At 36.0% G+C, this 144,179-nt stretch overlaps 4 protein-coding genes and 1 long non-coding RNA gene across 10 annotated transcripts in view; 3 read left to right on the forward strand and 2 right to left on the reverse strand.

The window, feature by feature from the left end:
- Window positions 1-22,988, forward strand: part of LOC111045427 (nuclear cap-binding protein subunit 3) — a 33,934-nt gene extending 10,946 nt beyond the window's left edge. Inside the window, exons 7-12 of the mRNA XM_039436971.1 lie at window positions 2,628-2,810; window positions 10,328-10,547; window positions 12,262-12,469; window positions 16,068-16,161; window positions 18,731-18,831; window positions 20,520-22,988. Coding sequence (XP_039292905.1) covers window positions 2,628-2,810; window positions 10,328-10,547; window positions 12,262-12,469; window positions 16,068-16,161; window positions 18,731-18,831; window positions 20,520-20,840 — 1,127 coding nt within the window. The 3' untranslated portion in view covers window positions 20,841-22,988. The remainder of the gene's footprint in view (window positions 1-2,627; window positions 2,811-10,327; window positions 10,548-12,261; window positions 12,470-16,067; window positions 16,162-18,730; window positions 18,832-20,519) is intronic.
- A 5,084-nt stretch (window positions 22,989-28,072) lies between these two features.
- Window positions 28,073-41,186, forward strand: LOC111045431 (glyoxalase domain-containing protein 4). Of its 2 annotated transcripts, none has more exons than XM_022330842.2 (6): window positions 28,073-28,708; window positions 29,828-29,877; window positions 30,872-31,140; window positions 32,923-33,078; window positions 37,535-37,710; window positions 39,858-41,186. In XM_022330842.2, exons 1-6 carry the CDS (start codon window positions 28,613-28,615, stop codon window positions 39,981-39,983), a joined length of 873 nt encoding a protein of 290 aa, XP_022186534.2. In that variant the 5' UTR covers window positions 28,073-28,612; the 3' UTR covers window positions 39,984-41,186. The 2 variants fall into 2 exon arrangements, with proteins under 2 accessions (XP_022186534.2, XP_039292908.1); XM_039436974.1 differs by lacking the exon at window positions 28,073-28,708 and adding an exon at window positions 29,695-29,745.
- A 5,036-nt stretch (window positions 41,187-46,222) lies between these two features.
- LOC111045432 (sphingomyelin phosphodiesterase 4) lies at window positions 46,223-94,934 on the reverse strand. 4 transcript variants are annotated; one of them, XM_022330843.2, is made up of 14 exons: window positions 94,704-94,930; window positions 92,890-93,187; window positions 90,143-90,245; window positions 87,947-88,175; window positions 81,830-82,001; window positions 78,292-78,375; window positions 75,306-75,439; window positions 67,868-68,011; window positions 64,041-64,212; window positions 61,009-61,185; window positions 56,676-56,879; window positions 52,852-52,926; window positions 50,572-50,712; window positions 46,224-48,617 (listed from the first exon to the last, which is right to left on the reverse strand). In XM_022330843.2, the coding sequence occupies exons 2-14, from the start codon at window positions 93,184-93,186 to the stop codon at window positions 48,258-48,260; spliced, it is 2,292 nt and encodes a 763-aa protein (XP_022186535.2). In that variant the 5' UTR covers window position 93,187; window positions 94,704-94,930; the 3' UTR covers window positions 46,224-48,257. The 4 variants fall into 4 exon arrangements, with proteins under 4 accessions (XP_022186537.2, XP_022186535.2, XP_039292906.1 ...); XM_039436972.1 differs by lacking the exon at window positions 94,704-94,930 and adding an exon at window positions 94,456-94,472 and having other exon boundaries at window positions 46,227-48,617; XM_022330845.2 differs by lacking the exon at window positions 78,292-78,375 and having other exon boundaries at window positions 46,223-48,617; window positions 94,704-94,934.
- A 217-nt stretch (window positions 94,935-95,151) lies between these two features.
- On the forward strand, window positions 95,152-99,646 carry LOC120353394. Of its 2 annotated transcripts, XR_005572347.1 has the most exons (5): window positions 95,152-95,335; window positions 97,087-97,183; window positions 98,152-98,279; window positions 98,660-98,760; window positions 99,430-99,646. It is a non-coding gene; the product is annotated as an uncharacterized LOC120353394 (long non-coding RNA). The 2 variants fall into 2 exon arrangements; XR_005572346.1 differs by lacking the exon at window positions 95,152-95,335 and having other exon boundaries at window positions 96,683-97,183.
- Window positions 99,647-113,687: 14,041 nt separating this feature from the next.
- On the reverse strand, window positions 113,688-114,545 carry LOC120353208 (craniofacial development protein 2-like). Its single transcript, XM_039436038.1, has one exon. It carries the CDS (start codon window positions 114,543-114,545, stop codon window positions 113,688-113,690), a length of 858 nt encoding a protein of 285 aa, XP_039291972.1.
- Window positions 114,546-144,179: the final 29,634 nt, after the last annotated feature.

A 144,179-nucleotide genomic window follows, 5' to 3' on the forward strand; every position in this document is an offset into this window, starting at 1 on the left:
TATGAAATTATTGAAAAATATTATTTCTTGCTTGATAAAATATAATTGATTATTTTAAACTAGAATGAGCAGTTAATGTTACATCAAAAAACCTGTATCAGCTACGAGCAAACACGTCCTCCATTCTCAAATAAGAAGAGTCTATCATGTAAAAACAAAAGTGCATAAATTGGCTGAGGAAAGGAGACTCAATTTAGACTATCAGCATCTCCTATGATTATAGTGAGGTCCACGTTATAATGGCAGTGTTTGATTAGCAATGGTATTGCTATCCTTGTCTATCATTCAACACAGTGGATAGCGCTATCTCTTTCTCTCTGCTCTGTTGCCAGATCGCTTTTTAACAATGTAGAAATATAATTAATTAACAAAATATTTTATCTTGATCATGAAAATTCATTATCATTTGATTAAAAATATAATTTATTGCTTGATAAAATGAAATTAATTTTTTTTAAACGAGAATGAACAGTAAATTTTACATCAATAAAGTACTCAATCAATCAATCAAAAGAATGGATCGGGCTATTAATAAGGAATTGTTACGTATTTGACAGTGCATCTCAGTTGTAATGATAATGTTGTAATGATGATTGTTGAAGGATTCGGATGGCGGAGTTTCGATAAGCGAGGTGGTGGTGGGCACCGAAATACCGCCGGGTCTGTGGCGAAAAGGTGCCTCTCATCCGTTGGCGGTGGTGGGCACCGAAATACCGCCGGGTCTGTGGCGAAAAGGTGCCTCTCATCCGTTGGCTGAATGCATTCTGCTGAGATTCGCCACCAGGCAAGACAGACGAGTCAACAACGCCTCCCGGTTCAACAGTCACGAGTTTGCTGGTAATTCAACACTAGTGAGGTCCACGTTATAATGGCGGCAGCTGATTAACATTGGTGTTGCTATCCGTGTCTATCATTCGACAAAGCGTATAGCTGTATCCCTTTCTTGCTTTGCTCTGTTGTCAGCTTGTCTTTCAACAGTGAAGAATTAATAATTAACAAAATATTTCGTGTTAATTATGAAATTATTGAAAAATATTATTTCTTGCTTGATAAAATATAATTGATTATTTTAAACTAGAATGAGCAGTTAATGTTACATCAAAAAAAGCTGTATCAGCTACGAGTAAACACGTCCTCTATTCTCAAATAAGAAGAGTCGTCTATCATGTAAAAACAAAAGTGCATAAATTGGCTGAGGAAAGGAGACTCAATTTAGACTATCAGCATCTCCTATGATTATAGTGAGGTCCACGTTATAATGGCAGTGTTTGATTAGCAATGGTATTGCTATCCTTGTCTATCATTCAACACAGTGGATAGCGCTATCTCTTTCTCTCTGCTCTGTTGCCAGATCGCTTTTTAACAATGTAGAAATATAATTAATTAACAAAATATTTTATCTTGATTATGAAAATTCATTATCATTTCATTAAAAAATATAATTTATTGCTTGATAAAATGAAACTAATTTTTTTAAACGAGAATGAACAGTAAATTTTACATCAATAAACCTGTATCAGCTACCGTCTATAGAAGGCATTGACTAGACAGAGGATCGGCAACGTTGTTTTGCTATCTTTCTCCACTGCCATTATAACGTGGACCTCACAATAGACATGAGTTGGAACACTAGCGCTTTCCATGGAGAAGATGTGATCTTTAGCAGGAGAACGTTTGCCACTAGGCGCCTATTGCCCCTTGTTAAAATACAAACTAATTACATTAGTACTATAGTCAGATGGTTATTAGAATAGGAAATCACTATAGTTATTTGTGCAACTAGTGCGCAAAGTGTCAGTTTGCTGCACCGAAAGAAACGTTTACGTCCGAGCCGTAGGCGAGGGCGGAATGGTTTCTTGAGTGCAGCAGAGGAACTTTGCGCACGTATTTCACATTAAGTTTTTCCTACAGTTACCATTGAATATGAAAAGTGGGTAATTATGGGTAAAATTGCCTGAAATGCATCAAATGTTTTTCTGTGTAATTTTATTATTGATAAAAACCTTAATCCTAAAATCATAAAGTCCTCGTTGTCCTTGGTTATAATATATAATGTAATAATAGCGCGTTGTGCTTGGTTGCACCTCTGCTCACTATAGCAGCCACAGCAGTCACTGTTACCAACTTCATTTTGATTTTGCTGCACTGTTGCTCCATATAACCTACTAAGTATTTTGCGTTGCCATGTTGCAAATCTGGAGTGCAGAAAAATTTTTCCCGCACTAGAGCGGAAAAGTGATTCTTTGCGTTCTGTAATCAGTGCAGCAATGGCCACTTTTCAACGTAACTGTAGGAAAAAATATTTGCTTGTATTTTCTCAGGCATTCAGATCGCGCTAGTTGATTCTCCAGTCAATTCCACATCCCCTATAGTCTAATGGCCCGATTGCACAAAAGCCTAAATTTTAATCATTATTAAATTCCACGAGACCCAATCAGAGTAGGTTCTTCGAGAAGAAGGCTTCTCTGATTTGTTCTCGCAGCATTTAATGGGGATTAAATTTAACAGACTTTTGTGCAACTGGGTGAGTGCTTTGTTTTGTAGATTGGGGACTTTAAAGAATGTGAAAACCTTTAAATTCTGTTTTGAAAATTCGAAATCTAATAGAAGTTGTTTTGATTTTGCAGGTTATGTGGGTCTGATAAGTGAATCGAGGAAACGAAAACTGCAGGAGTCGATTGGAGGAGGCGTGGTGTTTTATGATACGGGTGACGAGGTGTACCAAAAACAGGCGTCCGGCGATCCATCCAATCCGTGGGCTTCCATCGCATACAGCTGGGGTGCTTTCGACCGAAACAAAAACAAAAGGCGTGAGTTTTCTAGGCGCTGTTGAAATTGAGTATGCTAAGTTTATGCACCTCTCAATAACTATCATACATCACTTAAGACAGTGTAACAAACAGTTACATTAGTACCGCTAAACTGTAAGTAATTCACATTGTGAAAAACTCGGATTATAAAAAAATCTTATTGACCGAGCGAAGTGAAGTCTAAGATTCAAGTCGACGATTTTGCATTTCTCTTTATGTTTAAATGTTTATATGTTGCGCATTTACGGTGAAACGCGGTAATAGATTTTCATGAAATTTGACAGGTAAGTTCCTTTTTAAATTGCGCGTCGACGTATATACAAGGTTTTTGGAAATTTCGCATTTCAAGGATAATATAAAAGGAAAAGGAGCCCCCTTCATACGCCAATATTAGAGTAAAAATCAGACTATAGAATTATTCATCATAAATCAGCTGTCGAGTGGATTATAAATTGCAATTCAATATCTCAATGTAACTTGGTGAAAAATGAGATGCTGTGTGGACTATTAATTGCATGCCTCATTGAATGCAATTTTTATACACTATTAAATGAGCTATTGATAACATAGTATTGTCTCTCGACCTTTCTCTGCTTTGAACTTGGGCTGTCCTGTGGCCAGTATGTCTTGAAGGAGATTAGCTTTTGATGTTAGCATTCTTGATACACCAACCCCAACAGCCATTAGCCGTTTTCACACCGATATCTCGCCGACACGACATACAGACAGGATTTATTCTGATGGACAGTATAAGAGGAGGCTGTGGCTTATAACTGCGCGAGGTCTACTGTTCACAGAACTACTAGTATAACGTCAAGAAAATTATGCCGAGAAGGAGTGAGAGGGGTATATATCGTTTAGCCCAGGTTTTTTTTTTTTTTTTTTTTTTTGTTATTTCTATTAAAACTAGTCACTAGGACTAACCATTAATTTTGTTCTGTTATTTCTTATCCTAAATTAATTTTTATTGCTAAAGTCTTCCAGTGAAGCCTACAGTTCCAATCTATAATTTCACTACTTTAAATTATTTCACTACACTTTTATTCAATATACTTTAATCACTCCACTAGCACTACACCAACTCGAAGGGCTTTGTTCTCTTCAACCTCCTGTGAGTTCAGTGTTGTCTAGTAGTTGGATGACTTCGGTGTTGTCGTGTTGATGAAGACGTGACTCATGATGGGCTGCCAATCGTCTTATCTCACAGGTCACATAGGGGATGTGCAGATCTCGGTGCAAATCGCTGTTCCTTATGTACCAGGGCGCATTCACCATGTTCCGCAGTACTTTGTTTTGGAATGTTTGAATCTGACTGATGTTAGATGTTCTAGAGCAGCCCCAAAGCTGAATTCCATACGTCCAGACAGGTTTTAGAATTTGTTTGTAAATCAATAACTTGTTGTCCAATGAGAGTTGTGATTGACGGCCCAACAGCCAATAGATTTTACTGTATTTGAGTCCTAGCTCACTGCTTTTCATCTTGATATGCTCTTTCCATTTCAACTTGGCGTCAAGAGTCATTCCAAGGTATTTTGCTGTGTTGCTGTGTGGTACTACATTCCCATTCACATTTATTCGAATCGGGTCATTGATAATTTTGTTTGTGAAGTTGATATGAATAGACTTCATCTCATTTAATCGAATTCTCCATTTTTTGTCCAGTCACTGAATCTGTTGCTAGCATTCTGTAGTTTTGTGGCTGCTTCTTGTACTGTTTCCCCTTCTGCCAGTATTGCAGTATCATCAGCAAAAGTAGCTATTGTCACTGCATCCAATTCAGGAAGATCGCTTGTGTACAGCACATAAAGAACTGGTCCAAGAACACTACCCTGTGGAACTCCAGCCCTTATTTCCTTCAATTCGGAGACGTCGTCACCTTGTTTTACTCTGAATAATCTGTTGTTGATGTATGATTTTAAAAGTTTTACAAGTTGAGTGGGGAGAATTTTATGAAGTTTAATGATCAGTCCTTCATGCCACACTTTGTCAAATGCCTGTGCCACATCAAGGAAGATTGCTGAACATATCGATTTTTTCTCTAATGACTTCTCTATTACATTGGTGATTCTATGTACTTGGTCCAGGATTGAGTGCTTCTGCCTGAAACCAATTGATAAGCTGGTATCAGATTCCTGCTACTTATGATGGGAGTCAATCTCTTCATTAGCAATTTCTCAAAAAGCTTTGAAATTACAGGTAGAAGAGATATTGGGCGGTATGATTTTGCTTCTTGAGGACATTTCCCAGGCTTTTGCAACATAATGACTTCTGCCACCTTCCAAATTGTAGGAAAATGCTGTAATCGGAGTGATGCATTGAATAAGTATGTTAGCATGACAATACCTTTCCTTGGAAGTTTCTTCAAGATTTCACCTGTAATCAGATCAAACCCAGGTGCTTTTTTGGTATTCATATTATATTTTATTTCTTCTTGAACCTCATTTATAGAAACTGGATCAATCTCTGTATCTAAATCATCCATTATATCTTCTTCAGGATCAATTTCAGATTGAATGTTGTTTGGCTGGAAGATTTCTTCTAGATGATAAGCAAATAAATCTGCCTTTTCTCTGTTATTTCTTGCCCAAGTACCATCTGGTTTTCTAATTGGAGGGGATTGTAATATTGGCCGCTTATTCTTTTTGTTGCTTTCCATAATGAATAATCTGTACTGGCATCTGCTGTCAAATTTTGAAGGTAGTTATTAATGGATTCCTCAGTTAGTTTCCTTATCTCTCTTCTCAATTGTTGTGTTTTGTTATTCAAGATATTTTTGTCAGCAGGATCACGAGTTTGTTGCCATCTTCTTCTTGCCCTTCGTTTTTCTAAAACAAGTTGTCGAATCTCCAGAGGGTAATTGCATCCTTTTGTTTTCCTGGTATATTGTCTGGTGTTTTTCCAGGCTGATTTCTGGATTTGCCACATGAAATTTTCTGCGGCTTCATCTAGCTGCTCAGTTGTTCTAAGTGGAATATTCAAGTTGATTTCATTCTCCAAATCCACTTTAAAAGCTTCCCAGTCTGTTGTTCTGTTGACTAACATTGGTCTGTCTTCTTTCTTTATTATTCGTTCACTAAGTGTGAGAATTACAGCTGAATGATCAGAATCCAGGTCAAAGCTCTCTTCAATGTCGATGAAATTACTGGATATTCTCTTTGTTATGAAGAAATCTAGAAGATCTGGAGTTTTATTCAAATCTGTTGGCCAATACGTAGGTGTCCCTGTTGAATGGAATTCGCAGCCCAGCTCCTGGATAGCCTCTCTGAGTTCTTTTCCTTTGGTAGTCGTGAGTCTTGAACCCCAATCCTTATGCTTGGCATTAAAATCTCCACCCACTATGAATCTATCTCCAAGCTGATGAAGAATATTTGTGTAATCATTTTTCTTTAAATTGTAACGTGGTGGAAAATATGCAGCTCCAACAAGTATTTTCTGGTTGATGGACTCTATTCCAACTACAGTTAGCTGTATTTCATTACTTTGAATACTGAAGTCTTCATAGTGTTTAATACTCTCCTTCACTATTACAGCACTTCCACCTCTTGCTTGATTTTGAGGATGAATAGTTTCGTAAACATTATATCCATTGATTTTGAAGTGAGTCTGCTCAGTTGAATGGGTTTCAGAGATGAGGCAAACATCTATATTTCGTGTCTTTAGAAATATTTCTATTTCTTGTTTTCTATTATTATTGATATTATTTATTCCATTGGCATTCCAGGTAGCAATCCTTATATCTTGTTGGCTCGCAATATTCATTTTCTAGTTTTCTTCTCGATACTCTTACTCTTCCCTTCCAAGCTGTCAAGTCGTCCAGAAAGAATATTTAAACTGTTCAAAATTTCCTGCAAAACCTTATTGACTTCAACTGGTTGTTGTTGTTGTTGCTTTGGTTGGCTCTCCTGTTGTAGGCTTGGAGTGGGTTTCGTTACTTGGGAATAGGATATTTCTCCAGTGTACTTTTTTGAAGTGAAGTTTCTCTGTTTAGTTGTATGTGGTACTTCGCTACTTCTTTTAACTAGGTTTTCTTTTTCAGTTCTTCTTCTCTGAAGTTCTTTAGCGATGAGACAGCCTCTGTAGTTAGCTGGTGAGCCTCAGCACAATTGAAACATTTGGCTGGGGTTTCTTTAGCCTTAGTACACGAAATAGTCCAGTGTTTTCCAGCACACTTCACACACACAGGTTCATGTTGACAGTATGTCTGTGTATGACCAAACCGTTGACAACGTTTACACTGTGGAATCATTTTATTACTTCTAATTGATTCAATTTTCACTTTCATGTAGCAAATATGTTTAATTTCAAATATTCTTTTTGTATCTTCTGTATTCTTGAATGTTAACATGAACATTGGAAGTCTGATAATGTGTTCTTTTCCATCTTTCTTCACTTTTTTTATTTTGTTGACAGCACTGATTATTTGAAAGCCTCTGCTTAGAAGATCGTTCTTTATATCCTCTGGATCGCATGATGGATGAAGCTCTTTAGCCATGACACGAATTGGACGAGTTTGTTTATTTTCGTACGTGTGCCATTCATATTTAGCTTCATTCAACATCTTAGTTAAATCTCTGTATTCATGTTCAGTTTCAACATTCAATTTTAGCTGGTTGTTGTTCATCATGTTGGCACTGAATTGAGATTTTTCGATTTCAATGCCTCTTTAATTTTCGAATACTCTTGTATATTGCTTAATATGACTGGCGGTGGCTTGTTTCTCTTTTCTGTAGGTTTCATACTTGTAGAATCAGTTGCAGGCCTTATTTTTTCTGGTGAGTCACGGATTTTTCTCTTCTTTTGTTTAGGGAGAATCCATGCAGTCTCTGATGCTACCATTTTCTCTTCTTCCTCCCATTCGGTGGTGAATAACTTTTATTGCTACTTCTAGAAGATGCTGGTTGCATTGTATGTGAAGCTGAAGATTGAAGATTCTGTGTGGTTGTAGATGCTGATGAAAATATCTCTTTCAGCTGATTAATCTCCAACCGTGCTCTCTCCAACTCCTTTTCCAGTTTATGCATTCTTTCTCTCTCTTCACTCTGTTGGAAAGTGACTTCTTTCCATGCATTGTACAAAAACTGCTCCGTTGCAGTTTTCAGTTGGTTCGTTTTTAGAAACGATTCTGGGAAGTGTTGACGTTTCCAGTCATTGACGCTGGTTCAACGCTCCTAGCCGGTGTTAGTTGACTCATAGTTGCGTCGTCCTCTGTTTCCTCCTCCTCTTCGAACTCTGGCAGTAGGAAGGTTGGCAATCTTTTGGGAGTCGACATTCCTCACATTCTTTACATTCCTTAGCCGGACTAAATGATAATTCAGCACTGAACTGATTTTTCGGCGCAGGGCACTGAACTCGCGCACAACAATTAAAACACTAAACTCAGCACTTTAACTATTGCATACACTATTTCAACTACTCTAACTAAAAAAAAAAAAAACTACGTCTGCTCGCTACGACTGCTCGATCGATACTGAGAAGCCCAGGTGCTCGATTAGTCTAGGTGTTCGATTACCCCAGGTCGGACCAGGACCAGGTCTAAACGAACAGATGAGACTCAGTTATACATAATACCGGTTTTTCTAAAATATTGACCCAATTTTAAACAGTTATATTTATTTTTTTAAATTGTGCTCACAAACCAATTTTACATCAAATTACTCACAGAAGAATCAAGTTGATGATGATGTATTATAAGTGTTCTATGTGCCATCCTTTTGAGGCTCGGATGACATCTAGACGGTAGCCAAATTCATCCCAGACTGTTCGCAAGATGTCTTCTCGGACTGTAGCTACTGCATCGTTTATTCTGGATCTTAGCTCCTCAATATCAAGTGCTAAGGGATGAACATAAACACGATCTTTAACGTATCCCACAGGACAAAATCATACGTTGTTATGTCAGGGGACCATGGAGGCCAAGAATGCATAGCCTAGCTGTTTTGTGGTCCTGTGCGCCTTATGCAACATTGAGGCAGGCTGGTGTTGAGGAAAAGGCGTACATCCTTGTGTCATCAAAAGGAGGGCACATAGAACACTCATAATACATCATCATAAACTTGATACTTCTGTGAGTAATTTGATGTAAAATTGGTTTGTGTGCACCATTTAAAAAATAAATATAACTTTTGAAATTAGGTCATTCTTTTTGAAACACTCAGTATATACTGTATGTATCTTAAAGTATGTATTTCCTAAATTACCTTTATTAAATATGTGTTTTCCATATAGAAACTAGTTTTTTTTTCAATTTTTCCTCGGTTTAAACTTAAGATTTAGAAACCTCTTTTATAGTGTTACTCTGTGAGTCATTAAATATGTAGTCCCTTAAATGACGTTATAACCAAGTACCATTAAAAACTGAATGAAAAAGAATGAGAAATTGTCAAAGAACCACTGATTTATTGATAATTAGAAGACCGGTTTCGGTTATAAACTCAGAGTTTATCAGAGATTGACAATGGTGTAATAACCGAAACCGGTCTTTCTAATTATCAATAAATCAGTGGTTTTTTGACAATTTCTCAGTCTTTTTCATTCAATATGAATAATTACCACAATATCAACTTCTCAACTACACAAAAAGGGAAAAACCATTAAAAACACTTCATTCACAGGGGCTACTTTTTAACAAATTAATAGAAAAATCTTGTATATAGTACCCTTTATTTTTTTAAAGTTTTTTAAAAATAAAGGGTGCTACAAGATTTTTATATTGTTTTTACCAAGTATCATTGTATTTATGGCTTAAGGTGCGTACAGATTTACGCGCCGCAAACATGAGCAATTCACTTTTAATCAGCTGATGCCAAGCTTTTTATATCTGTATCCTACAGTTTCTGTGAAAATACAGATATAGTCAGCTGATTAAAAGTGAATTGCTCATGTTTGCGGCGCGTAAATCTGTACGCACCTTTATATTGGAGACAGTACTTACATTAGTTGCATTATAGTGAGAATCACGCTGAAAAGTAATTTTAAATTATAAGACTACTAAGTCTTATTTCTTAAGTTTAAATAAATATAAATAAAAGTACCATTTTAAATTGTATTGTTGCATGTTTCAATTCATGAGAGCCACATTCAAATGAAAGACATAAGAGCTGTTTATTTAATCATTCAGAATTACACAACTTACAGAAAAGTATACGACAGGTTCACGCCCAAAACGGTTCCAATTCTAATTCATACAACAGTCCAAATGTATCAAATCAAATCGTTTATTGCACAAAAATATATACAGAATACAACTGAAAGGAAATTGACAACTTTGTGCTACACGTCGGCAAAAGAAAACTTGTACGCCGACGTGGAGTCTTAATATAACTTATTCACTTATACATTAATATTAATATATAAAATGATCCTACAATATTATAATATAGGCTAACAGTAATTAACATTCAACCAACTAAATATAGCTATAGGTTATTTGTCACTTCAATTACACGCTCAATTTACAATTCAAAACACACAAAAATCATTTTTAGCCATGTCATTTGACAATTTGTTTGTGTTGCCAGTAGGCCAAGACAGTCCGCCGAAACGACCAACACCCCCTCCATCGCCTGTGCTGATGACGTCACGGCATCCGATGAGGAGGAGGGGTGCGGGGGACGACTCGGGGGGTGGCTCGGATGAGGACACAAGAGGAGGAGGGAGGGGCGGCAAGATGCCGCGCATGAGGATGCACGCCGACGACCTGGAGGAGAGGCTCAAGGCTAGGAGTCTGGAGAAGAGACGGTCAGTTATTTCAACATTTACTCATTCTTCTCTCAACTGTCTGGTAGCCTACCGTTTATCATAGACAAAAAATAGTACAGAGTGCGGCATCATACTATTTCTTTTTACTTTCCTTGTCCTATTACCATAGGTAAGGAAAGTATTGCTTTCCCAAAAAACGTTAAGGTACCCAAATTTATAAATTGGTTTTTGGGTATTGGTCTGTGTGTGTGTGTGTGTGTGGTGTGTGTGTGTGTGTGTGTGTGTGTGTGTGTGTGTGTGTGTATGAGTGTATGTGCGTCTGTGTACACGATATATCATCTCCCAATTAACGAAATGACTTGACATTTGGAACTTAAGGTCCTTACACTATAAGGATCCGACACGAACAATTTCAATCAAATGCAATTCAAGATGGCGGCTAAAATGGCGAATATGTTGTCAAAAACAGGGTTTTTCGCGATTTTCTCGAAAATGGCTCCAACGATTTTGATCAAATTTATACCTAAAATAGTCATTGATAAGCTATATCAACTGCCACAAGTACCATATCTGTAAAAATTTCAGGAGCTCCGCTCCATCTATGCAAAGTTTGAGTTTAGATTTCCAATTATCAGTTCTCAGATATAATTTAAACGGCAATTTTTGAGTGGAAAAGATTGAGCATGAAAATCTCTACAATTAGTGTCCAGTAACATTTTCACCTAAAATTGAAAATAAGCTTGAAATTTGAGAAAATGTAAGTATTCAACTGCAAACTGTTGGCAACTGTTGATTCTATTAAATTATTCACTATGAAGAGATAGCAGATCTCGTGTGTCTCCAGCGTTATTGTCCTGTCACCAGCTGGCTCAGATCTTGAATAGTAGACTTGAGATGCGCGTGAACACTAGCGTCAGGTGATCAATTTTCATAACGGCAAGGAAAGTTATGTGAGTGCGCCACACCAGATTTTTTTGAAATGCTTACTATTCAGTTAGTTGATGACATAGCGGAGTGCTAGTGGTCACATTCGAGAAGCGTGATTTTAAAGTTTTGCTCTGGCACAGTTCAGTCGCCATTATGCATTGGAACAGCGTGTAGCTTGTGCTCGCCGTTGAGGCCTACTGTTCAGTTGTTGCCGGAATCGGTTTAATTTAGCCCCATTGGTCCGTGCTCCAGACCGGCAATCAATTGTTTTGTGGATTACTATATTTGAAAAAACAGTCCAACAAAACGAAGATCTAAAGTTCCACGGCCCATTAGTTCACGTGAAAACATTGAGACAGTGAGAGCTTCTATTTTGTAATCTCAAAGGCGATCAGCACGCCTGCCCTAATGCGTCTGCCCTTGGACTTTCCGATCGTTCTGTTAGGAGAATTCTTCACCAAGACCTTCATTTTAATTTATACGGAATGGATAAAATATATGAAATGGCTGATTTGAAGTAAAACTTCCCAGAATGCCCTGAAAAGCAACCCACGCCGTGGGATGTTTTGTAAACCATTGCTAGGCTTTTCTAGACATCTGTGTAATACATGCAATGAATAATCCACTTGCCAGCTGATTGATTATGAATAATTCTAAAGCAATGGTTTACAAAACATCTCACGGCGTGGGTTGCTTTTCGTGGATTAACGTGGGTCTACTTTGCGGCGGGCCTTATACCATGGTATATCGTCTTGTGCTATCTTTTCTCTAGGGCATAAGCAAGGTAATGGAAGTTGTTAATGGTAGATTTCTTGATTATTCGCAGACACAAATTGGAGCGACACGGATCATTATCGGACCTAAGAAAAAGACTGAGGAAAGAAGCAAGTATGCTGATAGTGAAACGTGAGTGCAGTGAGAGTCCCGAGGATGAGGAGGAAGAGGAGGAAGAAGAGGAACTACCTGATCTGAGGGTAGCGGTGGCAGCGTCCCCGCCGCGGAGCCGTAGCGCCTCGCCTGAGGACCGCAAAGAGGTGAATTTTATGCAGGTTTAAATCAATTAAATCTATATCTATATAAATAAAAATCGAGCCTCAAATTTTGACATTCAATAACTTTTTCATGTGTGCACCGAATTTGATGATTTTTTAGTTGTATTTGTTATGTTCAGGAGCAGGTTTATGGCCTATCAAATTTATGATCCGACTTCAGGATTCTCTTCTACGGTCCTTCAAAGTTTTACATGTAATCCTTATGGGAGAAGATTTGTGAGCTGGCCTCACACAGAAATAAAAATCAGCTGTTATAATCATTGCGTCATCCAACAGCCGTCGGTAGATCTGTTTTTCTATTTTCTTTTCACTGATACACAACATTTTAATTATAATAATAAAGCCGCGGTACGAACGACCTCCAAACTTGGGTCGTAGAACACGAAATGCTGTAAATTTAGAATATGCACTGTAAATTTAGAATATGCACTGGAAAATCAGCAGCAAGGAAATATACCATTCAATTTCCAAGCAAGCTGCATTCAACTATATCTAAAAATACAAACTGCTGCACAACTAACTAAGCACATAGGAAGTCCATATTGATAAATATATAAGGAGATATACCATTCAATTTCCAAGCAAGCTGCATTCAACTATATCTAAAAATACAAACTGCTGCACAACTAACTAAGCACATAGGAAGTCCATATTGATAAATATAAATACTGATTGTTGTATAATTTTCATAAAAATATAGTGCATCAGATTAAGCTAAGACTAAGCACACCTTAGGAAGCGCGGCTTGGTGATGCAAAGTGTTGATCTTATGGAGATTGCCTTATCACACCGTTCCACGCCATGCCCGATTCAGTGTGTATGAGTCCTTCCATTCAAACCAATAAGCAAGAAGCACCTGGATGCAAAATGCAGCAAAACGCCTCAGGTGTGCATCCAGCTAAAGTTTGTCATGAGATGCATTAACTATTTGGCAGTACAAAGTTCGCCGGGCCAGCTAGTTTAAAAATAATAATGGCATATTCTTCAATGTTTAATCTCCCCAGGTCATGGCTTTTTGAATAGAGTTGTGGAGAAGCACTGTGAATTTGCCCTTTCTTGAAATATTCAGGTTAAAAACATTTCATTTTATTCAGTAATACATGTCATAGGCTATTCAGAATAGCATTGACAATATTGGCATAATTATAATCATAGAATAAAATAATATCGAGTTACCTGGCTGGCTCAGGTCTGGTGTCAGAGTTTTAAGGTCGCAACTGATCAATTTCAGGGCCTCTGACATGACTTAACGACTGCTTTTTAAGCAGCTGGGACCGACGGCTTAACGTGTTCATCCGAAACACTGGAGTGGCCCGAGATAAATATTTCATAATCATAGAGAAAAGATAGCATAAGAAGATATAGTATAGGTCGTAATTATAGTATAGACATCGTATAGGTCGATGTTTCAAATTTTTAAGCCGATTATTGTCGAGTACTGTATAAATCATTCTAATGTATGGATCATTCATTCCAACAGCCAAAGCCTTAAATATTAAATTGTCTTATATATTGAAACACATTTCTCAATATTATCTCTTGTTCGACGTTTTTCAAAATCAAAATCAATTTATTGCCATTCTTTTTTTTACAAACAAGTGAAACAAAAACATTCTTATAATGTTATAACTAATTATAATCTAAACTAATTTAAAAACATATTCAATGAATGTTTTCTTTTATTTTAATATTGAAACAATGGGCTCTCCCAGAAAAGCTAATGCTTGAGCTCTGGAAGAGTTCAAAAATGTTAAAGGTAATTAGGATAGATGTCTAAGACAATTTAATTAGTACCAGAAGAAACAATATGCAATATAAACACTAGAATATAAATGTATGTACAATATAACAATGTAAGCACTAGAACAAAAAGTCAATTAATCTTCTGAAATCTCAAGTCCGAAGTAAACTTTCCTACATACCCACTCTCTTATTTCATAAATTAAACACTTAGTAATTGTATTTAGAATGAATTTTTCAGGTAGACAATTTTTTATTTTATGGCAATAGAAGGGCAATTGGTGTTTGCAAGATGTAAGTCTAGTGAATAGGTTATTGTAGGTATTGAAAGCATTTGGACGTATTAGATATGGTGTATTACGAGTAGTGAATTTGTCTTTGTTTTTATTAATGTACAGAATTGCGTAATTATGTTTGTCTCAATGTTGGTAAATCAATTTCTTTAAATAGTAGTCTACTAGGGTACATTCTCGGTCTTCCCAGAGCTGCTCTGATAATATGTTTCTGTAGAACAAAAAGTTTATTGAAGTGAGGATCCTGAGCTGCCCCCCATGCCTCAATGCTATATTGAAATAAAGAGTGTGCATAAGCAAAATAAATGTTTTTAATAATACTTGGATGTTTAATTTTATTGATTTTGTAGAAAATATAAGTCAGATATTTTAATTTTGAGCAAAGGTGAAGTATATGTGCATTCCATTTCAAGTTTTGATCTATAATTATACCTAAGTATTTAATTTTTTCAACTTTTTCTATAACTTTGCAAGAGCAGTCCACAGAAACCTCATTATGGTATGCATTTTTAGCTGTAATCTATTGGCAGGTTGTCCACTATTATTTGGTGAGAATGCAATAAATTTTGTTTTGTCTACATTCAAAGTGAGAATGTGAGTTTGTAACCAGTAGTTCGTGATTGACAGCCCTCTATTTGCATCTTATTATCATAAGCTTCGTTCCATGATTCTCCTGTGAAAATTAATGCTGTATCATCTGCAAATGATACTATATTGTAATTTGGTATATTTAGCTTATATAAATCATTAACATAAATCAAGAATAATAGAGGTGAAAGTACAGTTCCTTGTGGAAGTCCAAATTCTGAGGTGTGTCTACTGTCAGTTTTTTTGTTAAGGGTGAGGATCTGCTTCCTGTTTGCGAGGTATGAAGCAAAAAGGTTTTTTGCTGCACCTCTAACACCACAATTTTCTAATTTATTTAAAAATATTTATTCAATATTATGTGTGGTATGGTATCGAATGCTTTTGCAAGATCCAAAAACACTGATATTGTTTTTTATTATCATTGAAATTACTGCTTATAATTCCGGTTAAGTGAAGAATTGCATTTTTTTTTTATTTTCCCGCCTGGAATCCATACTGAAAGTTTTCTATAAAATTATTTTTATTTAGAAAGTTTAAAAGCCTCATTTTTAGTATTTTTCAATTATTTTTGAAATATTAGGAAGAAGACTAATAGGTCGGTAGTTCTCAGGTTTTGACAGATCACCAGATTTGGGAATTGGTTTAATCACAGCAATTTTGAAAATTTCGGGGAATACACCATTGAAATTTTTCATTTTTATTTAGAAAGTTTAAAAGCCTCATTTTTAGTATTTTTCAATTATTTTTGAAATATTAGGAAGAAGACTAATAGGTCGGTAGTTCTCAGATTTTGACAGATCACCAGATTTGGGAATTGGTTTAATCACAGCAATTTTGAAAATTTCGGGGAATACACCATTAATAAAGCATTTGTTAAATATGAATTCTAGAGGATGTACAATGAAGACGTTTTTGAACTGTATATTGTGCTGAATGAAATATTATGTATTGTTATGTAGGACATTGTGCTGAAGCCAGTGAAGTCAGTGCTAAGGGGTGCTCGCGGCCACGTCAGTGACGAAGAGGAATCGCCTCGTGGTGACAGGAAACGAGGTATTTATCAAACTATCACTCAATAATATTAAATTAACATTAACTTGAATCTACAAGGGTCATTGTTTTCAACAAAAAGTCAAAGCGTGTGTATAACTTCAATGAGTGGACATTTTCAGCATATTCTTTAATATTTTCAGCATATTCCAAGGACCGGTTTCCGAGCTCGGGATTTAGCTAAGTTCTAGACTTTGAACAGCTGGAGTCAGAAAATTGGCTTTCCGAAACGGGGCGTAGTCGCAGTTTTTATGACAATCTTTATTTTGTCATTTCTATAATTGGAAACGTTTTTCCTTGACAAAATTTAACATTCTTAAATAATTCAAAATAGCTGATACTTTACACTATTTTCTCTTTATTTTATTTTGAGTTCAATTTTCTAGTTTTTCGAAATTGAATTTAAACGTGGACTGCGACTACGCCACGTTTCGAAAAGCCAATTTTCTGACTCCAGCTGTATAAGTGTAGAACTTAGCTGAATCCCGAGCTCGGAAAACGGCCTTAGTTTCAACTTTCAACACTACGAGTCTACAATGACGATTTGCAGACTATATTAATAATTGTGAAAATTATGGAATATTCATTCTATTATTTAAATAAATAAGAATATTTCTTTTGTATTATAACAATAATACATTTTTATCACAATTGAATTTGCGTTTTATAAATTACTCTAGTGACTGGGTAACAGGACTGAGAAATAACCCTATAGAAATCATGTACAACCCTACGATTTAGTTTTGAGTAAGGTTGGCTATTTATTTATGTAACAAATGACATTGATGTGGAAACATTGCTATAGTGAGGTCCACGTTATAATGGCAGTGGAGAAAGATAGGAGAACAACGTTGCCGATCTTCGGTCTTGTCAATGCCTTCTATAAATGGTAGCTGATACACGTTTATTAATGTAATATTAAATGTTTATTCCCGTTTAAAATAATTATATTTTTCAATAATTTCATAATGAAGTTTCATAATTACGATGAAATATTTTGTTAATTGTTAATTCTACATTGTTAAAAGACGATCTGGCAACAGAGCAAAGCGAGAAAGAGATAGCGGTATCCACTTTGTTGAATGATAGACAAGGATAGCAATACCATTGCTTATCAAATACTGCCATTATAACGTGGACCTCACTATGGATAAAATACTAAGGCAATCCTTGTGTTATTTTTTTTAATTAAGGTGACAGTTCAGAAAGTAGGAGAAGCTTTCTTCTCTTATCCAATTTACGGTGTAAACATATTGTAAACATTTATTGAATTTATGTAGATTAAAAGCCAAATGATGTAACGAAATCGCACTCATTAAGTGTTAAAATACTGTAAAATATTGCTGCAACTTTGCCAAAACTGAATCCTGCTTCTTCATTTACATTTTATTATAAATCTACTTTGTGAAAATAAGTAAGAACTGAAAAGTTTGTGAAGTGAACAACTACAAGACTTGACCTATGTCTAACCATACCATATGAAACGTTTCTTAGCAGCTAACCCTTTAAACAAGATTTTTATACATTAGCTAGCAATATTGGGTTATAAGTTGAAAATCAGGTGACATATTATTATCATAGGGTACTGATAGTGTAACTTACTGATGTAATTTATTATTTGTATTTTGTATCATGTATTACTTTGTATACAGGGTCTGTGTAATAAGTAACCGGACTGACCTCAGGACATTTTTTATTTGCAAAATATGTACAATTTTCCTTTAGGTATCTTCAAAGTAGTCGATAACACGCTGATACCGGATTTTCCAATCCCTGAACGCTCCCTGGAAGTCGGCAACCTCTATGCTGTCTAGAGCCCTCGTCGTAGCACGTTGAACGTTTTCCAGAGTCCTGAACCGCGTCCCCTTAAGTTGTCTCTTGATCTTGGGGAACAAAAAGAAGTCCGGTGGTGCCATATCCGGGCTGTAAGGAGGATTTGGCAACGTTACCCTCGAATGTTTGGCCAACTGTTCGGTGACGAGCAGGCAGGTGTGCGACGGAGCATTGTCGTGATAGAGGATCCACGAATCGGCATTCCCCGGACGGACTTGATGAACCCGGACGGTTAGTCGACGGAGCCGTTCACAAAGAGTTTGTGCCACCCGGCCAAACTGTAAACGGCCACCACCGGACATCTTTTTGTTCCCCAAGATCAAGAGACAACTTAAGGGGACGCGGTTCAGGACTCTGGAAAACGTTCAACGTGCTACGACGAGGGCTCTAGACAGCATAGAGGTTGCCGACTTCCAGGGAGCGTTCAGGGATTGGAAAATCCGGTATCTGCGTGTTATCGACTACTTTGAAGATTCCTAAAGAAAAATTGTACATATTTTGTCAATAAAAAATGTCCTGAGGTCTTTCCGATTACTTATTATACAGACCCTGTATATTTGACTCTTGTATTGTATCTGAAGACCTGAGATATGGCTGCAATAAAGATTCTATTCTATTCCAACCTTATCTAAATTTGGGAGAGGAATAGCACAAGGTTACCTTATTTTTTCTCTCCCTATCATTTTTGATGATGTACTTATTGTATGAATCAATAAAGAATAATTAAATGTTATTGTAGGAGGGCGTGGCCAGGTGAGTGACGAAGAGGAGACGCGAGGCGACAGAAAGCATCGCAGTCGCTCGAAAGAGAGACACCATCGGCGACATCGTAAGCATAAGGTCAGTAGTCCATGATGTCCACGTTATAATGACAGTCTTTGATTAACATTGGTGTTGCTATCCTTGTCTATCTGCAGACAAAGCAGACATCGCTATAGTGAGGTCCACGTTATAATGACAGTCTTTGATTAACAGTGGTGTTGCTATCCTTGTCTATCTACCTTGTTGCTCTAAAATTGCCGGGTTTTTTGGAGTAAATGATTTTATTTTTGGTCAAGTTCCAAAATGTTGCTTTGAAATCTACTCTGATTCATCATTCGACATAGCAAATAGTGATATTCTTTTCTACCTCTGCAACGTTGCTAGATAGTTCTTTGACAATGTACAAAGACTAACATTTATAATATAATTTATAAAGAATAACATTTCATTTCAATTATAGAAATTGATTATTGAATCATTGAAAAATATGACTTATCGTTTTAAGCAATAATGAACAGTTAATATTACATCAGATATACCGGTATCAGCTATCCGCTATAGGAGGCAGTGGCAAGGCAGAGAATCGTCAACGCTGTTCTATCTTTCTTCACTGCCATTATAACGTGGACCTCACTATAAATAACATGATTTACTCGATCATCATGGCAACTACATATTTTTATAAATAAAAATAGAAATCTAAGTACCCTTTATAAAATATAAGGGTAATATAATTATATCTAAATACCCTTGACATATTTTATATTTTGTAAGATTTAGAGTGGATTTTGCCAGGAACTAAACGTAGCGTAAACGTCAGTTAATAACTAGTAACTGACAAAATCGGATTCCACCACACGCCGTTACAGCTACGTTTTACTAACGTGTCCTTAAATAATTAATCAACAAAAAGCAAAATTGAAAGCAACTAAATTCTCATATTGTTATTTTAAGGAATTGAACAATGAAGTGGCTGATAGGTGTTTTTATGATATGAATCACTTTTTGTTGCGATTTTTTGTTTTTATAATATGACGACTGCCATACAATTTTATTGTTGTACATCCAATGAGTCAAATAAATTCAAATTCAAGTTAATAAAGTAATTTTTGACCGAGCGCAGTGAGGTCTATGTTTTAACTCTGATTTTCTTTCGTCTGTCTGTATGTAACGCATTTACGGCCAGACGCGTTGATAGAATTCTATGAGATTTGGCAGGAATATTCCTTTTTTAACTGCGCATCTATGACGTATAACAAGGTTTTTTTGAAATTTTGCATTTTAATGATAATATGAAAGGAAAAGAATTTCTTCCATATTCCGATATCACCATATTATATCATCTACTCTGAAGATAGGATTAATCAGACTATAGAATTATTCATAATCAATCAGCTGACCAGTGGATTACACAGATGTCTGGAGAAGCCGGTGAACAGGTGACACCAGATACTTGTGGATGAGAAAACTGCGTGAGGTCTACTGTTCACAGAACTACTATAGTTCTGTATGTGTAACCAATCGATATTCAATGATGCTTGTTTTGGCATAAAGCTGTAAGCCTCCATATTTTAAGCCAGTAGTTCTTCACCTCCAGCCGTATTTTACAGATAGTTGATATAGATATCTAGAATAATAATTATTGTTTTTTTTATTGTCACATCTTTGTACTGTTTTCTGTGTTTTGGTGAAATAAAATTGAATTGAATTTTGTAATTTCTGCTATTGATGTGATAAATAATAATTTGACTTTATCTGACAAGCAGGAGACGACGCAGAGACGCGGCGACCGATCCAAAGAGCGTACCAGTCGGACGTCGCCTGATTACGACAGCGATGAGGTTTGCGCGCAACCTAACGCAAAAGACCTGCGCGCCAAGATTAAGAAGCGATCGTCGCACGACAGAGAGCGACAGTCGCGCGACAAAGAGCGACACTCGCGCGACATAGATCACAAACGCGGCGACAGAGAGTCGCGCGACAGAAATCATCGGTCGCGCGACAGACGGAGTCCTTTCCGGCCCAAATCGCCGCTCCGTATAGAAATCGACAACGATGAATACTATAGACTGATTGAAAGCGATTAGATTTTTCTACTCAGGTTTCTAGCGTGGACTTAAGGATCCCCATAGTGTCAGTCAGTGGAAGCATAGAGAAGGCATAGATGGCACAAGAAGATATCTCATGGTATAGGGTGTTTATGCTCCAATTTTCAATGTTAACTCAAGCCTACTCAGTCCTAGTAGTGAAGCTATGTGACGCTGCTAGTCTCTCATAAAATAGAATATAGTGTGGTCCACGTTATAATGGCAGTGAATAAAGATAGAAGAATAGCGATGCCGATTCTCTGCATTAACTATTTATATTTCTACACTGTCATTTCTTTGTACACGGACAGTATTCTTTTAGCAAAAATCGGCTTGAAATTTGGAATAAAAACGACCTATACAATGGAATATCTTTTTATAGTATATTTTCCCCATTATATTAAATGCGTTTAACCATAGAGAAATTATAGCGCAAGAAAATATCCCATGGTATAGGGTGTTTATGTTATTATTATCTTAATGGATATTGTATCACTGTACCTATCAATGTTGATTATGATTGTGACGAAGCCTATTGCAATTTGATTGTTTAATGGCAAATAAATTAGTCTTATTCTTATTCTATGTTAACTCAAGCCGATCGTCCTAGAAATGAAGCTATGTGACGCTGGTAGTCTCTCATACTGTAGCTACCTTTCTCATACTCTCACCCCAACAAAACAGTTATAATAGACTGTAATGGACAGTATTCTGTTAACAAGAATCAGCTTCAAATTTGGAACAAAAACGACCTATACAATGCGATATCTTCTTATGCTATATTTTCTCTTTATTGAAAGTAAACCGCTCAGAGAGAATATAAATTCCATGTGTTCCGATTCCTTAATATTTAACAAGTAAGATATGTCCTACCGTTTATTATTATCATTATTCAGTTATCAATGTTAATATGATGATAATTTGACATCTTGTGAGACCGGACTCCTAATACGAAATTTTCGTATCTGTTAAGTGTAATACTCGACTTGAACGTAATTACTTGCACAAGTATAAACGTATCTGTTAAGTGTAATACTCGACTTGAACGTAATTACTTGCACAAGTATAAACGTATCTTGAAGTGTAATACTCGACTTGAACGTAATTACTTGCACAAGTATAAACGTATCTGTTAAGTGTAATACTCGACTTGAACGTAATTACTTGCACAAGTATAAACGTATCTTGAAGTGTAATACTCGACTTGAACGTAACTACTTGCACAGGTATTAACGTATCTTAAAGTTGAAAAGAGTCCATCAATGAAAGAAGTTGAAAAGTTTCAAGTCTATGAATGCGGTCAGTCTTGGGAATCCATGTTTATTCAATTATTTGAACCAAATTGAAACGCTAAATTAACCCAGTTTACATGTCCCACTTTCGTTTATTTAATAGTTTGAGGTCCAGTTGCACAAAAGCCGGTTAGATTTTAACCGTGATTAATTTCACGAGAACCAATCAGAGAAGGCCTTTTTGATAAGACGGCTTCTCTGATTGGTTCTCGTGGAATTAATCACGGTTAAAATTTAACCGACTGTTGTGCAACCAGGATAGATTGAACTGATCCAGGAATGTTCATTGTTGGCATTTTTATGTGGAATGAATTTAGAAAATATCAAGTATATTTTTTCTAAATTATTATGAAGCATTATTATGAAGTCAACATTTTTGGATTACCATCACGAAGATGAATGTGTCTTTTAAGTTAAAGATTTATGCCCGGTCGCACAAAAGCCTGTTAAATTTTAACCATGATTAAGTGTCACGAGGACCAATCAGAGAAATCTTTTTTGAAAAGAAGGCTTCTATAATGAATTATTGGTTCTGGTGGCATCTAATCACGGTTAAAATTTAACGGGCTTTTGTGCACCCGGCTGAAATCTTTTACTACTTAAAAGACACACACATTTACGACGAGGCCTTCATGTTGTAAATCATCCTCGAGATGGATCCAAAATATTTATTTATTTTACATTTAACAATACACACATAAAATACATGATTGGAAAAGGATCAACAGGAATAAAAGGATATTGGCGAATTCATAATAATAATTTTAAAATTACGCTTTTAATCGATGATTGAATGTATTTCAAATGAATATTATTGATATTATTATATGTGACAAGAGTAAAAATCTAAATATTATTTTTACATATTTTGTATGTAGATTGTATACAAATCATTGTAGAAGTATTATCTCGAAAGCATTATACGCTATCTGATTACCTGTTGTTTCAAAAAGAATGACCCAATTTTAAACGGTAATATTATATTTATTTTTTTAAATGGTTCACACAACCCAATTTTACATCAAATTACTCACAGAAGTATCAAGTTTATGATGATTAAGTGTTCTATGTGCCCTCCTTTTGAGGCTCGGACGACATCTAGACGGTAGCCAAATTCATCCCAGACTGTTCGCAAAATGTCTGTCTTCTCGGACTGTAGCTACTGCATCAGTTATCCTGGTTTTTAGCTCATCAATGTCAAGTGCTAAGGGAGGAACAACCTTAAAGATCGTTTTTATGTTCCTCCCTCAGCACTTGATATTGAGGAGCTAAAACCCAGGATAACTGATGCAGTAGCTACAGTCCCAGAAAACATCTTGCGAACAGTCTGGGATGATTTTGACATCTAGATGTCGTCAGAGCCTCAAAATGAGGGCACATAGAACACTTATAATACATCATCATAAACTTGATACTTCTGTGAGTAATTTTATGTAAAATTGGGTTGTGTGAACCATTTAAAAATAAATATAACTGTTTAAAATTGGGTCATTCTTTTTGAAACACCTGGTATTCTACTACAAATCAAATCTCGAAGCATTAAACAATCTGTGTCTGATTCAAAGTAGAAAAGATTGCTCAGTTTTCAATGAGCCACCATAAATGAATCCTCCACTTTGTGGTATGTGATGTAAGCTACTGAATTCATCTCTTCAGTTTTTCAAAAAGTGTACAGTATTCAATTTGGTTCAGACTAGGTCTAGACTAATTTAGTGATCTAAATAGTTTAATTTTTGTGTCCGTTTTGTCTCAGTGAAAGAGGAAAATTGACCTTACAGTTGTGTTGTGATGGTTTTCATCAATGAGGAGAATTTAGATTACGAATGCGTGTGAAATTAGTGGATATGTGTAGTTGTGATTTTAAATCAGGGAAAACTTAAATATCGTGGACCTTATTGTAAATTAGTAGTAAGTAATTAATGACTAAATTGTTCATTCTTTGTAATTAAAATCATGGGATGTAAGAGAATGATTATTCAATTGCTTTTCCAAATGAAATTAATTATTTTCGTGTTTCTCTAGAACTTCCACTTTCAGTACTTAGGTTTTACATGCACCATTCGGTTTAAACGGAGATAGATCAGATGTTGGTTGAGATAAGTTACATTAAATGTGATCATTCCTATATTATGTAACTAGCCGTCAGGCTCGCTTCGCTCGCCATATCCGTCTAGCCAGGGGGCGCCCCCTGGACCCCCGACTGGATCGTCCGAGAATGAGATCAGCAGGCTCGCTTCGCTCGCCTGCATTTTCCATTTGTAGGACGATCATATGTTAGGACGATCCAGTCGGGGGTCCAGACTAAACGTCTGGCTAAACGGATATGGCGAGCGAAGCGAGCCTGACGGCTAGTAATATAATATTCCCAGGAATAGCTCTGATTGAAGTAGCAGTGCCCAATCAATTTTTCCGCGATAAATGCATTTCAATCTTCAACTTGGTGCCAACCTGACAAAATTATTAATTTAGTTACCAGTTAACAACTGTTTCGAAGAGGTACTCTCTCTAGATTATAGTTCTATATTAACATATGGTATGGACATTTTTCAATTATAATTAAGAGAATAAGAAGAATATACATGCTAAAAGACGAACTTTAAACCCTTAAAAACCACCCTTAGAGTTAAAATATTGCCAAAAGATTTCTTAGTGCGCCTCTAAAGGGCCAACTGAACATACCTACCAAATTCGAACGTTTTTGGTCCGGTAGATTTTTAGTTCTGCGAGTGAGTGAGTGAGTCAGTCAGTCAGTGAGTGAGTGCCATTTCGCTTTTATATAATTATATAGAATATAGATTGTAGATTAGCGTTAAACCAGATGGTGTATAAGGCCGTTAGACATTATGTGATAGGTATGATATATCTTCAGTATCTTTGATTTGTGCTGTGTGGCATGAGTTTTGAGTATGGTCTTAGCTACAGTTTCTATATTACTATTTTTATCTATAAACTGTTGTCACAGTTTGGACTGTTGTCTGAAACTAACCAACTTAGACGTTTGAAGCCATTAATCTCCAGGAAGCATCTGGTGGAGGTGTATTTCGCTATGTTTCATAGCTTTATCAACTATGGACTTCAGTTGTGGGGACTGAAAAGATGGAAAACTTAAATCTCGTTTTCTCCAGGATGTAAAGATGTTCTGTTCCAGCAGAAGAAAGCTCTAAGGATCCTGGATTCGGCGGGCTACTTGGACCACTGTCGATCCATCTTCATCAAGCTGAGAATACTCACGGTATATAATCAATATATCTTGCTCTCCCTGTTTCACGCAAGAGATAATTCCCACTTGCTCTCAAGAAGAGAAGACAGACATTCCTACAACACCAGAGGAAAAGCGACAATAGACATCCCTTTCTGCAGACTGAGTTAGAAGAAGGGTTGTTTTCCAATACTAGCCCTGAGGGCTGAGGATTTACTGCGGCCGCTCGCATTCCCACCAACGCTGCTATTATTTGCTGTCTCAGGCTCAGCGCCTAGTCCGATTCAGCCAAGCAACCAGCCTGCACTGCGGAGCTAGGTTGAGGGCTGAGGATTTACAACGCCTTGCCTGACAGTGTGAAGAACTTGGACGACACGAGCTTCAGAACAAAAATCAAGAACTGGTTAATAGAGTCTCCATTCTATTCAGTGGAGGAATACTTTGAGAGAAACATCATCTGAACGTCGAATGATAAATGTCCCAGTGGGCTTCACTTTAGTGATCCCTTTTATAAACTAAATTTTATTCCTAATTACTAAATACTAAATTTGATAGAGTTGAAAGATTACTATTTTAAAATGTTTTATATGTTTGACTAAGTTTACAAACGTAAATAAGTGCACATTATCATCGAGAAACAATAGCATAAGTAGATATCCCAAGGTATAGGGCGTTTATGTCGCAACTTTTACTGTTATCTCAAGCCGATAGTCCACGTAGTTCTTTCCCGTGAAGCTTTATGATACTGGTAGTCTCTCATATTGTGCCGTTCATACACTCTTACCCGCTCAAACCAGTAAAAATCGACAGTGATCGGCTTGAGATAACAGTAAAAGTTGCGACATAAACGCCCTATACCATGGGATATCTACTTACGCTATTGTTCATCTATGATATTATTGACATAGTTTATATTTAAACCCTTCGACAAGGACCAAGTCAGGTCCACTTTCTGACACAGTCAATCCTGATATCTGGCCATGACTATAAGAAGTACAAGTACTATGAGAAGTATGAAGTACAGTTTATGTCATTTCCAACGATTTGACAACACTGAAAACGTGGGTATATAATCAGCTTAGTCTTGCATTGCATGATGCTTCAACTTTTAACTGGAGCTGACAAATTGAATGAACCTAGTTGGCAAAATTGCCATTCTCTCTAGGGTACAACATTGTATTATGGTGCTTCGATAACATTGGAGTTTGTCCAAGTTATTGTGGTACTTGAAACGAACACACACAGACACGAAAGAAGAATCAAACGTCTGCTTGCAGACATACGGCGTCTGTGTATTAAGTGTATAAGTGTGTGCGTTGCAACATTCTATAACCTGGAGAGCGACTTTTTTCATCAGTCTTTCTGCATACGTTACAGTGTGTGTTTGCCTTTACACTGAAAGACGATTGCGTTGCTTGAAATATCTTCTTATAAGAATAGAATGACTTCTTTATTTGTTGACGGAGAAGTTTGGACAGTAATGTCTACTTAACCACGTCGTTAGCAGAATATACAGAGGTTATAGAGAAATCTAAACAAAGAATGACAATAAATTAATACATATGAGTTTTCAATATCTGAAAATAAGAGCATCAAGGTAGTAAAGTATAAACTTTATCTGCTATTCTATTATTTATTCTATACTACGGTAGTAATTTTACACAAGCTTCATTGATGAAAAATACAGTACATGAGATAATCTGGTTGGATCTAGTCCAGGCAAGGAATGCTCGAAATGAGTTTTTGCATATATCTCAACTATGGGACTTACGGTGACTATTCTATACAAAAATAAAGCTTTTAAAATTTCCTACAATATTTATTGAATACAATTTTATCATATAGGTAGGTATTTTATATTTTCTCCTAAAGGTGTGACATTTTTTGAAAAATCACTTTTGTTCCGGGTTTTTTGGCCTTATAACTTTCTGAAGATTATTGGAGTAAATGTGTGTAATTATAAGCTTATAGAGAATTGGATTCTCTTTAATTATTTATAATTTTACTTTTTAATGCATTCTTCTATGGTTGTTGCAGCAGCTATTAGTGATATTTAATATAGTACACATTTTCAAAAACTGCCGCCATTAAAAAATGGAATCTAGGCTATGCCTTTATTATCTATTCAAAGTATTTTTATTCTCATTTTTTAAGATAATTACATAAAACAACAAAATAATATATTCAAAATACATACAAAATTTCAATTTTTGTTTAAAATTCATTTTTGCATGAAACTTTCGATCAGGACCACTCAATTGTTAAAATATAGCAAATTACTGGTATTGCTCCGGTTTATTCATGAAACATAATTATTTCATCATTAAAAATTCAAATTCATTGGAGAATAATATATTTTTTTCAATAAACTATTCCAAAACTGATGGTTAGTGTTGTTTGAACTTATCAGGGGTGTTTGTATTAATCCCATCGTTCCAATACAAATTGTATGTTTTCTACTTTTCCGTCGAGTAGGTTACTCGATACTCAAAAATAATTATTACCTCCTACTCGTTTCTGCGAGCCTGGTACTTGATTTTCATTTCAACATTTCCGCGGTTGTCGTTTTTGTGCCTCAAATATATAGAACATACGGATTTACACATACGTTATACCTATAGCTCAAGGCTATACAATACAGATATATATCGACTTTAAAGTTCAATAGTATATAATTATTACTTGTATGTGTGTGAGAGAGAAAGAATGAGAAAAATGGAGATCAACGACCAATAATGAATAGTAATGAACATTCTCAGTAGACGTTTTTGTTGGAGTTAAAAGTTTTCTGTGTTTCACAAAACTATTAATGAATTTGGAATAATACCAGCATAATTTTACCCTTCTACCTTTGTAACATCTTCAAGCATTTTATTTTAGGTTATGTTGTGTTTTGATCCTCTTTTACGAGAGACCGCTACATAACCTCTTTTTTGGCTTTGGGGATTGTCTTGTCTTATAATAATTTTTAATGTAATTTTGAAAAAACATAGAACTTGTTAAATTTGTTAACTATTTAATTACTGTGTTATAGTTTAGTCACGTATCTGCCTTTATGAGACTGGTTGAATAGTTACGTAATTTTAAGTGGTGGGAGTGGAATTAGTGATTGTTTGTTGACGTTTACTGACAAGGAAATTTACTGGAACCAATTATTAGCAAGTAAAGTAACAGTGATTCATTTACCAGCAAGGCAAGCTCTTTATCTTTCCTGTATACTAAAAAAATAGCATAAGCTTACTTCCATTCCATTAGACGTTTTACAAAATCATTTTGACAAGATGGTTATTAAAAATGCAAGGGCTCTGCACTTTGTTTTCAAAATTGGAGACAGAACTTTGTCGGCAAAATTTTACCGTGAGATTCTTGGAATGAAGGTAGGTAATCTAGAGAAGCAACATTTTTACTAGCTTAGGATGAAAATTGTAGGCTAAGTTGGCTATTTTTTATAATTAGGAGGTTAGAACTTAGTTTTAAATAGACTAAATAATTTTTTGAATTCTATTGACTCGTAAGTTAAATTTATTCTATTGAATTTGAATAAATAACACATCGCTTTTCATAAAAATTGTAATCACGAAATTAGTCACCTAAAATTGAAGTTTAATATAGTTATTCTCCTGTTCATCAACTCATCTGTTAGGCTCTTCTAAAAGCCTACCGTATATTCTTTTTAAAGTTATAAACACTTTATAAAGTTATTGATATCATCATGCACTGTAAAGTGTCAATGACAAACTTATCATGCAGCTTTTCGACTCACGTTCGATTTTTCTGTGGGGTGTGATAGGTACAACAGGGTAGGTAAGGTTTGCCGCATTCAAGTGTGTTTATTTCGTATCATACAGTCGTCCGCCTGTATGATCGGAGTGGGATCGGAACGCTGTATGACAGGTGTCCCCCCAGCTTTAACAGTTAGTCTCCTGTTAATTTTTCTTTTCGTATAGTTTTAATTCAAGAATTTTAACTCAACTGTTTGGCGTAAAGACATAAGTCGCTTGAAAAGTCTGGTTCAAAAAATATTTCAAGAGCTGAGTGTCTATATCTAGAGTGTTTTATGATTGTGAGAGTCAATGTATTGGGACTATCAAGTACATATTTTTATTATCCTGTAATAAGGCACTCATATAAATCATAAAGAAAGAGATTTGAAAAATATCAAAGTGATGAAATACCTTAATAGAATCTCATTAAAGTGAAATATCACTATAAATTTGGTAGATATTAAGCTATAGTTAGTTTACACCGTATCATAAATATTTTTATTGTGATGACACTTTATTTGTTTTGAGCCAATAAACCCCAGCCTTTCCAAAACTATCCTTTGTGATGACGGTACTCATCTTTCAGAATCGTCTATTGATAATTTGGAATTACTACTTGAATCTTAGACATTACCTTCACCGCCACTAGGGTAATTAATATATTATCTCATAAGAAAATAGTACTTTTATCAACAATATTTTTCAATAAAATGTTTTTATTTGTTTTTCTAGACGTTGCGTCATGAAGAATTTAAAGAAGGTTGCGCAGCTGCTTGCAATGGGTATGTATTGTCAATATTTATGTTTTATAGTAGCCTAATTTATTTGATAATCTAGAAAAATATTATTAGTTTATTCACTGGAATTCCCTCTTGAATGTCCAAAAACACAGTCTCCAACACTTCAATCTAACTTGGCTTCAACTAACTATGGCCCGGTTGCACAAAAGCCGGTTAAATTTTAACCGTGATTAATTTCACGTGAACCAATCACGATTAAAATATATCCGGCATTTGTGCAACCGGAACTAGAATTTACAAATGTTTATGTGTAAAAGTACAGTATATACATTGTACCTCACTTCGCAAACCAAACGTGATTAGTCACGTTAACATTCCGGCAGTCGCGCTGTTGTAAAAAGTACAACAGTGTCATTTTTTTGCTGCACAAAACTATTGAATGGGGTAGTGTCAGTGAATGAGTCACCTATGCATTCCAAAACTTTCTCCCCATCACTCCACTGAGTTGCAGTATCAACCGAGCAATGGTTCAGTCTCTAGGTGCAATTTAGTCGCGACAGTGCATAAGTCGCACTCTACATAAGATAGGGAAAGACTGTATATGGGGACTGTAAACGAACCAATAACACAGAATTGATGGCTTTGCTTGATGTACCTTACTGGGCTATGAAATGGTAATCATCCAAATGTTCATAGGCGTAAAATAATACAAGAAGATGGAGAAAGTAATTATACAATAATTTAAAAATATTAATTAATATGTTTTGACAGTAAACAGAGTACATAACACTTGGAAAATTGGATGTTGTACGAAATACAACACGCGACTTCTCGTGTGATTGAGAAGGGCGCGACTACCGGAAGGTTAAATAAAAAGACTAAGAAATTGTCAAAAACCATAGCTTTTATTGATAGTTAGAAATACCGGTTTCGGTTGTTACACCATTGTCAATCTCTGTTTTATTCAACATGAATAATTACCACAATCTCAACTACACAAAAAGTAATAAGTGATACTATTTTTTTTTTATTTCAGACCATACGACAATAGATGGAGTAAAACAATGATTGGCTACGGTCCGGAAGACAGTCACTTTGTGCTAGAACTCACCTACAACTATAATGTCAACTCTTACGTTCTGGGCAACGATTTTCAAGGCATCACAATCAGATCGAAAGAGGCTTTGCAGAGAGCCAAGGCTACCGATTGGAAAGTTGAAAGCGGCAACAATGGCGTTAATGTTTTGGTAGCGCCCGGCGGCTACAAATTCTTTGTGGTTGATGAATCTCAGCCCAGTGATACTGGTAAGTTATCTAAATATCTGTAATTACTTCTTTAATTCATTTTATTCTTTATTGATTCATACAATAAGTACATCATCAAAATGATAGGGAGAGGAAAAATAAGGTAACCTTGTGCTATTCCTCTCCAAAATTTAGATAACACATAGTCCGAAATAGGTCAAGTCCTCTAGTTGTTCACTTCACAAAATTTTCAGTCCTCAAGTATTTTCAAAAAGTAGATTTTCAAATTTAGATGCTTTAATGTGTGAATATTTCCTATTTTAGTGATAATAATGTGAAATATTTATTCTATGTTTGGTTTTGAAGCATCTAAATTTAAAAATCTACTTTGTGAAAATAATTAAGGACTGGAAATTTTGTGAAGTGAACACAAGACTTAACCTATATCGGACTATATGTAATCTTATCTGAATTTGGGAGAGGACTAGCACAAGCTTACCTTATTTTTTCTCTTCCAATCATTTTGATGATGTACTTATTGAATGTAATGTAGGTCATTAAAGGAAAGAATCAACTTATAAATGTAGGGGATAGGAAATTCATCACGTCTGAACTACTGTACTGATTAACTTGAAGTTTTGCTTATAGATTCTTATTTACCGAGGATGGTTATGTAGGCCTATTTTAAATTCTTGAAGATTTCAGTACGTCAAGTTTTGTTTTCAGTTTGTCAAGTTTTGTTTTCAGTTTGTCAAGTTTTATTTTCAGTTTGTCAGGTTTTGTTTTCAGTTTGTCAAGTTTTGTTTTCAGTTTGTCAAGTTTTGTTTTCAGTTTGTCAAGTTTTGTTTTCAGTTTGTCAAGTTTTGTTTTCAGTTTGTCAAGTTTTTAATTAGAACCTTACGGAGCACAGGTTACCTGTATTTCAAAATATAGATGCCTAGCATAATATAATAAACAACATTTCTAATCTATCTTCTCTTTATTGATTGATTGATACAATAAGTACATCATCAAAATGATAGGGAGAGAAAAAATAAGGTAACCTCATGCTATTTTAGTATTAGTACGTAATATTAGTATACATACATACATACATACATACATATCCGGGTCCCGTTCCAGCTAGTGCCGGGTCTGGGTGTTTACAATGCCTCTCCATCTTTTTCGGTCCTCCCACCATCGCTCGTCCTCCACCTGCCGCCATCGGTGTCCTCTCTTCTCCACTTCGTTGGCCATTGAGTCTGTCCATCGTCGTCGCGGTCGTCCTCTTGGTCTCCTCCCTTCAATCCTCATCTCCTCCATTCTCCTTGGCAGCCGATCCTCTCTCATTCTCTTCAAGTGCCCAAACCAGCGTAGTCTCATACTTTCCCTTATACTCCCCATGTTCAATTCTCTTCTTATATCCTCATTTCTAACTCTGTCTCTTCGTGTCTTCCCCTTTATTGCCCTGAGGAACCTCATTTCTCCTGCCTGTATTCGACTCCACTCTCTTTCCGTCATCGTCCATGTCTCGGATTCGTATGATGGGTACGTAATACATCTTGTACATCATGTCTCGCTCAATCCCAAAACTGAAAGTCCTCTCTCTTTCATCATGTCCGTTAGCTCCTTCAGTTTACCTGCCAATGTTAGAATATTCAGTGTACCTATTCTCAAGTCGTTCAAAGTATTCCGTAATCCATTCTTTTGTTTGGCGTTTCCAATATTTTTATCCGTTAATCCAGTCCGGTTCCGAGGCTTGTTATTTATTCTGAAAGCGATTTGTATCTTCACTACCGACTTGCTAGGCCTAATATTATAAACAACTAAAATATTAGTATAATTGTGTTATAATTTTTACAGATCCAGTGGAAAAAGTGACTCTAGCCAGTTCGAATCTGAGCAATACGATCAAATACTGGAACGGCATACTGGGAATGAAAATTCTGTCGCAACAAGACAAATCTGTCCTACTCAGTTTTGGAGACAATCAAGCCAAACTTGAGTTCAAAGACATTGGTAAGCACATTTCAGCTGTCCAATTTAATATTTATATGATTTTGATTTATTTGTTACCTCCTGTGAAAGGGATAACCTCGATATTATAGTACACCACGTTAGTTTGACAATATTTGATTAACATTGGTTAATTCGACAAAGCTGATTGCGCTATCCTTGTCTATCAATCGGCAAAGCAGATAACGCTATCATTTTCGAAGAAGACATCCGGCAACGCTGATCTTCTATCTTTCTCCACTATCATTGTAACGTGGACCTCACTAAAGCGATAGAATAAGACCAACGCAACGTTCCGAAGCTAGAAAAGGATAGCGCTATCTGCTTTGTCGAATGATAGACAAGGATAGCAACATCGATTTTAATCAAATACTGTCATTATAATGTGGAACTTACCATAGTTATATTCAGTAATGTACAGCACACTGGAAAATAACTTGGAAGTGCGAAAAATGTTGTGTCAAAATAAAATAGTTATTTGTGCAACTAGTGCGCAAAGTGACAGTTTGGTTTCTGGGAGGGCGGAATGGTTTCTTGAGTGCAGCAGAGGAACTTTGCGCACGTATTTCACATTAAGTTTTTCCTACAGTTACCATTGAATATGAAAAGTGGGTAATTATGGGTAAAATTGCCTGAAATGCATCAAATGTTTTTCTGTGAAATTTTATTATTGATAAAAACCTTAATTTATTGTCAAATTGAATACAAATGTTGTCCTTGGTTATAATATATACTTAATAATTTGCTCGTTGTGCTTGGTTGCACCTCTGCTCACTATAGCAGCCACAGCAGCCACTGTTACCAACTTCATTTTGATTTTGCTGCACTGCTGCTCCATATAACCTACTAAGTATTTTGCGTTGCCATGTTGCAAATCTGGAGTGCAGAAAAATTTTTCCCGCACTAGAGCGGAAAAGTGATTCTAGCCAGTTCGAATCTGAGCAATACGATCAAATACTGGAACGGCATACTGGGAATGAAAATTCTGTCGCAACAAGACAAATCTGTCCTACTCAGTTTTGGAGACAATCAAGCCAAACTTGAGTTCAAAGACATTGGTAAGCACATTTCAGCTGTCCAATTTAATATTTATATGATTTTGATTTATTTGTTACCTCCTGTGAAAGGGATAACCTCGATATTATAGTACACCACGTTAGTTTGACAATATTTGATTAACATTGGTTAATTCGACAAAGCTGATTGCGCTATCCTTGTCTATCAATCGGCAAAGCAGATAACGCTATCATTTTCGAAGAAGACATCCGGCAACGCTGATCTTCTATCTTTCTCCACTATCATTGTAACGTGGACCTCACTAAAGCGATAGAATAAGACCAACGCAACGTTCCGAAGTTAGAAAAGGATATCGCTATCTGCTTTGTCGAATGATAGACAAGGATAGCAACATCGATTTTAATCAAATACTGTCATTATAATGTGGACCTCACCATAGTTATACCATAGAGAAACAATAGCGTAAGTAGATATCCCATGGTATAGGGAATTTATGTCGCAACTTTTACTGTTATCTCAAGCCAATTACTGTCGATTATTGTCAATTTTTACTGTTTTGTTGGGATGAGAGTGTAGGAACGGCACAATTTGAGAGACTACCAGCGTCACACAGCTGCATGGGAAAGAACTACGTGAACTATCGGCTTGGGATAACAGTAAAAGTTGCGACATAAACGCCCTATACCATGGGATATCTACTTACGCTATCGTTTCTCTATGGTTATACTCAGTAATGTACAGCACACTGGAGAATAACTTGGAAGTGCGAAAAATGTTGTGTGAAAATAAAAAAATATTAGAAGGTAGTCTTTTTCCGTTAGGGCTGGCTACTCTTAACATGTAGCCGAAACATGCTTTGAGTAAATAATTTTAAAAAGGTTTCTTAGATTTATATTTTTATTTATATAAGAAGGTACTTTGTATTTTTCCCCAATTTCTATGTACAATTATATTCTAATACAATTATTAAACTTGAAATGAAAGACTTTGATGTGCTTTTCAGTTGAAATCATTTAAAATTAATCTGTGAATAAGGCTTGAAAACAACGGGAAGTCTATTATCTCAAAAATTGGGTCAATTAGTCTATACTGAGGTTTACTTTAAACTGTTATAATTGTTCGTTCTTCATAACATTCAATCGATTCCGACAGTCTACAGTGAATATTTATTGAGGAACAAAATTTTTTCAAGTAAATTTTCCAAGTTGTAGTTTAGTTCAGAAAATTACATGTTGAATATTCATATAGTGTCTGTTTAGGTTGTTAGGTAAAGAAAAACGTATGACAAATACAATAATTAACAGAATTCAATCCCAATTATGAAAACTTATCATATAACAATTGAAAGATATACTTTCTCTACACATAAAATGTTATTGATAATTTAAAACAAAACAGGCAGTCTTTGATTAGCAATGGTATTGCTATCCTTGTCTATCATTCAACAAAGCGGATAGTGCTATCTCTTTCTCGCTTTCTTCTGTTGCCAGATCGTCTTTTAACAATGTAGAATTAATAATGAATTTACAAAATATTTTATCTTGATTATGAAATCATTAAGAAATATAATTTCTTGCTTGAAAAAATATAATTGATTATTTTAAACGAGATTGAACATTTAATATCACATCAGATATAGGCCTACCAGTATCAGTTATCCTCTATAAAAGGCAGTGGCAAGTGAGTTAATCGACAACGCTGCTTTCCTTTCTTTCTCCACTGCCATTATAATGTGGACCTCTCTATAACTACTACTAATACTATAGTAAGGTCCACGTTATAATGGCAGTGGAGAAAGATAGGAGACAAACGTTGCTGATCCTCAGCCTTGTCAATGCCTTCTATAGACGGTGGCTGATACAGGTTTATTGATGTTAAGACTGTTAATTCTAGTTTAAAATAATCAATTACATTTTATTAAGCAAGAAATTATATTCTAATAATAAATTTTCATAATTAAGATGGTATATTTTGTTAATTATTAATTCTACATTGTTAAAAGACGATCTTGCAACAGAACAAAGCGAGAAAGAGATGGCACTATCCGCTTTGTTGAATGATAGACAAGGATAGCAAAACCATTGCTAATCAAACACTGCCATTATAACGTGGACCTCACTGTAATGCATTGATATCAGAAATTTGGCAACTCTGTCGTAAGTCTTGCTTCAATCACAGCCAACCAACTCTCTATAGAAGTCTACAGATGCATTTTTCATCTAGCTGTTTACTCTGTTGTCAATATTTGCAGTAGCAGGAAGCTTCGGGGTGATTTACAGCATTTAATTGAGATTTTCGTTTAATAATAATTACTATAGAAGTCTTGAAACACAGCTATCTTCAAGAAGGCAGTGGATATTGAGTTACAACAACAATATTAGCTTTTTATATTTATCTTATACTAGCTGGCCCGACAAACTTCGTACCGCCAAATAGTTAATGCATCTCATGACAAACTTTAGCTGGATGCACACCTGAGGAGGCGCGATGCGGCATTTTGCATCCAGGTTCTTCTTGCAATTGGATTTGAATAGCAGATCCTATTATTCTTATTATTCCAATTATTATCAATGTTAATGGATTTTATTCATGTAGACAATTTCTCAACTGCAAAATAAATCATTTACTAAAAATCAATTAATTCTAAACACCTCACAAAGACATCACAATTATTCGAAAAAAAGCAATGTGTTTAGCGCATGTAAGTCTTTAACCTGAGGCCGCTCTGCTGGATGGTTACACACAGAACAGTCATTTTGTTTTTAATCGGGGCGTTTGGAATAAAATACATGGGCGGTTATAGAGTAACACACACTCTTGTCTACTATCTACCGACGGCTGTTGGATGACGCAATGATTATAACAGCTGATTTTTAGTTCTGTGTGTGGCCAGCTCACAAATCTTCTCCCTTAAGGATTACATGTAAACTTTGAAGGATCGTAGGAAAGAGTCCTGAAGTCGGATTATAAATTTGATAGGCCATAAGCCTGGTCCTGAACATAACGAACACAACTAAAAAAATCATCAAATTCGGTGCACACATAAAAAAGTTATTGAATGTCAAAATTTGAGGCTTGATTTTTATTTATATAGATTACATTGATTGATTTTTTATTGATTCATACAATAAGTACATCATAAAGATGATAGGGAGAGAAAAAATAAGGTAACCTTGTGCTATTCCTCTCCAAAATTTAGATAGGGTTACACATAGTCCAAAATAGGTTAAGTCTTGTAGTTGTTTATTTATTTTATTCACAATCACAAATCATAATTAAAATATGATTGGGAGAAGAAATCAGACTTGTTTACTTCACAAAATTTTCAGTCCTTAATTATTTTGAACAATGCGTTCATATCAATTGCACTGACTAAATAACGTGGATCTGAGTGAAAAAATTGGAAAAATTCGTGAGAAAAAATTGTTAATTTTTGTTGCAGGTGGCCCGGTTGAGAGGGAAACATCTTACGGCAGAATCGCTTTCTCTGTCCCAGAAGAAGAATTGAAGGCAATCGATGAAGCAATCAAGAAGGCTGACCAGAAAATACTGACTCCTCTTATCACTCTTGATACACCTGGAAAGGCTTCTGTAACTGTCATAATACTTGCTGATCCTGTAAGTAGCAATAAACCCTTATTAATAATACTCACTCGAAGGATACTTTTAAAGAAATCCTGTGGATTCCTTGTGAATCCAGCCTTATCAGCTGTTAGTCTTATAAAGTTTATTTATTTATCATTTACAATTTACTGCTAGGTCCATATTATTACAGCCAGGTCCACGTTATAATGGCAGTGTTAAATTAGCAATGGTATTGCTATCCTTGTCTATCATTCAACAAAGTGGATAGCGCTATCTCTAGCTTTCCTCTATTGCCAGATCGTCTTTCTAACAATGTAGAATTAATAATTAACAAAATATTTCATCTTAATTATGAAAATTCATTATGAAAAGGTTTTTAAATTAATTTATTATTTGTCAGCTGTTCTTAGTGGGAATGTGTGTGTATTTTTGGCTTCAAAATTCATAAAATAACTTAATTAATACAATGTGCAGTGATAATTAAGTGTAATATTTAACTATAGTTTGGTGTTTTAAAAATTTGCATCTCATATTTATTTTTGGACGAAAGTTGAGCTTGAACTTCTTACAGAAGAAACATAACCTATTTTTTGGACATGTAATCAAAATTTGGGAATGGAATAGTTTTGGGCCAAGCCTGCTGTTCCTTCCCAATCATATTTATATGATTTGTTATTGTATCCTTATATAAATAAATAAATAAATTATTGAAAAATATAATTGATTATTTTAAACGAGAATGAAGAGTTAATATTACATCAATAAACCTGTATCAGCTACCGTCTACAGAAGGCATTGACAAGACGGAGGATCGGCAACGTTGTTTTCCTATCTTTCTCCACTGCCATTAAAACGTGGATCTTACTATAGAATTCAACCAGAATTTATAGTCTGAGCAAACCTTAGTTTGCAGCATTGCTCTTATGGAGTACAGTGATGCAACATTTCACGGAATCCAGACAGTCTGTGAACCAATTGTGTGAGAGAAATAGCGCAAAAGAGAGCGTAGGTCATTCAGATAGAATGAGCATGGCAACAGTGTGCTCCAATTCTCGTAAGAAATAATATTGGCCTTGAAACTCGTAGCTGTTAACTGAGGTTTGCACGGACTATTGAATCAATATTTGGTGACCGTATCTCTCAGTGCAATAAGAACTAATGATTCGCCACAGGCTTGGACTCTTGGTGTCTCTCTGGTGGCCCAAGTAGGAACAATAATTTTTTACCTTATTTACTAGATATTGACTTGGAACAATTCAATTGTAATCATGCATTACAAATAAATTCCCTTGACACCGTCTGATGTTTTGGGATGGGATATGCCCATTCTTTTTACATACAAGATGAGGTTTATTACCTTTTGTTTCAACTCAGTTCAACTAAACTTTTAGATTATTCATTAATAATTGATTACCAATTAATTGGCCGTAGCGAAGCTGAGGTCTTACTTCCGACTTAACCGGATTTGTCTGTTTGTACCGCAGTTACTGTCCGATTTGAATAAAATTTGGTATACAAGTACTTTGAAATAAGGCGCGTCGACGTATATTTAAGGTTTTTTGAAATGTTGTATTATAAGGATAATACAAAAGGAAAAGGAGTCTCCTCAAACTCCAATATTACCGTGAAAGTCAGACTATAGAATTATTCATCATCAGCTGTCGAGTGGATTATTAATTGCATGCGCCATTGCATGCAATTAATATCTCAATGTAACTTGGTAAAAAATCAGATTTTGTGTGGACTATTAGTTGCAAGCAATGATGGATGCAATTAATAACTGAAAGTAACATAGTATTTTCTCTTGACCTTTCTCTGCTTTCAACTCGGGCTGACCTGTTGCCAGTATGTCTTGAAGGAGATTAGCTTTTGATGTTAGCATTTTTGATACACCAACCCCAACAGCCATTAGTCGTTTTCACACCGATATCTCGCCGACATGACAGGACAGGACAGAATTTACTATGATGGATAGTATGGATAGAGGAGGCTGTGGTTTATAACTGTGCGAGGTTTAATGCTCACAGAACGACTAGTAATATTGATTTCATTGTGAGTATTGGTATAAGAATATTAACGAACCGTCTGTTTTTCCCCTTACAGTATCATTTTAATGATAAGTGATGTTGTACAAATGGATAATTAAATAAATACTAATTTACTTGATGATTATTTTGCAGGATGGCCATGAAATTTGTTTTGTTGGAGACGAACAGTTCCGAAAGCTTTCCGAAGTGGACCCGGAAGGTGACAAAATGCTGAATAGGTATATTGAGAAAGACGAGAAGCGTAAAACTGAGGCATAATAATTGATGTGAAGTAAGACTTAGTTCCATAAAGACACTTATTTTAGATTTTAAAATCTCGTATGTTATCCAGTATTAGAGTTCTATTTATTTACGGTAGTTTATAGTTTGCGGTTGGAAACATAGTGGAACAGCGAAGGTGCTTCAAGATTGAGTGCCGGTTGCACAAAAGCCGGTTAATTTTTAACCGTGATTAATTCCACGAGAACCAATCAGAGAACCCGTCTTTTTAAAAACGCCTTCTCTGATTGGTTCTCGTGGAATTAATCATGGTTAAAATTCAACCGGCTTTTGTGCAACCGGGCCTGAGAGTTTTGAATGTGATGCATGTATTTAAATAGTGGCTTACATATTTCTCCACCATTAAATGTGTAAATGTTAAACATTTACACCACCCGGTTGCCCAAAAGTCTGTTAAATTTTGATCCCGATTAAATGCCACAAGAGCTATTTCGAGAAGCCTTCTCAGAAAAACCATCTCTGATTCGCTCTCGTGAAATTTAATCATGATTAAAATTTGACAGGCTTTTGTGCAGCTGGGCCTCAATCTCAGAAAAACCATCTTAGATTCGTTTTCGTGGAATTTAATTATGATTAGAATTTGACAGGCTTTTTGCTTCAATCTTGAAGCTCCAACATGTTTCCACCCTGAGGGTGTGTGCTTACAGAGGGTGGTCTGGCGTTCCGAGTTCTAGCGGTCCAAGAGACCGCGGTCATATGTTGAGATATATGGATTAACATCCTCCTAAGACCGCTCTGACCGCTGACCTCTTAAGAGGATACCGATATATCATAAATGGATATTTAGGGATATATCCTACCAAGACCGCTCTGACCGCTGACCTCTTAAGAGGATACCGATATATCATAAATGGATATTTAGGGATATATCCTCCTAAGGTCGCTCTGACCACCCTAAGTGTATACAAACCTTAAACGTTTCAACATGCAATATAACTATTTATTGTGATATGAGCAATTTGGTGGGGGAATGACTCGAATATGTATACAGCTCAATAGTATTGAGGTATATTCTCAATATTATTACTGGTTTTATTAAAATTATATTATAAAAAATAAATGAATATACATATTGTGATGACATGATATTTTAGTCATTAAATAATGTGCTTAAAGCTCTCATCTATACTGTTTGTATTGACTTAATTTTATTGTTGTTGTAATAAAGCTAATTTTAGAGGACATTTTTCAAAATTTATTTCTCAAGGTAGGCGCACACAGATCGTCATCGGACGGACGGCACGCATCGGACGATCAGATTTGATGCATTGTTTTCAATTGGAGTGCACATACCTATACGATGCGGATAGATATGCGCACTCCAATTGAAAACAATGCATCAAATCTAATCGTCCGATGACGATCTCTGTGCGCCTACCTTTATCTTCCAACATTATTTACGGTATCCATTGGAGAGAAGTGGAAGAAATTTATTCGAGTAGAGATTGAGAAAACTACTTGATAACGTAAAGCTATAGAGAAAAGATAGCATAATGATATTCCATATAGCCCAAATATATCAACCAAATCTGAGATTGGAGGTAAGATTTTATGTTTCATTGAATAACTCACCCTGTATTGTAGCTAACGTCTCATATTAAAGCACGACACTTGTTAGGTCAACAACAACCAAATCTGGGAATTAACATTTTTCATGAAATCTATGAATAATCCATATCTCTTGAACGGTAACGAATTTTTCAAATCCGATTGCAGATCCGTGTTCCTCGCATCAAGGAGCATAAGTATGCAAAGAGCGATTTTTATTTTTCACGAAAAAAAATTATAAAAACTATGGAATAACCATCGTGAAACACACTAAAACAAAAAGTATCTCAGATTTGGCTGAAATTTGCACCATAGATAGAGCTTGACCTGAGAAATGTCAAAGCCAAATTTGGCACTCCCAGCTTCTATACAGGTTTAGTTATGAAGCTGCAAACATAAAATTTTCTAATGGTGATATCTCCTGAACGGTAAGGAATTTTGCAAATCTGATTCTACATCCGTGTTTCTCGCATCAAAGACCATAAGATCATGAAGTTTGAGCGATTTTAATTCTTCACAAAAAATTGATAATAAGCATGGACTAACCATCGTGAAACACACTGAAACAAAAAGGTTGTTTCAGATTTGGCTGAAATTTGCATCATAGACAGAGGTTGACTTCAGAAATGTCGGAGCCAAATTTGGCACTCCCAGCTACTATACAGGGTGAGTTATGATGCTGCAAACATAGAATTTTCAAATGGTAATATCTCCTGAACGGTAAGGAATTTTGCAAATCTGATTCCAGATTCGTGTTTCTCGCATCAAAGGCCATACGATCACGAAGTTTGAGCGATTTTCATTTTCCACAATAAATTGATGAAAACCATTGGACTAGGCCTAACCATCGTGAAACACACTGAATCAAAAAGTATCTCAGATTTGGCTAAAATGTGCACCATAGATGAAGCTTGACCTGAGAAATGTAGGAGCCAAATTTGGCCCTCCCAGAATTTTTTTTTTTCAAGTCAAATCAAGTTTATTCATCCATCTGATACAAATTTACATAACATACGGTAAATTGTAATCACTTATAAATACATTTCATCATAATCAATGTGAATCAAAAACTACAGATTTTTCACAAAAATAATTTGCTAATTTCTACAGAATTCAATTACACTAATTAATTTACTACAAACTTTATTAATAATAATTATTACACATATATATATTTCCCTGTAGCCTACAGATGGATGTAAGAGCTTACATAGGCAACATAGGCCTGTGCGTAAGCTCGGGTAATTAGTACAAAAATATTATAATATATGGTTAGTCCATGCTTATTATCAATTTTTTGTGAAGAATTAAAATCGCTCAAACTTTGTGATCTTATGGTCTTTGATGCGAGAAACACGAATCTGGAATCCGATTTGCAAATTCCTTACCGTTCAGGAGATATAACCATTTGAAAATGTTATGTTTGCAGCTTCATAACTAACTGTATAATTGTTATCTCCTGAACGGTAAGGAATTTTGCAAATCTGATTCCAGATCCGTGTTTCTCGCATCAAAGACCATAGATAAGATCACAAAGTTTGAGCGATTTTAATTCTTCACAAAAAATTGATAATAAGCATGGACTAACCATCGTGAAACACACTAAAACAAAAAGTATCTCAGATTTGGCTGAAATTTGCATCATAGACAGAGGTTGACTTCAGAAATGTCGGAGCCAAATTTGGCACTCCCAGCTTCTATACAGGTTTAGTTATGAAGCTGCAAACATAAAATTTTCAAATGGTGATATCTCCTGAACGGTAAGGAATTTTGCAAATCTGATTCCAGATCCGTGTTTCTCGCATCAAAGACCATAGATAAGATCACAAAGTTTGAGCGATTTTAATTCTTCACAAAAATTGATAATAAGCATGGACTAACCATCGTGAAACACACTGAAACAAAAAGGTGCCTCAGATTTGGCTGAAATTTGCATCATAGACAGAGGTTGACTTCAGAAATGTCGGAGCCAAATTTGGCACTCCCAGCTACTATACAGGGTGAGTTATGAAGCTGCAAACATAGAATTTTCAAATGGTGATATCTCCTGAACGGTAAGGAATTTTGCAAATCTGATTCCAGATTCGTGTTTCTCGCATCAAAGACCATAAGATCACGAAGTTTGAGCGATTTTCATTTTCCACAATAAATTGATAAAAACCATGGGACTAGGCCTAACCATCGTGAAACACACTGAATCAAAAAGTATCTCAGATTTGGCTGAAATGTGCACCATAGATAAAGCTTGACTTGAGAAATGTAGGAGCCAAATTTGGCCCTCCCAGAATTTTTTTTTTTCAAGTCAAATCAAGTTTATTCATCCATCTGATACAAATTTACATAACATACGGTAAATTGTAATCACTTATAAATACATTTCATCATAATCAATGTGAATCAAAAACTACAGATTTTTCACAAAAATAATTTGCTAATTTCTACAGAATTCAATTACACTAATTAATTTACTACAAACTTTATTAATAATAATTATTACACATATATATATTTCCCTGTAGCCTACAGATGGATGTAAGAGTTTACATAGGCAACATAGGCCTGTGCGTAAGCTCGGGTAATTAGTACAAAAAATATTATAATATATGGTTAGTCCATGCTTATTATCAATTTTTGTGAAGAATTAAAATCGCTCAAACTTTGTGATCTTATGGTCTTTGATGCGAGAAACACGAATCTGGAATCCGATTTGCAAATTCCTTACCGTTCAGGAGATATAACCATTTGAAAATGTTATGTTTGCAGCTTCATAACTAACTGTATAATTGTTATCTCCTGAACGGTAAGGAATTTTGCAAATCGGATTCCAGATCCGTGTTTCTCGCATCTAAGACCATAGATAAGATCACAAAGTTTGAGCGATTTTAATTCTTCACAAAAAATTGATAATAAGCATGGACTAACCATCGTGAAACACACTAAAACAAAAAGTATCTCAGATTTGGCTGAAATTTGCATCATAGACAGAGGTTGACTTCAGAAATGTCGGAGCCAAATTTGGCACTCCCAGCTACTATACAGGGTGAGTTATGATGCTGCAAACATAGAATTTTCAAATGGTGATATCTCCTAAACGGTAAGGAATTTTGCAAATCTGATTCCAGATTCGTGTTTCTCGCATCAAAGACCATAAGATCACGAAGTTTGAGCGATTTTCATTTTCCACAATAAATTGATAAAAACCATGGGACTAGGCCTAACCATCGTGAAACACACTGAATCAAAAAGTATCTCAGATTTGGCTGAAATGTGCACCATAGATAAAGCTTGACTTGAGAAATGTAGGAGCCAAATTTGGCACCCCCAGCTACTAAACAGGATTAGTTATGAAGCTGCAAACATGAAATTGCATTTGCATTTTTAATGGAATCTATGAATAAAACATAATGGATTTCTGCAAAAATGTTCAAAAATTAAAATCGCTCAAACTCTCAGGAATGATAGTACTTGATTGATTGAGTACTTTATTTATGTAGATTACAATATATACTGGCTTATACACTTATATACAATAGCTTACAATACAGCAACATTATAGATGAATTTGCATAATATAGACTAAGAAAATGATTATTGAACTGTATATGATATGAAAAAGCAATTTGTAATATAATAACTATAGATAATAATCATATTGTTATGCATCTACATAAATTGGCGGAGCTTTGGACATATCAATGTCCATTCTTCGGAAAAAATATTAAAAATATCCTCCCCACTAACTCTCTACCAAAAAAGTACTTGAAGAGCAAGATATGACAATGATATGTCATCACATTGGCCAAATTCACTCCTATTCTTGATTTTTCTGATCTGAGAGTGGAGGTAGTAGTTTATGTTTCAGTGAATAACTCAACCTGTTTTGGGGTTAACACTTGTTAGGTCAACCTCTATCCATAGCCCGAATATCAACCAAATCTGGGAGATTTGCATTTCAAGGGTTTGGCCCTTAGTCTATGACTAGCCGTCAGGCTCGCTTCGCTCGCCATATCCGTCTAGCCAGGGGGCTCCGCCCCCTGGACCCCCGACTGGATCGTCCGAGAATGAGATCAGCAGGCTCGCCTCCATTTTTCATTTGAGCATTTTTATCATATGTTAGGACAATCCAGTCGGGGGTCCAGACTAAACGGATATGGCGAGCGAAGCGAGCCTGACGGCTAGTAATATAATATTCCCAGGATTGAAGTAGCAGTGCCCAGTCAATTTTTCCGCGATAAATGCATTTAAATCTTCAACTTGGTGCAAACCTAACAAAGTCAACTCAACTTAATGCCAACCTGACAAAATTATTAATTTAGTTGCCAGTTAACAACTGTTTCGAAGAGGTACTCTATCTAGATTATAGTTCTATAGTAACATATGATATGGAAATTTCAATTATAATTAAGAGATTGGGAGAAGAAACATGATAAAAGACAAACTTTAAACCCTTAAAAACAACCCTTAGAGTTAAAATATTGCCAAAAGATTTCTTAGTGCGCCTCTAAAGGGCCAACTGAATATACCTACCAAATTTGAACGTTTTTGGCCCGGTAGATTTTTAGTTCTGCGAGTGAGTGAGTGAGTCAGTCAGTGAGTGAGTGCCATTTCGCTTTTATATATATATATGATAGCATTATCTTATGAATAGAGGGGGAAATTGAAACATTTGAAGGCGAACAAAACTTGTTTATTGGATGTGAAAAATTATTACAAAGCCTAAAGTAATGACTGTTGTATACTAGATATGAGAGGACCAGTTAACTTGGAAAATAAATGACTGATAGAAAACAGATGAATGACTATTGTAGACTAAATAATGGCGGATAAACTGATAACTAACTTAGAAATTAGATAATTAATACAGATAATTGGTAAATCAAAATTTACGTGTACAGTATTTCTCCAAAAATCTTCTATCAGCCTTGATAGGGTTCTAAATAATGCTATAGTCACATAAACTGCTTTTCCACAAATAAACATGAGGTGATTATTTATTTAGTATATCTATCTGTAGGATTCCAATAAAAAAATATCTAGTTTGTCAAAAAGCCCTATGCTTACATAACTAGGAAGCTATTCCAAATCAGAATTGATTAAAAATATTGAACACCTTTTCACATATATACAAAAATCAGTCTCTCTTCAGTCAAATTACACAATATTCATATCTCCCATCAATATTGATGTTCTATTAAATCAATGTTCACTGGAAAACAGTTTGTAAAAAAATAAGTCTAATTGATTTGCATTGAGAATCAAGTGGGATCTAAACACATTGCCAAACATTTGTAAGAGAGTTGGGTTCCTGGTTTTTGTAACCAGTTCAAGAAGTTTGTCAGAAATATTGTCGATATGAAGAGTACATAATATAAGTCAATTTCACGTTGAGAGGTTACATAAATAATAAGAACTATAGTGAGATACATGTTATGAAGTTGGCACTTGATTAACATTGATTGGTATCCTTGTCTGTCATTAGACGAAGCAGATTAGCACCAACCTCTGCACTGTTTCCGAATCTTTTGTTCGCTATGAAGAAATATAATCAACTAACAAAATATTCTATCTCAATTATAAAAATGTACTATAGAATCATGAAAAAATCACTTTTTTACTAAAAAAATAGATTTGAGATAGAATTAATGATTATTTACAAGAATAAACAGCTAATATAACATCAGATGTACCGAGATACAGCTACCTACAATAGACTGCGCTGGAAATGAAGAATTGGCAACTCTATAGTCCTATCATTTCAACTAGCTTTATTTATTTATTTGATAAAGAAACATAATTATCATATTTATAACGAGAATCTCACTTATATAGAATCTCACTTGTTTGAATTAGTTCACAAGTTTACTAAACAAATTTAGTAGCTGAAACTTGTTTGAATTAGGGTATGATCACATTGGATGCGTGTATGTGCAAGTGCACGTCACAACCGAAAAACAAAATCTGGAAGGAGCCATTTAAATACATTGTGACTTGCATGTAGCTGTTCACACTGAACGCAACCAGAAAGTGCACGCGTTCAGTGAGAGTGTTCCTATTGCTCTTTGCAGATTTTGTTTGTTATCTGTTGCTTGGTCATGCATGACCACGCGTGCACTTGCACATATACACATCACACCCTAAGGGCCGGTTTCCGAGCTCGGCATTTAGCTAAGTTCTAGACTTTAAACAGCTGGAGTCAGAAAATTGTCTTTCCGAAACGGGGCGTAGTAGCACTACCTCCGTAAACAAAGCCATAGAGCATTCGTGTGACATCAACACAGGTAGGGCTCCTACACCAATATAAACACTAGCTGAAATCAACGAATTTTTATTGGTGTAGGAGCCCTACCTGTGCTGACGTCACACGAATGCACTACGGCTTTGTTTACGTATATAGTGGGCGTAGTCGTAGTGATAGTCATAGTCACTTGTAAATGTAATTTCGAAAAAAACTAGAAAATTGATCATAAAATAAAGAGAGAAGAGTGAAAAGTTTCAGCTATTTTAAATTATTTAGTAATGTTTAATTTCGTCAAGGAAAAACGTTTCCAATTATTATAGAAATGAGAAAATAAAGATTCTCATAAAAACTGCGACTACGCCCCGTTTTGGAAAGCCAATTTTCTGACTGCAGCTGTTTAAAGTCTAGAACTTGGCTAAATGCCGAGCTCGGAAACCGGGCCTTAGTCACAGGTTTACTGAAGCAGTTTAGTAGCTATCATTGAAGGACACGTCCAGCTCTCCAGCACACGGAGGCGAATAACCGACAAAGTGTCTGCAGAGCAGCACTGCCAGCCAGGCGAAAAGTAAGACGAGAAAAACCAGGGTGGCCGGGTAGCTGCACAGTCTGGCAACACTGTAGACGAGGACAAGCACGAGCAGAGTGCGGTGGTGAGCGAGCAGCCTGAGCGAGAGCCGAGGCGGAAGCGAGTAGCTGATTCGAGGCGAGTACCCCAAAGGGCCACTCTTGTCGTAGGTGCGGATCACACGAGGTCCCTCCAGCATCTGCCTCGCCACGCCTCCCAGGCAGTCTTGTCTGTAGTAAAGACGACCTATCTCGCCGCGGTACTGCAACCATCCAACATCCATTCATTAATACATACCAATGGAACTTGCAATTTATTCAAATGCTAATAAATGAATAAAGATATTAAACTAAAATCCAAATAAAATGCTGTAAATCACCCTGAAGACTTCTGCTACTGCAAATATTGACAACAGGGTTAACAGCTATAGTGAGGTCCACGTTATAATGGCAGTGTTTGATTAGCAATGGTATTGCTATCCTTGTCTATCATTCAACAAAGCGGATAGCGCTATCTCTTTCTCGCTTTGCTCTGTTGCCAGATCGTCTTTTAAGAATGTAGGATGATTAATTAATTGATAAATATTTCATCTTTATTATGTAAATTGATTATGAAATGATTGAAAAATATAATTTCTTGCTTAATAAAATATAATTGATTATTTTAAACGAGAATGAACAATTATTAATATTACATCAATAAACCTGCATCAGCTACCGTCTATAGAAGGCATTGACAAGACAGAGGTTCGGCAAAGTTCTTCTATCTTCCTCCACTTCCATTACAACGCGGACCTCATTATAGATGGAAATTCGATGACAGCTACTATCCAAAAATTATTTGCCAGCCCCGGAATCGAACCCGGTACCTTCGAACTGCCAATGCTTCCCCTTACACCAAACTGGCAATTTCTGGATAGCAGTGCTCATTTTATACGAAGCCATAGCGGCCAGCCAGTCGACAGATTGAAATTAATGAGAAATTGCATTTATTCAAATGCTAATTAAATGAATAATTATTATTTAACGAAAATCCAAATTAAACGCTTTAAATAACCCCGAAGACTTCTGCTACTGCAAATATTGACAACAGGGTAAACAGCTAGAGGGAAATTCGATGAGAGCTGCTATCCAAACATTATTTGCCAGCCCCGGAATCGAACCCGGTGCCTCCTAATTGCCAGTCAGGTATGCTTACCTGGTAATTTGTCAAGTTTTTAAATAGACCATTGCGGAGCACGGGTTACCTGCTATTTTATACTATAATAGAGGAAAGAACTAGCTTATACACTTACGGGACACGAAATTCACGAATGACGCATCATCACGTGTCAACTACTCAACTGTTCAACTTGAAATTTTGCAATTTAAATTCTTTATTTACCGAGGATGGTTATAGGCCTATTCTTCAATATTTCAGTAGGTCAAGTTTTCAGTTTGTCAAGTTTTTGATTAGACCCTTGCGAGAGCATGGGGTCCACGTTATAATGGCAGTGTTTGATTAGCAATGGTATTGCTATCCTTGTCTATCATTCTTCTCTTTCTCGCTTTGCTCTGTTGTCAGATTGTCTTTTAACAATGTAGAATTGATAATTAATTAACAAAATAATAGTTCATCTTTATTATGAAATTATTGAAAAATATAATTTCTTGCTTAATAAAATATAATTTATTATCATAAACCAATCAATCATCTTTATTCAAATATACATAAAAATGTACAAGAATGCGTCAATTAAATAAAAAATATTTTCTTGAAGATATAGCATGTCAGTCATAACAAATACATAAAAATTTACAATACTTATCTAATAGTCTTCAAGGATGGTTTTCCAGAAACTCATCCACCGAGTAATAGGCTTTTTCTATTAAGAATTTATGAAGGTTAGCTTTGAATTTTCTCAATCCACAGTTAGTTGATAATAGTTTCAAAAAGCTTGGAAGTCTATTATAAAATTTGCACCCTGCATAGCTAGGCTTCCTCTCAAATAATTTCCTCCTATGAGGCTGAGTTACAAAGTTTTCTCTCCCTCTAGTGTTATATGAATGTGTATCGGCTCTAATTCGGAAATTCGTTCAACGAAAACGAGAATGAACAGTTAATATTACATCGGCTATGGTTCGGCAACGTTGTTCTTCTATCTTTCTCCACTGCCATTATAACGTGGACCTCACTATAGAGCAATCAATAACTTGTGATTAGAATATTGGACTTACAGTCAGATTGATCCATAATGCTATTTGGTACAGGAGCCGAACCAAAATGGCGTTTTCAAAACTTCTGATAGGCTGTAGATCAGGATCTCCTTCATACTTTATTTCCTTCTGCTTCTTCTTCCAGTACAGCACTGATTGATCCTGAAAAAAAAGAAACTAATTTATCACATATGACTAAGAGAGGGAACAACGAAATTAAACTGAATTCCCAGCTTAATCAATAAAAGCTTATAAAGTAATCAGTAAACGTGACTGACACAGTGAAAATACAGAGTGAGCATAAGTTATTGACACAATTTCATAGGTGAATAAAAAAGGCTCAAATCACACTCACGCGACTCAAGACGAGGAGAGACTGCGACTCTAGTCTCTTCTCGACGCAGGATGTATTTTCAAATGGTGACACTCAGACCAGTCGATTCTAGTCTCCGCGACTAATCGAGACTGAGTCGAGCTTCGACTCGACATGTTGGTCGAGCCTCGACTTGAGTTGCGTAGTAAAGTGCATTTTTAATTAAAGTGAAGTTACGTCGTTTTATGAATGTGATGTTTAATCATTTTAGATAAGACAATAATAAGAATTGGATGAGATAATATATTTATAATAATTATTATAAAATTTGTCACATGCTAAGTAGTGACGAATTAGATCTTATATTTTCCTACAGTTACGTTGAAAAGTGGCCATTGCTGCACTGATTACAGAACGCAAAGAATCACTTTTCCGCTCTAGTGCGGGAAAAATTTTTCTGCACTCCAGATTTGCAACATGGCAACGCAAAATACTTAGTAGGTTATATGGAGCAACAGTGCAGCAAAATCAAAATGAAGTTGGTAACAGTGACTGCTGTGGCTGCTATAGTGAGCAGAGGTGCAACGAAGCACAACGCGCTAATTATTATTCATTATATATTATAACCAAGGACAACGAGGACTTTAGGATTTTAGGATTAAGGTTTTTATCAATAATAAAATTACACAGAAAAACATTTGATGGATTTCAGGCAATTTTACCCATAATTACCCACTTTTCATATTCAATGGTAACTGTAGGAAAAACTTAATGTGAAATACGTGCGCAAAGTTCCTCTGCTGCACTCAAGAAACCATTCCGCCCTCGCCTACGGCTCGGGCGTAAACGTTTCTTTCGGTGCAGCAAACTGACACTTTGCGCACTAGTTGCACAAATAACTATTTTAATAAAGTAAGGTTAGAAAATGTGAAAAGAGAATGTTGAAAAGAAATGCTGAAGGACGACGACCGAGAGGAAGACCACGACGTGAATGGTGGAGTCAAGTGAAGGCCGATATGGAGAGAATTGGAGCAACCGAGGAGGACTCGGAGAATCGAGAGAGGTGGAGGGGCTTTGTTGGTGCGGCTAAATGTCTACTTAGATATGTATGGCCATGGCAGTAAGTAAGTAAGCAAGGTTAGAAAATGGAGTAGCATGGAACCGAAGTAGTGACAATGAGCGAAAAAGTCGTAAAGTCGAGAGACTGGAGTATCCTCGACTGGAGTCGTACGATTCGAGTCGAAGTAGTGTGAGTTGAGCCTAATAGTACTTAAATGGATATTGATACCCAATTTCAAAAAGTTTTAACTATAACAAATGACAAGTTCGACAAATTTCTACGTGAACACTTTTTGTTGTACATAAAATATCTAGACGATATTCAATTTCACGCCATACATTGTCTATCTAAAGTGATGTCCTGAATTACGGCTTCAATTTTTCGTTTCAGTTCATCAATATTGCATAACTTCCTTACTTACAACTTACTTATATTTTTTTGCCGCCTGATGGACGAGGTTGATAGAACATTTTATGGTAGCAATTTTAAGGGCCGGTTTCCGGGACTACGCCCCGTTTCGGAAAGCTAATTTTCTGACTCCAACTGTTTAAAGTATAGAACTTAGCTAAATCCTGAGCTCGGAAACCGGCCTTAATTCTAAAAATGTTATATCATGCATTAAATGGTCACCTCACAAATCAAATAGAAAATCTCGTTATCAGCATATTTTATCGAAGAATGGGTAATATTCAGCCTTATAATCTTCTCGGTAAAAAATGTGCATTAGTAATGAAATCAGTGCGTTTTTACCGATGAGATGATCAAACGTCCTTGCCTAGCGGCGGGATTCGAACCCACGACCAGACATTGCTAGCAGACAAAAGGGTGCAACGCCTTAGTCCAATCATCCAACCTGGACAAGTTCATACTTGATCAATAGTCGACTTGAAAATAACAAATGATTCCTCGAATAGTAATGACTACTTACCGAACAGTTATTTGTTGGAGTAGTGTCAAAAAATGAATCGTTCACACAGCTAGTTGGTGCCTCACTAGCTTCTAGCTGAAATTAACAAAACAAACTGTTGAAAATACAAAAATACGACTATTTCAATTATAGTAAATATTTGAAAGTTTATGGATAAGTGCACATTCAGATGTATTATGTTCGTAGATTGAGCAAATATGATAGTACTGTAGAATATAATCGTTGAGAAAAGGTAGCATAATTATTCTATAATCACCTGTAAAAATATATAGCTGTCTTTTCTCTATGATATAATGGAATCGGTCAAGATTTGAACATGGTTAAGCCGGTTAAAAGTGTGCACACTGGGTAACTATCACAATAGAAATCAAATTCTTTATTGATTGATACAATAAGTACATCATCATAAATGATAGGGAGAGAAAAATCAGGTAGCCTTGTGCTATATATATATATGAATATGCATTCAAAGTTAGAAAAAACATAATTTTACACTTAATATGTTAAATACTAATGGAATCTAGTAAGTTGTGGAGCCACTGACTCTGACATGCCTCTTCTCCAGCATCATGAACTTGTGTCAGCCCTCCATGATAGGAGTGTTGTGGACACTCAGATATCAGGTGATTCATTCATTGAATTTGTCCACATTGGCACAGAGGATCAAGGTGTGTAACCTTGTGCTATTCCTCTCCCACATTAAGATAAGGTTATACATAGTCCGAAAAAATCACACAAAGTAACCCTCTCATCCGCGTATACAATACTCCACCCATTAAAAGCTTTTCAACTCCTTTCCAAAAACATCGAGATCTTCACAATTTTTCAAATGAGTAGGAAGTTTTATAATAAATTTAAAGCCCATATTTATGTAGTTCCGATTGTTGCAGCAATGAAAATTTCACCCCCTACATTGAAGCTTCTGTAATAATGAAAGGAAAACTTGGAATAGTGAAATAATACATCATTTCAAAGAGAATTCGATGATCTACATACCTACGATAAGCATCAGTTTTTATGATGCATTGTTGAAGAGTTATAAGCCCCTAAAGAGCAAAACATTGGATGAAAACCTGTTATTTTAACAATTACACATCTTCAAGACCGAATAGTTCGTGAACTGTTGGGAATATCACAAAACTCCACTGAACAAAAAGTGTAGAGAATTTATCAAGCTTCATTTCTGAATAGTTAGTTATGTCTGTTGAAAGCATTGTTTTCAAGATATGAGCATGGAAGCAAAACGCTGAAAAATGCAACTTTTAAACCATCCTCATCCCCTTAGCTCATGAGTTAGGAATGGGGACTTTTGATATGTTCTTCTCCTCACTAGTCTCAACAAAGCTGCAAGGTAAAAAAAATTGTTTAAAACGTTCCCTCCAAATTCCTTTGTAAAATGTTCCAAATTGTTGCAAAAATGGAGATTTCACACTCAACACTAAATCTGCTGCCAAAGGAGTAGGGAAATTCGTGTGCAATTATACATCAAATTGAAGAAAATTTAATGCTCTATAAGCTCATAATCAGAATGGATTTTTCCCGTCGATTTTTAAAAAGTTATAATAGCAAAAATAGAAAACAATATTGGTGGCAAACGTGTTTTTTAAAAAATGTCACACCTTCAAGAGCGGATATCTCGAAAACTAGAGTAGTTACAAAAAAAGTTGTGGAATGAATATTGTAGGAAATAATGTAAGCTTTAATTTGTTATATAACAGTCGAGTCCTTAAGATACATAGTTTTTGAGTTTTATGCTAGAAACCAAAAAATTGTAACTTTAAACCACCCCCACCACCTTAGCACAGTGGGTAGGGTTGCGGACTTTTAATATGCTTACGTCCTTACAACCCTCAACAGAGCTGTGGGGTCAAAAATCGTCTTCCCAACTTTTCCCTCTATTACCTTTCTATTACCTTTACTTGACTGGACTATGAACATAACCTAGTTTACAAATTTCGAATCAGGAATTTTGCGAAAGTTGACAAAACTTCCACCTGGAGCGCTGAAGGTGGTTTTTTTTGTAGCAGTTTTGCTGTTCCTATTTCGAAACTAGGAAACATACTCGACTGTAAGGAAAGCATATGGTTTCATTACTGTCGAGTATGCTGTAATGAGAATCATATGTTTATTTGTTCTGCAAACAGCTGTTTACCGGCTTGATTTCATGCACGGAAAACAGCTGAGATTGAATGACTATGACAATAAAATCTGGTGTGGTACCACAGAATAGATACAGAATGGAAACTTGTAATCAAACGCCTATCTAAACAATGCTTTTTACATGACGCCAATACTAAACACGTCACGTGACCTTGGGAAGTTCCAATCCTGGTCTTCTGATTGGCTCGTGGCAGTGAACGAGATCAATTGATCCGGATCATTAAAGTGATCCGAACCTACCATCAATACTATTACAATGCGGCGCTTCCTAACAAGATGGCGGATTTTGGCGTCAGGGTATAGCCAAGTTTCCGTACTGTATGTATACTGTGGTGGTACACTCACACAACTTTCCTTGCTCATTGATCTATAAGCCTCATTAACGAGGATAATTTAGGGGAATAACAATATGCCGATTGGCGGCTAAACAATTAAAACTACGATTATACTATTGCTATTGTGTTCAGAGTACATTTTCCTTTGTTTGAATTATGACATTTGAGGATTTTTTAAAAGTTGTCAAAACAGCTGTTCTACAAATAAAATATCGACATGAGTTCTTTTGAATAAACTGCTCTACTTACCTACCTCATGCACGAGAAGGAGGTTACAAAGTAAATTTCTCAAGGATGGGGTGGACCCCCTGTTAATTTCTCAGGGAGGAGACTCATGCCAGTTAATAGAGCTGATATATGACTATACAGGGTATGAATTTGAAAAAAATCGGTCGTCTTTTTTGAGAAAATCGTGATAGAAATTTAACAAAATTCATTCTTCTCAGGAATATTACGAAGCTCCTGCAATTTTCCCAGAAATGAGACTCATGTCAGTTGATAGGGCTTATAAATAGCTATCTAGGGTATAAATTTGAAGAAAATCGTTAGAGCCGTTTTCGAGAAAACCGTGAAAAACATGGTTTTTTAGCCATTATCCGCCATTTTGAATTGAATTTTATTGAATTTCTTATTGTCGGATCCTCATGGTTACCTTACCTTACCGCACGAGAAGGAGGTTACAAAGTAAATTTCTCAAGGATGGGGTGGACCCCCTGTTAATTTCTCAAGGAGGAGAATCATGCCAGTTAATAGAGCTGATATATGACTATACAGGGTATGAATTTGAAAAAAATCGGTCATTTTTGAGAAAATCGTGATAGAAATTTAACAAAATTCATTCTTCTCAGGAATATTACGGAGCTCCTGCAATTTTCCCAGAAATGAGACTCATGTCAGTTGATAGGGCTTATGAATAGCTATCTAGGGTATAAATTTGAAGAAAATCGTTAGAGCCGTTTTCGAGAAAACCGTGAAAAACATGGTTTTTTAGCCATTATCCGCCATTTTGAATTGAATTTTATTGAATTTCTTATTGTCGGATCCTCATGGTATAAGGACCTTGAGTTTAAAATTTCAAGTCAATTGGTTACTTAGGAATGGAGTTATCGTGTTCACAGACACACACACACACACACACAGACCAACACCCAAAAATCATGTTTTTGGACTCAGGGGACTTTGAAACGTATAGAAAACATGAAATTATGGTTCCTTAAATTTTTTGGAAAGCAATACTTTCCTTACCTATGGTAATAGGGCAATGAAAGTAAAAATAATAGGACTTGGATTCTTTAATTCTCAATAAATGATTATAATAGAATACTTTACCCTGAATATGGAAGTGATGCTGTTGAGAGCGGCCTGAAGATGAAAGTTGACTTTTCTCCTCTCGTCGATGGAGTACTCAAAGTCAGAAGTGGCCATTGTGAACCAGGACAGAAAGCCTCCCTTCTGATGATTCTCAGTCTCAGCTGCCAGTCTCCTCCGCGCTGTGATCATCGCAGTCTGGATTTGGCCTTGGAACTTCACAAGCTACAAACCAACAACATAATAAAAGGACTTTACAACTTTGAAAGCACATAAATATTTATTGAAATTACGTACAGAACTGAGAAAGGTGTCATTTTGTTGCAAAACACTTCAAGTTCAAGGTGTGGGTGTTATTTTGATTCGATGTGACAGCCGTTGGTAATGCGATATACCACGGTATATAGAAGAAGACGGTAGGTGTCACGCGCATGTTTGTGCTAAATTTCTGGTGTAGCTGACGTCATTTTATATCCAATCATCTGTTTTTTAACAAATAAGTTTCATAAATTGCCAATAGCTGTTGAAAACCTCGATTGGTGGCGATAACGCAATCTAGCTGGCTGGCCACTGCACACACATTTCATGACCCCTACCGTTTTCATCTAAATACCGTGCGACATACATCCCACACTCGTACCAGCTTATCAGGCGTAACTTGTGCGATCCGATTTCGGAGATCATTAAGATTGTCTGGTAGAGGTTATCACGTACACCCTGAGTACCATCAGAGGTTGCTCCTGGACGACTTAGCTCCTCCTTAGAAACAAACATAGCCAATGAAACTGGAATTATAAAAGGAGGCAAAGAAGCTGCAGATTTACTAAATAATTATTTTATAAATACTCCTCTGAAAATACAACAATCTATCTGTAAATAGAAGCATATGAATTTTTAAAGTTCTTTAGCAGTGTTCATCGACAGTCGCGCACTTTCCACTTGAAAGAATTTGATCCAATAAGTAGAACAGAACTCAGAAAGATAATTAAATCATTAAAAAATAAAAAATCCTAAGATCACTACAATATTTCAAACTTTCTAGTAAAGCAAACAGCCGAACATATAATTGAACCTCTGACTTATATCTTTAATGAATCAATGAAAGCCGGTTGTGTACCGTTAAAGTTGAAATATTCTAAGGTAGTCCCCATTTATAAGAAAGGTAACCACAAGCTTCCTGAAAATCACAGACCGATTGCCAATCCACCTGTATTTCTAAAGATATTCGAATACGTAGTGCTCCACAGATTAAGAAATTACTTGAACAAGTTAAAACTGCTGTCCCCTAAACAGTTTGGATTCAGGCCCGGCACTTCTACAGGTGATGCGCTTTTTTCTTTTATAAATAAAGTGCTGAATTCTGTGGATGGAGGATCCAGGGTATGTGGCCTGATTGCCGATCTTTCCAAAGCTTTCGATCTAGTAAACATTGAAATTTTATTGAAAAAGATGAAATTATATGGTTTTGAAGACAAGGTTTTCAAGTGGTTCGTATCATACTTTGATGAGAGACATCAGCGGGTGGAAATACAGTCTCACTCTTTTGTGTATCAGTCGGAGTGGTTACGGGCGAGGAGTGGGGTCCCTCAGGGATCAGTCCTTGGTCCGTTGCTTTTCCTTCTATATATTAACGACTTGCCACCACACCTTGAGCCAGCACACTGTGTTTTATACGCTGATGATGTTAGTATTTTATTGAAAAGTAACAGTCAACATGATATGGAATCTGAAAGTAGAAGAGCTCTTCAGAAGCTAGAAGAATGGCTGGCCTCAAATATGTTGGTACTAAATTACAATAAGACTATGCAGATTCCATTCAGGACGGCTCGGGAAGCAGTATTGGATACGAGAGATGGAAACATAGGTTCAGCAAACGAGGCAAAGGTACTTGGAGTAGTGCTGGACTCTGAACTCTCCTGGCGACCTCATTTAGACCAGCTAAAAAGCAAACTAAACTCAGCAGTATTTGTTCTTAGAACCGTGAAGAAATTGCTGGATGCAGGAACGCTTAGAAGTGTTTATTTTGCTGTGTTCCATTCTCATACGGTGTTATATTTTGGGGCAATTCAACTCATGCAATGCATATATTTAGGATTCAAAAGTGGGCAGTTAGAGTGATAGTGGGTGAATCTATTAGAGCAAGTTGTAGAGATTATTTCAAAGAGTTAAAGATTCTCCCACTACCAGGTGTATATATTTTAGAGGCTCTTTGTTTTATTGATAGGAATAAAGATAGGTTCAATACAGGAGAGTTGTTCCACTCATACAATACCAGATATAGACAAAACCTCAGAGACGACATTCATCGAACTGGTATGTATGAGAGGGGGGTAAAGAGTGCAGGAATTCGGCTTTATAATTCATTGCCAACACGCATAAAAGCTCTTACAGGTGAAAAGTTCAGAGTTAAGGTGAGGGAGGAGTTGTTGCAGGTTTGTCCTTATTCCAGTGAGGAATTCTTTTTGCATTATAGAATGCAAAGATTAACGACTTAGATTATAATTGACAAATCCTTATACCCCTTTCACAGGTGGTCAGTGGGATGAAAAAAATGAAATGAAATGAAACGTAATGTGGGCGGGGAAAGGAGGCAAGTCGAAGTTCTTCTTCTTTCTTCTCTGAACCTTAGCTGGCGTGGACTGCACCTCCTGCTGCTTCTGACGGCGTGAAGGTCGCTCTCTACTCTGATGACACCACTTCGAGGAAATTTTGTATTGGCCTTACGGCCTCAGTTCCGCTCCAGTATAGTAGGGAGAGGAAGGATGGACGGCAGCCAACGGGCTGCTGTACCGGGAGAGGATGGAAGGGAGGGATGGCAGCCAACGGGCCGCTGTGCCCCGGAGTGGATGGACGGAAGGGACGGCAGCCAACGGGCCGCTGTGCCCGTAGAGGATGGACGGAAGGGACGGCAGCCAACGGGCCGCTGTGCCCGGAGAGGATGGACGGAAGGGACGGCAGCCAACGGGCCGCTGTGCCCGGAGAGGATGGACGGAAGGGACGGCAGCCAACGGGCCGCTGTACCCGGAGAGGATGGAAGGAAGGGACGGCAGCCAACGGGCCGCTGTGCCCGGAGAGGATGGACGGAAGGGACGGCAGCCAACGGGCCGCTGTGCCCGGAGAGGATGGACGGAAGGGACGGCAGCCAACGGGCCGCTGTACAGGAGGGACGGACGGCAGCCGACGGGCCGCTGTACCAGGAGTGGAGGACAGGGACGTACGGCAGCCAACGGGCCGCTGTACAAGGAGGAGGAAGGTTGTGAGCGGAATGCTATGATCTGGAGCTCGTCCGGCGTTTAAATACTCTCCCAAAGTAGAGGGGATGGAGATCAGCCGCCACTAGAGGCAGTAAGAAGCCTCTCGATGCGCGGAAGATGGTGCGCCATTGGTACCCTCCTTATCTCCGCGGTCGGCTAGCTTGCTGATAGCCGAGCGTCTTTTAATAATATTAGTAATTATTTTCTCGTCACAATTTTACTTTGTGACAAGGTGGAACATAAACCTTATCCTTAATGAAACCCCACAGGAAGAAATGCATCGGTGTTAAATCCGGTGAGCGAGGTGGACGGCCAATCCAGCCAAGTTGAAAGGGAATGTCTATAGAAAATCCCAAACTTCTCGGTGGAAATGAGCTGGTGCACCGTCTTGCTGAACAAGATGAACAAGTGCCCTTTTACTTTCATTTCAACGGAGAAGTTCAAGATTATCTAGACAATTGCTTTCAATTTCGCTGGATTTACAATGCAGAGCCAATTTTGCATGGCCACCTCGCTTACCGAATTTTACACCGATGGATTTCTTCCTGTGGGGTTTCATTGATGATAAGATTCATGTTCCGCCTCTACCAGACAATTTTGATGACCTCCGAAATCAGATCGCTGTGGTTGCACAAGTTACGCCTGATATGCTGGTACGAGTGTGGCAACAAATCGATTATCGATGGGATGTATGTTGAATTACCAACGGCTGTCACATCCAACCAAAATAACATCCACACCATAAACTTGAAGTGTTTTGTAACAAAATGACACCTTTCTCAATTCTGTAAGTAATTTGAATAAATATTTATGTGCTTTCAAAGTTGTAAAATCCTTTTATAATCACTCTTCATAATTCAGAACACTCAACTTGAAATTTATTTATTTTCTTCTTCTTTTACAAAATACAATATTAACTGTGAAGAAGGCTCCTCATATGGGCAAGTGCCAGTGTGTGAGGAGCGAGTTCCAAATACAATTGAATAAGTCTAATAAAAATTAAGACAAATCATGAAAAAGTGAAGATTTCCGCTTACAATTTTGATAAAGAACAAGCGACACAATCATTTTTAAATACCTATACAGAATGACAAATTTACCTCAGCCCGAGTTTCGGCAGAAAAAAGCGACTGATACTGGAATCCGGGTCCTTCCAAGTCGAGAATGTGCTGCCTCACAACTGCCGACCATTTGCTGCTGCTTCTCAGCTGGCCGCCCTCCTCCAGTGACCCCTCGGCTTCGCGCAACAAATCAATCACATTTATCTGCGCAAACACCTGTGTGCCAACACAAAACATTTCAACAAATCCATCACACTTCAACAAATTCATCAAATATAGTGAGGTGCACCTACACGTTATTATAGCAGTGTTTGCTTAGCTATGCTATTATTTATTGATTAATACAATAAGTAGGCCTCAGTTCAGTTCAGTTCAGTTTCAGTTCTTCGCCACAGTCAATTGACCGGGGAATTGTCAAGTTTTATTATTAATCTCAATATCAAAATTTGATATAAATAAAAAAAAAAATAATATTTATTTATTTTTAATATAAATAATCTTATTGTCAAATCTTAATAGTTTATTTTCGCAAGTGCTGGAAAGTATGTTTCTCTGTATATTCAGAAACTGCATCATATGGCCTTACAATCAAGTATTTTTTTAATTCTGAGAGAAACAATTTTTTGCTCTCAATAGTTTTGAGATGTAGCGGGAGAAGGTTGAAGAGTCGTGATCCTGTGCAAATTGGAGATCTTCGAAATTTATCTAGTCGGTGCCGAGTGATATTCATTCATATTGGTCTTATTTCTTGTGTTGCAGCTATGTTGATTGCCTCTTAAAGGTGGATTTGAGTTTTTTGCTAGTATTATAGTTTCCAAGATGTATATAGATATTACTGTAAAAATTTTGTTTTCCAGAAACAGAGGCCTGCAGTGCTCAATTACATTCGTTTGAAAAATTGTTCTTATTGCCTTTTTTTGTATTCTAAGTATTTGGTCAAGACAGTTTTGGGGTGCAGCTCCCCAGGCAACATCATAAAAATTATAGGGAGAGAAAAAATAAGGTAACCTTGTGCTATAGAATAGAATAGAAATAGTCTTTATTCATCAGATGTAAGAAATACATTGGAACAGTGTCAATAAATTAAATATATATAGATATAAAATAACTAGGCTAGCCTAGTATAGCCAAAACGTTTCGTCAAAAATCAATGTTAAACTCTTGAAACGAATACAGCGACAATTTGACCAGATATTCCCTTAGATACTTTGCAAACATTCTTGGATCTTCTAATATTTGGAGACTGCTTGGTAACTTTACAAAACACTTCTTACCTCTGTATATGGTTTTTTGCTATTCCTTTCCCAAATTTAGATGAGGTTACACACAGTCCGAAACAGGTTAGGTCTGGTGTCCTAGTGTAATAGGGAATTAATTTCATGTAATTTTCATAATTAAGATGAAATATTTTGTTAATAGATTATTAATTCTACATTGTTAAAAGACGATCTGGCAACAGAGCAACACGGGAAAGAGATAGTGCTATCAGCTTTTTCGAATGATAGACAAGGATAGCAACACCAATTTTAATCAAATACTCTCATTATACAATAAGTACATCATCAAAATGATAGGGAGAGAAAAAATAAGGTAACCTTGTGCTATTCCTCTCCCACATTTAGATAAGGTTGCACATAGTCCAAAATAGGTTGTCTTCTAATTGTTCACTTGACGGAATTTTCAGTATCTACTTAATTATTTTTACAAAGTAGATTTTGAAATTTAGATGCTTCAAAACCAAACATGGAAGAAATATTTCACATTATTATCACTAAAATAGGAAATTGCTATCCTTGTCTATCATTCAACAAAGCGGATAGCGCTATCTCATTCTCGCTTTTCTCTTTTGCCATATCGTCTCCTAACAATGTAGAATTAATAATTAACAAAATATTTCATCGTGATTATGAATAATATAATTTCTTGCTTAATAAAATATAATTGATTATTTTAAACGAGAATGAACCGTTGATATTACATCAATAAACCTGTATCAGCTACCGTCTATAGAAGGCATTGACAAGGCAGAGGATCGGCAACGTTGTTCTCCTATCTTTCTTCACTGCCATTATAACGTGAACCTCACCATAGTTGTACACTATAGGGTACTTTATTTATTAAATTGTGGCAAGAGAAAAACACATCGACAGTGAGGTCCACGTTATAATGGCAGTTGAGAAAGAAATGAGAACAGCGTTGCCGATTCTCTGCCTTGTCACTGCCTTCTATAGAGGATAGCTGATACTGGTACAATATTAACTGTTCATTCTCGTTTAAAATAATCAATTATATTTCATTCGTTAAGAAAAACTATTTTCTAATGATTGAATAATACATTTTCCTACAGTTACGTTGAAAAGTGGCCATTGCTGCACTGATTACAGAACGCAAAGAATCACTTTTCCGCTCTAGTGCGGGAAAAATTTTTCTGCACCCCAGATTTGCAACATGGCAACGCAAAATACTTAGTAGGTTATATGGAGCAACAGTGCAGCAAAATCAAAATGAAGTTGGTAACAGTGACTGCTGTGGCTGCTATAGTGAGCAGAGGTGCAACGAAGCACAACGCGCTAATTATTAAGTATATATTATAACCAACGACAACATTTTTATTCAATTTGACAATAAATTAAGGTTTTTATCAATAATAAAATTACACAGAAAAACATTCGATGCATTTCAGGCAATTTTACCCATAATTACCCACTTTTCATATTCAATGGTAACTGTAGGAAAAACTTAATGTGAAATACATGCGCAAAGTTCCTCTGCTGCACTCAAGAAACCATTCCGCCCTCGCCTACGGCTCGGGCGTAAACGTTTCTTTCGGTGCAGCAAACTGTCACTTTGCGCACTAGTTGCACAAATAACTATTCCATAATAGAGATTAATTATATAGGTCTATCTACATTGTTGAAAAACGATGTGGGAACGTTATGGAGGTGGAAAGGGATAGCGCTATCTGCTTTGTTGAATGATAGACAAGGATAGCAACACCAATGTCAATCAAATACTGCCATTATAACGTGGACCTCACTATAGGAATTGAACGTTAATGTTGATTGACTTACCTTGGTGACTCGGAAAAGCATGAATGCATTCTTGGGTGTAGCGAGGTCGACTCGCGAGAACCTCGTTAGAAGCAATTGGAATATCAACGAGTAAGCGAGTAAATTCTCAGCAATGAATGGAAACCAGCGAGGTTCCACAACCATGGGGCTATCATCGCTCGTTATCGGCTTTCTGCAAACATATTATAGCCCTAAAAATATACTCATAAACTAACTACTTTTCAAACAGACAAGTTTTCGAATATTGAGTCAATTTGTATATTATATCTCCACTCTCTCCAATGGCGATACAGCCCAAATCGGGCTTAAACTTTGCCTCCAGCCATCTCTATCCATTGCTGCACCTTTCCATCTCCTCACACGTAGCATTTCCCTATAGTGAGGTCCACATTATAATGGCAGTGGATGAAGATAGAAGAATAGCGATGCCGATTCTCTGCATTAATTAATTATATTTCTACACTGTCAAAAACATAATTGGCATCGTTGTGGACCTAGAAAAGGATAGTACCACCGACTTTGTCGAACGAATGATAGACAAGGATAGCAAAACCAAAGTTCATCAAATACTGTCATTATAACGTGGACCTCACCTTAGCCACTCTATCCTCCCATCGCTGTCCCATGAATACCTTCCTTGACACACGTATATCTGGCATCCGTTGCAAATGTCCTGCCCATCGGAGCCGCATCAATCTTATGTGGACCCATAGTGGGGATTCTCTATAGTGTTTTCTGAACAACTGAGTTTTTACGGGGCTGGGGGGTTAGCCCATCGCCCAACCCCCAACCTGGAGGACCAGGTAGTTTTTTCGGGTTTCCTTCCCTAGCCTTTGGTAAACCAATACCAAACTACAAGGCAGCAGCATAAGGAAAAAATGAAATGAAAAAGAAGAATTTTCCCAAGGTGGGGAGGACAGGATAGGGAAAGAGAGCCGTGCGCGACCGACAGGATGACAGATTGACACCTTACCGAAGCAAGGTGCCCCCATCATCCCTGTAGCCGCACACTGCAAAAGAATGGCACAAAGCTAAGTCAATGGAAAGGTGCCATTTTAAAAATAAAAGATCCAAGCATACAGAAGGAGAAGAAGGGCTTGGAAAGGGGAGTTCCCTTTTAGTCGCCTCTTACCAACAAGCAGGGATTACTGTGTTGATTTACCCCTACCACTCTGGGGGGATACTTACCATACTATATTATATAATATGTTAAAATACTATGTCATGTGTTAGAATATAAGTATTTATATACTTGGCGGAGTGATCCGTGGTCTAGTGGATAGAGTGCTTGCATAGAGATCCCGGGTTCAAACCCTCTCAATACCAAACGTTTTTTAACCAGATCACTCCCGTGTTATCGGATGGGCTGAGCACGTTAAACTGTCGGTCCCGGCTGAAGTATGATAGTCGTAAGGTCCATTGACGGCTTAAATTATATAATCAGGCGGTGGGACCTTCCCGCAAGGGACTCCCCACCAACAAAAGCCATACGAATTTACTCTTTTTATATACTTGTCATTCGCATTCACAGTCTAATTCGAGCGTTCCAAGAGTGAACATCGCAAGCGGTCAACAGTAGTATATAGTGAGGTCCACGTTATAATGGCAGTGTGTGATTAGCAATGACATTGCTATCCTTGTCTATCATTCAACAAACTGGATAGCACTAACTCTTTCTCGCTTTGCTCTCTTGCCAAATCGTCTTTTAACAATGTAGAATTAATAATTAATTGACAAAATATTTCATCTTAATAATTATGAAAATTTATTATAAAATTATTGACAAATATAATTTCTTGCTTAATAAAATATAATTGATAATTTTTAACAAGAATGAACAGTTAATATAACATCGATAAACCTATATCAGCTACCGTCTATAGAAGGCATTAACAAGACAGAGGCAACGGCAACGATGATCTCCTATCTTTCTCCACTGCCATTATAACGTGGACCTCACTATAACGCAGCTGCGAAGCCAACATGCTCAAACTGCAACAAGCTCTCTGAACCAAACGAGGAGTGATCCGGCCTGCCCAGTGCCCATGTCACATGAAACTTGTTCGGCAAATCATTGAACGAACCAATTATGGAGTGGCTTCATACACCATCATAACACCACAAGTAGAAACAATATAGCTTTAAGACAGCATAGGTTGAAACTGTATGAGAAAGTACCTTCTTATATTGGTTCTTAATTATACAACAAATTGCCTGCAGAGCTGAAATCCAAGTCAATAAGCATCTTCAAAAGTAGTTTATACAGCTTTCTTGCTGAGAAGGCCTACTACAGAGTTATAGATTTCTGTGATAGCTAGTAGATATTAGCTTACAAGTTGTATATTAGCATTTACAAATTATTGTATAGATACAAGAGTATAAGCGCATTGTATTGATTGTATCGGTGTAGTTTTATCCAATTTTCATATTTCATTGGTGTATGATTTTTTTCTGTACTTATTTCAAATTAATCTCTATGACGATGTTCAACTGTTAATTGTATTACATATGATTAACTGTGTTGAATAAATTTATATCTTATCTTTTCATAATATTAAACGGAAATCGAGTAGTAGTGCAACAATAACCGATGAAAAATCAAACTGGAACAATTATTAATAGCATTCCAAACTTAAATTAGTGAGAGGAACATCAGATTATCAATCATACACAATTTCGGTGAACACACAGACATTAATATCTCATTTGCATACAGAGCACACAATAGAGTGGTGTCAATTTTTTTGTATTGAATCAATTCAAAAAGCTTCCTGCTGGAACCAAGAATGTGTTTGATAAAACTTTAAAAAGGAAATTATTTAGTTGAAAGGCTCTATAGAAGAATTTTTGAACACCAACTGTGATATTACATTCTAGTTTATAGTGCCTGCATAAATGGATTGTAATTGATGTATTTTTTTATACGAGGGCTATTCAGAAAGTAGATTACGTTTTTATATGTAGCGGCGGTGGGTGGGGCGAGCGCGGTCATTTTGGTGTCTGGGCGTTCCACAGGTCAGTCGGCATCCAGCCGTGCTAGAGAGAGGTCGGCTGCGCTGCTTGTTTCGTCACAATAACCTTTTGAAATGTGTGCTGCAATCGAAAATCCCGCCAGTTGTGAGGTGCGATCAGTTATAAGGTTTTTGTTAGCAAAAAAAAACATAAACCGATTGAAATTTATAGGCAAGTTTGTGAAGTTTACGGCAACAACATAATCAGTGAAAGTGGAGTTCGCCAATGGTGCATTGGATTTAAAAATGGACGAAGTAATGTTAATGACGAAGAGAAGAGTGGCAGACCGAGCATTGTGAGTGATGAGCTGGTTGCAAATGTCAATGAAAAAACTGGGAGATTTTCCCTCATCCACCCTACAGTCCGGACCTGGCACCTAGTGATTTCCAATTATTCCCGAAAATGAAGACTTGGCTTGCAGCACAGCGCTTCGATGACGACGCAGATCTCCGCGCGGGCGTGACTGACTGGCTGGCGTCACAGGCGGCCGAATTCTACGACACGGGAATTTCAAAGCTAGTTCACCGACATGACGAATGTCTAAATTTGTTTGGCGATTATGTCGAAAAATAGTATTTTACTTCCTCTTTCAAATGTATATAATACAAAAAATTTTCTGTACTTAGTTTTTTTATCCAAAAACGTAATCTACTTTCTGAATAGCCCTCGTATTTATTAAATTTTTACTCTGTACTTGGCAACTTCTGTGTAAATTTATATTTGACAAGATCTTATATGAATCTATGGATCAAATCAATGAATTATTTATTTATTTACCATGGTATATCTTCTTGTGCTATGCTTTTAATACTAACCTGAGTGGATCGATGTATCTCCATGGCTGAATGTAGCTGAGCCACGTCTCCAATATCAATCGGAACGAGGTGTCCAGAGGCCAATGCTGCATTGTATGCTTCAAGAATTCGTACAGCTTTCCTTGACTGGACGGAATTATCACCCTGTCACAAAAAATAATCACTATTAGAGCCCTATCAGTGCAACTGGTAGAGTGGACATTACTGTACAAACTTCGCCACCTCTTCATTACATTCACCTTAGGTCCGGTTGCACAAAAGTCTGTTAAATTTCATTCACGATTAAATGTTACGAGAACCAATCTTTTTCGAAAAGAAGGCTTCTCTGATTGGTTTCCGTGGCATTTAAATCAAATCATTTATTGTCACACAACATTAAAATGTTACAACAACGTCATCAATAACACAGAAAAAATCAGTTTAAAAATCTATTACAAAGAAATCTTCAAGTTTATATAAACATTCATTGACTAGTACTTTTTTAAATATATCCAGTAACTTTTGAAGCTCATTCTTTTGACATTTTCAGGCTAAGCGTTATGAAGTTTTATTGAAATGTATTGCCAGTTTTTTTGAGAACTTGTAAATTGACAATACTTGACTCTTATACTACTCCTATTTCTAGTGGTATGTTTATGTATACTAGAGTTAACAACATATTCAAGATTCAAGGTTCGTTTTATTAACCATCAGGCTACAATTATAGCATTAGGCAAATCATAATAATAATTATATACATTTTAAAAGTAGGCTACACACAATTGAACAGAAAATCATACCTGATAAAGCATATGTACATTACATTCAATTCAGGTATTCCTCAAGTGAGTAAAAGGCATTATTTTTCAGATAACTGTATACAATTTTCTTAAATTTGTTTGGAGGCAGATTCCTGGTTGTTTGAGGCAGTTTATTATACAATATACACTGTTGGAAAGTATGGCTTCTCATAGTTTTAGTGAGTCTTATTTGTGGTGCTACAATGTTCCTACTGTTCCTGGTATTATATGCATGGTAATCTTCATGAACGGAAAATTTTTCTGAGTTTTCCTTGACGTGAATTAAATTGGAATAAATGAGGAGAGATGGAAGGGTTAGTATACCCAAATTAGGCAGTATTCATTTTCAGTTTTCTTTGCTCAAGTCAAGCATGACAATACATACAAAGATGCAATTGTTCTCACTGCTTTCTTTTGACATTTAAACAAGATGTCAGTAGTTGAGCCATGATGAAGTTCAAGTTTAACCATAATTAAGATTCAACAGGCTTTTGTGCAACCGGGCCTTGGAGTTTCCAAGCCTGCTTGCTTCCTCTTAAACAGAAATAGACCAGCTGTTAGTTTTAACTAGAAATGAAACGCGTTATAATAAACGCGAACATATCTTCATGAAATCGTAGATAAGCGATGAACGTAAATGGTGCATGTGGATCTAAATGATTTGGTGTTGAAAGTAATATGGACATAGCCTACATAATTATTATTAAACGAAAATCCAAATTGAATGCTGTAAACCACACCGAAGACTTCTGCTACTGCAAATATTGACTACAAGGTAAACAACTAGATGGAAATTCATGAGCGCTACTATATACAAACATTATTTGTCAGCCCGGGAATCGAACCCGGTACATCCTAATTGCCGGTCAGGAATGCTTAACCTTACACCAAACTGACAACCTCTGGATAGCAGCGCTCATTTTATACGAAACCATAGCGGCCACTGTGGTCATTCCTGACCGGCAATTGTGAGGTACTGGGTTCGATTCCCGGGCTGACAAATAATTTTTGTATAACAGCCCTCATCGGATTTCCATCTAGCTGTTTACCCTGTTGTTAATATTTGTAGTAGCAGACGTCTTCCGGGTGATTTACAGCATTTAATTGGGATTTTCGTTTATAATAATAATTATTATTATTATTCATTAATTAGCATTTGAACAAATGCAATTTCCAATTTATTTCCATCAGTAGGATAACCTACATGATATTTGGACGACTTCAGACAAAATTGAGAGATATAAGTAGTTTTGGGCGTATGGAGAGAAGGGAGGTCGATTATGTGGGAAAGAAGATCGATCGACCACTTAAGGTGCGTACAGATTTACGCGCCGCGAACATGAGCAATTCACTTTTAATCAGCTGATGCCAAGCTTTTCATATCCGTATCTTACAATTTCTGTAAAAATACAGATATAGTCAGCTGATTAAAAGTGAATTGCTCATGTTCGCGGCGCGTATATCTGTATGTACCTTTAGATGTCGAAGGCACTAGGAAGTGGGGAAGATCTAGGAAGAAATGGGAGAATTGTATCGCTCAAGATCTATAGTGATGTCCACGTTATAATGGCAGTGGATAATAAAGATAGGATGACAGCGTTGCCGTTTGTCTGCCTTGATTAATTATATTTCTACACTGATTTGGCAACGTTGCGGAGCTAGAAGAGGATAGTGCTATGTGTTTTGTCGAATGATAGACAAGGATAGCAACCTGAATGGTAATCAAATACTGCCATTATAACGTGGACCTCACTATAGAAGAGAAGGGACTAATGAACCAAACGAAGCCCACGACCGCGACTGAAGCCGAAGATTCAACAAGATTTAGATTTGAAGCCGAAGTAAACAACAAGAAGAAGGGATCAATTGTAGCAAAAATTCAGCAGACCAACGAAAAAAGGAAAGAACTGTGGAAAATCATAAATGAAGAAAGATGTAAAAAATACTCAAATACTAAGGACAATCTGCATCTCAAGCACAATGGTCGCACTATCATAAACCCGTACCATGTTTGTAACATCCTGAATTCTGCATTTATTCAGCCGCCGATAGAATAAGTGGGGGGACAAATGATGACTGTTTGGGGGAAGAAAATACAACAGTAGTACTCAGCGAATTTCGAGCCATCACAAGTGATGAACTGAGCAGAATAATTAAGAAGCTAAAGGCCAATAACTCTTCAGGACATGATGGAATCACTGGAAAAATTATAAAATATTGCGAGGAAGAACTAAAACAGCCACTTATAGACATAATCAACACATCTTTTGAACAGGCAGCATCTCCAAAAAGCCTAAAGATATCTAGAATCTTTCCCAAGTTTAAAAAAGGTGACAAGACTGACCCTAAAAATTATAGACCTATTGCTAACATCCCAAAAAAATCAAAAATTATAGAACGGGCAGTCTACGATCAGGTTGATTGAATACCTTGAAACTAACAATTTGATATCGGTACAACAGCATGGCTTTAGAAGAGGGCGTAGCACATCAACGGCTATTGCAGAGTTGTGCAATAGTATGAATAGAAGAAAAACAAGCAGTGTCCGGCCTATTTATTGACTTACAAAAAGCATTTGACACACTGAGCTGGGAGACTCTAAAACTAAAATTGAAAAAACTCAAAATAAAGGGAAAGGCGCTACAGTGGCTGGAGGACTATCTGTCTGACCGGAAGCAATATGTTGAAATTGAACACCACAAACAAACAAACAAACTACAATACAAATCCTCTCTCCGGACCGTAAAGAGAGGCGTGCCGCAAGGATCAATACTGGGACCACTGCTTTTTCTAGTGTATGTTAACGATCTACCCAGTGAAATTAAAAGGGGGACGAGCTGCATATTATTCGCAGATGACACTACAATATTAGTACCACACAAAAATCAGGATCCAAATCACAGTCTAATAGATGCACATCTTGAAGAAGCAACACATATCTGCAATAAACTGAACCTAACAATAAACACACAAAAGACTACATGTAAAATTCAAACCAACCACCGATACCCCAGCAGATCCTACAAACAATCAAATCACCATAGCCACTCATACACAATTTCTGGGCTTCATTGTTGATAGCAAACTTTCCTGGCAATCTCACATCGAAAAACTTTGCAAAAAACTGTCATCTGTGGTATATGTAGTTCGAAGACTGCGGAGCATACTGGGGGGAAAAGCAGCATTCATGGCTTACCATGCATTATTTGTCTCCCATTTGAGATATGGCATAGTAGCATGGGGTTCAGCACCACAAGTACACCTTGCAAAAGTCCTCGTCATTCAAAAAAGAGCGCTGAGAACAATACTAAAAGTGAGCACACTGGAACACTGCAAGCCGCTGTTCAAGAAACACAATTTACTCACAGTGACTTCCATATATATCCTGGAGACTATTGTCTTAGCAAAGAAGACGAAACCCGCACTAAGAGGTGACAGACATGGTCTACATACTAGGAACACCAAGGACATAGACCTTCCAATGCACCGTCTCGCTAAATTCAAGGACTCTCCAGCTTACGCAGGAGCCTTCTTCTTCAATAAACTGTCCGTCATGCTGAAGAACATTGAGGATGACACTCACTTTGCCAGGGCACTCAAGCGCTACCTGATAGAGAGACCGTACTACACCACAACGGAGTATGTGCAGGAGCATACATACAGTCACTACACGGGACGAATGGGGGACCTACAAGATTAACGCGAAAACCCCATCGAAGGGAAGATATCTGACGATTCCCCTGTCACCAGACTGTGGAGAAGACTGGACAAGTAACAAAGAAGTAAGTAACTGGCCTGAAACGCCTCAGAGGGAAAAAGCTGAGAAGAAGAAGAAGAAGAAGAAGAAGAAGAAGAAGAGAAGAAGAAGAAGTTTTGGGCAATAGCCTGGTTTTTTATTTTCTGACTATTGTATTGTTTCTCTATCCAATAAATAAATAGATGAATGCCATTTCACACCGCCGTAGCGTAGCTTGAAAGACGTAGCCAACAAATCTACTAATGTTAAAGTATCATAACCTAGCTAACTTTGGACTTTATTCTTTATTGATTCATACAATCAGCACATGATAGGGAGAGAAAAAATAAGGCAACCTTGTGCTATTCCTCTCCCAAATTTAGATAAGGTTACACATATTCCGAAATAGATTAAGTCTACTAGTTGTTCACTTCACAAAATTTTGAGTTTTTAATTATTTTTTGGGCCTTCGTGTGAATTAGAATTGGAACCATTTTGGGTACAGCGATTTTGGTACAGCCGGTAGTAATTTTCTGGAAGTTGTCTTTTGTTGAATTATTAAATAAATAAATGCCAATCAATCTACCGGCGTGGCATAGCCGGTTTGAAATGGACAGATTGATTAGCATTAGGAAATACATCGGCTATAGTGAGGTTCACGTTATAATGGCTGTGTTCAATTAGCAATGGTATTTCTATCCTTGTCTACCGTTCAACAAAGCGGATAGAACTATCTCTTTCTCGCATTGCTCTGTTGCCAGATCGTCTTTTAACAATGTAGGTAGAATTAATAACGTAATTAACAAAATATTTTATCGTAATTATGAAAATTCATTATTAAATTTTTGAAAAATATCATATCTTGCTTAAAAAAATATAATTGATTATTTTAAACGAGAATGAACCGTTAATATTACATCAATAAACCTGTATCAGCTACCGTCTATAGAAGGCATTGACCAGACAGAGGTTCGGCAACGTTTTTCTCCCATCTTTCTCCACTGCCATTATAACGTGGACCTCACTATAGAAAGATTCCCACATAGGGAAAATATGAATAACCCAAGTTCTAACTAAACTATTCCCACTCAGCCCGGCCGAGTATCAATAATTAAATGACCATTAAAACTAATGGCAATTATATTTTCACTGCTACGTGCGAATCCAGCTTAAAACAACTTGATCTACCAATGTTATAAGACATATTTCAAGCTATGCTACGACGGTGTGAAACAGCCTTTAGACATGAAGATATGGTCACGTTACATTAATATACACATAGCCCTTTTCTCACAGTTAACACAGGATTACCACAGGGCTCAGTGCTCTCAGCCTTACTATTTATTATCTTTGTGAATGATCTGTGTGATGCTAAATCGAATGGGAAAATTTTTTGCTATGCAGATGATACAGTACTAGTTAGTTCAGGCAATTCATGGGAGGATTTGTTCAGCAAAATAAATGAGGATTGTATCAAAGGCAGAATAAAGTTCATTTTCATTTCATTCATTCATTTTCATTTCATATAATGTGCTAAATATCGGGTTTAAACCAACAGCTTATCCATCTCCGTTTAAACCGAGATGGTGCGTTCAAGAGTAACTGTAGTTTAAACTTGAACCATAGAGTATGGATACAGGCATAAGCTCCCTCTATGATTTAAACAGAGATCTCACTTTTGGATACAAATATAGACCAATAATAACATTATTAAAAATCTACGTTGTGAAAATAATTGAGGACTGAAAATTTTGTGATTTTATGGTGAATGACTATGTTTTTGAAAAAGTAGACGAGTTCGTTTATCTAGGCTCCCTGATTTCCTCCAGTAATGACACCAATATAGGAGTTAAGAGAAGGATCTTCCTGGGGAATAGAGCATTTTTTGGAGTCTCCAGGGTCCTACGATCAAGGCTACCAATCCAGGAAGGCAAAACTCCAAATATATAAGACAACAATTCGACCTGTATTGACGTATGGTAGCGAAACCTGGACGCTCACTAGAGAGGATTGCAGAGTTTTAGCCACATTTGAGAGAAAAATTCTACGTAGGATACTGGGACCGGTTAGAGAAGAAGATGGTTATAGAAGAAGATACAATCAGGAACTCTATACCATTTTCAGGGAACCTGACGTTATTGGTGTAATTAAAGGAAATAGAATAAGATGGGTAGGACATGTCCAGAGAATGGATCCGGCAAGGTCACCAAAGAATGTACTGTACTGCACAGTACAAGGAAAAAAACTCAGATGGCTGGATGAACTGGAGAAGGACTTGAGAGAGCTGGGAATACGACGATGGAAGACGACTGCACTGGATAGAGAGAGGTGGAGACTGATTGTAGAGCAGGCCAAAACTCGACTATCGGGTTGTAGTGCCACATAATGATGATGATGAAAATTTTGTGAAGTGAACAACTACAATACTTGCACTATTTCGCACTATGTGTAACCTTCTTTAAATTTGGGAGAGGAATAGCACAAGGTTACCTTATTTTTTCTCTCCCTACCATTTTGATGATGTACTTATTGTATCAATTTTTTTTTTGTGTAGTTGAGAAGTTGATATTGTGGTAATTATTCATATTGAATGAAAAAGACTAAGAAATTGTCAAAAAACCACTGATTTATTGATAAATAGAAAGACCGGTTTCGGTTATTACACCATTGTCAATCTCTGATAAACTATCAGAGTTTATCAGAGATTGACAATGGTGTAATAACCGGTGTAATAAATGGTGAAAGACCGGTTTCGGTTATTACACCATTGTCAATCTCTGATAAACTATCAGAGTTTATCAGAGATTGACAATGGTGTAATAACCGAAACCGGTCTTTCTATTTATCAATAAATCAGTGGTTTTTTGACAATTTCTTAGTCTTTTTCATTCAATATTGTATCAATCAATCAATTAAAACTCACCTCTTCAGCTCATCCATAGCACTTGAATCCTCGATTAAACTATTTGAGAAATAGTGGAGGTGCTTAACCATGAATCTCACGACCCACAAATGTTCTCCAGTGGGTAAGCTTTGTTGTGAAAACATAGAATTCGTCTGCAATCAATAAATTTCCCAAATTAGCATGATTGACAACTAAAATGAGGTCAATTCATAAGGATTTTGACACTATTGAGAATGACATAAATGTCCAAAACTATAGTGAGGTCCACGTTATAATGGCAGTGTTTGATTAGCAATGGTATTGCTATCCTTGTCTATCACTCAACAAAACGGATAGCGCTATCTCTTTCTCGCTTTGCTCTGTTGCCAGATCAGCATTTAACAGTGTAGAATTAATAATTAATTAACAAAATATTTACTTGCAGTATAATTCCTTGCTTAATAAAATATAATTGATTATTTTAAACGAGAATGAACAATTAATATTACATTATTGAACCTGTATCAGCTACCGTCAAGAAGGCATTGACAAGACAGTGAGGATCGGCAACGTTGTTCTCCTATCTTTCTCCACTGCCATTATAACGTGGGCCTCACTATAGTTGTGTTTTCTATGAAAATATAACAAGGGTACAAGTAATTTTCCAATAATTCATTGGAGAATTTACATAAATGTAACGTTTGTTATGACTTCATTTGTTTCATTTGGTCAGCAGATTATTTCATTATGGCAACAATGCTTCTCCATAATCTCCACTGATAATCTTACTAAATGTGGATTTAAATTTTAGAACCAAAAAATAACACATAAGAAAAAAAAGGAAAAATAAATAAATAAGTAACGGTGTAAATATATCAATAATTATTTCATTTAAAAGTGTGAAACCCCCTCATAATTCTTCCTCATTTTAGTTGGGAGCTATTTTATTAAGAATTCATCTGTTTAATAGGACTTAATCAATTCAATATTATTGAATTTCTACGGAGTAGATAATGGTTTGATTCTAGATTAGCAGGTAAGCCATAAGAGTCTAATTGAAAACTTGATCCACTGAATTCTTGAAGAATCTAAAATAGGCCTATAACCATCCTCCGTAGATTAGCAATCAATATCACCAGCGTTGCCGATTCTCTGATATGCCGAAATCAGCTATCCTCTATAAAAGGCGCAGAATCGGCAAAGCTGTTCTCCCATCTTTCTCCACTGCCATTATAACGTGGATCTCACTATAGAAGCTAGTTGAAAGAGAGAGAGAGAGAGTGAGGAGTTAGATAAACATAACCTATTTTTGGACATTTTCTATCCAAATTTGGGAAAGGAATAGTTTTGGGATTTATTAAACCTGTTGTTCCTTTCTCAATCATTCTCAACTATGAATGATATTGTATCTTTAAAAGTATAAATAAATATTTTCATTTCTTATAGATAAATGATTCAAAGATAATCATAAAACACAAATCTAGTAATAAATGATATTATTGTAGCATGGTAATTGAATTATATGCAGGTTTTAGAAGCAACATGGTAATAATCAAGGAACTACAATATTTGAAGCACTTTAAGGGAACACACAAGAAAAACTTATTTCAATGTTAAATTCACAGTCAGAAGCACAGAAAAGTGTAATTACTAAAGTAAGGTCCACGTTATAATGGCAGTGGAGAAAGATAGCAGAACAACGTTGCCGATCCTCTGTCTTGTCAATGCCTTCTATAGACGGTAGCTGATACACGTTTATTGATGTAATATTAAATGTTCATTTTCGTTTTAAATAATCAATTATATTTTATTAAACAAGAAATTATATTTATCAATTATTTCATGATTAAGATGAATATTTTTTTTATTAGTTATTATATACACATTGTTAAAAGACGATCTGGCAACAGACCAAAGCGAGAAAGAGATAGCGCTATCCGCTTTTTCGAATAACAGAAAAGGATAGCAATACCATTGCTAATTAAACACTGTCATTATAACGTGGACCTCACTATAGTTGAATTAAACTGGATTGCCACATATCAGTGTCAAGGTATGTACGTGTCCGGTACAGTGAAAATATTATTTCCATGCGTTCTAATGGGACTATTTCCACTCAGCCCGGCCGAGCGAGTATGAACAGTCCCATTAGAATGCATGGCAATGAAATTCTCAGCCCGGCCGAGCGAGTATGAACAGTCCCATTAGAATGCATGGTAATGAAATTCTCAGCCCGGCCGAGCGAGTATGAACAGTCCCATTAGAATGCATGGTAATGAAATTCTCAGTCCGGCCGAGCGAGTATGAACAGTTCCATTAGAATGCATGGTAATGAAATTCTCACCTTACCGGACACTATCTTCAAAGGTGATCTATTATTAGCATAGAGAAAAGATAAGAAGATGTGCCATGGAATAGGGCGTTTATGTTCCAAATTTCACTGTCAACTCAAGCCGATAGTCCTAGTAGTATCTGACGCTGGTGTCGTATCAATGACTGTGCCGTTCTTACACTCTCACCCCAACAAAACAGTGATAATAGACAGTTATCGGCTTGAGTTGACACAGAAAATCGGCTAGAAATTTGGAACGTAAACGACTTATATCATATGATATCTTAGTGTGCTAGCTTTTCTCCACGTTATTAACTATACAAAGTAGAGTTTTATAAGCTCAAAAAACAGTATCAATCAACAGTCAGTGAATAAAAGATTATATATTGTTCAATTCAACAAAAGCTGGAGATGTTGTTAGTTATACAAACTGGCAAAAGCATTGGTTACAACAAACACTTGTTAAGAAAGAATGAGTGGGAACATTTATGACAACATAATCTCAAGTTGAAATAACTCATAAATAAAGCAACAGTATCTACAACCATAGAGAAAATATAGAATAATATAATGAGATATTTTCTTATGCTATATTTTCTCAATGCTGTTAGGGAAAACTATTCATTGTTAACGAGGCTCAAGTTATAAGCTTGCATAAGAAGTGCAGCAAATAAAAATACTCAAATAACTTACAAAGGCTTGGTAGTTGACATAGTTCATTTGAGGATACATTGACCAATAACTATAGTTGTTGTAATCACCTCTGACCAAGTAGGACTGCAAACATTAATAATTATACAAACAGATTACATTTTTGCTGACGATTGGATTTGAATTTTGTAAATTATAATAAATTATACATAACTGATTACATAACTTTTAGTTTTCAACTGAAGTTTTTATAGCATACTCCACGCAACTGATACAAGAAACACTAGATCAACTCAGTTTATTCTTCATTTGTCAAAATAAAAAAGTAAATTCGTATGGCTTTTGTTGGTGGAGGGAAGGTCCCTTGCGGGAAGGTTCCTCCTCGCCTGAATACCGTACATCATTTAAGCCGTCAATGGGCTTTACGACTGTCTTACTTCAGCCGGAACCGACAGTTTAACGTGCCGATCCGATAACACGGGAGTTGTCGGATAAATAATTGAATAAATAAATATTGAGGAATGTTATGCTCTATTGGAGAATCTTTCAGACACTGCTATTGGCTATTGGAGATTCACGTTCTAAAGTAAGCGTATGATCAACATTAGTTAATTCGACTAGCCTTGTCTGTTACTAGACAAAGCAGATAGTTCTATCCTTCTCCGTTGCCAAATTGCTAGCAATGTTCGAAGGCTATGTAGAAATACAGAGTGACGCAGAATAACGGGAACTTTTAAAAACGCCATACAACATTAGTGGAAGGGCAAAATTGATTTTATTCAAACTAATGTAAAGTTCAAGACTTGCCATTTGAGAATTATCAATAACATCTATCACTTTTTGACAATTACTTCTTTAAGATGGATTCCTCCTGAAAGAATACACTCTTGAAATCTGTGTTGAGATTCCTGAACGATTGCTGCAACATTTCAGCTGGGTTATTCTGTTTTAATTTTCAATTAATTCAAAATTATTGATGAAATTGTGAGCGAAATCCACTCTGCACGGCATTCAATGGCAAGTGTGCGAGTGAGTATTGTTTAGTAACCGTGAAATCTCACGATTAGGTTACGTTTCCTGGTCCCATGATCTGTCCACCTGCGATTTTCTGTTTGTGTAGCTATCTCAAATCAAACGTTTTCACAACTTGACCAATAACTATGGTTGAATCATAACAGACAATTCAAAATGAAATTAACAATAACCCAGCTGAAATGTTGCAGCAATCGTTCAGGAATCTCAACACAGATTCAAGAGCGTATTCGTGCAGGAGGAAGCCATCTTGAAGAAGTAATTGTCAAAAAGTGATAGATGTTATTAATAATTCTCAAATGGCAAGTCTTGAACTTTACATTAGTTTGAATAAAATCATTTTTTCCCTTCCCACTAATGTTGTATGGCATTTTAGAAGTTCCCGTTATTCTGTGTCACTCTGTATAATTAACTACCAGAATTTTTCAAGTCTCAACAAAGAAAATGTATCATTAAGTGATGAAAATATATTTTGTTGATGGATAAAATGATAGAATTTATCATTATTAACAAGAATGATTGATATTATATCAGTTATAATGGAATGACTTGAATCACAGCGCACTATAGAAGGCGGTGGAAAAGGAAACTTGTGACAAGTACGCACTCCTGATATCTACTGACCTTAAACGGTGAGTATCACACTAAATGACAACGAATAAGGAGTAAATAAGTATCAAATTTGATTTTTTAAAAATATTATTATTGATTGTTTCAGACTAGAGCTCCCATACGGCTAGGCGCACACCAGTTAGTCAAGACAAGACAAGCCATGATCAGACACGTTTAGTCACAACACTTCACATAGCTGCTTGTGACGCAACTCACACTGATTAGTCATTGCAATTAGACATGTCTTCATAAGCAACTATGTGAAGTATTGTGACTAAACGTGACTAGTCTTATCTTGACTAACCGGTGTACGGCCAGCCTAAGATTTGTTCAATTTTAAATAGCTTAAACGCGAGTGGAATCATTAAACCCTTATCATGTATTATTCTACATAACCGATAGATTGATAGCCGGGTGACATTCGCTTAATCAAGATTTCAGTTTAACAAAATCTCATCAAGGCGAGATACACAGAGCGCCGCATTCAAATTTGCAATAATACAGAGTGTCCCACGATAGGTGTAACGGCCGATTACCATACATGAAATTTACAACAAAAAATTTCCAGTAAATTTTTCTTATATCGACCTTAGTTTTCGAGATACACAGATTTTTTGATATACGTTAATATTATAACTAGAAAACATGTTTTTCAAATAACTAGAAAGGAGAGTAAGAGATTTCCAATAAGATTCATAAAATTTGTTCCTTTGACGCTTCTGAACTTTTATGAGCGTTAAAAGTTGAAAAAATTGAATTTGTCGAATTCAAAGCCAAATTTCAGACAGTATGAACGCTCATAAAACGTTCATTGACGTTTTCAAAAATATATAGAAAAATCGATACAATTCGAAAACTGAAGCCGGCTTTTCGTTTGTGCGTAAACGCCCGTCGTCGACGACGACACTCATATTGTCCAAATTTCAAGTGTGCTAAGACAACTGATCAAACGAATTTTCTTTATTTATGTTTATTAACCAAGAATCGAAACATTTCGAATAATATCGCCATTCAAAAGTATAAACTTAACCTTCTCCATTGGAACATAATCTTTTAGGTTATTTAGACAAATTGAAATCCACCCAATCTGAGATCCTCACCCTGTCGTGGTCGACGACGGTAGGCCTATTTACGCACAAACGAAAACGTTCCTCAAGGTCGATATAATAACATTTTACAAAACAATTCTTGTTTCAAAGTTCATGTAGAATCTTTGGTTTTCGGCTGCTATAGTAAGGTCCACGTTATAGAGGCAGTGGAGAAAGTTAGGAGAACAACGTTGCCGTACTTCTGTCTTGTCAATGCCTTCTATGGAGGGTAACTGATAATGTAATATTAACTGTTTATTCTCGTTAAAAAATCAATTATATTTTATAAGGCAAGCAGTTATATTTTTCAATAATTTAAAAATGAATTTTCATGATTAAGATGAAATACTTTGTTAATTATTAATTCTACATTGTTAAAAGACGAATCTTGCAACAGAGCAAAGCTAGAAAGAGGTAGCGCTATCAGCTTTGTTGAATGATAGACAAGGATAGCAATACCATTGCTAATAATCAAACACTGCCATTATAACGTTGACCTCACTATACAAAGGATACTGTAGAAAAGGATAGCGCTATCAGCTTTGTCAAATGATAGACAAAGATGGCAATACCATTACTAATCAAACACTGCCATTATAACGTGGACCTCACTATGCACAATATTTTGCAGTAACTTGGAAAAATGTCTTGATGGACTGAGAACTCGATGAACTGATTGGAAAGAATTGAGAACACACCTCATAGATTGTTGATGAATCAAAATTCGGGGAATGAATAGTGCCTGTTGATCCTCCACCAAAATATAAAAAATAATAATTGTATTAGTAAAAATAATTGTAACAATAATTATAAAAAATAATAAATCAATAAAAAAAGAATAAAAGAACCTGAGAGTGATTGTTGAAAGATCCGAGCCAGAAGTCGACACACAGCCGAGCCAGCAGCTCACTGCGCCAAATCTCCAACATCGGAGAAGTCGGACTGCTAGTGTGAGTCGGACTGGTTGGACTCTGCTTCAGCAGCACCGACTGTCTCAGAAGCATCGGCGATCTGGCCGGTCTGCAAATTAAATCCAGTTTATTTATTCAATTGTTTAAAATCACACAACTTCAGAACATTACCACAGGCTTAAACCATAGTATAGTGAGGTCCACGTTATAATCGCAGTGGAGAAAGATAGAAGAGAAGCGTTGCCGATTCGATAGGAAGATGGTTTATGGAACATCGATCTGAACATTTACTTACGTTTACGTCAATCGTGGCACATGCATTGACTCATAACTCTGAGATGGTATCATAAGCATTGCATTCTATAAGCTATACTCATAGAGTAAGTTTGTGAGTTTGTTTCAATTTTCTTCAAATAAGTGAAATATTTCTCAAGATTTTAATTCATTGGTTTCTTTGGTACATTCATTCATTCTATTTCTTACGTCAACACTTTCAAAACTTTCAAATAACTACTCCTGGACCGAAAATTAAGTGATCTGTAATTTCATAACCTAATTGACCGAGCGAAGTGAGGTCTAAGATTCAAGTCGACGGTTTGGCATTTCTCTTAGGTCGTCTACACACGAACCTACTGAAAAGGAACGCAACTGGTTAGTAACTCGAGTTAGTGACTGATTGGTAACCCGTCTCCTCACACGAGGCTGCTCATTAGTGATCAAAATCTGCAGTTTTCAGTGTTATCATGGACGCCAAACCTTCAACAAGTGTCGTTTTGTCATCTTCGGAGGACAGTGAATCCAGCGAAGATGAAGCCATCATAATGTATTACATTAGGTATAGAAAAAGAATGAGCAGAAGGTTCTGGGTCCACCCTTATCTTGAAAGGAATTTTCACCGCCGCTTATTCGTTGCTGCAAAGGAACTGGAAATCTCAGATGCCAAGTTCTTAGCATTCTACAGAATGTCTAAAGAAAGTTATTTGGAATTGGGAAGATTAGTTTTTCCTATGATTCGGAAAATGGATACGAACATGAGGGAGTCTGTGAAACCTGAGGAACGGCTATTGATCACTCTCAGGTAAGAAAAAGTTGTATTTATTTCAAAGAAAATTATTGAATTTTCTGGGAACAAAATATTAAATGTGACAAAATAGAACAAAATATTTTTAAAATATACAAAATATTAAAATCATTCGATGAGGCGGTAGGTTTCTTGCCGAAATGCTGACGAATAGTAATCCGCTAGTGAATTATAGTCCTCGGTGAATCCTCTGGCGGAGGGCGGAGGCATCTCCTGGACCTCTTGTATTCCCAAAATCGAAGAAGTCCTTGACGAGTTTGATTCCGACGTAGGGGAGATGGGAGAAGACGTTGGTAGAGAATTTGTGGGATTGGCTGAAAGAATTTCATCGATAGCATCTAAGGCCTTTCTCTTGAACTGTCGCACTTGTTGATCACTCATTTTCTGAAGGTCTGGCAGCATGCTGAGAAGGAACATTTTTAATCCTTCTGTATAGGAATCCTTGGCAACTGTCTGCTCTTTGGCCTGCTTTGCGTTTTTTCTGTCCAAATATTGTATCAACGCAGCATTGTTTGAAGCACGTTTCTTTGATGGTATACAGGGAGTGATTGTCTCGGACTGTTGTTCGTCCGGCAGTGGCAATGCTACAGCCGGAGATGAGCTGCCTGATGACGATGCTACTACACGTTGCAGCGTGGGAGCCAGTGGTGAAGGTGGTTCTGATTCCATCAGCGCATCTAGACAGGCCTCATCGTCCTCGGCGGCTCCTTCTTCTTCCTGCAGTAGTCGAGGGGGTGGTAGATTTCCTGAAGGCTTTCCAAGTGCCTTGATGTAAGGAATGGTAAACTGCATTTCATCTGAAAGGTAGTATGCCTTCTTCTCCTTTGTTCCTGTGCCACTTGGAGGAGGTTTCATGTGTCGAACAAAAACAGCCCTTATGTTTTTCCATCTCTCCTTACATTCGTTTGCTGAAAAGAGAGAAATAAATAGTATTAATGGATGATCTCGAATAAAATAAATTAATAATGCTTAACAGGTAACCTGTAATTAATATAAATAATAATAGTAGGTGCCACTAGCAGCACTATTATAAAAAAGTGAATTTTTCACATTGCAGGTATTTGGGAACTGGTGGAACATTTACATCGATTGCTGTCTACTTCGCTAGAGGAGAATGCACGGTTGGTGGTATCGTAGCCCAGACAACTCCAATGATTTGGCAAGTCCTGCACCCAACATACATGGCTGTTTCAACAAGAGACCAGTAGATAGCGATAGCAGAACGATTTGATTCGCTGTGGAATTTAGAGAACTGCATAGGTGCCATCGATGGGAAACCAGTACGCATCGAGAAATTTGCCAAAACTGGCTCAGCTAATTTCAACTACAAATCTTTTCATTCATTAGTACTAATGGCTTGCTGTGATGCCGATGGCACATTCACGATGATTGAAGCAGGTTATGCTGGACGAAACAGTTATGGGGGCATATTTCGAGCATCCACAATGAAACATTGGATTCAAAACGACAGACTTGGAATCCCTGCCCCTTCCCCACTAAAATACGATCCAAATGTTAGTCCTTTCCCGTATTACTTTGTTGGCGATGAGGCATTCCCGTTGACACGGTATATGATGCGAGCCTACCCGTCGAGGATATTGGATAACGTGAAAAGAATATTCAACTACCGTATGAGTCGAGGAAGGAAAACTATTGAATGTGCTTTCGGAATGGCATGCGAGAAATTCCCTGTTTTGAATGGTCCAATCCGCGTCCACAACCCTGAGAACGTGACATTCGTCATCAAAGCGGCTTGTGTCCTACACAATTTTGTGAGAAGACGAGAAGGCCTTCCCTACATGCCAAGTGATACAACTGCTCACGTCATGGTGCAGCCTCTACCAGAATACCAGACCATAAACAACAACTCTCGTCCAGCAGATCTCAGAGGCTATTTAGCGAACTGCTTTCTTATCCCAGAAGCTTCTCTCCCCTGGCAGTGGAAATACGCGGCATGAGGTTGCCAGCTCGTCTGTTGTTTATATCTACTTGGTACAAGAACAACTGTACACAAACCGTTCACTCTGAATAAACTTATATGCATAAACTTCTGCTAATTATTATTTCTATTACACCACCTCTGAACAGAATTTTCTATTCATTACCTACAATAAAGTCAAAGTATAACCTCACTGCTTTCACCAACTATAGGCCTAGGAAGTATATTCTAAAAAATAAATATATGAATAAAATATATATTTTATTTATATACCACAGTTAATCCAAATAAGGGGGAAAATACAAATTACCTGTAAAAACCTTTAATAGTTGCTCATTTTTACACGTAACTAAGTCCGCAAAACTTTTTATTTATTTCATTTCCACAGAAAATAAAACTATTTCCACAGAAAACTACTTCTACAGAAAATAATGAGCCGCTATTTGTTTTTGTACTCCAAAAACCTTTTGATTCAGCATATTTGTAGTGGAGTGCAAATATTTGTTATTCCTGTAACTCGTTATTCCTGGAACCCTCGTCAACTGCCTGTCACCTGCGTCCTCACCACCGCCCACCCTGGCCTGCATTCAGGAAAAATGTTAAAACATATAAAATATGATGTACTTATTACATACCTGGCAATTTCACCGCGTTGCCGACTTCAATCCACGCCTTTTCGGTTTCATGCTTCTTCGAGTACCCCGGAAGATGAAAATTGTACAAAATTGGATGTTTTTCAACTTCCCCCACCAGCAAGAGGTTAACTTTTTGGTCATTCATCCTGGAAACTGGAAAGAAACTGCAAACTAGGCTACTAGGCTACTCAACATGTCAATCTCCTGGCGACTAATTACTAACTAGTTTCTATGAATCACAGACGAGTCCGTAATCAGTAGCCCCGTCTGCGGCGCTTCATTTAATAACACAGCAAGTGACTCAAAACGGACTGGTTGGTAATTCGCGTTACTAATCAGTTCATTTTCAGTAGCTCCATGTGTAGACGGCCTAAATGTTTAAATGTTTGAATGTTTATATGTTGCACATTTACGGCGAAACGCGGTAATAGATTTTCATTAAATTTGACAGGTATGTTCCTTTTTTAATTGCGCGTCGACGTTTATACAAGGTTTTTGGAAATTTTGCATTTCAAGGATAATATAAAAGAAAAAAGGAGCCTCCTTAATACGCAAATATTAGAGTAAAAATCAGACAATAGAATTATTCATCATAAATCAGCTGACAAGTGATTACAGATGTGTGGAGAAGCCAGTCTATTTCTGTATTTCCATAAGGTCTACAGTTTCAATCAGGTACTTGTGGATGAGAATACTGCGTGAGGTCTACTGTTCACAGAACTACTAGTAATACTTTGAACAACATTATTACATTTTTATCGAATTTGAGAGAGAAATGTTACAGACTCAGCCTAGCTTTTCCTCCATGGTCATAATTATATCATGATTATTTATTCATCATTTACAATCAACTTAAGGACAAAGAAACAGACTACAGTCCAAAACTTCTTTTCATCCAAATTTCATAAAATAAATTGTCCAAATGAAGGTTATGTGCGACTCTCCAATTCTTCACTAATTTCCACATTGAAACAAAACACAAACACTTGAAACAATTAATTTTAAATTTAGAAAGATTAAGATCCGAATTGAAACAAAACTCCTTTTACTTAGTACTCAAAACTGTAAAATAAACATTAATTACAGTGTTTTGTACAATAAATGAATAAAAATTGCAGTTTAATTACCTGGTTGCAACCGGTATATGCGGTCTGGGAGTGGGCGAAGTGCCGCTGTACAGATTGGTAATCGGATAGACCGTGGAGCCGTTGCAAGGCAGAAACGTGTTCAAGTATTCCTCGGCAAGCCTCAGGTAGAGCGACTCCCAGTGCATGTATTGACTCGAGTCGGCGCTTGTCTGAATGTTCGGGTTCATCAGATGGTAGACGAAGTGAAACATGTAGAATTCGAACGGATCTGAACGGAAAGTCAAGGCTAAACTCATCATCAACAATGACTGTGATAAATTACGTGAATCAATAACTACTGAAGAGAAATATTATAGTGAGGTCCACGTTGTAATGGCAGTATTTGATTAACATCGGTGTTGCTAACCATGTCTATCATTCGTCAAAGGCGATATCCTTTTCTAGCTCCGCAACGTGGCCAGTTTCTAACAATATAGAAATACAATTAATTAACAAAATATTTGATCTAAATTATTGACCGAGCGAAGTGAGGTCTAAGATTCAAGTCGACGGTTCGGCATTTTTCTTAATGTTTAAATGTTTATATGTTGCGCATTTACGGCGAAACGCGGTAATAGACTTTCATGAAATTTGACAGGTAAGTTCCTTTTTTAATTGCGCGTCGACGTATATACAAGGTTTCTGGAATTTTGCATTTCAAGGATAATATAAAAGAAAAAAGGAGCCTCCTTAATACGCCAATATTAGAGTAAAAATCAGACAATAGAATTATTCATCAAAAATCAGCTGACAAGTGATTACAGATGTGTGGAGAAGCCAGTCTATTGCTGTATTTCCATAAGGTCTACAGTTTCAATCAGGTACTTGTGGATGAGAATACTGCGTGAGGTCTACTGTTCACAGAACTACTAGTAATACTTTGAACAACATTATTAAATTTTTATCGAATTTGAGAGAGAAATGTTACAGACTCAGCCTAGCTTTTCCTCCATGGTCATAATTATATCATGATTATTTATTCATCATTTACAATCAACTTAAGGACAAAGAAACAGACTACAGTCAAAACTTCTTTTCATCCAAATTTCATAAAATAAATTGTCCAAATAAAGGTTATGTGCGACTCTCCAATTCTTCACTAATTTCCACATTGAAACAAAACACAAACACTTGAAACAATTAATTTTAAATTTAGAAAGATTAAGATCCGAATTGAAACAAAACTCCTTTTACTTAGTACTCAAAACTGTAAAATAAACATTAATTACAGTGTTTTGTACAATAAATGAATAAAAATTGCAGTTTAATTACCTGGTTGCAACCGGTATATGCGGTCTGGGAGTGGGCGAAGTGCCGCTGTACAGATTGGTAATCGGATAGACCGTGGAGCCGTTGCAAGGCAGAAACGTGTTCAAGTATTCCTCGGCAAGCCTCAGGTAGAGCGACTCCCAGTGCATGTATTGGCTCGAGTCGGCGCTTGTCTGAATGTTCGGGTTCATCAGATGGTAGACGAAGTGAAACATGTAGAATTCGAACGGATCTGAACGGAAAGTCAAGGCTAAACTCATCATCAACAATGACTGTGATAAATTACGTGAATCAATAACTACTGAAGAGAAATATTATAGTGAGGTCCACGTTGTAATGGCAGTATTTGATTAACATCGGTGTTGCTAACCATGTCTATCATTCGTCAAAGGCGATATCCTTTTCTAGCTCCGCTACGTGGCCAGTTTCTAACAATATAGAAATACAATTAATTAACAAAATATTTGATCTAAATTATTGACCGAGCGAAGTGAGGTCTAAGATTCAAGTCGACGGTTCGGCATTTTTCTTAATGTTTAAATGTTTATATGTTGCGCATTTACGGCGAAACGCGGTAATAGACTTTCATGAAATTTGACAGGTAAGTTCCTTTTTTAATTGCGCGTCGACGTATATACAAGGTTTCTGGGAATTTTGCATTTCAAGGATAATATAAAATTAAAAAGGAGCCTCCTTCATACGCCAATATTAGAGTAAAAATCTGGTGTGGCGCACTCACACAACTTTCCTTACCGTTATGAAAATTGATCACCTGACGCTAGTGTTCCCGCGCATCTCAAGTCTACTATTCAAAGATTTGAGCCAGCTGGTGACAGGGCAATAACGCTGGAGACACACATGAGGTCTGCTATCTCTTCATAGTGAATGATTTAATAGAATCAACAATAATTTGCAATTGAATAATCACATTTTCTCGAATTTAAAGCTTATTTTCAATTTTAGGTGAAAATGTTACTGAACATTAATTGTAGAGATTTTCATGCTCAATCTATTCCACTTGATTTTTTTTGTTTCAATTGTATCTGAAGCCTGATAATTGGGAATCTATCTGCATTGATGGGGCGGAGCTCCTGAAATTTTTACAGATATGGGACTTGTGGCAGTTGATAGAGCTTATCGATGACTATTTTAGGTATGAATTTGATCAAAATCGTTGGAGCCGTTTCCGAGAAAATCACGAAAAACCCTGTTTTTGACAACATTTTCGCCATTTTAGCCGCCATCTTGAATTGCATTTGATCGAAATTGTTCGTGTCGGATCCTTATAGTGAAAGGACCTTAAGTTCCAAATTTCAAGTCATTCCGTTAATTGGGAGATGAGATATCGTGTACACAGACGCACATACACTCATACACATACAGACCAATATCCCAAAACCAGTTTTTTTGGACTCAGTGGACCTTGAAACGTATAGAAATTTAGAAATTGGGGTACCTTATTTTTTTCGGAAAGCAATACTTTCCTTACCTAAGGTAATAGGGCAAGGAAAGTAAAAATCAGACTATAGAATTATTCATCATAAATCAGCTGACAAGTGATTACACAGATGTGTGAAGAAGCTGTATTTCCATAAGGTCTATAGTTTCAATCAGGTACTTGTGGATGAAAATACTGCGTGAGGTCTACTGTTCACAGAACTACTAGTTATAACTAGTGGCTTCTCCACACATCTGTGTAATCACTTGTCAGCTGATTTATGATGAATAATTCTATAGTCTGATTTTTACTCTAATATTGGCGTATGAATGAGGCTCCTTTCTCTTTTTATATTATCCTTGAAATGCAAAATTTCCAAAAATCTTGTATATACGTCGACGCGCAATTAAAAAAGGAACATACCTGTCAAATTTAATGAAAATCTATTACCGCGTTTCGCCGTAAATGCGCAACATATACACATTCAAACATTTAAACATTAAGAGAAATGCCAAACCATCGACTTGAATCGTAGATCTCACTTCGCTCGGTCAATTAGTTGACATGAAATCGGTTCACAATTCTATTTATCATGTTTGGAATAATAACGTCTTAAAAGGGCTCACTCAGTTCCAGTATTTTTTTTTTTAATAAATGTAAAACATTAGGTAGGTTAATTGAAGATTTGTTATCATCCACTTTTATAAATAATAAAGTTAATTAGATTACAATGTTGGAAATGCTGGATCATAAAAGGATACTCAATGCCAGACTAATGGGTGTTCTTGTTTTGTGATCATACTGCAGCTTGTCTGTGTAGAATGGTAGCACCATACCATCATTTATCATCTGCTGAACCTTTGCCTGTTAACAGCCAACATATTAATTGGACACAAACAATTTCAATATACAATAGAACATCAAAGCATCTGAGAATTATCAATTGAAAATTTCTCATTAAAGTACGGCCGAATATCATGGAATAATACACTGTAAACCAGAAACACCACAAGTTAATAAACAAAGTCACAAACATCTAATTTGACTTAGAACAGAATTTGTCAAAAGAAAGCACTGCGCACTATGTTGAGGTTGCATCCACTAACACATTATAAGGATTATTTTATTGAAATATTTTATTTTTTGTTATTTAATTGGAGAGTCTCAGTGTTCCCTGTCTCTATATTTTGGAAATCAACAATACACGGCATAAGAGTACCTTTTCTATCATAGATTGATCTGGTATGAAGAAAAACCTACTTATATTGGTAGAAAGATTTACCAAGTACTATCAATTCGGTTGCGGGAAATATTAAGGATAGAGTTTAAACGAAGTTTGAAATCATTTTTAAGGACGGTTACACAGCTCGACCGACCGTCAGTGCGTATGTCAGTCGCGCTTGTCTTTTCCATAGATGTTCCATGTATCCGTACAGAGCAGGTCTGACCGCACGGTCAGTACCATGCGTTTTATACTGCGTACGAAGACCATCGATCGAGCTCGTGCGCATCCGTTCCATCGGTCGACTGACGCGCTATTGAAGCAAATAGAAGCGTTCACAGCTGTACTGATCAGTTGCCCGATCGCGCCATAACCACTGCGCTGTCACCTCTGCTCGACAATCAGCTGATATTGAATTGAATAATATACAATGAATGAATTCAATTAAATATGTATCATAATTATTTGAAATCAGAATTTTTCTACACATTTCTTCATCTATTTCCAACTTTCTTATTAGAAAAAATTATATATTATTATTATTATCTACGACTACGGTAAATTTATTATACAATACTATCATAGCTTAAGAAGTTTTATAAGAGTCAAGGTTGTATTGAAATCCGAAATCAGCAATTAAACAATTTGTAAACGCGTCCATTTTGTGAGTCAGATCAGTTCGTTCGTCAGGAGAATTCTGAAACTGAAAAACTGATGTATGGATGCGTATGGTCAGGATGGTACAACGCACTGACGGTCGGTTGAGCTCTATAACCGGCCTAAAGGAAGAGTGCTTTTGTAGTGTGAAGGACTATATTTTGACTAGGTACTTTAATAGAGTCAAAGACAAATAGTAACTATATACTAGATATAAATTTCATGTATCATTGATGGTGTCTTGCTTTTGCTAGCACTTTGACTTGTCTGACGCCGTTGAGGTCAACCAGACGTAATATATATCTATCAAAAATGATAGACAAGGATAGCAACACCTATGTTAATCAAATACTGCCATTATAACGTGGATAACCATGAGCCTTACCATATTCTATTCATATGAATATGTGTGGCAGTAGCGACACACATATCCATGCACCTACATAATGAATCGATAACAAATAAAAGTTGTACTTACTGGATGAAATGACTGGACAGTACTGTATTCACGGCAGTAAAAAGTAAATCCGTACGGCTTTTGTAGGCGGGAAGGTTCCACCTCACCTGAATATACAATTTCAGCCGTCAATGGGCCTTACGACTGTTATACTTCAGCGGGGACCGACAAGAAACGTGCCCATCCGATAACACGGGAGTGACCTGATCAAAAAATTGTAGTGATAGGCAGGTTTGGAGCCGGGATCTCTATAGTGAGGTCCACGTTATAATGGCAGTGTAGGGAGATAGGAGAAAAGGGTTGTCAGATCTCAGCCTTGCCACCCAAACAGCTGATACTGGTATATCTGATGAATTTAACTGTTCATTATTGTTGAAAATAGTTAATCATAGCTTATTTGTCAAGAAAATAAATTTTTTAAATATGTAATAATAAATTTTCATGATCGAGATAAAATATTTCGTCAGTTAGTTGAATTTCTACATTGTTGATAAACGATGTGACAGCATCGTAATGCGTGAAAGAGATTGCTCCATCATCTGTGTTGAACGATAGACAACGATAGCAACATCATGGCAAATCACACACTGCCATTATAACGTGGACCTCACTATAGACCACGGATCATTCAGTATTAACAGATATAAATACTTGGGATAATTTAACACATGAATTCTACATACTATATAATAATATAATTATGAATTGACTCAACATTCGAAAACTTGTCTGTTTGAAAAGTAGTTAGTTTATGAGTATATTTTTAGGGCAATAATATGTTTGCAGAAAGCCGATATCGAGCGATGATAGCCCCATGGTTGTGGAACCTCGCTGGTTTCCATTCATTGCTGAGAATTTACTCGCTTACTAATTGATATTCCAATTGCTTCTAACGAGGTTCTCGCGAGTCGACCTCGCTACGTACCCAAGAATGCATTCATGCTTTTCCGAGTCACCAAGGTAAGTCAATCAACATTAACGTTCAATTCCTATAGTGTGGTCCACGTTATAACGGCAGTATTTGATTGACATTGGTGTTGCTATCCTTGTCTATCATTCAACAAAGCAGTTACAACATAGCGCTATCCAGTAACCGTGAATTATGAAGGATAATTGAAATTTGCAACAAAATACTGAATCGATAACAGATAAGTAGGAGTTATTATACTTACTGGAAGGAATGACAGTTGAAACTCATACTTGAGGTGACAGTCGGACAGTAGTTTATAGCAGAGCTTGAACACTGGTCCACTGGGATGCAGGAACTTGAAAAGAACGTCGTAATCGTGTGCATTCGAGTCGAACTTGATCAGTCTCAAGTTCCATCCAACCTGATTGCTGATGCCGAATATCTCTTCGACAAGCACTGGCAACAGACTCTCCAGCTCCTTATTTGTGCACTCGCTCACATATTTACTTATCATTTCACAGCGCGCATGCAGTGGATTCACATTCATTATCGAAAGCATCCTGCAATTAATAAAATTCATACTGAAAAGTTGTTAAATAATTACAAAATGTTAGTTCCAGTTGCACAAAAGCCTGTTAAATTTTAATCAAGATTAAATTCTAAGGATATATTTTTAAAAAGAAGGCTTCTTCAATTGGTTCTTGTGGCATTTAATCGGAATTAAAAGTTAACAGACATTTGTGCAACACACAGGGTGTAATTTATATTAGATCTAATAGATCAGCTGAAACGTGAAAACAAGATAGGAAGTGTGTGTAAAGGATGACGAAGTAAGGGAGGTATTAATAGGTAGATCTTGCTTGTACAGAAGAGGACTTTGTCAACAAAAATTCAGTGACTTTGATGCCACTGCAGACCAATCTTTATTCTTTTAATGATTCAATTATACACAATCATTTTTTAAATAATTTAGTGGAGGATAAACAGTCACATCCATGAATTTCTATTTAAACACGTATCTATAGGTTATATAAACCCTTTTATTGAACTGAGAACAAAAATGACAGTGTATTCCACCTAAGTAATGCATTTATTAGGAAATCTATAGGTTCAATGATTTGAACTCAATTCAAGAAATATTTCCGACTTCAAGAGAAGGATGATATGAAGGCTAGCATTCAAGCCACTATAATCTGTGGAAGAGTTTATCTATGATGAAAGGACTGAGGCCGTCCAATGATCAAAAATAAGACCTGAGACTGACAGCCTATCCAGCGAAAAGTGGTCAAAGGCAACGTAGCGATAATAGGCCTAATACAAATTTTGGCTAAAGTGCACGTCCAGTGCCAACATACCTATTATCAAATTTTTGGTTGGGATCGATTTAGTATGTTATTTTGAGCACAAAATCACAAAAATTAAACGGCGCTCACTATTGTTTTTAAAATAAACTAAGTTCAAAGTAGCACAATTTTACATGCATTTAACCTATGAGAAGCAGCCATTTTGATTATTGAAATCATCAAATTATGATATTCCTAATCTGAGTTTTCCCAACCCAAATCTTTTCCTAACCTAAGCTTTTCCTAACCTTAGCTACTTATAGGTTAAATGCATGTAAAGTTCTGCTACTTTGAACTTAGTTTATTTTAAAAACAATAGTGAGCGCCGTTTAATTTTTGTGTTTTTGTGCTCAAAATAACATACTAAATCGATCCCAACCAAAAATTTGATGACAGGTATGTTGGCACTGGACGTGCACTTTAGCCTCGATCCCAACCAAAAATTTGATAATAGGTACCTATGTTGGCACTGGACTTGCACTTACACCGGCAACGTAGCGATAATAATACAAATTTTAAACAGATCAGTTTGTGTAAATGAGATGAAAGAAGTTGTAAATATATAGCTGAGATATATAGAACAATTAACAATATTAATGAAGAACTCAGTTGAAGAACTGTTAATTACACAAAAATAATAGTTAGTACCTACAATGATCAATAAGTAATTCGATTCTATGTTTCCACGAGAGATTATGAAACAAGTGAGAAAAAAATTCAAATTGATACTTACTTCCTAGATTGTTAAATAGCATTTGCAAGAAATATAACTTTTCGGGTTTTAAATAATATTATAGGTAACAGCTTTCAAACATAACCCCACTTTTATTTTTTCTTAATCCAAAAACCAGTGCCTTGCTTGCTAATCTTTTTAAAAATTTTAAGCTTCCTTATTTCAATTGCAATTGTCAATATTTAATGTTGAAAATTGATACAATCAAATATTGAATACACTTTAAAAATCAAAAGTACTTATATATATTCCCAACTTTTCAATGAATAATGGTATAAATCAACTAGAAAATATATTTGAAACTTTTAAAATAATCATTTGAATATCATATTCTAATTTGATAATAGATAAATAGATATACTTAATTATTTTCTATTATTTTTTTGCGGTGTGTATTGGTATGGCTGGCTACCTGCTGTTCGTTCAAGCTAATCAGCTGTTTGATGTTCATAATTTTATCAACTATGAATTGCGTTAATAGTGCTTCCAATAAACAGGATAATTTGATACATCAGAGAAATAATTTAAATATTTTATTTGAACGTTTTAATTGTTAATACTTAATTATTTTTTCATTATTATTTCGCGGTGTGTAGTGGTACAGCTGGTTACCAAAATCCGTCTCCATCGAGGTCAGTTACGTTGCAAGCACGCGTTGCATTTTTACCTCCTATGTCCTTCTGATACCCTGGTATTGGTTTTTGATTTTCCTATCTCTCCAATGTTAAATTTTTGGTTCAAGTAATTTTTGGTTCAATTTTTGATACAGAATGACGTCAGGGTGATACAGAGATACAGAACGGCGTCCATCTTTGATTTGATACGGATTTAACATCTCTACAGAGGATCAAATCCATAAATAAATAATATTATTTAAATAATTCTCTATTATATCAGTGTTTAATGATATTTAGATAGTTTTTAATATTGGTTTCAATTGACCTACAGATTTTCTGGTTATATATTTTTTTGACTGAAAATTGTACTCAACTAAAAATGAATTGAGGTTATGAAAATATTAACCACCAATAACCAATTTTTGGAATTTTTAGTCTGAATCTAAATTTAAAAGAGGAATAGAACAGTTTTTATCTCATCTTTCCAATCATTTTAATTAAAATTATATGTGGAAATAATTAAAGAATAAAACGGTTAATTTGGTAAACAGATACAGGAATTTGAAGGTTAGCCTAGTATCCAGTGGTCGAAAGTTCAGTAGATAGTTTGTTATCAATAGATACATTATAAAAATATTAATCACTTGATATATTGTATCTTCAAAACTAAAAAATGTTTTGGTTGAAACTTGAATATTTAGAAAATTCTTCTCTTCAGTAGAGGAGTACCAAATTTATTGGTTTAAATGCTAGTAAGCTTACTGTATTTTAATATAAAACGTAGCTGGTAATGGTTTATTCACTAATAAACAAACATGAACATTTGCAAATAGGTTATGGGTTATTTTACAATATTATTCCAGGTTTTGTATGGTATCATAGCCAAGGCTGTCATTGACAAGTTTATTCATTTTTTGTTTTCATTTTATCTATTGTCAATTGCTAATCATAATCTTATACAATAATTAGATTCGGAGAAAACAACAGGCCCAAAATTTTGAGGCTACCTATGTTTTTCTTTAAAAGAATGAGGTTAGAATTCTACTTTCAAGCCCAATTTTTACTTCATAAATAACAGTTTGGTGAGATAAAATCAATTTGCATAAACCAACGTACGGTGGTAAACACTTTTCAAATAGTCTATAAGTTTTTTTTATTTGGGCTATTTGATGATAAATAAAACTTATTCATTTAAATGATTGGAAAGGAGCTAAAGGCACTAGTCAAGAAAGTTGGTTATGTATTATAATTTGAACCATTTATTCATCAACGCTCATGTTTTCCTAGTTTTATCCCAACCTAGCAAATAATAACAGTTTAGCTTGATAGAACGACAACTTGGTAAGTACCGGTAAACCTAATGATAAATCTATAATGTAATAATGGAAAGAATCGGCTTGAAAGAATAGGGGATAGGATATTTTTCAATGACGCATCATCCCCAGGAGACGTCTCCACCGTTCAGCTGCATTTGTGATAATGCATATTATAATTTGAATGAATTTATGATTGATGATTTAAATTTTTATTGAAAGTGGTCACTGTTTTATTTGCCATTTGAATAGTTGTTCTGTAATTATGTGTATTGAATACAATGAATGAAACAGAAGGTATTGGAGGTATCTCAGTAGGTCGAGTTTGTGAAGTTTTCAGTTAGTCCCTAGCAAAGCACGGGTTACCTGCTGTATGTAATATTTTGTTTTTTTATTTCACCACTCTACAGTAAGATTGTACACAATAATAATAATGTGGGTCTGTTTTTGCAGTTGCTTGGTATTGATTGTAAGACACAGAAGAAGACACATTTAGATGTTTTTGGATCTTGAATCTTGATGCTCACAGAAAAGCAAGTCAACCAGACAGGTGAGTCACACAACATAAGTATACTTTTACTCAAGTAGGCCTATACTTACTTAGTTACTTACAACTTAATAGTTGCTACAATACTCTTTTCTGGCTACCAAGTTTGTCAGTGGCTCAATTCAGGGCAGTATTCCACCACCAAATCAATTCAATACCAGCAGATAACCCGTGCACCGCAATGGGCTAATCAAAAATTTAACAGACTTAAAACTTGACCTACCTTAATCTTGAAGAATTAACAATAGGCTAATATTCTTTTATATTAAAAGAATTAATATAACCATCCACGGTGAATAATTAATAATCTATATGCAAATTGTCAAGTTAATCAGTCCAGTAGTTGAGGCGTGATGCATGATACTTACTTGATACTTGTAGATATCCCACTAGTAGCGCGACAGCGCCGTGGTCGTCCCTGCGGAACACACCGTCATCATAGAATTCGTGCAGGCTATAGTAAGGCTTTTGTTGTAAGTGTCTCTTCTGGAGGTCCTTAAAGGTGCCTATGCTTTTGATATTTTTTATTTCTTCTTCTGGGAGATGGTTGTAAATCCTGCTGCATAAGTATCTGGGCCCCTCTTGCGCCAGTCAGTATATGGGTGTCATTATGTCGTCTTGTGTTGTATCCATGTATATGTTGGTTCCGTTGGAAATAATCCGGTCTTCTTTCAACCATCAGAGCTGATTCAAAGACAAGGGAGTGTTAGTATTCCAGTCTCAATAAACAAAGGTTTGCAATGTGCCAGGTAGTTTTCATTGTTTATAATTCTAACGATCCTTTTCTGTAGGAGAAGAAGCATGATTTTTTCAAGTATGCATTGTGATGATCTATGAATTTCTATTATGCATTATTCATTATCTCATTTCTATTCTCATATGATGCGTCTGATAATTGGTGAACTGTGATTCCATTCATTCATCTGTGAATTTATTATATTGTCATCCAATTTATCTATGTTCTGTTACAGGCTCTAAAAATTGATGAAATGGAACAAATTATTTGGACAAGACACTAGAAAAACTCTACTCGGTCGGTTTTGAAATCATACCTCAAGATACTTGCGAGATCTTCGTCTGCACTGCACTAGCATTTCAGGTAATTATCCAACTAGCCTACTATTTTGTATTCATTTCAGTGACAAATATTCATTTGTACCGTAAATGAATAAATGAATAGCCTATCACAACTGAAATAGAGAGCAAACCTTTGTTTAGGAGGAAATTAAAAGACTCGAATAGTGCTTTTACAGTGCTACAGAACTTTTCGAATCAAGATTCGAATCAAGATGCTCATGTTTTCCTAGTTTTATCCCAACCTAGCAAATAATAACAGTTTAGTTTGTTGAAACATCAACTTGATAAATAGCCTACTTCTAATGATAAATCTATAATATAATAAAGGAAGGAATCGGCTTATACATGTTGGGGATCTACAGTAAGATTGTAAACTTTAATTATATGTGTCTGTTTTTGCAGTGACTCAATGTGGATTGTGAAGACACAGAAGGGGACGCATTTGGATCTTGAATCATGAATGTTGAATCTTGATGCTCACAGAAAGGAAGTCAACCAGACAGGTGGGACTCACAACTTAAGTTACTTATTCTCAGTTATAATTAAGTATACTTACTTCTTACTAAGTTAATAGCTACTTACGTACAACTTAATAGTTGCTACAGTACCCTTTTCTGGCTATCAAGTTTGTTAGTGGCTCAATTCAGGGCAGTATTTTATCACCAACTCTATGTAATATATCTATTTTTATGATCTGGTAGTATCCGAATCGAAATACTTCTACTACCAATTGAAAAATTGCACTATAGTGTTCGATTTTGATGACACTACAGTCTAAATTTTGAATAATAGTTATTAAAAACTATTACCCACGTTTAGAGCGCTTTCGATTTTCAAATCCATTTTTAACACACATTAATAACTATTATTCAAAAATTGGACTGTAGTGTCGTCAAAAATACGAGTAGATCAAAATTGAATTATCAACTAGCAGTTGGTCATGGATAGTGAAATAGATGAGTACTATTATTCAAAAATTGGACTGTAGTGTCGTCAAAAATACGAGTAGATCAAAATTGAATTATCAACTAGCAGTTGGTCATGGATAGTGAAATAGATGAGTACTATAGTGAGGTCTATAGAGTAATATAGAATCTTGGCCCAAAGATATTCGTAAATTGGGAAACACAACTTAAAAATATAACATTGAAATATTGAAATATTATTTGCAGGATTGAGACCACAATAGGAGGCATAAAGTCCCTTGATAATTTTGAAAACAGAGACGTTATAGTGAGGTCCACGTTATAATGGCAGTGGAGGAAAGTAGGAGAACAACGTTGCCAATTATCTGCCTTGCCACTGCCTTCTGAAGAGGATAGCTTGGTCAATTTTACCACCAACTTTGGTCAATATCTATAGTTAGTTCCTAAAGGTAGTGGAGAAAAATAGAAGGACAACATTGCCAATAATTATACATAAATATCAGATGTACTGGTATCAGCTATCCTCTTCAAAAGACAGAGAATTGGCAACGTTGTTCTTCTATTTTTCTAGTGGAGAAAGATAGGAGAACAGTAGGGCCGATTCTGTACCTTCTATAGAGGATAGCTGATACCGTTAAGCCTATATCTGATCTGATATCAACTGTTCATTCTTGTTAAAAATAATTAATTATATTTCATTTGGATTCCATCCCTTCCAGTTAGGCCGCAACTCCACCTCAGCATCTTCATTTCAGTGACCTCCAGTCTGTGTTCATGGGCTTTCTTAACTGCCCAGGCCTCCGCTCCGTATGTCAACGCGGGCCGCACGACACGACTGTTTTATAGATTTTGCCCTTAAGTTTTTCATTCCTTCTATCACAAAGTATTGCAGTCATTTTCCTCCAATTCATCAATTAATTTACTAGATGTGCTATTTCGTTGGCCTGTTCTCCGTCTGCATCAAAGGTTGAGCCCAGCTAATAAGAGTATAGAAACTCTAACTTGTACTAAACATGATTATTTCAAGTATGCATTGTGATGATCTATGAATTAATTTCTATTATACATTATTCATTATCTCATTTCCATTTTCATATGATGTGTCTGATAATTCGTGAACTGTGATTCCATTCATTCATCTGTGAATTTATTATATTGTCATCCAATTTATCTATGTTCTGTTACAGGCTCTAAAATTGATGAAATGGAACAAATTATTTGGACAAGACACTAGAAAAATTCTACTCGGTCGGTTTTGAATCATACCTCAAGAAACTTGCGAGATCTTCGTCTGCACTGCACTAGCATTTCAGGTAATTATCCAACTAGCCTACTATTTTGTATTCATTTCAGTGACAAATATTCATTTGTACCGTAAATGAATTAATGAATATCACAACTGAAATAGAGAGCAAACCTTTGTTTAGGAGGAAATTAAAAGACTCGAATAGTGCTTTTACAGTGCTACAGAACTTTTCGAATCAAGACAAGTTGAACTCATGATTGCTGTGTTCAGAATAAATGTATTAATACAACGTTATATGTATGCTACTTTATTGTATATGACAATTGTAAATATTGGTGACATACTCAGTTATGCAGAAATAAAGGTTATAATTATTATTAAATACGTCCGTTCTTTAGACCTCACCGCTCGGTGAGTGGTACCATAGATATAGATAGCATAATTAGAAGTGCCATAGTAGAGGGCGTCTATGTGACGCTGGTAGTCTCTCATTCTGTGCCGTTCTTACAATCTCACCCGTCCAAAACAGTAATAATAATTGACAGTAGAACTTCCGTCAGGAACTCCACACTAATAAAAAGCCATTCGTATATTCAATACTGTATACTATAATATTATTATATGGGCTGGAATATATACTACCGTTTGTATGTGTTTCGTATGACAAAAGTGTGTGAAGGAATGTCTAAAACTTGGGAATTCAAGTCGCGATGCAAATCATTCATTCATTCACTATTATAATTTTTACCACACTTGATTGTTTCTTTTCAGCCATTGGTGATAAGATGCTAAAACAACCATGCCATTGGCGGTATTCAAACCCACAACCAGCACAACGCAGCCATAGCAGCTGCTTTAGGCCGGATTGTATTTTTAATTATTTAAAAACTATTTAAACAATAGATACCAAATCCTCAAAATTGATAATAAAACCAGCCTTGATTATAGTCTTGCACAGGGAACAGTCCTGTCTCCGATTCTCTTCCTAATCTACATGAATGATCTTCCCAAGTTAGAATTAAAAAATGGAGTGTCAATCGCTTTTGCCGATGACACTTGATTGTTATTCAAGGGAGCCAATTGGGAGAATACTAAGAAAGCAGCAGAATCCGGGCTCAAAATAGTGAAATCCTGGTTCTACTTCTTCCTCACCCCCTGTTTCTCTTCCGATATTTTCAATGCATATTAGTTAACATAACTAAGTTGCATGTTATCCCTTTATGATTTTCTTGCATTATTGTTAGTCATTGAACACTCAGCATCTGTGCTCAGGTTTTTTCAAACCTTACAGGGACTTGGTTTAATATATCTATATTATTTATCCTATTTGATGGAATTTCATTTTTCATTTTATATTGTATTTTAGTTTTTTATAATCATTGTTATTGTAATTATGTTTTTGGGAAAAATGAAGATTTGATTTGATTTGCAGTCGTCGCCGCCGCACCACGATCACTCGGCGGCATCCACATCTAGTGGTGGTGGACATGCAAGGAGCATGCGCACTACCACTGGATGTGGATGCTGGATGAGTTGGGCAACCTCGGCCGCTCCAGTACTAACTGCCCGACCAGGTGTTGCTAACCATATTGGGCTACTTGCTGTCGGTTTCAGGGCATCAGCTCTGGTAAGTAGCAAATTAACAATAATTATCTGTGGTTTTATTGAATTATAATGTCGCATCCACACTATCGCCCAAGTGCGTACTAATGACGACGACCGCGAGAGTGTGGATGGGTGGTTTGCCAGTGCTGGCCTTGGTTGGCCTACGCTGGGCTGGCCGACGCTGGCCGACGTTGGGCCAATATGTAGCTACAACAGCTGAAACCATACAGGCTATACCTTACTATCATTCTCTAACTTATTGACTTGGACTCTTCAGGTATTATGTGTGTAGGTGTTGTGATCGAATTCCCATCTAGCTGTTAACCGTGTTGTCAATATTTGCAGTAGCACAAGTCTTCGGGGTGATTTACAGCATTTAATTTGGATTACTGTTTAGTAATAATCATTCATTATTTAGCATTTGAATAAAATGCTATTTCTCATGAATTTTCATCTGTAGACTGGCTGGCCGCTATGGCTTCGAATAAAATGAGCGCTGCTATCCAGAGATTGTCAGTTTGGTGTAAGCGTGAGCATACCTGACGCTGACTAGCAATTAGGGTTCGATTCCCGGGCTGGCAAATAATTTCTAGATAGTAGCTCTCATCGAATTTCCATCCAGCTGTTAACCCTGTTGTCAATATGTGCAGTAGCACAAGTATTCGGGGTGATTTACAGCATTTATTTGGATTTTCGTTTAGTAATAACTATTCATTAATTAGCATTTGAATAAATGCAATTTGTCATTAATTCCCATCCAGCTGTATATACCGTACTCATGGATGAATATAATAATATATAGCCTATCTATAGATATCTATCTATGTGAAGGCCATCTCACACCGCCGTAGCGTAGCTTGTAATACGTTTTTGAAAAACGTAGCCGACATATTTCCTAATGTTAGCCAATCTGTCCATTTGAATCTGGCATGGCATAATAATAATATTCGTATGGCTTTTATTGGTGGGGAGTTCCTGACGGAAGTTTCTCCTCGCCTGAATATATATCATTTAAGCCGTCAATGGGCCTCACGACTGTCATACTTCAGCCGTGACCGACAGTTTAACGTGCCCATCCAATTTAACTTGAGGAGATAGAACAGCTACGTCTTCCGAAGACTTATTTCAATAGGCATTTTACGAGGTGTTTCCTAAGCGACGGCTCTACGATTCTACCCGAGCGACATTGTAGGCTAGTCTATAAGTCGGCAGGTCAGGATTGGTTGGTTGCTCCGTTTGGGTTGCTGCTAGTGAGGTCCACGTTATAATTGCACTAGAAAACAGCGTTGCCAGAGGATAGCTGCTGTTACTGCTATAGGCCTATCTCATGTCATATTAACAACTGTTCATTCTTGTTTAAAATAATCAATTATGTTTTATTCGTCAAGGAAATACACATTCCAATGATTAAACAATAGGTGATAAAATTTGATTATTCATTTATTTTTCTAAACACTATAATCATAATATAATTATGACGATGGAGGAAGAACTAGGCAGAGCCTGTACCATTTCTCTTCCAAATTTTGATAGAAAGTTGATGTTTTCCAAAGAAATAATTGAGATTAAATATTTTGTTCATCAATTATATTATTCTATATTGTTAAAACACGATCTGGCGACGTTGAGGAGCTAGAGAAGGATAGAGAAGGATCTGCTTTGTCGAATGATAGACACGGTTGGCAATACCAATGTTAATTAATAATACTGCCTCATATTTTAATTAATAACGTGGACCTCATGTATGTAAATTTTTATGTATTTTTTATTTCTGCACTTTTTGTAATTGATTTGAAATCCAGGTTATATGCTTCTTTTATCAAAATGTCTATATTGTTTTGTTCAAAAGGCAAATACATTGATTCGGATTTGTTTCAGTAGTTGACCGCAGTGTCTTTTATATTATCTGTTTCAGTTGGTGCAAACTGAGCCGCTTCGGCGAGCGGGCCAATAATTTCAACATTGTTTCAATTCCAAGTTGATTGTTTTGAATTAATATAGTCTACTGTTACAGAGAGACTATGCCTTTTGAAAATATAAACGGTGTCAGGTGATAAGTACCTTAATAATTTGTGTTATGAAATATGATTGATATCCAACTATTTAATAAATTTCTCAATTTGAAAGATTCAAATGATATTATTTCGATTATTCACTTGCCCACCAAGTGCAGTTTTCTCGGTGAAAGCTTAAACCGAATTGGATCAGCTGGTGTGTTTTAATATCAATTAAACTTAACATGGATTTAATTCATATTAAGCCGACATTTGGTTCAAACTGGTACTGTGAAAACGGCTTTTAAATCGTTAGAATTATTCAAGAAATTAGTATGGTGATTATTATCATAGAAAAAAGATATCATAAGAAGATAACCCTATGGTATAGTTTGTTTATGTTTCATCGTGCGTTTTAAAGCAGTAAAGAAAAAAGTATCTCAGGTTTGGCTGAAATTTGCACCATAGATGAAGCTTTATCTGAGAAATGTCTGAGCCAAATTTGGCACCCCCAGCTACTATACAGGGTGAGTTATGCAGCTTCAAACGTAAAATTTGCAAATTTTCAAACGGTGAGGAATTTTGCAAATCGGATTCCAGATTCATGTTCCTCTCATCAAAGAGCATAAGGTCACGAATTTAGAGCGATTTTGATTTTTCACAAAAAAAATTAGATAAACCATGGATTTTATGAAAAATGCGAATGTGCCAGATTCGGTTGATATTTGGACTATGGAAAGATGTTGACTCAACAAGTGATAGATAAATGTCTTTTATTTTCATTTTATAACGTTACAAATGATGTGGGCGAAGATGAGGCAATAAGAGCCCCCCTCTTCTACTTGACCCACAAGTATGGGTCTGTTTGTGTAAATGGCAGAAGATAAGAAAAGATTCATTGAACAATTGACAAGTTTACTTGATAGAATACTTGACAATTATATAGTCTAAAATAAGAACTTAGTCAAAAATAACAGATTAAACTAGCTGACGTACAAACAACTCTAAAGTAATTTTTCACTAAGTTACCAAGTGGGATTATTAACTATGGAATGATAAAGAAATCAATAAAAATGCTTACTTTCTTAATCAGATTTATTATAGTTTTTAGTATAAAAGATTTTTTTTTCAAAGAACAAGAATAAAGAGTTAACCTGATTTCAAAAACTCAGTCCAAGTAAACTGAAGATCAGTAGTAAATTATACAAGAAAATTTACAATAATCAAAAATATAATAGCTGTAAATTCTGCTCAAAATAAGATCTAGTTGAACGAAATTTGTTTAATAACTGATTAAATTATTAGATTTTTCTGTATTAGCTGTTATGCTACTATAGCGGTGACTGAGGACTCTATAGATTTGTTTCTTCAAGTATTTCAGAAGAAGTTGCTGTTGTGGGCTGTACAACTCGCATTCCTGATAGATTTCCCTTCAATAATCTGATCTGTTTCATTTTCATGATGGCCTATGGGCTATGTGAGATAATGGGTTGATGTTCCAGTAATTTAACCATAACCATTGAACGGTTCATCAGAGCCTTATTTTGTAGCAAACGTTGTTGTAGAATATAACATTTTTCTTATCATCATATACCGTAGTTGAAAATTTTGTCACTGCAATTAATAAAATCAAACTGAGAGATTTAATGCTTCAAAAAAAAGCAGGACCGCATCTCTAGTAGAATTTTCCCTAGTTTTTATATCTCTAACTTTTGTTAGTTTCATAGTAGCTTTGTACGCATGAGGACCTTTTTTGTATAATATCAAATTGACTGTTGAATAACAAGTTCTAATTACTAATTAGAGTTCTAAGTTCTAATTCAAGAGTAAAGAGCTATCTTATAGCATCAAAGAAAAATTTGAATCATATTCTCAATGTATTCCTTAGCAATGTTACCTCAATAACTTACTTTTGAAAGACTTCTTGTTGAATATTTTAAAAATATTTCAAGCCAGAACAAGTGAATAACTTTTCTCCATTTATTTCGATTTTCAATATAATAATTATATACCGTAGTTAGTAGGTATAGCATAAAGTTTACTTTAGTTCATAGATAGCCTACAGCTTTTGAATTTGCCGGTTGATAACCTAGTTTGAATTTGCCGGTGAGCCAACTTGATTATGATGTTTCAAAACCTTTTGAAGAATGAAGAGTGAATCTTTTTATGAATCATTTTTTCAAACGTAATAAAGACATCAATCTATAGTTATAAAATTCCTTATTCATAAAAAATCATTTGAGAACCATTGAATGTCGATATTTTTTCCAAATGCATCAATCAAAAGTACTCATATATATTCCCAATTTTTTAATGAATAATGGTATTGATAAACTAGAAAATATATTTGAAACTTTTAAAATAATTATTTGAATATCATAATTCTAATTTGATAATAGATATACTTAATTATTTTCTATTTTTTTTTCGCGGTGTGTAGTGGTACGGCTGGCTACCTGCTGTTCAAGCTAATCAGCTGTTTGATGTCCATAATTTTATCAACTATGAATTGCGTTAATAGTGCTTCCAAATAAACAGGATAATTTGATACATCAGAGAAATAATTTGAATATTTTATTTGAACGTATCAATTGTCAATACTTAATTATTTTTTCATTATTATTTTGCGGTGTGTAGTGGTACAGCTGGTTACCAAAATCCGTGACAGTGGTGCACTGCGAGATCCACCACGGACAGACGGGTGGCTTGTACGGGCTCGGCCAGTTCATCGACAACCGCATCCATTCCCACAGCAACCCCACCGCAACGAGATCTACAACGGCCATCAGGGTGGCGTCTTCATCTTGGGCGAAGGCCGCGGCTTGATCGAGCATAACAATATCTATGGTGAGTGAATTGCAAACATCACTATGTTATGCCTAGTCCTCAGTCGCTGGCCCGCGTTGGTATTGCCATCTACACTGCAATGTGGCCAGTGCCCAATCAAGGCCAGCGTCAAACAATACATGCACAATGGAAACTCGGCTAGAATCGTGACGTCAAAATCCGCCATCTTGAAAGAAAGCCAATCTAGCCAGTGCCGCCCAGAGTGGCAATGATTTAGCCAGTTCTTCTGTCCTATACATCAGCTGTTCAACTTTGTCGCCTTGACCAAATGTAGCTTGTATCAGAATTTATAAGAGTTTTTCCAATCACTTGATAAATCAAAATTATTCATTATATCACAAATATTTTATTCGATAATTTATTAGATAAAGTCCCTTGATAATTTTGAAAACAGAGACGTTATAGTGAGGTCCACGTTATAATGGCAGTGGAGGAAAGTAGGAGAACAACGTTGCCAATTATCTGCCTTGCCACTGCCTTCTGAAGAGGATAGCTTGGTCAATTTTACCATCAACTTTGGTCAATATCTATAGTTAGTTCCTAAAGGTAGTGGAGAAAAATAGAAGAACAATATTGCCAATAATTATACATAAATATCAGATGTACTGGTATCAGCTATCCTCTTCAAAAGACAGAAAATTGGCAACGTTGTTCTTCTTTTTTTCTAGTGGAGAAAGATAGGAGAACAGTAGGGCCGATTGTGTACCTTCTATAGAGGATAGCTGATATTGTTAAGCCTATATCTGATCTGATATCAACTGTTCATTCTTGTTAAAAATAATTAATTATATTTCATTTGGGATTCCATCCCTTCCAGTTAGGCCGCAACTCCATCTCAGCATCTTCATTTCAGTGAACTCCAGTCTGTGTTCATGAGCTTTCTTAACTGCCCAGGCCTCCGCTCCGTATGTCAACGCGGGCCGCACGACACGACTGTTTTATAGATTTTGCCCTTAAGTTTTTCATTACTTCTATCACAAAGTATTGCAGTCATTTTCCTCCAATTCATCAATTAATTTACTAGATGTGCTATTTCGTTGGCCTGTTCTCCGTCTGCATCAAAGGTTGAGCTCAGCTAATAAGAGTATAGAAACTCTAACTTGTACTAAACATGATTATTTCAAGTATGCATTGCGATGATCTATGAATTAATTTCTATTATACATTATTCATTATCTCATTTCCATTTTCATATGATGTGTCTGATAATTCGTGAACTGTGATTCCATTCATTCGACATCCACAACAATGGGATAGCGGGGTTCGGACGCCAACCCGACAGTGACAGTGGTGCACTGCGAGATCCACCACGGACAGACGGGTGGCTTGTACGGGCTCGGCCAGTTCATCGACAACCGCATCCATTCCCACAGCAACCCCACCGCAACGAGATCTACAACGGCCATCAGGGTGGCGTCTTCATCTTGGGCGAAGGCCGCGGCTTGATCGAGCATAACAATATCTATGGTGAGTGAATTGCAAACATCACTATGTTATGCTTAGTCCTCAGTCGCTGGCCGCGTTGGTCTTGCCATCTACACTGCAATGTGGCCAGTGCCCAATCAAGGCCAGCGTGAAACAATACATACACAATGGAAACTCGGCTAGAATCGTGACGTCAAAATCCGCCATCTTGAAAGAAAGCCAATCTAGCAAGTGCCGCCCAGAGTGGCAATGATTTAGCCAGTTCTTCTGTCCTATTACATCAGCTGTTCAACTTTGTCGCCTTGACAAAATGTAGCTTGTATGAGAATTTATAAGAGTTTTTCCAATCACTTAATAAATAGAAATTATTCATTATATCTCAAATATTTTATTCGATAATTCATTAGATACTCATTTACACAGAAAAATCAGCACAACAAACGACTAAACAGGCATTGGTTGACTAGTGTGGATGGGTGGTTTGGCCTTCATTGGCCTACGGTGGGGGGCTGGCCTCCGCTCGAGAAAAATTGGAGCGATGGCCATTGAAGGCCAGCGCTGGCAAACTACCCATCGACACACTGGCGGTGGTCATCATTGGGCCAACATGTGGCTGCGGCATAAGGACCCTTATTACTGCCTTGGCGGCTCCACCGGTTTATTACCGCGTGTCAGCGCGTTCTACTGACTGCTACAAGTCACCACCAGGTTTCTAGTGGTCGGTGATATCTGTATTCGCCTCACTTGTTTGTGCTGTCCACGTTCGCAGCAGATGATGTCGAATCGATGACATGAATCATTTTCTAGTGGGATAGCACTGGGTGAACTAGAAACTCGACTGCACTCGATCTAGACTGCTGCTTTTGAGTTTTTTAGCCCGGCTCACCCTGAACCTAGCTCCGCATTGCAGGCTGGTTGCTTGGCTGAATCGGACTAGGCGCTGAGACAGCAAATAATAGCAGCGTTGGTGGGAATGCGAGCGGCCGCAGTAACATTTCCACCCAGCAATGGTCGGCGTAGTTCCGCCTAGCGGACAGACGAAAGATCAATCCAGTCGGTTATTTGATCCCTCCAGCCAGGCTCAGCCAAGCAGCCGATACAATAGAATAATGGAGTGACGGTCTTATTCGCGTTCATCAGCAGTTTTCTTTCTCACGATTATTTTGATTTTTGTGTGTCAATAATAACTCCAGTCACCAGTAAAAAGTTTCCAGAAACGTGGTGTACTACCATATTAATGACTTTTCATGATGATTTTTAATTATTTAAAAACATTGTTGACATTCTGAGCCTTCAGGCTAAACTTGGGGTCGCTGAGAACGAATCTGCAATCAGAATTTCTTTATCACGAAAAATAACGAAAAAAACCCAGCTGTTGATCTTCCGGCAACCGTTAACAGTCATCCGGCAATGCGGCCGAAACACTTCCAAGCCAGACACCCATCTCAAATGACAACGCCAAGCTGTGAGAAACCATCCTTCACTGCGGCGCTAGGTTAAGGGTTGAAGGTTGGGGGCGATACGATAGCCTTGGTGACGCAGCAGCTAGATTTTGAGAGTTGATAAGTGACGTCGTTCGGCCCCTCGAAATGAACTCCTAGTACTTACTTACTCCGTGGTGCTACAGCCCGTTTAGGGCCTTGACCTCCTCTATGATGCCTCTCCATTCCTCTCTGTCGCCAGTTCTTCTTCTCCAACCTCGGACACCCAGCCTCCTCAAATCTTGTTCCACATCTTCTAGCCAGCGTTTTCGTGGGCGTCCTCGTAGTCTCCTTCCTCCTGGATTTTCTCTGAAGACCTTCTTTACTGCTCTTGAGTCACTCATCCTTTCTACGTGACCTAACCAACTCAGTCGCCTGTATTTTATTTCGTTAACAATTTCTGTTTTTTGGTATAGGTCACGTAACTCTTGATTTGTCCTTATTCTCCACTCCCCATTGTTACAGACTGGTCCGTAAATCTTTCTCAATACTTTCCGTTCCCAAGTACTCAAGAAATCTTCATCTTTCTTTGTGAGAACCCAGGACTCTGCGCCATACAACACAACTGGTTTTATTATTGTTTCATAAATTTGAATTTTCAACTCTTCGTTAACACTTGGATCTAAGGAATAGGCTTAGGGCAAAATAGCACTTATTACCTGCAGCTATCTTTGCTCTTATATCGACTTGGACGTTGTTAATTAAAATCCGGTAAAGCTCCAGGGGACGATGACATATCTTCTGGACTATTGAAGTCAGTTGCTATGTCTGTAGTCCCAATTCTGGTAGATATATTCAATTGCAGTCTTTCTACAGGTATATTTCCTTCCAGGATGAAATTGGCCAAGGTAGTACCCATATTCAAATCTGGCTCTAGATCAGAATTAACTAACTATCGACCTATATCCTTACTTTCAATTTTTTCTAAGCTGTTAGAAAAGGTAATGAAAAAAGGATTCTTGATTTTCTCAACTCATGTAACTTTTTTTATAAAAACCAATTTGGTTTTCGTGAGTTGATGAATACGGAGATGGCCCTTCATACTTTCATGACAGCTATATATTCTGGCATTAACTACAGACCAGCGAACTGTGTTGCAGGATTATTCCTGGATATAAAAAAGGCATTCGACACAGTAAGCCACACAATTCTGCTGGACAAACTATATAATGCTGGTATCAGAGGTGTTGCACATATGTGGTTTTCATCCTATTTGAAAGAAAGGGTGCAATATGTTGTCATAGGAGGTGTGAAGAGTGAGGTCCAGGTAGTAGATTGTGGTGTACCACAAGGATCGGTCCTTGGGCCAATCCTATTTCTTGTATTCATAAATGACCTTTTCTCATGTAACTACAATGGTGTGCCAGTGTCATTCGCAGATGACACTGCTTTTGCATATTGTGGGTTGGATGGTTTGGACTTGGAGAGTGTGATGCAGACTGATGTTGATGTTGTTGTGGTTCAAACACAATAATCTGTCTCTTAACCTGTCAAAGACCAAGTATATTCTGTTCACACTGTCGTCAAGCTGGAATTTACCATCTGGTTTGAAGTTCCACGTTGATTGTTTGCGGAATAATTGTAACTGTCAAGTTGTCACGCAAATTGACTCCATCAAATATTTAGGTGTTACAGTAGATGAGAAGCTTACCTGGTCTCTACACATACGTTATGTTAAAAATTATCTTTTACATATCCTGAGAAAATTCTATTTTCTAAATAAGATTCTTCCAACCACCATTCTTAGACAGTTATACTTTGCTCTTGTTGACTCTAAACTGAATTATGGAATAAGTTGTTGGGGCTCTACTTACATTACCCACTTGAGACCACTTATAACCTTACAAAAATCTATTGTCAGAGCTGTTAAAAAATCAGGAAGATATGAACATGCCTTTCCCCTTTTTCAAGATATAAAATGCTTGCCTCTAAGATACATATATGTTTTCAAAGTTTTATACCTATTCTTTGTAATGTCTGGAAACAGTGGTCAGGCACTTTTCAAGGAGAGAACAAATTATCAAACTAGGAGAGTCACTTCTGATCTGCTAAGGCTTCCCAGGTCATATACCACTTGTTTCCAGAAATCGTTTGTATTTCTAGGTCCGAAATTTTTCAATAATTTACCTTTTGAGGCAAAGAGAATTGATAATAGGAAAATGTTCAAATATTACATTCTTAAATGGCTTAGAAATATCTTGCCTGATTGTTTAGAACACATGTTTTTTATTCTTTCTTAGTTTTCGACATAATAATTATTATAGTTGTTGAAAATCATATCAAAAAGTAATTAAGCCCAAACTGGAAATGTATGAGAGGTGAGTGAATGTGTGAGTGTGTGTTTTCATTTTTTTCTTGCCCAAAAAAAATTTTTTTTTTCTTCTGATTTTATTCAATTATAGTATAAGCACTCCTGCTTGCACGCGTTAAGCATTTTATGCTTACAGCAAGCTAGAAATATTCTGTTTCAAAAAGCTTTGTTTTTTTTCATAATACATCATACACGTAGAAAGCCTTATTACATAATTATATTTTATACAATTTCTTCAGTGCACTTTGTATTTTATTTCCATTTTTGATGTTTGATGTATTTGAAATTTTGTATGTATTTGATTTTTGAATCAGAATAAAAACAATTTGTATTTGTATTTTGTATTTTGTTGTCATCAGTGATTACAGAGCCAAGGTATTTAAATTCTGCTACCTTTCCAAAAACAAAGTTCTCTATATTTATTTCTGTGTCACCTGCTTGTCGTGTTCTGCTGCTGGCCATATATTTCGTTTTGCCGTCATTTATTCTAAGTCCTATTTGTTCTGATGTTTCATTGAGCTGAGTAAATGCAGTCTCCAAACTTTGTCTATTTCGTGCTATCAAAACTATATCATCATTTATGCCATGCATTGGATCATCCTATTCATAATCGTTCCCCTTGGGTTAATGGTGATCCCTCTAATAACCTTTTCTAGACTTATATTGAAAAGCATGGCTGAAAGTACATCTCCTTGCCTGAGCCCTGTGTTTGCTAAGAAGTCATTTGACAGTATTCCTTCAACTTTAACTTTATACCTGGTGTTGTGCAGAGTCATTTTAGTGAGACGTACAAGTTTCAGTGGGATTCCGAATTCTATCATGATTTCAAATTGTTTATTTCTTTGGACACTATCAAAAGCTTGCTGATAATCAATATACAGTTGGTGCAGATTTACATTATATAACACTTTTCCATGATGGTACGTATCGTGAAAACATGATCTGTACAGGACCTGTCTTTCCTGAAGCCGCATTGGTAGTCACCGAGTATTTCATCAATGTAAGGCTTCAATCTGAAAGAAATTATTTTTGCAAGGATCTTGTATGTTATGCTCAGCAGTGCAATGCCTCTGTAGTTGGCACAATCAGTTCTACTACCTTTCTTGTGAATGGGACAAATAACTGCAGTATTCCATTCTTCAGGCATTGTTTCCTCCTCCTCCCATACTTGCACAAGTAGATTAAGCAGCCGTTCAAATAAAGTGGAATTACCCGCTTTGAGCATTTCAGCTGTTATCAAATCCTCCCCTGGAGCTCTGCTATTCTTGAGAGATCTGATAGCTTCCTCCAGCTCGCACATCATTGGATTTTCAATATACTGGTCTGGCCCTATAAAATTGATCGCCTCTAATCCTTCTTCCACTGGATTTTGATTCAATAAGTCGCAGAAGTACTCTTTCCAGCGGTCCATTATTTGCCTTTCCCCTCCTACTAAATTTCCTTGCTTGTCTTGACATAAAGATGTCCTAGGTTGAAATCCAGCCTTCCCTTCTCGTATCCTTAGGTACATCTTCCTGGCATCTCTTGCCGTGGCAAATTCCATAATTTCTTCTATTTTAGCTTTTTCATACTGTCTTTTCTTTTGACGGCATAGTTTACTGGCATATCTCCGTTTCTCTTGGAAAGTTACTGTAGTAGCTCTTGTTCTGCGACTTATCATTCTCATTCTGGCCACATTCCAATGCTTTCAAACATTCATCATCCATCCATACATTTCTCTTGTCCTGTTTTTTGTACCCAATTGTTTCTTGTGCAGATTCTGTAACAACTTGCTTAATATTCTTCCACTGCTCCTCCACTGAAACACTCTCTCCACCTTGCATTCTCTCTATTTTTTCCACCAATTTTTGACTGTCCCTCTCTCGTAGTTCTTCATCTTTTATCAGTTTCTCACTGTCGAATTTCTTTTGGCTCACTCCTCGAAATTTCTTCATATTATTTATTCTTTGCCTGTATTTGATTTTAACAAGATAGTGATCTGTATCACAGTCCGCACCTCGGTAACTTCTCACATCCAATATGTCAGTGCCATGCCTCTTATCAATTAAAAGGTGGTCGATTTGGTTTCGTGTTACTCCATCTGGTGAGCACCAAGTCATCTTATGAATGTCCTTGTGCTTGAAGTAAGTACTACTAACTGTCATATTTTTGCCACTGGCAAAGTCTATCACACCAAGTCCATTGGCATTACTCTCTTCATGTAAGCTGTGTATGCCTATTACTGGTCTAAAACATATTTCTCTACCAATTTTAGCATTGAAGTCACCGAGGACGATTTTTGCATCATGATCAGGTACTTTTCTATATATTTCTTCTAAATTATCATAGAATGCATCTTTATCGTTTTCATCGGCTTCATTGGTTGGTGCATGTACACTGATCAAAGTTATATTGAAAAATTTTTCTCTTATTCGTATCACACAAATTCTCTCATTGACAGCATTGAAATCCATTACTCTATCCTTTTATTTTCTATCTACAAGGAATCCTGTCCCAAAGGTATTTTGCGCATGACCACTGTAAAACAAGGTATGATTTCCCAGGTCCATCATTCCATTCCCTTTCCATCTAATTTCCTGCAGAGCAGCAATTCCCACTCCATACTTTTTATCATATTCCTTAGCACGGCAGCGTTTCCCGCCCTATTCAGAGTTCTAACATTCCAGGTGGCAAAGAATAAATCTCTGTCTCTTCTGTTTTTCCGTCATCCTATTTCTGTCATTGGGTATCCGTTCATTTTTCATTTTATTCCGGTCCGGTTCCGAGGCATTTGTAGGTTTCGTAACAGTAAGCTTTTTACAGGGCAGGGGGGTTGGCCCTGCACCCAACCCCCAATCTGGAGGACCAAGGTTTTCTGTTGGGGTTTTCCTTCCTTTAGCCGAAGGGGTCCCGTTATGAGGGGCCGGACACTCCCCTTCACCCTCCCCAATTGGGGTTGGATTTGCTGGTTGCGTAGACAGCTTGCACTGTCAACTGGAGCATTACCTGGTATTTGATGGTAGTACCTATTCGACATTAGTACTCCCACCAGAGCTCAATAACCAGCCATTCACCTTCCTCCTCTCTCAAACGGGCTTAGGACCGTCTATGGCGGAGTTAATGAACTCCTAATAGCCTCTCTTATTTAGTCGCCAAGCCACTTCCTGACAAATAAAACTCATGGCATGGACATACCGCTTAGACATGTTCACAAGTGAAAACTGAAACAGGAATTAATCAATATTTAGGAATAAAATAAGGTGAATAAGGGTGCGCGCATAGTGAGTTCGTAGAGGTAGAATTGAATTTATGAAAATTATATGGTGGTACTATGCCCCAACTATACGGGCGGAATAAACGCAACGCAATTTTTCTCGCTGGTTTACAGGATGCATTGTCTTTTATGCAGAATTTCGCAGGTGTTCCTCGTAAGGGGCTATGCGTTCTATTACGATACAAAAACGCGACCGAAATTCCGTCACTGATATTCCGCCCTTATTGTTGAACTTGTGAAATAGTTGAAATGAAAACTATGAATTTATTGGCTTTGTGCTCCAGTCACTACCAGACTATCAAGCGGCTCGAGCCGCCTCACTAAAGATGTGCGGTCAGACTCGTCGCTAAGGAATTGTAGCTTGAAGGTCCATAGTCCATACAAAATAGCAAGTTTGGACTTGCAGGGATATGCGGAGCAGAGAAAGGTAGGAGTATAGTAGAGCGGCGGCGATGTTGCCGTGCCAAAGCGGCCAGTGCAGTGTTTTGTAGTCTTTAGTGTGCGTTCAACTGCTCATGATACGGTTATGTAGTTTCCTCTCTAAAAGCACTGAGTCTATGGCTCTATTCATCACAGTAATTGGCTGATCTCCCTCCATTTCTCTGCTCTGCAAATTCCTCCAAGTGACGCTCACTTGCTAGCGGCTGTAACTGTCAGTAATATAATAGGGGCAAAGCCACACGAAGCGTTTTTCAGACGTGTCGACAGAGCAGAAAGCTCTTGGATTTGCCCTGCCGACTCGTCTGAAAAACGCTACGTGTGGCTTGGCCCTAAACCTGAGACGGCTACAGCCGCAAGTGACTGAGCGACTATAGCAGCGCGACTAGAATTGTAGATTCGCCTGTTAAGAATTGAACCTTAAGGCCGCTTTAATCAATGACCGCTCTCTGTGTGCTCAGGCCCTTATTTTTTCACTTGAATATGCGCTAATTATTTGTAGTGTTGTTCAAGTAGTAATTAAATGTTGCTTTTTTCAGCTTGTTGTTCAAATGTTGAAAGCTGGTTACCACACAGCTGTAGGGATGTGACAACTTTAAGGGTCAACTTCGTCCATCTTCACCAATGGAGATTAGTTGAGGTAAGATCTCCACTATATTTATGATTGATTTATCTCAAATTCGGCGGTTCTCCACCGTTTTCTCAGCTTTTTCCGAGAACTAGTAGTTCGAGTGGTTAGAGTTGGAATATGCATCCCCAGTTATTACAGTTCTAGAAATGTAGCGTTGTAATTTCTCCTGTTTTGCGTACAAGATACGCTCAAGATTGGCGTTTTCCCTACATTTTTAATAAATGAAAATCAATTTGGATTTCAGGCTGAGAAGAGTACGGAAGATGCATTAATTAAATTTGCTAATACTGTTTCACAAAACCGGAATTCCAATTACAAATCTTTAGCGGTTTTCTTGTATATCAAAAAAGCTTTTGATACTATTCCACATTACTCCCTTTACAATAAACTCGAGAAATATGGCTTCAGGGGAATTTTTCTAGAATTAATTAAAAGCTATTTGAGAGATAGAACACAGTCTTTAACAATAAATGGATGTACTGATACCTCTAAAATGACCTCTTACGGGTTGCCTCAGGGAACTGTACTTCCACCAATCCTTTTTTATATTTATGTGAATGATTTACTGAGCCTGAAACTAAAAAACTCAACAACTATATCATTCGCAGATGACACTGCAGCTGTTTTCTATGGAAAATCGTGGATCGAGGCTCATGAAATTGCAGAACAGAATTGTTTTCTCATTAAAAAATGGTTAGACAAAAACACTTTGAGCTTGAACATTGATAAAACCAATTACATCACCTTTGCACTCAATACAACTGGTAAACCCGACGAAAATATGAATCTGAGACTACATTCAAACTGCAACATGAACTTCAATAACTGCACTTGTCCCATAATAAAAAGAGTAACAAGCACAAAATATCTAGGCGTCATAATAGATGAATATTTGAAGTGGGACATCCATATCAAATTTTTATGCAAAAGAATCAGATATCTTTCTTATAAATTCTACGAAGCAAAAAAATTCTAAACTCAAGTCATCTTAAAATGGTATACTTTGCACTGGTACAGTCCATAATTCAGTATGGTATTTCAGTATGGGGGGCTGTTATAATTCCCACTTGGAAGAGCTTTTCATAATTCAAAAATCAATCATTAAAACAATCTTAAATAAGCCTAGACTTTTTCCAACCATTCTGACTTTTCAAGAGTTTAACGTGTTGACAGTTAGACAGTTGTATGTAATGAATGTAGTGAAGTATAAAAATAATTTAAATATAAAAATAATTTCATTTTCACTAATAATACTATCAATAATCAATACAATTTAAGACCCACCACAAATAAGTACCTAATCTATCATACTAACATTGAAAATATTAGAAGACAACTCATATATTTAAGCACTAAAATTCCTGAACAAATTATTAGCTGTGCCAAGATAACAAAAAAAGTCAAAACAGATATCAATGCTTGGATCAAAATTAACTACTTCTTCTACCTTTGAGAACTATATTAAGTTAACAGAGAACTTTTCTGATTAGTGCGCTCACTTCCCCTACTTGTGCTCTATCACATCCCTTTCCCAATCCTTTCCAAAAATTCCAAGGATCAAAAGCCTTCCTATGACATGGATAGCCATAGTTGGAAGAACTTTTGATCCTCTACCCTTCTTCACCACATAACATGTATAATTTGCCTTCTAATATTGTAATGTGTTCTCATATTTATGTTATTTATTTTATACTGTAATGCTTTTTTATTGATGTAATTAATTTTTATTTCATATTGATGTATCTTATGTGTGTGTGTGTGTGTGAATAAATAAATTGAAAAATTGAAATTTTTTTGTCTATGCGACGACCAACAAATGAAACAATTGGATTTGATGGAAGTGGACAGGAGCTGGATACTGTGAGTTTCGGCTGTGGTTACTGTGGCTGGTGTATGTGCCGCTGGAGGAGTTGACACAAGTTGGCTCTGTGTTGTTTTCGTTAACTGCTCGACTATCTCGGGGTCAATCTGTTCTGAGGTGACATCCAATAGATGACTTCTCGCCGTTGGCAGCCGAAGATGAGGCGAAATCAAGTGTGGCTCGATTAGTGGTAAGCCAGTGCGTCCCAATATCAGGTCGTCTCGAAGATCTGGTAGGCCTAGGAAGAAGACGGACTGACGTTGGTTCATAACCTCCAAGTCTAGGTGGCCGTGGAGGGTGGTGGAGCAGCTGGTGCTCTGGTTTGCTAGCATCATCACCCTGAGTGTGGGTGGAGTGCATGGCGGCTGAGTCGCTGTTGTCCGTGTAGGGGATCCGCGCGCGGCAAGGGCTGACCCGTGAGCTGTAGGGTCGTCACAGCCGGTGGGCTACGAGGGAAGGCGTGAGCTGACATAGCGTGACATCCGAGCGAGGTGTTCTCGTCGCTGACGAGAGAAGAGGCCGGCATGTAGTGACTCGGGGTGTCCGTCTTGGTGGTCGAGAGTACAGTGGGGTCTTGGACGGCGTGACCAAGAGCGTGGTGTTGTGGTGGAGGCGGCGACGATGGCGGCTGGGGCGCAGTTGTCGGCCTCTTGGTGGCCGTGAGTTGTGGTGGATGCGGTGACGATGGCGGCTGGGGCGCAGTTGTCGGCCTCTTGGTGGCCGTGAGCTGTGGTGGAGGCGGCGACAATGGCGGCTGGGGCGCAGTTGTCGGCCTCTTGGTGGCCGTGAGCTGTGGTGGAGGCGGCGACAATGGCGGCTGGGGCGCAGTTGTCGACCTCTGTGGAGGCGGTGATGACGACAGCTGCGGTGCCTTCCTCGATGGTGGTAGTGGTACTTTTGAACAATTACAATATTATTGTTTTAAAGTTGATCAATGACTGGAAGAAAGCATTCCAATAGTTTTTCCATCGCTGATTATCCCCGATTTGAAGCTACCCCATAAAATAGGTAGCTAAATACTGTAATAGTTATTTGTATATCTAGAGTGAAAAGTACGACTTTTTCTCCCTGAGGGAAAAGTTTGAAGCCCGAGGCGAAGCCGAGGGCAACAATTTTCCTGAGGGAGAAAAAGTATTTTTCACTCGTGATGTACACAACATTTTTCCTCCATCTACATTTTTTTATAGAAACTGCAAATAAAATCATTTTAATAACTTACGTATTGGTGACAATGTTTCCTAACAACATAACCTAAATCTTAAACTTTAAAACCGGCCGTCTGATTGGCACTGCCGATTGCGCTATCTATCGGCTAAAGTTGTAACAATCAGCTGGGTGTTTACCAAAAATGGCTGACTCCAGATCACGCGGTTCAGATTTGAATTGCAGATCTAAAATATTTGTTGGCTGGTATTTTGAATAGAATAAGATATTTTTAAAATTGTATAAATTTTTATCGTCTACTTATATTAAGAATATAATATCATACAAACATATGTTTCATGAGTTGATCAAATTTCTGGTTGTGGTATTGAATTCAGTTGACTCAATGACAGACACCTCTTTATGCTTTCTCATCTGAGCTTAGACCTTCTAACCTATTATAATGTAAGTTTTTAAAATAGAGATGCTTCCCATGTTATTTAAATGGAGTCACTTTTACTCCCTAGGGAGTTTTTCTGTTTTTTACTACCGAGGGCGAAAAAGTGACACTTTAGTATTATGTTTCAGGGAGTAAAGTAAGTACTTTAGCCAGTAGGTGGAGGAAAAATAGTTTTCAAACCCCTGGTAATCTTATAGTTTGCATTATTCATGACATTATTTAGGTGTTATTGGGAACTGACTTCTATTTCATGTTTTTTGTATCTTTTTGGATGATAGTAGTCTATCAATTCTTATTCGGATAGTAGGGCAGTGACTATTATCTTAGAGAAAATATAGCACAAGATGATACGCTATCGTATAGGGCGTTTTTGTTGTAAATGTGAGTGTTAACTGAAGCCGATAGTCGTAGTAGTTGTTTTTGGTGAAGCTATGTGACGCTGGTAGTCTCTCATACTGTGCCCTTCTTACACTCTTACACTCCCAACAACACACTAATAATAGACAGTAATCAGCTTGAGTTAACAGCAAGTCAGCTCGGAATTTGCAACATAAACTACCTAAAAATAAAAGTAAGAATGAATGGTGAAGAGGTGTGGAAGAGGGAAGAATGGGAAAGGAAGAGAGAAGAAGAGAGAGAGAAAAAAGACAAACAAAATTTTTAAGAGAGCCCACTTCACTTCTAACACATATAGCAGAAGAAATTTCATTTCAATCAATTGGATTCATTCAAGCCAATGTATTGGAGCAGAAATCTTGAGTGTCATACGTTGATATTAATATCTTTACCTTAAGATATCTTTAAGTATATATTAATCCAAGACCGCTGCCAGCAGATCGCTCTCTGTGTGATCAGACCTTGAATTAAGGTGTGATGCCAAATAGGTGTTCTCATAGTGAGGAGGTAGTGGAGACGTTAATCAATCAATCAATAAATAATTTTTACGAACACAGCAAGCAATTATTTCATCTAACACATTAAAAATCAAAAGGTGGGCACATAGAGAATGAAGAAAAGATAACATGAGAAGATAATATCCTCCATGGTATGTTCCAAAAATTGAGGCTATTTCATGTTCACAATCCGAGATAAAATGAAAGTCAAGTGGTTATGAAACTTGATTTAACTGTATCACACCATACAGAGAATATAGCTTAGAATATATCTCATGAAATAGGCCGTTTATGTTCCTAATTTCAAGCCGATTACTGTCGACTACTGTCTATTATTAGTGTGTTGTTGGGAGTGTAAGAAGGGCACAGTATGAGAGACTACCAGCGTCACATAGCTTCACCAAAAACAACTACTAGGACTATCAGCTTCATTTAGCACTCACATTTGCAACATAAACGCTCTATATTATGGCATAAATTCTTAAGCCATCTTTTCTCGATGATATCACCTGATGGTGAGGAGTATATTTTATACAGAAATGGGCTAATTCTAAAGCTGCATTTCACTTAATTTCTTGGTTTGTGAGGTGGAAACTGTTCTAAATCGTACAGCACTTTAATTATTACCGTTACAATAGTTGAATATAATATATTACAGAAATATGAAGTAGCTGAGTTGTGAAGTATGAGTAGCCAATCTATCTTCTTGCACCTAAAATTTGATTTAGAAGTGAATCTATTATTTTTCATCAATCTTGATGTGTTTTGTGATGAATGTATGTGTTGATGGAATTTGATTTTTTTTAGAAACAGGACTTATGCCCCCAACAGTTTTGACTGTGTCTTGCTGTTGAATAAAACGAATTTTGTGTCTCAACCACTTATTTCAACCACCTTGAGTCACTCCACTTGTGTGTTATTTGTAGACGGTATCTATTACTTTGTTGGCTAAGCATTATGTTCTTTTGCAGTGTATTGAAATGTTGGAAGCAGAATGACCGCGCAGAGGAATCTCACTGCTTTGAGAGAAGACTTGAAGAAGAATGTTACTGCTCTAATCTCCAGCCTTGGATTACTTCACAACCTGATGCATTATATACCATCATACGGAATTTTCTTCAGGTTAGTTGATGATTTTTACTATATTTGTCGTGTTTCTTGTTTGAATTGTGATGTTTGATTGTGCACTTTGCGAGCTGCTTGCGTGTTATAGAATGCATCTTGCGATTAACCATAATTATTCTTAAGCTGGCCTCCAACGGTAGGACATGCATGATAAACTTGTGTGTACATACATGCATGTCCTGTCGTTAGTGGCCAGCCTTAATCTTATGCTTGCGCCCTATCTTTGCTCTCTATAAAAAATAAAAACAGTAATTGTATTCTATACTCTGATAAGCGAGTCTTTGGGAAGCTTTTAAAAATGAACAGATTTAACCGGTGTATTTTGGTGGAAATATGAGTGAATTTGAACTGAGCCTCGATGGTTCTATTAGCACCGTCAGTCGGTGTTATTATAGTTTGAATGATCTACGATTTTAATTCTCTCACTTGAATAGGCTTTTGAAGTAGCCTATTTTTTTCGTAATGTTACCAGATTTGGGAGACGCTTGAACGGTTTTAGTAGACAGTAGTTGAAAAAAAATTATGATAGTAGACAGCGTGTAGAGCATCTGGGGTTGCTAAGATAATTGGGCTTGTAAAGCATCTCTAAGTTTCCCGCATTGCCATAAATATTTCTAAAAAATATTTCCTCAAAGTAGGCTACACCAGTCAGTGATGAACGAAATTGTTTTATTTACATGGATAGATAGATAGCGTTGTAATACTGAAGTATATCCTGACTATTATGGCACTGTGAATGATTATTAACTAGTGGGTAGTTTCTTTCTCGTTTCTAACCTTAGCATGTTAGCATGTTGACTTTTCTTCTTCTTTGATTGTCTGGTTTTCTTTTCACCTTTTTTTTGTTGTGTTGTCTTGTCTGCTTGCTGTAAATAACTGTATATTAGACTAATATTATGCACTCTTCTGCAAACTTGTAATATCACGCAGCTTCTACTTGGAATGTTTTGAGTTGAATAATTGATAGTTTTGATCTTCTGCTTGAACTTGTGATGTCTTTCTCATTGAAAGCTAAGTCTAGATTTGTTCATAGTATTGTCTTCAGTCTTCTTTCTCTTCTTCTTCTTCTCTGTCTTCAGTCTTCTTTCTCTTCATTCTTCTTCTCTGTCTTCATTCTTCTTCTTCTTCATGAGCATTTATAGCTTTGTTTTTTTTTCTAAACACATTTCGACTATGGATTGTCTCATTTGCTGTGACTTGATTTGATTGCTTGTCTTGTGCACATCAGTGCTGTTTGAAACCACATAATCATTTCACCAATTATTGTTTTGTTTTCACTATTATTTTTTTTTCATTCATTTTTTTTCTCCTCGTTGTTGGTGATGTATTTATAGCATGATAGAGCACCACTAGTTTCCAGAAATCGCACGGCTTGTTGATGCACTTGAACATAGCAAAAAATTCCAAATGAATCAAAGCTCTAAATGTTGTTCAAATTTTTATATTACAGGAAAGGGAATCGGCAGTCGACTATAGGATACCTAGGACTAATTCTATTTTCTCCAAAATAAACTCATTTTTATCTTATAATTTTTTCATTCATCTTATTATTTTATGATTTATTAATTTGTAATAAAATTTTGTTTTTGGTTTACATCATTTTATTTTTATTTTATCATTCATTTTATTTTTATTTCATCATTCATTTAATTTCATTCATCATTATATTTTTTATTCAATTTGTCATTATATTGAAGAGTTGTTGGTTCATGAGTGAATTGATCTCAGGATGTTATAATTATTCCTGTCTGGTTCATTTCCGCTATGATTTTAAAAGCTGGGTCATTCTAATAGTTATGAAGTTTCATTGTTTTCTGAACCCAATTCATAATTATAAAAATAAATTCTGTGAAGACTTGGATACCCCCACCCTTTTTCTGTACCCAAGGATACTTTCACTACAAATTCAATAATATTCGTCAATGTTTTTCCAACTGCTGAGTTGTGTATTTTAACTGTATTCTATTGGGTGGAATCAAATATACTGATCGTATTTATAGAAATATTAATTACCAATCTTTGAGTATTCATCCCCCCTCCTCCTCCATACAATCTTGAGATACAGTCCCACTATTGGTTGAGGAGGTAGCCATTTTGAACCAACTTATTGAAAGTGTGTTTAGAGTGAGTTTTAATAGCGTTCTTTGAAGGAGCCGCACACAGGGACAATAGTAGCGTCCACTAGCTGTGGCGGGAACACGGAAGTGGGAATGTGATGAACATTTCAGTTGCGGACATTCCTAATTCCGCGTTCCCGTAGCAGTTAATAACCGCTACTGATGAACCTGTGTGCAACGAGTTTTAGTACTAGTCTATAAATTCATTACAATTCAGGGCACATACTTTATAGATTAATCATTCATGTTGATTAGTGTCTATAGAATGACATAATTTGATTGTTATGATGGTTGATAAGCAAGCAAGCGCAGACTATTGACAGAGTACTGTCAACATTGAAGAGAGAGTGGCGCACATTGGAGCGTGGCGAGGTGGCACTCCATTTCAATGTGTCTACTACTAACTACTTGAGACCAGTTTCCATTGCCACAGATTAATGTATCCCAACAGTAGCTGTCTCCAGAATATAGCAATCAATGATTAGTTGTGCAACTTGTCTCTGGGATTTGTGGCAATGGAAACTGGCCTACAGTCTTCTATTGCGATTCTAAAGCTGAATCTCCCACATATCATATCAGGTACATTGAGAATATGATTGCCATCAGCTGTAATGGGACTAATGATACTCGCTGAGTCCAATCAGAACTGATGGAAATTATGTGTTGACTGATATGTGGGAATGTGCGGCCCATTGCAGCGCGTCTATCTTCATTGTGGCAAGGCATTAGAGAGCGGTGCAGGTCGGTATTGCCTAGTATTATAGGTGATAGATTTAATTGTGAGGTTGGGTCGCATATAGTGAGATTTAGGGCTCTATAAATACTGCAAAGTTTTTATATAAAGCCTTAGTGAGGTTCACTTGGAACTGTGAACATTGGTTCAATAGAAACCACCGTAGGTGTTGAGCCAGTTACAAACATCGATTTTATGTCATCCTTATAATAGTATATTTCGCACCTAGGGCCGAAAATGAGATATTTCCGGCTCGAAATCGGTTTTTAAGTCCGAGGCCGTAGGCCGAGGACTAGAAAAGATTGAGAGCCGGAAATACATTTTTGCCCATGGTGCGAATGCTATTTTTCGCCACACCAAAATAAAAACTTCCCAATATATAAGAAATTAAAAAATAAATAAAATTCAAACAGCCTATTTTGATAGTTTGAATCTTGGTTATGACAACTTTCACTGTCAATTAATTTCAATATTACTAATTAATAATTTACAATAGTGACAATATTTTTATACTATTAATATTTCGAATAATTGTTTGAATTTTTATAGCTTTGCGCCTGGTGCAATATCTCATGGATAGATGGATGAATAGAATTTTCATTACTATTTTGAAATAATGTGATTAAAAAATTAATACTATAATTGCATATTTCACAGTTTTGTCTCAAAATATATCTAAAAAATTGATTGAAATTTAAATTACGGTAACTAATATAAAAAATAGCTAATAAAAGTCGAAATTCATCGACAAAAAAAAATGTCACTGACCAAGGTTCGAACCTAGATCATGTTTGTAATTCACTAAGCTTTGAGTTCTGATGAAATACGCCTTTATGCTCTCGGCCATTGCATATTTCTGATTGAAGAGGCCTGTAAGTCAGGTAACGTATGTAGGCTACTATAATATAGTGTATAGCGGCAAACTTAAAGCCAGTTTGCCGGCATTTTCACAACAAAATATTGCTCTGAAAATAGTTAAATCATAGAGAAAACATTCGAAGATTCAATCTTGAGTGGGCCTATTGTTTTTTCTCTATATGGTTTGATATTGAAGAAAAATTATCTAAAAGTTTTAATAATGAATTACGGAAAAATTACTAGGAATTTTTCAGTCAAGGCTGAGTTTCACCAGTAGGCTTACCTTAAACTTTAGATCTCTGCTGTATTTTCCTATTATTATTGTTGATTGTATTGCATTAAGAAGTGGAATTCGATAATAAAAAAGAAACAATTATTACTCTAGGCCTACCTCACTTTTAAATATTGATACAATTATTATACTTTGATTTCAAATTCGATTCTTCACTTTTAGGCTAAATACTTGCGATACGTACCTTTCTGACAATGGACAATGCAGCCAACATTATATTGTTGAGGCTATGGAGATATCATCGTATTCTATTGTTTGATATCAAAAACACAATAATAAATATTAAATTATGAAACAGTAATTCATAAAATATATTATAGACATGATACCGCGATTCACGATACATAATTATATAGATTATTACAGTCGTTATGAGATTATCTCTATGATTTTTGTGAGATCGGACACGATCAGCTGTTATTCAAGGTCATTTTACAGCCCTAGGGCCGTAAAGTTTTACCGGCCTGGTCGGAAAACAATCACTTTCGGCCTCCATATGACGCACGTAAACCAGCTCATTACATCCAAGTGTGGCGAAAACTCTATTAGATTGAATGGAGCTTGTCAAACGCAGGATGTGTGTGCAGGTACATAATCATGTGTTTCCCAAGTTATGTTCAATCTAATAGAATTTATGAGTACGTGCAAAAATCGATGTGTGTGTTACTAGACATATTTATAACTGAGTAATTCTGATAAATCTCACTACAGTATAAAAGTAGTTTGCCGTAAGGTTAGTCTCCATAGAGGACCTAATGTATTATGAAAAAAATATGACTTCTTGAACTTAATTATATGGTTGTCTGAAGATGCTCACTAACTACTGGACAAGCGGGTAGAGCACGAGTGTGTACACATTTAACAGAAACTGTTACATAACCTCACTTTTAGAGGTTAGGATTACTCCTGGATTGTAAACCACAGAATTCCCATTCCCCATGACAATAATTGAAAGGTCCAGAGTTCCCTGAAATAGTAAACATTTAGCTATTAAGATTGAGTTGAAATGACCTCTTTTTGTTATCATTATGGAACCTAACCTCACTTTTAGAGCCCCTCAGACGATGAGAGACAAAGCTATTTTAAATGCTTGGAACATGGTTTCGAAGTATGTTTCAGACTATTAGAAGCTTATTAATGTCTGAAGTTGAAAATTAAAGCAAAGTAAATTGTGTTTAGAGCCTCTAGACGTCTCTAAATTGATTTCAATCTGGGAATCTATGGTGAGGAACTGGATTTGTCCAGAATTTTCGATGTCCAGGGAATGGCATCAAATCGATTTCATCTGAAGGCATTTCGTATGGGTTTTCTCATCTTTGCTTGTATGAATTTCATCTTTAGAAGCTTATCTGGCTATTATTAAATAGGATATCCTTCTTAGATTGTATCAGTTCCTTGAGCATGAGGATCTTGAATTTACCGCGCTTTTGAATTCAAGATGGCGTCTTTGTTGTCAGGTTGTGCAGATGGCAGATCCCAGCTGTCAGCTGTTTGAGAAAAAATAAAAAATCCAAGAAATATTTCAAAATTATCAATTTTGTGAATCATTTGTAGAACTACACAGACAATTAATTATTATTATCTCAAGAATCATTATTCTTGTCTAGTTTTTGTTCTGACAATTGATAAGATCCTCCTTTTCTTTTAACATCATGCTGGATTATGCATATCATTCTGCAAACAATATTGATAGCATTCTATCTAGAGAATGAGTGAATTTCAAATGGAATAGAATTGGACACATAGATTCATCTAAAAACTTGAAAAATCATGAAATTGAAACATATTCCCACCTTGTACCAAATCGATACTTTCTCTGGGAGAATCATGTTGGTAGACTTGACTCTTGTAGCGGCCATTTCAATTTGAATTCAAATAACCAGAAAATATCTGTTAGGTTTTAAAACTCTTCAAAAACAGAGATACAAAGCCAAGCCAAGAATACCTTAACCCTTAAGTACTGGCGCGGTTTTCTGAGACACTACTACTGGCGCGGGGGTCTGGTAGACCCCCATCAAATTTTCTCTCTAATTGATTGAAAAATTCATTCTTCATCAAACTAGGCTGGTTATCTCAATCTCTAGACTGTTTGGAATGGTTTCACCATGAATAAAAAGGATATATACCAGAACTATCAATAATTTTGGTATTTATTCAAAACTGTGTAAAATTTTCAAAAAAAATGTAGTGATTTTTGGTAAAAATAAAGAAAAATTATAAATGACAGAAAAAGTTGATTCAACTAATGATTCTTACTTAGGAACAATGGAACTTACTAAAAAAAATACTATTCCTTGAATTTTGATGGTAGTTTGCTTAATTTTTTCATCTAAAGTCACTAGAATTTCGTCTATGTAGAGATAAGCTAATTCTTGGTGCAGATCAAAATACTCATTCATAAACATATCAAATTAATATAACTTATTAGTACCTATATTCTTATATTCGTATATCAGTATATTATAATTTTTATCGCATATTATACTAAAATAATTGACTTACATATTTTGTTCCTCTCTACATTGTCCTATTGTGACTCATTCTGTGGGTCGATGCACTCCTCACAAACGTTTTTAGAAACTTCTTAACTTTGGCTTCATTCAACTCTTCTAAATTCATTTTTAGAACTTTATAAAGTAATAAAAAATATGAAATAAGTATTACTTCAAATTCCAATGTTAATTAATTGTGAATAAAAAACATAGCAAAAAAGAAACACATTCACTGGCGCGGGGGTCTGGTGACACCCCAGTCACTTTTATCACTCACAAAAACGTAGTGCAATGTTTACAAACAGGCGAAAACTGGTTTAGAGGGTGACTAATGAACCAACTTGAAGGTATTAAGGAGCTGAGCAGTGCAACCAACACAGGCCAGTCAACATCACAAAATTTACCTCTCTGGGGGTCTGTGAGCACCCCGCGCCAGTACTTAAGGGTTAATTCTCAAAATGCATTATTTGTTGACTTCTACAATTCATTTGATAACGGCGATCGTAAATATCTGAATAAGAGCTTGCGAAATTTGTATAAAACCATAGAATAAGAAGTCAGTTCACTAACGCATATCCTTTCTCTGCGATAAAACTTTGATAGATGAAAACAAAATGATGAAAATACTCTCAAGAAAAGGAATGGAGTAGTGCAGGGATGTTTTGATAACCTTTCAAATTTTCCATTTACAAATTTACCCTTATTTAAGCTGCCAAAACACAATTTTTTCAAAAAATCAACATATCTCCTCCTTTTATTGGTTTCTATTTTTCAATTCCCCCCAAATAAACTCGTTTTAGTTGATTTTTCCAGCAAAAACACGAATTTTTCCCCTCTTTATTTCCAGTTTCACCAATCTCAGTCATCAAAGAGGATGAGGAATCATGATGCAGAGAGGATTAAGGAAGCAGTCCCAACACTTCAGATAAGTTCTTCACTCTTTTTTGTCAATAATTATTTGTTCATTCTATGCCTAAATTTATGACAATCATCAGTCGGATATCACCAAATTAATATAAAAGAAGAAGCAGATTGGATAGTATAATAATCTTAAAAGAAATATTTCATAGAGGTAAAGTTAGTTTTAATTATTTGATTGTATGGTATGATTTGATTGTATTGGTTAATTTGGTGATGGAAACCTCTCGTGGTAGTTCCACCTGCAGCTGCTACAATTGGGACACTACGGATCCACAGTTTAGGTGGAGTCCGAAACATCACAATGTCCATCCACTACTTGCAATGAGTAGTGTAATCTCATATACTGTATACTCCTGTGGAGGGACACAGTGCTCAATATAATATTGGAGCGGACCCAACAAATGTAATTTTGTTCTTAGAGTAACTTAATATAGTAGACCTACTGTAATAGTGATGAATATTTATTGTTGACTGAGAATTGAGTGGATATTGAACTCTATTCATATAAAATAATAACTTATTCTCGAAAAATGAACATTTTTTGAGAGAATTTAAATAAGTCTGCTACTGTATTCTCATGAAAACATGAGACTTCTTCAATATTAACTTTCATCAATGTAATAAAAAACATTATAGACTTTATAATTATTATTACCTCTTGGAGAATATAGGTACCAAGAAAGCATCTATTGACACAGTTACTACATAGGCCTATATAATCATCATCTCATGACAAGTATACTTGTCTGAGAGTCTGCAGTCTTCAAGAAGATGGAATTTCAACAAAAAATCTAGAATTCGGATTGATTCACTGTAATTTTCATGTCAATGCATCTGTTAGATTTCGTCTCTTATTTTAGCCAGTTTTATGGTCGTCCATCTTGTTTTTGTAATATTTGAATCCACCGCTGCTACAGTCCCTGAACAACATTTCACTTGTCATGCGATCTCTGATGTCACAGTTTCATTGATCGCTTGATCGATAGTAGTGCTAGTTGTCGTCTGCTTCTTTCAGTGTTTTCTAGTTTAATATTCGTCTATAAGTATTTTGAATTGTATTTTCATTGTTTTTGAACCTCCATTGGTATATTTCAACATTCACATCAACCTCAACACCTTCAGTTCGCTTAATATCGATTTTATATTTTCACTTCATTCGATGAGTTTGTGCGCATCACTGCCAATCACGTCATGTTTCCACTACGGGAGTTCCTGTTTCTTCACCCAGCGAGCAAGACAGCCTCACTCTCTTTGTACAGCCATACAATGTAACATCTTAGTTTAACGCGTCCATCTTAGGAAAACTTTATCCATTTTCATCATTCATTATGTTTTTCAATGTATTCAATGTTTTTTCAGTGTTTTTCAAAGTTTTTCAATGTTTTCAATGTTTTTTCAGTATTTTTCAATGTTTTTCATCGTTTTTCGATGTTTTTCCTGTGTTTTTCAATGTTTTTCATTGTTCCTCAACGTTTTTTCTGTGTTTTCAATGTTTCTCGATGTTTTTCAGTGATTTTCTATGTTTTTCAACGTTTTTTGATGTTTTTTCGATGTTTTTCAGTGTTTTTCAATGTTTTTTCGATGTTTTTCAGTGTTTTTCAATGTTTTTCAATGTTTTTCATTGTTTTTCAATGTTTTTCAATGTTTTTCAATGTTTTTCGATGTTTTTCAATGTTTTTCAATGTTTTTTCGATGTTTTTCATGTTTTTCATTGTTTTTCATGTTTTTCAATGTTTTTCGATGTTTTTCAATGTTTTTCGATGTTTTTCATTGTTTTTCAATGTTTTTCAATGTTTTTTGATGTTTTTTCGATGTTTTTCAGTGACTTTAAATGTTTTTCAATGATTTTTGATGTTTTTTCAATGTTTCTCGATGTTTTTCAGTGTTTTTCAATGTTTTCCATTGTTTTTCAATGTTTTTTCTGTGTTTTTCAATGTTTTTCGATGTTTCTCGATGTTTTTCAGTGTTTTTCAATGTTTTTCAATGATTTTTGATGTTTTTTCGATGTTTCTCGATGTTTTTCAGTGTTTTTCAATGTTTTTCAATGATGTTTTTCGATGTTTCTCGATGTTTTTCAATGTTTTTCATTGTTTTTCAATGTTTTTCAATGTTTTTTCAATGTTTTTCAATGTTTCTCGATGTTTTTCAGTGTTTTTCAATGTTTTTCAAGGTTTTTCATTGTTTTTCAATGTTTTTCAATGTTTTTCATGTTTTTCAATGTTTTTCATTGTTTTTCAATGTTTTTTCTGTGTTTTTCAATGTTTTTTTCGATGTTTTTCATTGTTTTTCAATGTTTTTTCTGTGTTTTTCAATGTTTCTCATGTTTTTCAATGTTTTTCATCGTTTTTCAATGTTTTTCAGTGTTTTTCAATGTTTTTTGATGTTTTTCAATGTTTTTTCGATGTTTTTCAATGTTTTTCATTGTTTTTCAATGTTTTTTCTGTGTTTTTCAATGTTTTTCATGTTTTTCAATGTTTTTCATGTTTTTCAATGTTTTTCAATGTTTTTCAATGTTTTTCAATGTTTTTCATGTTTTTCAATGTTTTTCAATGTTTTTCGATGTTTTTCAATGTTTTTTGATGTTTTTTCGATGTTTTTCAATGTTTTTCAGTGTTTTTCAATGTTTTTCAATGTTTTTCGATGTTTTTCAGTGTTTTTCAATGTTTTTTCGATGTTTTTCGATGTTTTTCGATGTTTTTCAGTGTTTTTCAATGTTTTTCATGTTTTTCAATGTTTTTCAATGTTTTTCCAGTGTTTTTCAATGTTTTTCAATGTTTTTCATGTTTCTTCATGTTTTTCAATGTTTTTCAGTGTTTTTCAATGTTTTTCGATTTTTTTTTTTTTTTTTCGATGTTTTTCAATGTTTTTCATCGTTTTTCAATGTTTTTACTGTGTTTTCCAATGTTTTTCGATGTTTTTCAATGTTTTTCATTGTTTTTCAATGTTTTTCAATGTTTTTCAGTGTTTTTCATTGTTTTTCAGTGTTTTTCAATGTTTTTCAATGTTTTTCAATGTTTTTCATTGTTTTTCAGTGTTTTTCAATGTTTTTCATGTTTTTCAATGTTTTTCGATGTTTTTCATGTTTTTCAATGTTTTTCATTGTTTTTCATTGTTTTTCAATGTTTTTTGATGTTTTTTCGATGTTTCTCGATGTTTTTCAGTGTTTTTCAATGTTTTTCGATGTTTTTCAATGTTTTTCATCGTTTTTCAATGTTTTTACTGTGTTTTCCAATGTTTTTCAATGTTTTTCGATGTTTCTCGATGTTTTTCAGTGTTTTTCAATGTTTTTCATGTTTTTCGATGTTTTTCAATGTTTTTCGATGTTTTTCAGTGTTTTTCAATGTTTTTCGATGTTTTTCAATGTTTTTCATCGTTTTTCAATGTTTTTCGATGTTTTTCCTGTGTTTTCAATGTTTTTCATTGTTCCTCAACGTTTTTTCTGTGTTTTCAATGTTTCTCGATGTTTTTCAGTGATTTTCTATGTTTTTCAACGTTTTTTGATGTTTTTTCGATGTTTTTTAGTGTCTTTCAATTTCTAGTTTCACCGATCTCAGTCATCAAAGAGGATGAGGAATCATGATGCAGAGAGGATTAAGGAAGCAGTCCCAACACTTCAGATAAGTTCTTCACTCTTTTTTGTCAATAATTATTTGTTCATTCTATGCCTAAATTTATGACAATCATCAGTCGGATATCACCAAATCAATATAAAAGAAGAAGCAGATTGGATAGGATAATAATCTTAAAAGAAATATTTCATAGTGGTAAAGTTAGTTTTAATTATTTGATTGTATGGTATGATTTGATTGTATTGGTTAATTTAGTGATGGAAACCTCTCGTGGTAGTTCCACCTGCAGCTGCTACAATTGGGACACTACGGATCCACAGTTTAGGTGGAGTCCGAAACATCACAATGTCCATCCACTACTTGCAATGAGTAGTGTAATCTCATATACTGTATACTCCTGTGGAGGGATACAGTGCTCAATATAATATTGGAGCGGACCCAACAAATGTAATTTTGTTCTTAGAGTAACTTAATATAGTAGACCTACTGTAATAGTGATGAATATTTATTGTTGACTGAGAATTGAGTAGATATTGAACTCTATTCATATAAAATAATAACTTATTCTTGAAAAATGAACATTTTTTGAGAGAATTTAAATAAGTCTGCTACTGTATTCTCATGAAAACATGAGACTTCTTCAATATTAACTTTCATCAATGTAATAAAAAACATTATAGACTTTATAATTATTATTACCTCTTGGAGAATATAGGTACCAAGAAAGCATCTATTGACACAGTTACTACATAGGCCTATATAATTATCATCTCATGACAAGTATACTTGTCTGAGAGTCTGCAGTCTTCAAGAAGATGGAATTTCAACAGAAAATCTAGAATTCGGATTGATTCACTGTAATTTTCATGTCAATGCATCTAATCAACTGCTTTCTCTTACAGCTTCATTACATCTCAATTTGATGAGAAATAGGATTATTGATTTTATATGAGAAACAATAATAATATGTTTCCATATTGTTTGGACATGTTCTCAAAAAGTATAGAGATGGTTCTCTATTAGTAATTTAATAGGATATTATATTGAATCTAGCTGATGAATTCGAGATATTTACTGATATTTTGATATATTTTTGGAGCCATCAGATAAATGCTGATGCACTGTCCACTTGAATCCTTTTATTGATGAAATTCTCATGAATTATGATTATAGAGTTTGGAGTTATGAATCAATTCTGAAATAAGATTGATGGAACGAATCCAGCTATACAAGTTTAATGATCTCCAAGGACCTTTGTTTAACAAGAAATTAATGCAAAGGCAATGCAGGATGTTTCTTATCTCGAGATTTCACTGAAAATAATTTCAGAACAAGAGTCCAATCTTGATTGTAATAATACTCAATAGGTAGAATATTCTAGTGTAGTACTTTGAATTCCTAGAACAGTGACACTTCGACTCATCAATAAAATATGTTTGATTTGTTGATGTGTCACTACTGCACAGGGGTGCCCAGCCCCCCCAAGGGCAATGGCGCAAGCCCCCCCCCCAAATCCAAGTGTAATGCCCCCCCCCAATCCAAGTGTAATGCCCCCCCCCCAATACAAGTGTAATGCCCCCCCCCCAAAGTATCCCAATTCCCAACCCTCTAGTTATTAACATTAGTTAGTGCTCAGTGTATGACAATAAAATTCACAGCTTACATTCTAATCTTCCAAAGGACATTATTCACCTTTGTTCTTGTGGGGAACTCTTTCTGTTTTCATAATATTATAAGCATATATACCATCGTTTCTTATCTCTTTTAAAATAGAAATAAAGTATCTTTTTGATATTATTTTTGAGACTAGCAGTGCACCCGTTCTTGTTCGGGAGGACTAAAAATTACTACATCAGGAAAAACTAGGATATTAAAATATAAGTAAGGGAGGCTTTGCTTTTTAAATGTAAAGGTTACTTATGAAAAGTTGAATAATAATATCATTGATATTCTTTTATTGCAAAAGAATATTGCATAGCAATTTTGGTGAACATTCATACAAATTTGGAACGATTTTATTCATACAATATATAATGTCGGCAAGTTTAGGTATTCTGAATCCTATACTATTAAACGAGTAATTTCTGTTTAGATATTTATATGTTTGTATTTCACCGGATCTCGAAAACGGCTCTAACGATTCTCACGAAATTCATAAAATTTATAATATAAAAATTCGATTGCACTAGTTCTCATCACTGGGGTAACTCGCTGAAGGACATTAAAAGAATTTATTCATCCTTGGAAAAACAGCTGATAATTTCGTCGTCTGTTGATGATGGAAGTGAGTGAGCGAGTGCATGTGTGTAGGACTGAGACAAAATTATGACTCAGCTGTTGAACTTTTGTACCTAATTCAATCAGGTACATAGTGGCAGTTGTACAAAAGCCGGTTAAATTTTAATCCTGATTAATTCCAGTAGAACCAATCAGATAAGCTACCTTTTTGAGATGGTCTTCTGTGATTTGGTTCACGTGAAATTAATCAGGATTAGAATTTAACATGCTTTTGTGAGAGAAATTTTTGCATTCTTCTGCGAATTAATCTCAATCCACTGTGATTAGATAGAACCTTTCTGTATGAACTATGAATATTTATTATAATTTCTTCTTTCGTAATAATTTTTATATGCTTTTGTAGTTTTGTAGGTACTCCAGAGCGGAGCTAGGTGCCCCGATATTTATCATAAATTGGAACAGGTTGTCACTGATGTTGTGTTGTTGGTAGTATTTACTTTTTAACATTACAGGAGTAAAGAACACAAGTCGAACAAAATGTATCTTTAAATGGTTTGGTTTTTGGAATAAAGATATCATCTGAACAAATACATTTTGTAAATTCTATCTATTAATACCAAATATCGGGGCACCGAGATTTGCTCGTTATTTATTCATTGATAAACAGAACTCAATTCTTTGAAATGATTGGGAAAGGACTAACAGGCACAGCCCAAGACTGTTTCTTCCCTGAATTTTGATTTATACACTATAAAATTTATAGTTGGAATATGTAATATTCCTAAAAGTAGGTTATGTTTCATACACTTGAATTCAAGTGAAATTTTCAGTCCAAATATTCGAAAACATAAAAGCTCTAATTTAGATTGTTTACATACCAAATTTAATAACAAAATAGCACTCACTTATCACTTAGAACTGTAAAATAATGATTAACTTTGAATATTATGATATTATTATTATACCATCTCATGTCAACAAATCAGATTACCGTATTTTGATCGAGTCAATTAAAATTTCTAGATTTCTCGCGACATACGATTACACAGCTGATCTCCCACACAGGCACACGCATCTTCTGTTATCGACAGACGTCGAAATCATCATCTGTTTTTCCAAGGATGAATAATTTATTATCCTTTTCATGTCCTCCAGGGAGTTTTCTCAGGGATGAGACCTAGTGCAATCGAATTTTGCTATCATAAACCTACTATATTCCGAATTTCGTGAAAATCGTTAGAGCCGTTTCCGAGATCCGTTGAACATTAACAACCATATAACCAGATAGCCAGATATAAAAATATAAACAGATATGCAGAAATTGCTCGCTTAATTTAATAGGATAACAACTTATAGTCCAGTCAAATGATCGTTCTTCAGGAAACAGCCCCGAAAGAATATTTTTCGATGGTTCTATCTGTATTTTGGGGCGCTAAATTCTAATTTGAAATTTGCTGATACGCCAGAGGGTGACTTCACCCCCAAAATTTTGGACTTTTTTTAAGTTTTCCATTTAATCTTGAGAACCTTGAATTTATCAAGAAAAAGCATTCTCTATATAATATTAAAGATAATAAAATTTCCAATGAATTGACTGGTCGCGCAGGACTACTCTTTGGATTTTTTATCTGAAGTGTTCCACAAGATACACCACTTTGAATGTGCGAGAAATTTGTGATACTTCCCCCATTTTCACAGTCTCGCATATGCAACGTTGCATATCTTGTGGAACACTTCATATAAAAAATCCAAAAAGTAGTCGAGGTTGTGATGAATTTTCTCCTCTTTTCACTCCCATAAATTATACTTCTGTTTTCAATACCTTTAAAAAGTTACAGCCAATTGAATGATGATCTTTATTTTCTCATTTTCCTTGCGATTTTACTGTTATTAAAGAGTCTCTAAAATGAGTACAATACATGATAGAAACTTGCGATTGGTCTTAAATGAGAGAAAATTTCATGCTCTATAAGCTGAGTTGCCTTAATCACTGTTTATATCGAAAAACTGTCGAGACTGTGAAAATGAGAAAAATATCGTAAATTTCTTGATTTTTTGAATCAAACGTATCTTACTTCACGATTATATTTTTACAAAAATCATTCACCTCACATAGAAGAGGAGATTCTTTTCTCCAAATCAAGACCAAGTATCATTTTGAGTTACCGAGACACACATTTTTGAATCTAGAAATCGGTCATTTTTCTATGCATTGAAATATGGGCTAAAATACACTAAAGGAGGAATTTCCTATAAAAAAAAAATAGTGAGATGATACATGATTTTCAACCGCCTTGACGAGCTGATATGAACGAGCTGTAGTACAAGGAGATGTGATCATTCAGTCAAAAGTTATAAGTGTTTAAAGTTTTGATCCTGGACGTATCCTTATGTGTGCCCCCACCAGGAATTACTGAAATCTAACGAGTGATTCTCATAGAACATAACCCTCGTAAGGTGATTTCAGTCGAAATATGTTTCTTTTTTGTTAGGAAGGCCATGAAAAGGTATTATATAATGAAAATTTGAATTTTGGCTGTAGGACATGATTTTCGAAAAGTTAAAGGTTCTCAAGATTAAATGAAAAACTTGAAAAGAGTCCAAAATTTTGGGTTTTTTGGGAGTTTTGGGGGTCAAGCTGCCCTCTGGCGTGTCAGAAAATTTCAGATTAGAATTCAGCGCCCCAAAATACTTATAGAACCGTCGATAAAAATTCTTTCTGGCTGTTTCCTGAGAAACGACCATTTGACTGGACTATTATACAACAGAGTTGACCTGAATGTTTGTCGATATCAATTCAATTACAGAGTTAATAGATTAATAAATGTTGTGTCTAGTAGAATTATTAAAATAAGCTGTAAGAAACATAACTCTAAGGAAGTGGATAATTGGATAAAAACAAATGATCTTATTGTATGGTGATCTGAGTTTGTCAGGTACCTATTTCTTGTCTACCGATTTTTTAAGAGTTGTGGAGGATTTCCGTTGTGTTTCTGTATTGAACTTACTTAATTTTCAAAACTCAATATTTCATTTTGTAGTTTGTGTATTTCTGCCTGTCTAAAGTGTTCTCATAACTATGTCTTATTCTATTTGTAGGAATACTTAATAATGTAGAAAAATATAAGTAATATATATATAAAATATAAGTGAATATATAAATGTTGAAATATATTTCACATAAGAAAAATAATCAAAATAGTTTATGCATTGTTTTTGCTTAGAATAGTTCGCCTTCTTGCTGCTTTGTTGTGATCAGAATTTATATAGACTCCTTCCTGCGCTCAGGTTTTTACCTTTGCAGGGAGATATTTCTTCATAGACTAATGTAATATTTCTGTTTCTGTGAATGTATTTTTTTTTTGAGGAAATAAATTATACAAAACAGAAAAAGTAATGAAGCATTATAATAATTACTTGATTACTGTGTCGTAAATAGGGTGTACATTTGAAAGATTGAAATGGCTTCTTTTGATATTTTTCACAAAAGAAGTTTTTTCTTCTGTCAAATTCACAAGAGTTTGCGATGTTGTTTATATTTGCATTTTCATTTCAGAGACATTAATATCATCATGAAACGCCTTCAAAATTGAAATAATTATTAGATTAAAATGTACATTACAATTTAACTCATCATTGTGCTTTTTGAGAAAATTAGGTTGCAACAGCAAGGAAACTCAAACACAGGACCATTAAAAATGAAAATGAAGCAGAGGGAATCAGAATAATAGTGGATGATGAAGTTATAATTTTTTTTTGTCAAAGATTTACCTTCAAATTCATAGGCTTAAATTTACTAAAATTCCTGCATACAACAAATTGTATTTTTCATGCTTTATATTGAGTTACACTTTGCAAAATATAACATTTTGTAAAGGTGGGAAAAAGTATTAAAATTAACTACATTAGGATATCTCTATTTAATACCTTGATTTTTCAGCCATGATTCAAAATGTTGACATAAAATGTAAAAAAATCGTGCCCCCCCCAAAAATGTTGATGGCGCAAATTGCGCCATGCCCCCCCTTGTGGGCACCCCAGCTACTGCATCATTCTAATAGTTTTTGTTTTGTATTTTCAGCTATCACCCACTGTATACAGTGATGAACTCTGAACATTCCGTACCGCACAAAAATGGATACGCGTTCCGCGAGTGCATTTAAAGTCTAGTGAAAGTAGTGCAGTGTTGTGTAATAGTGCTCAAAAGACTGGACGACAACTCTGGACTCTGGACTTGCTGGTTGCTGGGAGGGCGCAACCGCAACAAAGATGAGGTGAGACATTCTTTCATTATTTAGAAAGCATTTTTTAACTTGAGTCAATTTTGTGACTTGAACATTTTTTGAATGATTGTTTCAATTGTTTTTAATTTGAATCATTCCATGAACTTCCTTGTTTCATAAAAATAAATTTCATTTTGTTTGTTTCCAGGTTTGAGCTGATTGCAGCTTGGTGAGTCAGTGACTTCAAATTGCTACATGCTTTAAATGCTTCATGTTTCAAATTGCTTCAATGTTACACAAAAATGTCCTCACACACATCATTAATATAAATTAATTATTATATTCCCTTATAAAACTGTTCCACAACAATTTTTCTAGCCTTCAGCTACAAGTATTGAATTTAAAGTGATGTGTTGTACAGCTCTACTGGTGGGATGTTCCACATCGTTTTTTTTCACACACACACACACACACACACACACAAATACCAACACATAGATTTAATACAGCAGGCTTCCAAGGACCATCAAGGATCATCATGGATTCTCTGGCCCTGACCTCATCATTAGTTTAATAGTTTTAAAACTTAATTTCAATTTTGAGTAACTCATAATTTTTGCATAGAGGTCTGACATATTTTGAGAATATTCTTGTTAACGTAATAATGAGTTACTCATTTTGTATTGATGTTTTTTGTTATAGATGTAGCGTCCCTTATTCTGGCCCTTTGTGATGAGGTATGGAAGACAGTATCGGCTCAGACCAATACAGCCAGACCCTTTACTGAGTACCATATTGCTGTCAATCATAGAGTTGGAGGCCTATTTCAGTGGGCTCGGCATGCTGATTATGCTTCCAGTCAGTGAGACAAACTCACTCCTCTTTGAATTATTTAAAAATATTAGCTCCCTCATTAGGAGCCCCTAATAAAAGTAGGACATTTAGATTCGATTTTGCAGTCAGTAAACGTTTTAGATTAAAAGGATAGGGTTTCAGCACCTCTATAGATCTGGGTCAGGTTCCTCACCACACACGGTTTGTTAAAATGCACCAACAGATCTGAAATACCGTTTTCAGGATCTTTTTGAGTGAAAGACAGCAATGACATCCACCAATGCAGCCAGACCCTGGGGTTATTTTTATTATATTATATATAATATATAATATATAATATATATTATATAATATTAATAACTAATGTATAACAGTAATATGATATGGAGCCTCATTTAATCATTGATGAAAAATAAATCTGGAGGGAACTCATTATCAGATTATTGGACAATGTGTAATACAATTATATACATATATATATATATATTATATATATATATATATATATATATTATATATATATATATATATATATATATAATAATACAATAATAAAAACATAGTTATTAACTGTCGATCACTTGGAGCTAGGATCTCAATTCAGTGGGCTGGGCATACTGATTTGAAGATCCACTCTACTCTCCCCAAAAACCAACCTTTTTCCTTATCCCGGTCTGTTGAAGGCATATTTTATTGTCTTTTTATTATTTCTTGTGCACATGTCAAGGATCATCAAGGATTCCCTGGCCCTGACCTCATCATATTAGTTTGATCATTAAAAAACTAAGTTTAAATTTTGAGTAACTCAAAATTTTTGCATAGAAGTCTGACATATTTTGGAAATATTCCTGTTAACGTAAAAATGAGTTACTCATTTTGTATTAATGTTTTTTTGTCATAGATATAGCGTCCCTTATTCTTTTCCTTTGTGATGAGGTATGAAAGACAGTATCGACTCACACCAATACAGCCAGACCCTGTACTGAGTACCAATTGCTATTTCAGTACCTATTGCCTATTTCAGTGGGCTCGGCATGCTGATTATGCTTCCAGCTCAGTGAGACAAACTCACTCCTCTTTAAATTTTTCAAAAATATTAGCTCTCTCATTAGGAACCCCTCATAAAAGTAGGACATTTAGATTCGATTTTGCAGTCAGCAAACTTTTTAGATTAAGGATAGGGTTTTAGCACATCTAGCTCAGGTCCCTCACCACACACGGTTTGTTTGAATGCACCAACAGACCTGAAAAACCATTTTCAGGACCTTATTTGAGTGAAAGACAGCAATGACATCCACCAATGCAGCCAGACACTGGGGTGGTTGTTAACTGTCGATCACTTGGAGCTAGGATCTCAATTCAATGGGCTGAGCATACTGATTTGAAGGTCCACTCTGACTCTCTCCCCAAAAACCAACCTCTTTTCCAGAAACTTTCCTATCCAGGTCTGTTGGAGGCATATTTGTTTTTTGTGTTTTCCATTGTACATGTCATGTGAATTAAAGGCTAGGCTCGAGGCTCCAATTGAGCTGGGTAGACTCATAGTTTCAAGGATATGTTTCTATATCATGTGTATTTTTTGTAATATCTACTATGATTTAAACAATGTTCATTATGTCTGTTCACTTGTGATAGTTGTAAATTTTCAAGTGTTGTATGTTTTCTCCAAACATTTCAATTTGTCTCCAATTTCCCAAGACAAATTGTGTATGATCATTCCCAGGTTTCTCCCAGTTTGAACTTTTTTCTTGTCCCTAATTTTTGAAGGATATCTCTGTGTGATTTTTCTAGGTTTTTACACTAATTTCAACTCTATATTAATAATTTATTATCGATTTTTTCTTGCGATTGATATTCAACTAATCAAGTAGGTAGACCTATATCTGTCAAAATACATTTTTTGACAAAACAGCATTATTTTCTCTTCACCACCTTTTTTGAGAATTCTATGCAGCATGAAATGCGTCATCATTGGAGAATATAACAACAATAAAAATTTAGAAATATCAGGAAAAAGGTGAGAATATTATTTTCTTGCTATATATTTCATAGATTTAATTGTATATTTGATAGATTGGAGTCTTGATAATATTTCGTAGAATATAAGATGAAGTCTCGATTTCAAGAATAACATTATAGAACTCTTAGGCTGGCCACTAACGGTAGGACATGCTTGGTAAACATGTGTGTACATGCATTTTTATCATGCTCACAAACATGTTCATCATGAATGTTTTGTCATCAGCAAGGTTCTTGCTATGGACTTGACTATTGCATAATAAACATTTTTGATAGTAGCTGGCCGAGTTTGTGAATATTTTTTTTTATTTTCAGCTGTTTGATGTAAGATGTGTTTATCCCAGTGAAGTTATTAAGTTTCATCAATTATGGCCCCTAAAATAATATTCTATATATTGTTAGAAGCTCTATTGAAAAACAATTGAATGGCTCCCAGGAAAAACGTTACGAGCGCCATTTCTCAAATTTTACAGGAACTAAAAAAAACGTTTCAATGTTGATTTTTTGGATATTTTGAAAATATTTTTTCACAGAATGTATATTATAGGTCCTGTGAACACAAGATGTATGTGGTGGTTTTCAATAAATAGTTTGTAATCTATTAATTTCGGCATTTTAATTATAATTATAGTGAAAAAACGTTGCTTGTGTATAGTTGATATGGATAACTAATGTTTTTCCATTGAAACTATGCACAAAAGAGTACTGGCGTTTGAAACGTTTTTCCATAAATAAAGTTTCAAGGTGGGATGCAAATCAAAGAAACATGTTTCATGGAACCTATTTTATGAAATGTGAAACTTTAGATCAAATCCATCGGTTGCAAGCAGCTAAGTTTCACGTTTCATGAAATTGCTCTCATTAATATGAAAACGTGTAATCTTTGATTTTGATTACTTAGGAACAAAACTCTCAAAATGAAAATAACACCTTTTTTATGAAACATTTCATTTTAATTAGTAATTCACACAAAATACACAATGTCTTCTTGAAAAATATTATTACTGTATTTGTCTTTGACTAATAATATTGTTTATTTATTTTGGGATTTAAACAGTGTGAAAATGAACATAACAGTGTTCCTTTCACATGTTGTTTACTCACTTGGAAGCTCTAGATAAAACTGCCTGTGTTCTTCAGGCATTAATGGCAACACATCCAGCAAATCATCTTTTTTGCCTCTTGTTATTGGTAACGGACCCTGATAGAGCTTTGGGAACTGAAGGGGGTCAATCACATTATATATAATGATGAGAGTTGAGGTGGACGACGACCTCTTGGTGCTTTCAAGATGACATCAGTTTTCCATGACTCTAAAAGATAATGGGTTTTCCTCAAATGAATTTGACTTGGATCATCTGCTCAATCTGTAGCCATCTTCCTTGGCTTACTTTGATAAGTTTTGAATTTTTATTCAGTTGCTTTTCAGCTGAAGACAAATCAATAAAATCGTCGTGTTGCATAGCCATGACATGGAAAGGGTTTGAAGGACGGGAATTTTCAATCATGGTCATCACATGTTGAGGCACATGAAGAGTTGCTGTTTTTTTGCTCCTTTCAATAAGGGCAAAATCCCTGTCACACGAGAGAAAACTGTGACCAGACATTAAAAACTTTTGGTTAACTTCAGTAAAATACTTTGAACAAACAAGGTAATGATAGAGAGGAAGCATACGCCAGTTGTTGTTTTGGCCAATGCACCTATCTGACCATACTGTGAGTGTGCATTGTTGATGAGGCTCTAGCTTCTCAAAAGTTCCAGTAATATACTTGAGGATGCAGGAGCTTATTTCTGCTGAACCACGTTTGGCTACTGTTTCATGCCAAAAAGCCATTGTCACTTCATTACTACCCATATTGTGAATAGCAAAGTTATAGTTTGAATATTGTCTTTGATAAAAAATATTCGAATGTGTAAGGTTGTGAATGTGTAAATAAAACCTGCTGGAGTTCCACACACAAAACAATGATGCTGTCATTCTTTGTG

This window comes from Nilaparvata lugens, chromosome 10, assembly GCF_014356525.2.
Source record: "Nilaparvata lugens isolate BPH chromosome 10, ASM1435652v1, whole genome shotgun sequence".
In the NCBI taxonomy this organism is placed as follows: domain Eukaryota; kingdom Metazoa; phylum Arthropoda; class Insecta; order Hemiptera; family Delphacidae; genus Nilaparvata; species Nilaparvata lugens.

What these genes read in the sequence shown, in the direction of transcription:
- LOC111045431 (XM_022330842.2), top strand. Translation starts at nt 28,613, where the DNA reads ATGGTTATTAAAAATGCAAGGGCTCTGCACTTTGTTTTCAAAATTGGA. An exon ending in ATCTCAGCCCAGTGATACTG is followed by an intron (nt 31,141 to 32,922) that starts GTAAGTTATCTA and finishes TAATTTTTACAG; the next exon opens with ATCCAGTGGAAAAAGTGACT. An exon ending in ACTTGAGTTCAAAGACATTG is followed by an intron (nt 33,079 to 37,534) that starts GTAAGCACATTT and finishes TTTTTGTTGCAG; the next exon opens with GTGGCCCGGTTGAGAGGGAA.
- LOC111045432 (XM_022330843.2), bottom strand. Translation starts at nt 93,186, where the DNA reads ATGCTTTCGATAATGAATGTGAATCCACTGCATGCGCGCTGTGAAATG. An exon ending in ATGTCAACTACCAAGCCTTT is followed by an intron (nt 75,440 to 78,291) that starts GTAAGTTATTTG and finishes TATTGATTGCAG; the next exon opens with ACGAATTCTATGTTTTCACA. An exon ending in AGATACATCGATCCACTCAG is followed by an intron (nt 64,213 to 67,867) that starts GTTAGTATTAAA and finishes ATATGTTTGCAG; the next exon opens with AAAGCCGATAACGAGCGATG.
- LOC120353208 (XM_039436038.1), bottom strand. Translation starts at nt 114,545, where the DNA reads ATGGATTTCAATGCTGTCAATGAGAGAATTTGTGTGATACGAATAAGA.